The sequence below is a fragment of the Oncorhynchus tshawytscha genome, linkage group LG08 (genome assembly GCF_018296145.1).
Source record: "Oncorhynchus tshawytscha isolate Ot180627B linkage group LG08, Otsh_v2.0, whole genome shotgun sequence".
Taxonomy (NCBI): Eukaryota; Metazoa; Chordata; class Actinopteri; order Salmoniformes; family Salmonidae; genus Oncorhynchus; species Oncorhynchus tshawytscha.
This window is the reverse complement of record NC_056436.1, coordinates 35,978,603-36,101,157: the sequence shown is the minus strand read 5'-3', so window position 1 is coordinate 36,101,157 and position 122,555 is coordinate 35,978,603. Positions and strand designations below refer to the sequence as shown.

General features: G+C 42.4%; 4 protein-coding genes across 7 annotated transcripts; 2 read left to right on the top strand and 2 right to left on the bottom strand.

The window, feature by feature from the left end:
- Nucleotides 1-19,612: 19,612 nt before the first annotated feature.
- Nucleotides 19,613-25,309, bottom strand: qrsl1 (glutaminyl-tRNA amidotransferase subunit QRSL1). The gene is made up of 10 exons (XM_024429854.2): nt 25,183-25,309; nt 24,666-24,825; nt 24,454-24,552; nt 24,265-24,361; nt 23,980-24,141; nt 23,579-23,870; nt 23,276-23,468; nt 20,954-21,071; nt 20,574-20,779; nt 19,613-20,278 (listed from the first exon to the last, which is right to left on the bottom strand). Exons 1-10 carry the CDS (start codon nt 25,204-25,206, stop codon nt 20,061-20,063), a joined length of 1,569 nt encoding a protein of 522 aa, XP_024285622.1. The 5' UTR covers nt 25,207-25,309; the 3' UTR covers nt 19,613-20,060.
- Nucleotides 25,310-25,356: 47 nt separating this feature from the next.
- Nucleotides 25,357-52,746, top strand: rtn4ip1 (reticulon 4 interacting protein 1). Its single transcript, XM_024429856.2, has 9 exons — nt 25,357-25,880; nt 26,660-26,817; nt 29,426-29,494; nt 32,283-32,407; nt 33,345-33,393; nt 33,891-34,027; nt 34,315-34,498; nt 39,181-39,273; nt 52,505-52,746. The coding sequence occupies exons 1-9, from the start codon at nt 25,604-25,606 to the stop codon at nt 52,631-52,633; spliced, it is 1,221 nt and encodes a 406-aa protein (XP_024285624.1). The 5' UTR covers nt 25,357-25,603; the 3' UTR covers nt 52,634-52,746.
- LOC112256535 lies at nt 51,918-103,604 on the bottom strand. Of its 3 annotated transcripts, none has more exons than XM_024429851.2 (22): nt 102,991-103,604; nt 83,058-83,196; nt 78,668-80,055; nt 75,271-76,430; nt 72,323-75,006; nt 69,440-69,478; nt 68,188-68,306; nt 67,644-67,958; nt 63,473-63,599; nt 63,324-63,359; nt 62,322-62,500; nt 61,998-62,124; nt 61,650-61,795; nt 58,222-58,348; nt 58,026-58,052; nt 56,132-56,244; nt 55,817-55,949; nt 55,504-55,643; nt 54,953-55,076; nt 54,496-54,654; nt 54,083-54,248; nt 51,918-53,663 (listed from the first exon to the last, which is right to left on the bottom strand). In XM_024429851.2, the coding sequence occupies exons 1-22, from the start codon at nt 103,332-103,334 to the stop codon at nt 53,575-53,577; spliced, it is 7,881 nt and encodes a 2,626-aa protein (XP_024285619.1). In that variant the 5' UTR covers nt 103,335-103,604; the 3' UTR covers nt 51,918-53,574. The 3 variants fall into 3 exon arrangements, with proteins under 3 accessions (XP_024285619.1, XP_024285620.1, XP_024285621.1); XM_024429852.2 differs by lacking the exon at nt 102,991-103,604 and adding an exon at nt 83,951-83,982; XM_024429853.2 differs by lacking the exons at nt 83,058-83,196; nt 102,991-103,604 and adding an exon at nt 80,872-81,089.
- A 4,672-nt stretch (nt 103,605-108,276) lies between these two features.
- LOC112256539 (C-C chemokine receptor type 6-like) lies at nt 108,277-115,393 on the top strand. Of its 2 annotated transcripts, none has more exons than XM_024429858.2 (4): nt 108,277-108,571; nt 113,394-113,750; nt 113,875-114,285; nt 114,401-115,393. In XM_024429858.2, the coding sequence occupies exons 2-4, from the start codon at nt 113,403-113,405 to the stop codon at nt 114,773-114,775; spliced, it is 1,134 nt and encodes a 377-aa protein (XP_024285626.2). In that variant the 5' UTR covers nt 108,277-108,571; nt 113,394-113,402; the 3' UTR covers nt 114,776-115,393. The 2 variants fall into 2 exon arrangements, with proteins under 2 accessions (XP_024285626.2, XP_024285625.2); XM_024429857.2 differs by lacking the exon at nt 108,277-108,571 and adding an exon at nt 111,809-112,042.
- Nucleotides 115,394-122,555: the final 7,162 nt, after the last annotated feature.

Sequence of the window (122,555 nt, the reverse complement as noted above, 5' to 3'; positions counted from 1 at the left end):
ATGTGAGATTTCCTATTCTTCCTCTTGAGTATTTTTCATATGATGTACTGTATGCACAGTACACATTCTTAACCCAGTGGTGGTTCTGCACCACTTTCTATTTAACACTCAGGATCCAAAGCGCGCAAGGGGTCAAATCAAGACTTACACTTTTGATTGGGTTCCCTGCTGGTAATGACAGGGAAATCATTCAATCGTCTGTACCTGAGCCTGTTTGTCAACGGCAACCTTCTATGTGTCACCAAGGTGATCTAATAATGTCAGACATACCAGCCCTTTCTGTAATCCATCTATCTGACACAGTGGGCCTACTGCATCTCACCCTGATACGGGAAGGCGATAGTCTCAGAATTACCAGACTGATTACCACTGCGCTATCATACGATATCCGTGCAGCGGACATTCATGTAAACTCACGAGATCAGGCGGCTTGCGAGGCTAGGAAGGAGATAGGAGAATGTTATTGGATTATGATATGGCCATGTTACGTGTAGAATGACTATCAGGCACAGGTAAAGTTGTGTGTGTTCCAAATCTGTCTTGAAAGAGGAGAGCGCCTATAAACGAAGCTCCTCCCCACGTCGTGTGTACAATCTCAGACACAGGCAATCAGAATCCATCTCGAAATGGGAAACTAAACCACCTCTTACCATAGCAAAGCAGATACACTGCCTTCAGAAAATATTCTGTCACATTGTTTGTTGATCATTGCTAGACAGCCATTTTCAAGTCTTGACATTAGATTTTCAAGTCGATTTAAGTCAAAACTGTAACTAGGCCACTCATTCAACATTCAATGTAATGTTGGTGAGCAACTCAACTCCAGTGTAGATTTGGCCTTGTGTTTTTAGGTTATTGTCCTGCTGAAAGGTGAATTTGTCTCCCAGTGTCTGTTGGAAAGCAGACTGAGGCAGGTTTTTCTCTAGGATTTTGCCTGTGCTTAGCTCAAAAAAAAAAAAAATCCCCAGTCCTTGCCGATGACTAGCATGACTAATGTACCCATCTACAAATAGGTGCCCTTCTTTGCGATGCATTGGAAAACCTCCCTGGTCTTTGTGCTTGAATCTGTGTTTGAAATTCACTGCTTGACTGAGGAACCTTACAGATAATTGTATGTGTGGGGTACAGAGATGAGTTAGTCATTCCAAAAATCAAGTTAAACACTATTATTGCACAGTTACTCCATGCAACTTTTATGTGACTTATTATGTGAAACATTTTTACTCCTGAACTTATTTAGGCTTGCCATAACAAATGGGTTGAATACTTATTGACACAAGACATTTCAGCTTTCATTTTTAATGAATGTGTAAAAAAAAAAATCATTTTAAATTCAGGCTGTAACACAACAAAATGTGGAAAAAGACAAGGCAGTGAATACTTTCTGAAGGCAATGGAAACAGAAAATCCCTTGGGACAATGGAGAGATCAAATGTCTGTCCAGCTATTGGCCAATTGCTGTAAGATAACCCAGCCTGCGCCCTTGCCATTTCTTGGCAAGGCTGTGTTGCATCACCACCACTCTAATAACACACACTAAGTTGGTGTGTGTGTCCGTGTTTGTTTGTATGTACAGTACCAGTCAAAAGTTTGGACACACCTACTCATTCAAGGGTTTTTCTATATTTTTCCTATTTTCTAGATTTTAGAATAATAGTGAAGACATCAAAACTATAAAATAACACATATGGAATCATGTAGTAACCAAAACAGTGTTAAACAAATCAAAATATAATTGATATTCTGCAAAGTAGCCAACCTATGCCTTGATGACAGCTTTGCACACTCTTGGCATTCTCTCAACCAGCTTAACCTGGAATGCTTTTCCAACAGTCTTGAAGGAGTTCCCATATATGGTGAGCACCTGTTGGTTGCTTTTCCTTCACTCTGCGGTCCAACTCATCCCAAACCATTTCAATTGGGTTGAGGTCGGGTGATTGTGGAGGTCAGGCCATCTGATGCAGCACTCCATCACTCTCCTTGGTCAAATAGTAAAAATAAAGAAAAACCCTTGAATGAGTAGGTGTGTCCAAACTTTTGACTGGTACTGGTACTATGTTAACATGGTTAAAATTGCAACAACTAAATTAATTTGCATTTGGGGAGCGTCAGATATGTTCCTTGGAGATAGGCCTAACTGTGTATGCAACCCAAATGTATGTTTGTATTAAGAGTAGGACAACCACATTCAGCATCCCATCACGTGGACAATGCCCCACTGTGTCGCTAATCCCGAGTTTAAACAGGACACACACATACACACTTCCCTGTTCTGGTTATCATCCTCACCTGTTTTCCACTTGGATGAGCAGGAAGGAGACACGTTCATCAGTTATTTTTCCAATGTAAAGTCCCCAACTTCACCATGCAGAGAGTAAGATTTGTTATATACAGTGCCTTGCGAAAGTATTCGGCCCCCTTGAACTTTGCGACCTTTTGCCACATTTCAGGCTTCAAACATAAATATATAAAACTGTATTTTTTTGTGAAGAATCAACAACAAGTGGGACACAATCATGAAGTGGAACGCCATTTATTGGATATTTCAAACTTTTTTAACAAATAAAAAACTGAAAAATTGGGCGTGCAAAATTATTCAGCCCCCTTAAGTTAATACTTTGTAGTGCCACCTTTTGCTGCGATTACAGCTGTAAGTCGCTTGGGGAATGTCTCTATTAGTTTTGCACATCGAGAGACTGAAATCTTTTCCCATTCCTCCTTGCAAAACAGCTCGAGCTCAGTGAGGTTGGATGGAGAGCATTTGTGAACAGCAGTTTTCAGTTCTTTCCACAGATTCTCGATTGGATTCAGGTCTGGACTTTGACTTGGCCATTCTATCACCTGGATATGTTTATTTTTGAACCATTCCATTGTAGATTTTGCTTTATGTTTTGGATCATTGTCTTGTTGGAAGACAAATCTCCGTCCCAGTCTCAGGTCTTTTGCAGACTCCATCAGGTTTTCTTCCAGAATGGTCCTGTATTTGGCTCCATCCATCTTCCCATCAATTTTAACCATCTTCCCTGTCCCTGCTGAAGAAAAGCAGGCCCAAACCATGATGCTGCCACCACCATGTTCGACAGTGGGGATGGTGTGTTCAGGGTGATGAGCTGTGTTGCTTTTACGCCAAACATAACGTTTTGCATTGTTGCCAAAAGGTTCAATTTTGGTTTCATCTGACCAGAGCACCTTCTTCCACATGTTTGGTGTGTCTCCCAGGTGGCTTGTGGCAAACTTTAAACAACACTTTTTATGGATATCTTTAAGAAATGGCTTTCTTCTTGCCACTCTTCCATAAAGGCCAGATTTGTGCAATATACGACTGATTGTTGTCCTATGGACAGAGACTCCCACCTCAGCTGTAGATCTCTGCAGTTCATCCAGAGTGATCATGGGCCTCTTGGCTGCATCTCTGATCAGTCTTCTCCTTGTATGAGCTGAAAGTTTAGAGGGACGGCCAGGTCTTGGTAGATTTGCAGTGGTCTGATACTCCTTCCATTTCAATATTATCGCTTGCACAGTGCTCCTTGGGATGTTTAAAGCTTGGGAAATCTTTTTGTATCCAAATCCGGCTTTAAACTTCTTCACAACAGTATCTCGGACCTGCCTGGTGTGTTCCTTGTTCTTCACGATGCTCTCTGCGCTTTTAACGGACCTCTGAGACTATCACAGTGCAGGTGCATTTATACGGAGACTTGATTACACACAGGTGGATTGTATTTATCATCATTAGTCATTTAGGTCAACATTGGATCATTCAGAGATCCTCACTGAACTTCTGGAGAGAGTTTGCTGCACTGAAAGTAAAGGGGCTGAATAATTTTGCACGCCCAATTTTTCAGTTTTTGATTTGTTAAAAAAGTTTGAAATATCCAATAAATGTCGTTCCACTTCATGATTGTGTCCCACTTGTTGTTGATTCTTCACAAAAAAATACAGTTTTATATATTTATGTTTGAAGCCTGAAATGTGGCAAAAGGTCGCAAAGTTCAAGGGGGCCGAATACTTTCGCAAGGCACTGTACATATGGGACTAAGTGGTCATTGTTTTTTGTCTCTCTGTTCTCCTTGCAGTAAAAGTAGTCACCTCCCAGAACAGTCTAATGGCTATTATCTAATTTCCCCATACAATCAGGAATGTAATACTGTCAATAATGTTTTGTGGACAATGTAGACTAATTTATTGTGGTGTGTGGTCAATGATTCTAACATTAACAATCAAGTATCTTGCATGTGTGAGACTGAATGGAATTACATTGTCCATGTGGGCTTTGAATCATGAGTGTGAGTGCTGTCAATCAAAAGACCACATCTGAGAATGAAGTATGCATGTCAGAGAATGAAGTATGCGTGTTAGTGGGACCATTGTATGGTGACTGCATACACGTAATTGGAATTCTGCGTTGAGCCAATGGTCACGCATTCTAATCTTTGGATTAGAGTGCAGAGTGCAGAGTGGAGACTGCTCATTCACAGCAGTTGTTGAAGAGGGCCCCTTGCTTGCTTGTCCCTCTCCCACCAGACCAGTAATGTCTGCCTTGCACAATTCCGCCTTATTGTATCAGCTTACTGTGAGTTACGTAAGTCCATTCTTCTCTTTCCCACAAAATTGTGCCATTTCCTCTCACCTTTTGGAAATGACTTCAAGACTTGGTTTCATTGCAGGATATAAAGTGAAAGCTGTTTTCCATCTATTCAAGTACATTGTGTCATAAACTCAGCAAAATAAGGAAGGTCCTCTCACTGTCAACTGCGTTTATTGTCAGCAAACTTAACATGTGTAAATATTTGTATGAATATAACAAGATTCAACAACTGAGACATAAACTGAATAAGTTCCATAGACATGTGACTAACATAAATGGAATAATGTGTCCCTGAACAAAGGGGGAGTCTAAATCAAAAGTAACAGTCAGTATCTGGTGTGGCCACCAGCTGCATTAAGTACTGCAGTGCATCTCCTCCTCATGGACTGCACCAGATTTCCCAGTTCTTGCTGTGAGATGTTACCCCACTCTTCCACCAAGGCTCCTGCAAGTTCCCAGACATTTCTGGGTGAATGGCCCTAGCCTTCACCTTCCGATCCAACAGGTCCCAGACGTGCTCAATGGGATTGAGATCCGGGCTCTTCGCTGGCCATGGCAGAACACTGGCATTCCTGTCTTGCAGGAAATCACGCAAAAGAATGAGCAGTATGGCTGGAGGCATTATCATGCTGGAGGGTCATGTCAGGATGAGCCTGCAGGAAGGGTACCACATGAGGGAGGAGGATGTCTTCCCTGTAACGCGCAGCGTTGAGATTGCTTGCAATGACGACAAGCTCAGTCCGATAATGCTGTCACACACCGCCCCAGACCATGATGGTCCCTGCTCCTCCAAATCGATCCCGTTCCAGAGTACAGGCCTCGGTGTAACACTCATTCCTTCAATGATAAATGGGAATCCGACCATCACCCCTGGTGAGACAAAACCGTGACTCGTCAGCGAAGAGCACTTTTTGCCAATCCTGTCTGGTCCAGCGACGGTGGGTTTGTGCCCATAAGCAACGTTGCCAGTGATGTCTGGTGAGACCTGCCTTACAACAGGCCTACAAGCCCCTCAGTCCAGCCTCTCTCAGCCTATTGCGGACAGTCTGAACACTGATGGAGGGATTGTGCGTTCCTGGTGTAACTCAGGCAGTTGTTGTTGCCATCCTGTACCTGTCTCACAGGTGTGATGTTCGGATGTACCGATCCTGTGCAGGTGTTGTTACACGTGGTCAGCCACTGCGAAGATGATCAGCTGTCCATCCTGTCTCCCTGTAGCGCTGTCTGAGACATCTCACAGTACGGATATTGCAATTTATTGCCCTGGCCACATCTGCAGTCCTCATGCCTCCTTGCAGCATGCCTAAGGCACGTTGACGCAGATGAGCAGGGAGCCTGGGCATCTTTTTTTCTGTTTTTCAGAGTCAGTAGAAAGGCCTCTTTTAGTGTCCTTAGTTTTCATAACTGTGACCTTAATTGCCTACAGTCTGTAAGCTGTTAGTGTCTTAACGACCGTTCCACAGGTGCATGTTCATTAATTGTTTATGGTTCATTGAACAAGCGTGGGAAACAGTGTTTACACCCTTTACAATGAAGATCTGTGAAGTTATTTGGATTTTTACGAATTATCTTTAAAAGACAGGGTCCTGAAAAAGGGACGTTTCTTTTTTTGCTGAGTTTATATTGTCTGTCATAGCATGCAAATCACATGGACAGGAGTGTTGGCAGGTCATTTGCACATGTAAAGTACATGATATTGAACAATCACTGTGGAAACAAGCCATAACATTGTGTCTACTGTTACGGAATAAATTTACCAATACAAACAGAACTTGGACATAATTAAATTATATGTCTTTGGGTTGTCCTGGAGTACAAAGATGAGGGGGATGTGATGGGGGAGTAGGTGTAGCCGTCATTGTAAATAAAAATGTGTTCTTAACTGACTTGCCTAGTTAAATAAAGGTTCAATAAAAAAATATTATAATAATTAATAAATAGGTGGATGTATGTGTATTCATGTGTTTGTGCCTGTCCTGAGGTTTGGTGTGGGAGGGTTGTAGTGGTATTATTATTGTGTGTGTGTGTGTGTGTGTGTGTGTGTGTGTGTGTGTGTGTGTGTGTGTGTGTGTGTGTGTGTGTGTGTGTGTGTGTGTGTGTGTGTGTGTGTGTGTGTGTGTGTGTGTGTGTGTGTGTGTGTGTGTGTGTGTGTGTGTGTGTGTGTGTGAGAGAGATGGTATGTGCAGAAGAAGAGTCCTAGCTTTGTTGATATTTTGTCAGCCTGTCACTGCGGCAGAGTGCGAGTGACATTTGTGTAACGTGTAGTTATCCTCCCTAGTGGCACAGCGGTCTAAGGCAATGCATCTCAGCTCTAGAGGCATCACTACAGACCCTGGTTCGATTCCAGCCGGGATTTGGAGTCCCTTTAGGGTTTGGCCGGGGTAGGCCGTCATTGTAAATAAGAATTTGTTCTTAACTGACTTGTCTAGTTAAATAAAGGTTAAATAAGAATAATAAATCCTCTGTGTGTGTTATTATGTGGATGTCGATTAAGGCAGCCCTCTGCACCTCTCTGATTCCGAGGGGTTGGGTTAAATGCTGAAGACACATTTCAGTTGAATGCATTCAGTTGTACAACTGACTAGGTATCCCCCTTTCCCTTTTCTTTATGTGTCAGTGTGTGTGTGGGTGTCGTTCAGTGCAAAAACATCTACACAGTGAAATGAGACTCTGCATTCATGTCACTAGTTATTTGACACGACAGCTCTGTAACTTCGAAGAAATGGGGGGAAATTCCGACCTCAATTATGTAATTCCCTTTTCATGCACTTTTCTCTTCATGTGTATTCTGACCGTGAATTTGTGCATGAGAATAGCATGCTATTCACCTGTTTTCTTTTGCTTTGAAGAAATAAGGTGTGTGGTGGAGGTGTGTCTACAGATACGCCGTACTCTGAACTTGACTTAATTCCCTCATAATTTCACAACGTTTACGAGCAATGAAACAATGAATAAGGTCGAGCAAGCTGTGGAACAATATCTACTTAATTTTTCCCAATATAAATAAATAACACCATTCCTTGATTTTTTTTAACCTCTTTTTCTCCCCAATTTTGTGGTATCCAATTGGTAGTTAGTCTTGTCCCATCGCTGCAACTTCCGTACAGACTCGGGAGAAGCCACTGGCCTGCACAGAGTCCTGGCGTTAAACCCCGTCAAACACCTTTGGGATGAATTGGAAAACCAAATGCGAGCCAGGCCTAACCACCCTACATTAGTGCCCAAACTCACTAATGTTCTTGTGGCTGAATGGAAGCAAGTCCCTGCAGCAGTGTTTCAACATCTAGTGGACAGCATTCCCAGAATTGGGGAGGCTAATATAGCAGCAAAGGGGGGTACAACTCCATATTAATGCCCATGATTTTGGAATGAGATGTTCAACGAGGATCCACATACTTTTGATAATGTAGTGTTTCACCTTTTCCACAGTGAAGTTTATTAAATGCAGGCCTTAGAATTTGGGATGAAATTTGGAGGCCCAAGCTACAGTATAGGCTTCTTTAGCCATACGCAAATGACAGTATAGCGCCAAACGTACAGAGTTAGGATTTATATAATGTTTTAATCATTTCCCAGGACTTTTCCCAGTATTTTTTAAACTATTTGTATTGTGTTAAACATGAGCCACTATCGGTATCTAGGTCAGTTACCCCCACATACATTTAGAACTGCCACTGACTTTGTTTCCTTATATTTTGCATCATTCCGTTACGTCGCGAGTTTACCTTACCTCTGTCACGCTCGTGTGGTTGTTCCTGAGGATCGCTAGCAATAGTGGATCATATTATGCTAACGTATTACAAATTGTGCAATAATTTGGGACATGTAGCCGCATGGACCATTGTTGAGGAAAACTCAATCCAAGGATCAGGGAGAGCTCATTATCCAGTTAATAATAGTTTATTCAAGAATTCCAAAGAAGATCACATTCAAGATGAATCTGAGAGCAAACAAAACATTTCAGAGTCACACACAGTCACACAGAGGCAATTTTACATGAGAGAGAAGGGGTATTTGGCTCCACTTCCTTAAAAAGCATTGTACACCAGTCCTCACAGCCCACATGTCTAAGAGAGGGGAGTGGTGAGTTCTTTAAAGCCTGTGCAGCTGCAAGAAGATTTCAACCTTGAGCTAGGCCTCTGGTGCCCAGAGTGATAAGGAGTCAGCAGCACATCACTCCTTTGTGCGATATGAGAAGAGGAACACAAGACAGTAATGGACAATTACCGGTTTGATGGCACTATACAACTAAAGCATATTCATAGCATTTTAGACTGTAACAAAAAAAAATTGGCACCCACACCATACATAGCAGTTTAAACCTGTAGCCTGGTAAAGGTTTCACAACGACTGGACTGTTGTCATCACAGTTCCATGATTAGTGAGGATTATTAGGATAGATTTATAGGACTATTGTTCAATCCCTATTGTACAGTTTTCTCACCTTCTAATATTTCATGGATTGAAGAATGGTATACGCCAACTTTCAGGATGACTAAAACCAACCACTGTATTTTTTATTCACCAATATATTTTGTGTGTAAAGGCTCTCCAAACCTGTTTTTTTATGATTCATAAATACTTTCCTAACCCTAAAATAATATACAGGATCAGAGTATTTTTAAATCTACCAATTGGTGCTGAAAGTGAGAGGGATATGCGTGTATTTAGACCTGTGTGGCTTTATTTCGTTGAGCCCATATATTCAGAACTGCTCTCCCCATATATTCAGAACTGCTCTCCCCATACAATCAGAACTGCTCTCTCCATATATTCCAAACTGCTCTCCCCATATATTCAGAACTGCTCTCCCCATATATTCAGAACTGCTCTCCCCATACAATCAGAACTGCTCTCTCCATATATTCCAAACTGCTCTCCCCATACATTCAGAACTGCTCTCCCCATATATTCAGAACTGCTCTCCCCATATATTCAGAACTGCTCTCCCCATATATTCAGAACTGCTCTCCTCATATATTCAGAACTGCTCTCCCCTATATATTCAGAACTGCTCTCTCCATATATTCAGAACTGCTCTCCCCCATATATTCAGAACTGCTCTCTCCATATATTCAGAACTGCTCTCTCCATATATTCAGAACTGCTCTCTCCATATATTCAGAACTGCTCTCTCCATATATTCAGAACTGCTCTCTCCATATATTCAGAACTGCTCTCTCCATATATTCAGAACTGCTCTCTCCATATATTCAGAACTGCTCTCTCCATATATTCAGAACTGCTCTCCCCATACATTCAGAACTGCTCTCCCCATATATTCAGAACTGCTCTCCCCATATATTCAGAACTGCTCTCCCCATATATTCAGAACTGCTCTCCTCATATATTCAGAACTGCTCTCCCCTATATATTCAGAACTGCTCTCTCCATATATTCAGAACTGCTCTCCCCATATATTCAGAACTGCTCTCTCCATATATTCAGAACTGCTCTCTCCATATATTCAGAACTGCTCTCCCCATATATTCGGAACTGTTCTCTCCCATATATTCAGAACTGCTCTCCCCCATATATTCAGAACTGCTCTCCCCATATATTCAGAACTACTCTCCCCCATATATTCAGAACTGCTCTCCCCCATACATTAAGAACTGCTCTCCCCATGTATTCAGAACTACTCTCCCCATATATTCAGAACTGCTCTCCCCCATACAATGAGAACTGCTCTCTCCATATATTCAGAACTGCTCTCCCCATATATTCAGAACTGCTCTCCCCATACATTCAGAACTGCTCTCCCCATATATTCAGAACTGCTCTCCCCATACAATCAGAACTGCTCTCTCCATATATTCAGAACTCCTCTCCCCATATATTCAGAACTGCTCTCCCCATATATTCAGAACTGCTCTCCCCATACATTCAGAACTGCTCTCCCCATATATTCAGAACTGCTCTCCCCCATACATTCAGAACTGCTCTCCCCATACATTCAGAACTGCTCTCCCCATATATTCAGAACTGCTCTCTCCATATATTCTAGTGAGTCTGTCCAGAGAAAACATATATTAAAGGGATGGCTTTCGAGAAATCTTCTGAAAACTCCAAGAAAAACTGTTGGCCAGCAAGTGGGAGGGTTTTCAGTCGTTGAAGTACATGAATTCAGTGCGCAAGCAAGCCACGCCTGCAAAGCCCATTACACACCTGCATAAGGTAAGTCTAAATACCAACTACTGAGAAGTGCATAGGAAGGGTGTGGGTAAGAAAGGGTACGTTTCTTAAGTCTGATAGAGCCCGATTCAGACTTCGGAAATCTATTTCATTTTTGCAGGTTTTGATTTAAGGACTTCTGAATAGTTGGTATTCAGATTTACAGTATGCAGGTTCGTAACGAGATTTACAGGTGTGGCTGTTTTACACACAACATATATAGGTAAATAAAAATCCATTGGTTCGAGTCATCTGAAAGTTGTCATAGTCAATTCTTGTGACAACCCTCCCACTCTGTCTGCCGTATTCTCTCTTTGTTGTTTCCTTATTAGGATGTCAGTGGGCGGAGTTGGGAGGGTCGTCAGCGACATTGGAAAAATGAATGTCCACTTCTCAGGGTGCTTACGCTAAATCTAAGCCTACCGCGTTAGCTGCACGTGTTCCACATCAGTTCACTCATGACTCATTTCCTCAGGCCCAGGAGAATGTGAAAGTCCATATTGATCCAGACTATTTACCTTTCATTACGGAAGGTTTTGTGTCTATGTTAGGAAGTAAAGACCTGGTGCCAGTGAAGATCCTGAGAGACACAGGTGCCTCTGAATCATTTGTGTTGGAGTCTGTGTTACCCTTTTCTGCTGAGACTGATTCGGGGAATAGTGTTCTAATTAGGGGAATAGGTTTGAACACTCTGTCAGTTCCATTGCATAAACTGATGTTGGATTGTGGATTGGTGAAGGGTGAAGTTGTTGTGGGGGTGCGTCCTTCGTTGCCTATTGAGGGTATTGACGTTATCCTTGGGAATAACTTGGCTGGTGAGCGTGTATGGCCTGTCGTGTTTCCATCTCTAGTGGTTTCCACCAAGCCGTCATTTGTTGGGATTCCTGATGAGAGTGTACAGAGTTTCCCAAAGGTGTTCTCTGCGTGTGCAGTGACACGTTCTATGGGCCGTGGCGAACTGGTCACTGCGCCGACTAATGATAATAATACAAAGAAGTATGTCACTGTTTTCCCTGTTGTTCCGTTATCTGTAACCCGCTCAGATCTAATCAATGCGCAACGGGATGACTCCACGTTAGAAGAGTTGCGTGACCAAATTGTGCCTGTAGAACAGTTGGGAGATGTCGCCCATGGCTATTTTCTCCAAGAGGATGTCCTGATGAGAAAGTGGGTGTCTCATGATAGTTGTTTTTTGACTGTGTGTGTCCTCTGCCTCGTTCTAAAAAGGGTAGCAGTTACCTGTTCACTGTGATGTGTCAGACCACTAGGTTTCCTGCTGCCTATTCTCTCCGATCTATCACGACTAAGTCTGTGTTAAAAGCTTTGACTCAGTTTCTCTCATTGTTTGGAATCCCTAAGGTCATTCAGAGTGATCAAGGATCTAATTTCACCTCTAATCTGTTTAGTCAGGTTCTGCAACAGCTCCATATTAAACACAATTTGTCTAGCGCCTATCACGCGCAAAGTCAAGGAGCACTGGAACGTTTCCATCAAACACTTAAGTCTTTGTTGAGAGCTTATTGTACTGAGATGGATAAGGATTGGGAGGAGGGGTTGCCTTGGTTACTGTTAGCCGCTAGGGAGGTTTCACAGGAGAGCACGGGTTTCAGTCCAAATTACGTGTTTGGACATAGGGTGCGTGGACTTTTATCTGTTCTCTAGGATGACTGGAAGTCTCCCGAGCCTCCTCGGTCCCTGTTATCGTATGTGTGTGATTTCCGGTGACGCCTGTACGCCGCCGGTGAAATGGCTAAGGAGAAGTTATCATCTTCACAGGAGAGGATGAAGGGCATATTTGATCGCCGAACTGAGTCTCGTCACTTTAGTCCGGGTGACCAGGTTCTTGCTCTGCTGCCAATTGTTGGTACTCCTTTTCAAGCCAAGTTTCAAGGTCCATATACAGTGGTGCGCCAGTACACTGAGCAAAATTATCTAGTTGCCACTCCAGAACGGAGGAAAGCACACCAGCTGTGCCATGTAAATCTGTTAAAACCCTATTATGCACGTTCCTCTGAGACTGAACAGTGGAAGTCCACAGAGGACGGTAAACCTGTTCTTTTGGCTGATATCGTTATTTCCTTGGGTTCTTGTCGTGCTAGATCTGTGCATGAGGAGGAAGATGTTCCTGGTCCTGACGATTGTATATTGCAGGGTAGATTGAAAAATTCAGAAACACTGGATATTTTAGACAGTCTTCTCACTCACCTACCTGTTGATGGCCGGAAAGAGATGGTTGGTCTGATTCAGAGATTTCCAGGTTTGTTTTCTGATACACCTACACGTACAACCTTAATAGAACATGATATTGACATTGGAGGTGCTGACCCCATTCGTCAGCGGTTTTATAGAGTTTCTTCAGAGAAACTACGTTGTCTGGATGCTGAGGTCAAGTACATGCTGGAGAGTAAGATAGCAGAGCCTTCTTTCTCCAGTTGGGCTTCTCCCTGTATCTTGGTCAGTAAACCGGATGGAACAAACCGATTTTGTACGGACTACCATAAGGTAAACAGTGTCACAAAGCCAGATTCTTTTCCTCTTCCTGGATTGGAGGACTGTGTTGATCAAGTCGGTGCAGCTAAGTTTGTGAGCAAATTTGACCTGTTAAAAGGCTATTGGCAGGTGCCACTGACGACTAAGGGCACGTGAAATCTCTGCCTTTATTACACCCTTTGGTCTGTACTCATATTCGGTTATGAGTTTCGGTCTGCGTAATGCACCTGCCACTTTTCAGCGACTTATGAACAGGGTTGTCGCCGGTCTGACCGGGTGCGCTGTTTATTTGGACGATGTAGTGATATATGCAGATACTTGGGAAGAACATCTGTCCCGTATTCAAGCCTTGTTCGAACGTCTGGCTGCGGGTCGCCTCACAATAAATCTGGCTAAATGTGAGTTTGCTCAGGCGACCGTTACATACCTTGGAAAAGTGGTTGGGCAGGGAGAAGTGCGTCCTGTTCAGGCTAAAGTGGTGGCTATTGATGCTTTTCCACCACCAACTACTAAAAATTAACTGATGCGTTTCTTGGGCATGATTGGTTATTACCGTAGTTTTTGTAATAACTTCTCTACTGTGGTCGCTCCATTGACAGATATGCTGAAAGCTAAGGCTGTTTACGTTTGGTCTACTCGTTGTCAACACGCTTTTGAAGATGCAAAGAGGTTGCTTACCTCAACTCCGGTGCTGGCTGCTCCTCGCATGGATTTGTCCTTTACCTTGCAGGTGGATGCTAGTCATGTGGGGGCAGGTGCAGTTTTGCTGCAAGCAGATGTGTCTGGGATTGAGAGGCCTGTTAGTTTCTTTTCCAAAAAGTTTAACGATTATCAGTTGAACTACTCGGTTATTGAAAAGGAAGCGCTAGCACTCATTTGGGCCCTACAACACTTCGAAGTGTATGTCGGGTCGGGGGTAGTATCTATTGTGGTCTACACCGACCATAACCCCCTCACTTTTTTGAGGTCCATGATGTGTCCAAACCAGAGGATAATGCGATGGTGTTTATTTTTACAATCATTACATCTCGATGTGCGGCACATCCGGGGAACTGAAAACGTGATTGCTGATGCACTCTCTCGTGCGCCCTGTTCCTAAATGTTTACGTGACTGACCATTGTTCGTATTGTCATGTTCTCTCTGTCCTGTCTGCTCCATCCTGGTTTTTTCTTCTTTCCTTTCCTGTTGCTTCCTGTGCAAAGGTTGCTGAGGTCTAGGGAGGAGGTTGGCTGGGGCAAATTGTAAGTGAACACGTAACCCCTCATCAATTTGGGACGCAGAAGCTGTGTCAAGTTGGGACGCAGAGGGCTGTGTCGTTGTTCCGGGGCCCTTGTTGGTCCCCGGTTTTATGGGGGGGAATGTGACGACCCTCCCACTCTGTCTGCCGTATTCTCTCTTTGTTGTTTCCTTATTAGGATGTCGGTGGGCGGAGTTGGGAGGGTCGTCAGCTACATGGGAAACACCTGGGCCCGGTGTCTCCCAGGATAAATACACCACTTCCCCATTCATGGAGGAGACTCTCTCCATGCAGACACCTTTATGGATTTTGTTGTGTTTCTTGGTGTTTTTTGAGTTGTTTGCTTTAGCATCTTTTCAACACCCTGCATTATCACATTCATGCATGCAAAACACTCACGTACACTACTGATTACTGATTACACACACCATTGTATATTTTCCTTAGTTGCTTTAGTTAATAAATATATATTTTGTTACGCCTTGTCTCCACGTTGTCTCCCTTTTGTTACGGGCTTTGAGCCGGTTCGTGACATTCTTCAATTCATGAAATATTGTAAGGTGAGAAAAGTGTACAATAGGGGTTGAATTATAGCCCTTCAAATCTTCACTAATTACAGAACTTGTCATGAACCATGCCCAGGCTCCAGGTGTAAACTGCTACGTATGGTCTGCTTTCCATAATGATTCAAATAGGCCACATGTTCAAAAATATTGCATAACTTGTAATACGTTAGCCTAATATGATCCACTAATGCTAGAGATCCTCAGGAACAACCACACGGATGTGACAGAGGTAAGAAAGGTAAATCAAATCAAATTTTATTTGTCACGTACACATGGTTAGCAGATATTAATGCGAGTGTAGCGAAATGCTTGTGCTTCTAGTTCTGACAATGCAGTAATAACCAACGAGTAATCTAACCTAACAATTCCACAACTACTACCTTATACACACAAGTGTAAAGGGATAAAGAATATGTACATAAAGATATATGAATGAGTGACGGTACAGAACGGCATAGGAAAGATGCAGTAGATGGTATCGAGTACAGTATATACATATGAGATGAGAAATGTAGGGTATGTAAACATTATATTAAGTGGCATTGTTTAAAGTGGCTAGTTTACATCAATTTCCATTATTGAAGTGAGCTGGAGTTGAGTCAGTCTGCACTTGACATCATCTAATTGACATCATTTGAGTCAACTGGAGGCGTACCTGTGGATGTATTTCAAACTCAGTCCCCCTTTGCTTGACATCATGGGAAAATCAAAAGAAATCAGCCAAGACATCAGAAAAAATATTGTAGACGTCCACAAGTCTGGTTCATCCTTGGGAGCAATTCCCAAATGCCTGAAGGTCCATCTGTACAAACAATAGTACGCAAGTATAAACACCATGGGACCACGCAGCCGTCATACTGCTCAGGAAGGAGACGTCTCCTAGAGATGAACGTACTTTGGTGCGAAAAGTGCAAATCAATCCCAGAACAACAGCAAAGGACCTTGTGAAGATGCTGGAGGAAACAGGTACAAAAGTATCTATATCCACAGTAAACAAGTCCTATATCGACAAAACCTGAAAGGCCGCTCAGCAAGGAAAAAGCCACCGCTCCAAAACTGCCATAAAAAAGACAGACTATGGTTTGCAACTGCACATGGGGACAAAGATCGTACTTTTTGTAGAAATGTCCTCTGGACTGATGAAACAAAAATAGAACTGTTTGTCCATAATGACCTTCATCGTGTTTGGAAGAAAGAAGGGGATGCTTGCCAGCCGAAGAACACCATCCCAACCGTGAAGCACAGGGGTGGCAGCATCATGTTGTGGGGGTGCTTTGCTGCAGGAGTGACTGGTGCACTTCACAAAATAGATGGTATCATGAGGTAGGAAAAGTATGTGGATATATTGAAGAAACATCTGAAGACATCAGTCAGGAAGTTAAAGCTTGGTCACAAATGGGTCTTCCAAATGGACAATGACCCCAATCATACTTCCAAAGTTGTGGCAAAATGGCTTAAGGACAACAAAGTCAAGGTATTGGAGTGGCCATCACAAAGCCCTGACCTCAATCCTATAGAAAATGTGTGTGCAGAACTGAAAAAGTGTATGCAAGCAAGGAGGCCTACAAACCCGACTTACACTAGCTTTTGTCAGGAGGAAGGGGCCAAAATTCACCCAACTTATTGTGGGAAGCTTGTGAAAGACTACGCAAAATGTTTGACCCAAGTTAAACAATTTAACCAATTTTACCAAATTAGAGGTCGACCGACTATGATTGTTCAACGCCGATACCGATTATTGGAGACCATAAAAAGTAGATACCGATTAATTGCCCTGTTTGTATATTTAATTTATTTATTTGTAATAATGACAATTACAACAATACTGAAGAAACACTTATTTTAACGTAATATAATACATCAATCAAATCAATTTAGCCTCAAATAAATAATGAAACATGTTCAATTTGGTTTAAATAATGCAAAAACAAAGTGTTGGAGAAGAAAGTAAAAGTGCAATAAGTGCCATGTTAAAAAGCTAACGTTTAAGTTCCTTGCTCAGAACATCAGAACATATGAAAGCTGGCTGTTCCTTTTAACATGAGTCTTCAATATTCCCAGGTAAGAAGTTTTAGGTTGAGGTTATTATAGGAATTATAGGACTATTTCTACTCTATACCATTTGTATTTCATATACCTTTGACTATTGGATGTTCTTATAGGCACTTTAGTATTGCCAGTGTAACAGTATAGCTTCCGTCCACTCCTCGCCCCTACCTGGGCTCGAGCCAGGTACACATCGACAACAGCCACGCTCGAAGCATCGTTACCCATGTTGAGCAAGGGGAACAACTACTCCAAGTCTCAGAGCGAGTGACGTTTGAAACGCCCTAAGCGCGCACCCCGCTAACTAGCTAGTCATTTCACATTGGTTACACCAGCCTCATCTCAGTTGATAGGCTTGAAGTCATAAACAGCTCAATGCCTGAAGCATTGCGAAGAGCTGATGGCAAACGCATGAAATTGCTGTTTGAATGAATGATTACGAGCCTGCTGCTGCCTTCCACCGCTCAGTCAGACTGCTCTATCAAATATCAAATCATAGACTTAATTATAACATAATAACACACAGAAATATGAGCCGTAGGTCATTAATATGGTCAAATCTGGAAACTATCATTTCAAAAACAAAATGTTTATTCTTTCAGTGAAATACGGAACCGTTCCTTATTTTATCAATGGGTGGCATCCCCAAGTCTAAATATCCTGTTACATTGCACAACCTTCAATGTTATGTCATAATTATGTAAAATTCTGGCAAATTAGTTTGCAACGAGCCAGGCGGCCCAAACTGTTGCATATAGACTCTGCCTGCATAGACTCTGCCTGCAATTAACGCAAGAGAAGTGACAATTTCCCTAGTTTAATATTGCCTGCTAACATTAATTTATTTTAACCAAGTATGCAGGTTTAAAAATATATACTTCTGTGTTTTCTGTGTATTGTGTGTATTCTGTGTATTGATTTTAAGAAAGGCATTGATGTTTATGGTTAGGTACATTCTTGCAACGATTATGATTTTTTTTCAAATGCGTTTTTGTTAAATCATCCCCCGTTTGGCGAAGTTGGCTGTCTTTGTTAGGAAGAAATAGTCTTCACAGTTCGCAACGAGCCAGGCGGCCCAAACTGCTGTATATACACTGACTCTGTTGCACAGAACGCAAGAGAAGTGACAATTTCCCTAGTTAAAACAAATTCATGTTAGCAGGCAATTTTAACTAAATATGCAGGGTTAAAAATATATACTTGTGTATTGATTTTAAGAAAGGCGTTGATGTTTATGGTTAGGTACACATTGGTGCAACGACAGTGCTTTTTTCGCGAATGCTCTTGTTAAATCACCCGTTTGCCAAAGTAGGCTGTGATTCAATAATAAATTAACAGGAACCACATCGATTATATGCAACGCAGGACAAGCTAGATAAACTAGAAATATCATCAACCATGTGTAGTTTTAACTAGTGATTATGTTAAGATTGTTTTTATAAGATATGTTTAGCTAGCACCTTACCTTGGCTCCTTGCTGCACTTGCATAATAGGTAGTCAGCCTGCCATGCAGTCTCCTCGTGGAGTGCAATGTAATCGGTGTCCAAAATGCTGATTGTTACGAAAACTTGAAATCGGCCCTAATTAAATCGGCCATTCCGATTAATCTGTCAACCTCTATACCAAATACTAATTAAGTGTATGTAAACTTCTGATGGACTGGGAATGTGATGAAAGAAATAAAAGCTGAAATAAATAATTCTCTGCTATTATTTTGACATTTCACATTCTTAAAATAAAGTGGTGACCCTAACTGACCTAAGACAGGGAATTTTTACTAGGTTTAAATTTCAGGAATTGTGAAAAACTGAGTTTAAATGTATTTGGCTAAGGTGCATGTAAACTTCCGACTTCAACTATTCCTACTCATCAATTAGTTAATTACAGTGCATGGAGAATTGTGTTAATTAAATGTTTTTCCACTAGAACGTAAAGGTGGTGGAATTATGAGGGAATTAAGTCAAGGTCAGAATTCAGAATATCTGTAGACACATCTTCAAACGCAAACCTTGCTGCCACTGGCTTTTCCCCAAGCGTACATTCAAGGCCAGATACACTTAAAGAAAAGTGCATAAAAAGGAATACAGTTCAGGTCTGAATTCTCCCCTAAAGATCTAATAGGCAAAACCCATCCTATATCATCACTCCTACACTGAGACTTGGTGAATACGTTCCTAGATTATCCTACACCCAATCCTAAACGTAACCTTTAGGGGATGAAATTAGCTATACCAGACTTTCTACTCCGTGTTTGTTGTGCCATGTGACTCACCGTGCCTCAGGGTATGGTAATCTAACCTAAGGCAAACTAGTCTCCTCACAACCCTCTCATGAGTGTTGCTTGGAACTGCACACATTAACAACCATTCTCAAAGTTATCAAAACATATTCTGATAAGGTAAACATTAGTATATAAGATTAAATTGCCTTGTAAAGTTTTACTATCTGCACTGTGTATGGAAAGTGGTTTGTGTTCTTTTGTTCCAAGTACAAATATTGACAAAAGCCTGAAAACTCTGCAGACACACAGTAGTTGCTTTTAAGTACCCATTTCACAAGATAAAGTCTCATTTATAATGGCCATTATGATCAGACAGACGTGTAAACATGCTCCTAATGCAACGTGTGAAAGGGTTCTCTGTACAAATCAAATACTACTGAAACAGTTTATCTTCAAACACAAGGGAGCAACATTTCAAGGTGTTCCTTTACTAAGATTACAAATTGAACTGTACTGTACGTGATGCAATGGATAGATTTTCCTTCAGGCTCGTAAGCGCTTTTGAAAAACTACTGGCTGAAATTATACAAAAGTTCTGGAGCATCACTTTAAGTGGGTTCATTCGGTGGTAGTACCCTGGAAAAGTAACCAGAAAAGGCCTTTTTCTGTGTATGTCCTTTCCTTGACCATCATACATCTGAGTAGGTCTGTATCATTAGTTTAGTGTCCATGTTTCTCCTCATACAACAGAGGTCTGCTCTCTCTCATGGACCTCCTCACCCATCTCCCCATCTCCGGCAGGTCCATGGTAACGGATGGGGGGAAAGCCCACCTTCTGCTCTATCCACTGGGCTACCGTCAGCAGCTTCCTGTCCTGGAGGGCGGGGCCTATCAGCTGCAGGCCAATGGGAAGGCCTCTGTTTGATAATGCTGTTGGCACGGAAACAGCAGGGAGCCCTGGGGAAGAAATAGAGAGTTGAAGGGGTAAATGTGAGAAGGAAGAAAGGTTTGGAGGGTAAGGTTGTCTGAAGATCAGTGGCTGCGGGTATAAAAGACAGGTGAAACTTTAACTGTCCTCAAAGTGATCTGTTTCCTTTTGGAGGTGAACTGTTTGAGATAGACCTTAATCTGATATCTAAATCAATGGGTTGACCAAACTATGAATTCCAACCCAATTCCTTTGAAAAGGGAGAGTTAAAAGATTAACATTATTTCCCTTGAAGTGTCGGGGGAGTGTGTGTTTCCTCAGTACCTGCCATATTGACAGGCTGTGTAAAAATGTCCTCCTGGGCACTGCGTGTGCGGTTGTCTTCCTGCATGAAGTCCGTGTATCGCATGGCATCACTCAGTGTGGTGGGCGTGAGCAGCACATCAACACCAGAGCTGAACACTCGCTTGAAATCCTCCGCTATTAGCCGTCGCACCTGCTGGGCCTTCACAAAGTAGTGCTCGTAGTTCCTGAGGGAGGCAACCTGTGAGAGATCTTAATTTTTGTCCAAAAACTCAAATTTCTGCTTCCATCCCCAACATGATCACCGATCTTACAGTAGTAGAAATGTGAAGTCTATAAATAAGCTATTGAAATTAAAATGTGTTTTTTTTTTGTTACTGAAAATGTGTGATGTATCTTACTGTCTGAGCAGGAAGTAGTTCCCGGAGAGGATTCTTCCTCGTACAACATCATTGAATCCCTCGTGGCGAGTGGTGCTATACATTGCCTCTGTTGAACTGTCGATCCCACTACGGTGGCCTGTGGAGAACAATTCACAAATAATATCATATCAATCTTGCTTTACAATGACAAATCCCTTGTAAATAAATATTATGTTGTTGTTTTTTGTATAGGTTTTATTGTCACATATGCCGGATAGGTGCAATGAAATGTGTTGTTTTACAGGGTCAGCCATAGTGGTACGTCCTTTCTGTGCAAATTAGGGTCAAGTGCCTTGCTAAAGGGCACATCAACCGATGTTTCACCTTGTCGTCTCAGGTATTCGATCCAGCAAGCTATTGGTTACTGCCCAAACGTTGTAACAGCTAGGCTACCTGCCTCCCTACACACACAGCAATAATGAAAATAAACAGAGGTGGCCATCATGGGCTTTAGTGGCTATAGGGCATTTACATTGGGGCAAAAAAGTATTTAGTCAGCCACCAATTGTGCAAGTTCTCCCACTTAAAAAGATGAGAGAGGTCTGTAATTTTCATCATAGGTACACTTCAACTATGACAGACAAAATTAGAAGAAAAAAACCCAGAAAATCACATTGTAGGATTTTTAATTAATTAATTTGCAAATTATGGTGGGAAATAAGTATTTGGTCAATAACAAAAGTTTCTCAATACTTTGTTATATACCCTTGGTTGGCAATGACAGAGGTCAAACGTTTTCTGTAAGTCTTCACAAGGTTTTCACACACTGTTGCTGGTATTTTGGCCCATTCCTCCATGCAGATCTCCTCTAGAGCAGTGATGTTTTGGGGCTGTTGCTGGGCAACACGGACTTTCAACTCCCTCCAAAGATTTTCTATGGGGTTGAGATCTGGAGACTGGCTAGGCCACCCCAGGACCTTGAAATGCTTCTTACGAAGCCACTCCTTCGATGCCCGGGCGGTGTGTTTGGGATCATTGTCATGCTGAAAGACCCAGCCACGTTTCATCTTCAATGCCCTTGCTGATGGAAGGAGGTTTTCACTCAAAATCTCACGATACATGGCCCCATTCATTCTTTCCTTTACACGGATCAGTCGTCCTGGTCCCTTTGCAGAAAAACAGGCCCAAAGCATGATGTTTCCACCCCTATGCTTGACAGTAGGTATGGTGTTCTTTGGATGCAACTCCTCCAAACACGACGTGTTGAGTTTTTACCAAAAAGTTATATTTTGGTTTCATCTGACCATATGACATTCTCCCAATCTTCTTCTGGATCATCCAAATGCTCTCTAGCAAACTTCAGACGGGCCTGGACATGCACTGGCTTAAGCCGGGGGACACGTCTGGCACTGCAGGATTTGAGTCCCTGGCGGCGTAGTGTGTTACTGATGGTAGGCTTTGTTACTTTGGTCCGAGCTCTCTACAGGTCATTCATTAGGTCCCCCCGTGTGGTTCTGGGATTTTTGCTCACCGTTCTTGTGATCATTTTGACCCCACGGGGTGAGATCTTGCGTGGAGCCCCAGATCGAGGGAGATTATCAGTGGTCTTGTATGTCTTACATTTCCTAATAATTGCTCCCACAGTTGATTTCTTCAAACCAAGCTGCTTACCTATTGCAGATTCAGTCTTCCCAGCCTGGTGCAGGTCTACAATTTTGTTTCTGGTGTCCTTTGACAGCTCTTTGGTCTTGGCCATAGTGGAGTTTGAAGTGTGACTGTTTGAGGTTGTGGACAGGTGTCTTTTATACTGATAACAAGTTCAAACAGGTGCCATTAATACAGGTAACAAGTGGAGGACAGAGGAGCCTCTTAAAGAAGAAGTTACAGGTCTGTGAGAGCCAGAAATCTTGCTTGTTTGTAGGTGACCAAATACATATTTTCCACCATAATTTGCAAATAAATTCATTAAAAATCCTACAATGTGATTTTCTGGATTTTGTTTCTCCTCATTTTGTCTGTCATAGTTGAAGTGTACCTATGATGAAAATTACAGGCCTCTCATCTTTTTAAGTGGGAGAACTTGCACAATTGGTGGCTGACTAAATACTTTTTTGCCCCACTGTACAATAAATGTAACGTTAAGGAAAACTTCACTTTGTTGGGCTTTCAAATCAAATCACATTCGTCTTGCATTTACTGAGCTATATAAATTAACACCATAGATCATCAAACAATGGCATAGCCAGACAGACAAACAGGCAGATAGATCAAACCACTCAAGTCAATACAACTTAATCCGTAAGTGGCAATTAGAAAAACATTTTCAGCACAGGGCATTAAATATTGAAACCTGGTTTGTACCATATTCCAGGCCGTCAAAGCGTGCCATGTTGGATGCCACCTCGGTGTGGCATAGGACGTGGTAGCAGACGATGGAGTGCTGGGTGTGGGGGAGGGACACCTGCTCCACCCGTGCCCCCGCCCGCTCAAACATTTCCGCCACACGGTTCCACTGGGCCAGGGTTTCCTGGGACAGACCTGGGGCGTGGTACTCCTGACGATGAGGGAAAGGACACACAACACAACCAGAACAACAATCTCCACGTTAAACCACTGGGATGAGCGGAGAAGCCTGATCCTACTGGGTGAATAAGGAAAGCTCACCTTGGGAATGCCAACACAGATGTTCCTGACATCAAAGTCATCAAATAGGTGTGTCAGTGTGGAGGGGTTATGGGTTATGGTAGTAGAGTCTTTGACATCATGTCCTTGAAGAATATCCAGGACTGTAGCTGCGTCATAGACATTCCTGGTTATGATGCCTGGGACGTCCATGGAGTTGACCAGGGGGATGAGGCCATGTCTGGACACTAGGCCGTAGGTGGGCTTCAGGGCCACAACACCACACAATGCCCCTGGGTTACGGGTGGAGCCACCTGTATCCGATCCTAAAGAGCTGCAAGTACCAGAACAAGGAAACAATAAATAATTAGTGTGTTTAAATCGTCATTTCAGTTTGGAACAGTCCAAAGCTCTTGAACGCAGCCCTGGGTCTGCAGACTCACAGGAAGCTGGTGAGAGAGGCCACGGCTGCAGCACTTCCTCCAGAACTGCCTCCAGTGATGACCCAGTCAGAGTCCGGTTCAGCCCCAGTCTGCTCTCTGTAAGGGCCGGCGTAGCTCCAGGGGTTCCGGACAGGTCCAAAAGCACTGTCAGTACTGCCTGCACTGGAGAAGGATGGAGGGAGGGATGTAAATGAAGGCCAGAAGATGATAATACTCTAGTAATTCTGCAAATAAATATAGTTCTTAGTGTGTGTATAGTTCTTGAAATGTGTTTAAGAGGCTTACCCCATTGCAAACTCATCCAGGTTAGTTTTCCCCATGAGAACAGCACCCTGATCAAGGAGCTTCTGAACCACTGTAGCACTGTATGGAGGAATGTAGTCTACAAAACAGACAGCAGGGGATTAGGATTATCAATGCACCCAACTCAAATGAGGAGCAATGAATCCCTGTTTTAGATATTAGGGGACATACCTTTCAGCATTTTGGAGGCACAAGTGGTCTTGATGTTCTCTGTGCAGAAGTTGTCCTTCACAGCAAAAGGGATCCCATCCAGTGGACCTTTGGGTGCACCTATAGGAAAGAAAGATAATAAGGCAAGACCTGATCATAATCTGCACTGTACAAAACATGCATACAGCACACAGAAACAAACAGATACAGACAGAAAGACAGGAAACACACACCTTTGAGGAGCCTACTCTCAGCCTCCTGTGCCTGTTTCAATGCAAGCTCCTCTGTCACAGTGATGTAAGCATTGAGATAGTGAGTTTTCTTGATGCGGTCCAGGCATTTTCGACACAGTTCCGTGGGGGAGATCCTACCTTCCCGCAGAGCCAAGGACACCTGTCAAATAATGTGAAATGTGTATGATTCTATAATAATCACAATAATTTCCATTTTGTGAACATGGTTGCTGAATCAACATGACCAATTTGTACACTGCTGAAATGGTTGGAAATCTGTGCCATTCAACTTTAACCATGTCTCTGTGGGCTAATACATTGATGTTTTAGATGTGATACTGTAGCTAGCCAACTAACTCCCAGAGTTTAAGGCTTTGCATCAGTTGATATGTGTAACTAGGTAGCTAACGTTAGCTAGCTACCTTACATTGCAACTAGCAGACTAATCGTTATTGCCAATAAAGTACGCCAAATACAAACTAGCTCATGTTACTGGTAACGAGTTTATTACACGTACCTCTCTTATAGACAAGCTCAGCATACTTTCTATGTCATGAGCCAAATCAACCTGGGAAATTTTCAGCAACCTTCAGCGACTGGAGGCTGCCATGTTTGTTTCGCGTCTGGAATCCCAACATCGTGCTCTGTGATTGGATGTGGGATGAGTAAGCTGCAGTACCATTGGTTGAGTAGAAGCTGTCAGACGCTGCCAGCAGTAGACGAGGAAGCAGTATTAAGTGCAGAGCTAAGTGAACACTGTCTTTCCAGGCTGTAAAAACTATAGTATCTGCAACTTTTCCCATTGTATTGTCTAATGAATGGAAAGATTAGATATCAGTCATTGAGCTAATTGTAGTCGCGTCCATGGCTTGATAAATAATGTGCAGAGTACACGATTGAAGAGCAAGTGTATTGACAATTGATATCTGGAGATAATCATGCTTCCTTTGAGACAGTTTGCTTGCAGTTGGTCGTGTCTCCTTAACAGTAGAGCACCATGTGTGAAAACATTGGTCCACGGAGATCAGAGGAGACTGTTCAACACCTCAAACAGCCGTATGACAATAATGCCTGCTTGGGTTATCGATAGATACGGCAGCAATGATGTCCTACGGTTCACTAAAAACGCCGGCTTCCCAATCATCAACTATCCGAATGAAGTCGTCGTTCAAGTCCATGCCGCAGGTCTAAACCCCATTGACGTCAGCATGAGAGGTTGGTGACTGATAAAGATGTGTGGTCTTCTAGCTCGTTTGGTTCCCGTGATAGGATACCTCTTCATTGTTCATGTCAGTGGTTTTCCTATAACCTTCAGTTCTCACAGAACATAGACTATCAGATATTTTACATATAGCCTGTGCTTGACTTGGGCAGGTGCTCACCGGAGCTGAGTACCGGCACCTCAAATGTTCTACTGCTTGAGCTCCTGTTCCTCTTATAGAATATCAGCTCAACCGTATTGTGGAGCTCCTGCACCTATATGAAGACAGATGCAAGACATTTTCACATTTGTGCACACACCACTAGTGAAAAGGAAATTCAACATCCCTCAGTCTAAACTGCTCTCATTCAGAGTTGACTGAGCATCTGTTTTTTTGCCATTCAAATATGGCCTGTGTGAGAGAGAGAGCTGTGTGGGCATAATAGATCACACCAGGTAACGAGTAAAGCTCTTCTGACGCAAAGGGAAAGTAGACTGACGAAACGTGTGGTTTGGGTGTGAATTGTGAATCATCAAACTCCTTACCCACTCCCACCTCTCAACGACTGGTAAACCACAGCTAGGCCTATATGTGCTCTTTGAGGAAGTAGGGTGCCTGGAGTTCTTCATGGTTACCTCTCAGCATATTCAGTGATGATCTTCCCAGTTAATCTGTGTTCTCATCATTGTGGCCTCTGTTCGTACCTGAATCCACATGTCTCCACGTGGACTGTTTATGTGGTTATTTCTAACTTGGTTCGGCCTCATTTCTGTGTTGTTTCTGCCCTCTCAGGTGGGTATGGGGCTGCCACTATGGCCATGAAGAGAGACCCCCTGAACATCAACCAGTCGGGCAGTGAGTTCCCCCTCATTCTGGGCCGAGATATGTCCGGAGTCATCATGGAGTGTGGTCTGGATGTGGCACCAGCCTACTTTAAAGAGGGGGATGAGGTAAAACAGGCCCCAGGATGGAGTAGAATAGGGTGACACTTTCTCGTGTGTGTGTGTGTGTGTATTTATACTATAAGCCTATGTGGCTCCACAGTGCCTCATGAAGTCATGTCATTGTGGCATGTTATGACAATGAGGGGCTGTCTGTTTTTTGGCTCTTCTGTTAGTGCTTTGTTTACTTAATCCAAGTGCAGCTGAGATGGGGAGTACCTCATTGTATAATGTTACATTTAATTGCACCACCTTGGGGCAGTAGTGTAGCCATTAATTGGTTGATGGGTGTGTCAAAAAAATATACATTTAACTTCCTGCAATTCTACACATTTTTATATGAGGCTGAGAGAAAATGTTACTGTTTTAAAGCTAATTTCCTTCAATTCTACAGATTTTGCCTTGGGGCAGAGAGGAACATGTGCAGTGTCATAGCTAATCTCATGCTATTCTACAAAGTTTGGCTGAGTGAAAATGATGTGTTTTTAAAGCTAATTAAAGCTAAACTATAAGTGTGTTGACTGATAAAAGCACTGGATTATGAGCTGTCTTGTTTGCTAAATTAATAAATGAAGTAGGCAGTGGCATGGTGCCTATAGCCATAGAATCACAGTGACATACTGTATGCATCAATACAGTCATATTTGTGGTTTAATGGGGGTGTGGCTTACAGTTAGTTATTTTCGGCCACCCATCCCAAGTGAGTGAATGTTATTCCACTGCACTGCTTGCTATGAATTCTATCTGATGGTGTTTGCATGTTTAGGTAAAAAGACAAATAATGTCCTGTTTGGAACATTGGGCGGATTCGATTATGCTGAGTACCGGTCTATGGCCCGTGACGTGAATGAGCAAAAGCCGTGACGGAGGAGCTCCCTTCTCAAATGGAACAGTAATCTGCACCGCTCGGTCATGTTGTCAACAAGGTAGCATGGTGTTTCGTTTCAAACTAGTTTTCATTGTTAAGGCAGATAAAGCGTTTTTATCCAAAGCAATCACTTTTGCATGCGAAAACACAGAATGCTACTCATTACTCCTCGTGCTTAATGACGTCACTTTGGTTTTGAGCCAACTTCGCCGTGGGCAATTATCTGTCACCTGGTGCAAAACATACCTACCTGGGCACCCGGGCCAGATTAATAGAATCCCCTCACTGACAAGTAGAGCATTTTACAATAAAATAAAAAAATCTGATTGGGTGGGCCTGGTTCCCCAGTAGGTGGGCCTGTGGCTTGCAGTGAAACACTATCCAATAAAATGGATGTAAACATAACATACACTACATGACCGAGAGTATGTGCACACCTGCTCGTTGAACATCTCATTCCAAAATCATAGGCGTTGATATGGAGTTGGTCCTCTCTTTGCTGCTATAACAGCCTCTACTCTTCTGGGAAGGCTGTCCACTAGATGTTGGCACATCGCTGCGGGGAGTTGCTTCCATTCAGCCGCAAGCTTTAGTGAGGTTGGGCACTGATGTTGGGCGATTAGACCTGGCTCGCAGTCAGCTTTCCAATTAATCTCAAAGGTGTTCGATGGGGTTGAGGTTGGGACTCTGCAGGTCAGTCAAGTTCTTCCACACCGATCTCAACCATTTCTGTATGGACCTTGCTTTGTGCACGGGGGCATTGTCATGATGACACAGGAAAGGGCCTTCCCCAAACTGTTGCCACAAAGTTGGAAGCACAGAATCGTCTAGAATGTTATTGTATGCTGTAGCATTAATATTTTTCTTCCACTGGAACTAAGTGGCCTAGCCTAAACCATGAAAAACAGCCCCAGACCATTATTACTCCTCCACCAAACTTTACAGTTGGCACTCTGCATTGGGGCAGGTAGCGTTCTCCTGGGCATCCGGCAAACAAAACCAGATTAGTCCGTCGGACTGCCAGATGGTGAAGCGTGATTCAACACTCCAGAGAATGCTTTCCACTGCTTCAGAATCCAATGGTGGCGAGCATTACACCACTCCAGCCGAGGCTTGGCATTGCTTATGGTGATCTTAGGCTTGTGTGTGGCTGCTCAGCCATGGAAACCCATTTGATTAAGCTCCCGACAAACAGTTCTTGTGCTGACGTTGCTTCCAGAGGCAGTTTGGAAATCTGTAGTGTGTGTTGCAACCGAGGACAGATGATTTTTTACGCACTAAGCGCTTCAGCACTCGGTGGTCCCTTTCTGTGAGCTTGTGTGGCCTACCACTTCACGGCTGAGCTGTTATTGCTTCTAAATGTTTCCAATTCACAATAACAACACTTACAGTTGACCGGGGCAGCTCTCGCAGGGCAGAAATTTGATGAGCTGACTTGTTATAAAATTGGCATCCTATGACGGTGCCATGTTGAAAGTCACTGAGTTCTTAAGTAAGGCCATTCTACTGCCAATATTTGTCTATGGAGATTGTTTGGCTATGTGCTCGATTTTTAAACAACTGTCAGCAACGGGTGTGGCTGAAATAGGCGAAACCACTCATTTGAAGGGGTGTCCACATACGTTTGTGTATATAGTGTATATCCAAACAGAGAATAAAACATGTCACAATATTTGTATCTGTGCCACCCATGCAGGGTCATTCTAGTGCATGGTTGGTTAAGCCATTGTTGTTGTTTTTTATTCTCAGGTGTGGGCGGCCATTCCCCCATGGAAACAAGGCAGCCTGGCTGAGTTTGTGGTGTTGAGTGCAAATGAGGTACTGTTTGTGTCCGACCCGTTTATGTTGTAGTTTTGTTTGTTTTCCAAAACCACTGTTTGCTTATTTCTACATTGTACATGCAAATATGTGCACGAGTAGTTAACATTTCAGTTGATCTACTATATGTTTTTTAAAATCTCACTTTCTTTACCACTACCAGGGATACTCTGCTTTCTCTAGCATGTTCAAGAGACAATGCACAGTAGCGTTTGGATACCTTGGTGTAGGCAATACTAGGTATCTCTTGTGAGCTAAATTATGTTGCTAGGCTGGATTGGACTTTTGGGATAGACTACAATTGTTCTCAGATTTGAGAAGAAAAGCTGCAGGCAGTGTGGCTCCATGCTGCTGCTCATTGAGGCATGGTCATTAATGGCTTCAGTGTTTACCCTTTGATTAGCGTGGGTGTGGCCAATGGAGTGGTTTTAGAGGCCCTCTTTACATTTCAAAATGATAAAGCTAATTATCCTGCTATTCTAAACATTTTTCCATGGGGCAGAGACAGCATTTCATAGTTTCAAAGATAGTTTCCTGAAATTCTATGCATTTATTTATGTGGCTGAGAGAAAATGTGCAGTTTTAAAGCTAATTTCCTGCAGTTCAACACATTTTCCCATGGTTTATTCCGTGTTCTTATGCTATCTAAGTGAGTCAAACATGACATTTTATATTCCCCCTGACTGTCTAGTTTTTACTTAGGTGATTGCTAGTTCTCAACGATTCTCTTATTGAAAAAAAATATTGCTCCATTATCTTTTCTACATGCTTTGTATCTGGTTTTAGTCGTTTAAGTTTACACTGAAAACGTTTTACCATCCCCAAAATGATATACAGTACCAGTCAAAAGTTTGGACACACCTGCTCAGGGTTTTTCTTTATTTTTACTATTTTCTACATTGTAGAATAACAGTGAAGACGTCAAAACTATGGAGTCATGTAGTAACCAAAAGCGTGAAACAAATCAAAATAAATTTAAGATTCTTCAAAGTAGCCACCCTTTGCCTTGATGACAGCTTTGCACACTTTTGGAATTCTCTCCACCAGCTTCATGAGGTAGTCACCTGGAATGCATTTCAATTAACAGGTGTGCCTTGTTAATTTGTGTAATTTCTTTCCTTAATGTTTTTGAGCCAATCAGTTGTGTTGTGACAAGGTAATGGTGGTATAGAGAATAAGAGGTCCATATTATGGCAAGAACAGCTCAAATAAGCAAAGAGAAATGACAGTCCATCATTACTTTAAGACATGAAGGTCAGTCAATACGGAACATTTCAATCACAAAAACATTTCAATCACAAAAACCATCAAGCACCATGATGAAACTAGCCCTCATGAGGATGGCCACAAGAAAGGAAGACCCAGAGTTACCTCTACTGCAGAGGATAAGTTCATTAGACTTTCCAGCCTCAGAAATTGCAGCCCAAATAAATGCTTCACAGAGTTCAAGTAACAGACACATCTCAACATCAACTGTTCAGAGGAGAATGCATGAATTTTATTTTATTTGACCTTTGACATTTATTTAACTAGCCAGTTAAGAACAAATTCTTATTTTCAATGACGGCCTAGGAACAGTGGGTTAACTGCCTTGTTCAGGGGCAGAACGACCGATTTGTACCTTGTCAGCTCGGGGATTCAAACTTGCAACCTTTCGGTTACTAGCCCAACGCTCTAACCACTAGGCTACCCTGCCGCCCCATGGTCAAATTGCTGCAAAGCAACCACTACTAAAGGACACCAATAATAAGAAGAGACTTGCTTGGGCCAAGAAACACAAGCAATGGACATTACAGGTGGAAATCTGTCCTTTGGTCTGATGAGCCCAAATGTGAGATTTTTGGTTCCAAACGCTGTGTCTTTGTGAGACACAGAATATGTGAACGGATGATCTCCGCATGTGTGGTTCTCACCGTGAAGCATGGAGCAGGAGGTGTGATGGTGTGGGGGTGCTTTTCTGGTGACACTGTCAATTATTTATTTAGATTTCAAGGCACACTTAACCAGCATGACTACAACAAGCCATTTGTTTTTCAACAATGACCCAACACACCTCCAGACTGTGTAAGGGCTATTTGACCAAGAAGGAAATTGATGGAGTGCTCCATCAGATGACCTGGCCTCTACAATCACCCAACCGCAACCCAATTTAATGAAAAGCAGCCAACTGCTCAGCATATGTGGGAACTCCTTCAAGACTGTTGGAAAAGCATTCCGGGTGATGTTGGTTGAGAGAATGCCAAGTGTGTGTAAAGCTTTCATCAAGGCAAAGGGTGGCTGTTTGAAGAAACTCAAATATCAATATATTTTCATTTGTTTAACACTTTTTTGGTTACTACATGAGTCCATATATTTTATTTTATAGTTTTGATATCTTCACTATTATTCTACAATGTAGAAAATAGTAAAAATAAAGAAAAACCCTTGAACGAGTTCTGTAGGTGTGTCCAAACTTTTGAATGCTACTGTATGTATAAATAATGTGGCGGTGTGCCCCTGCTAAATGCATTTAGGGGAAACACTGACCTTTCTATGGGAACAGGGGGAGAAATTAGGACTGCAGACTGATTAGTCAGCTCTTACGTGGCATCATAAATGCATAACTTTTAATGGATGATTACTGATCCGTTTCAGATAGTGACAGGTTTGGTGGGAGTTTTGTCAGGCTCAAGGTGGAAGTTGATCTAGGATCAGATTCCTCTTTCCCCTAATCCTTACCTCAACCTTTTGACATATGGACAGATATTTGTGACCTTCTTCTGAGTGCGCCATTTTGTGTCCGAGTCAGGTGTCCAAAAAGCCCAAATGTCTGAGTCACATAGAGGCGGCGGCTGTTCCTTATGTGGCTGCCACAGCCTGGTCTGCCCTAGTCAACACAGGAGGCCTCAACAAGGACAACTGTGCCAAGAAACGGTAAGTACACACATGCACACACTCGCACACACTTTGAGTTCAAGTTGTCACTTTCCCCTTCTAACCTATGCTGTTGTCCATATTCATCTAAAATACTTCTTGTGTCTTTGCTCTAGTTGATTATTCAACTTGGTTATTTCATAAAAATCCTGTCTCTGAGGCCTGTGGGTAATGAGCATGTGGAGGGAATTGTACTGTGGGCAAAGTTGGTTCTTTGGAAATGGGCTTCATCAGTGGCTGGCATGGCACTGGACTCTGAAGCACCTGGTTCACATGCAACATATAGATCAATTGGAGACATTTTTTGTGTATAACTTTGATAAACAATGAGTGTACAAAACATTAGGAACACCTGCTCTTTCCATGACAGACTGACCAGGTGAATCCAGGGGAAAGCTATGATCCATTATTGACGTCAGTTGTTAAATTGACTTTAATCAGTATAGATGAAGGGGAGGAGATAGGTTAGAGAATGGTTTCTAAGCCTTGAGACATGGATTGTGTATGTGTGCCATTCAGAGGGTGAATGGGCAAGACAAAATATTTAAATGCCTTTGAACAGGGTTTTGTAAGGGTGCCTAGGGCACTGGTTTGAGTGTGTCAAGAACTGCAACATTGCCATGCTTCACACAGTTTTGTCAAGTTGACTGTGAAAAACATGGGCCAGCATCCCTGTGGAACGCTTTCGACACCTTGTAGAGTCCATGCCTCAACGAATTGAAGCTCTTCTGAGGGCAAAAGGGGATCAACTCAATATTAGGAAGGGGCTCTTAATGTTTTGTACACTCAGTTAAGTGTGTGTGTTTTGTATACACGTTAAATGTACATCAAAGTCAAACACAAAAACCTGTTTTAGTGAAGGACATACTTATGTCTCCATTATGACTCTGTGTTTACTTCTCTGTGTTTTAATCCGGTGTTTTCCGTCCTCATACAGCATTCTGATCCTGGGAGGTTCAGGAGGAGTCGGAACATTTTCCATACAGGTGATCATGCTGCTGATGATGACCATGATGCCCTCATTCTGTAGATTCATGACTTAACCTTCAATGTGACACTGTTTACTTTCAATCTTAGGTATTCAAACCACATCGCAGTGACAATAGCTGCACGGTCCTAATAAAAAACAATGATGGAAAAGAAAGATCCTTAATCATAAACAAACAATTATACTATCTAAATCCTGTCAATTCTGTTCCATGGACAGCTGTTTATAATTATGTCAGTGATGTTATACACTTGTCTTGGATTGGGTGTCCTAGTGTGCCACTTCAGCCTTTTGCAGTGACCTCAATCTGCACATGTATCTTACATTAGGGATTCAGTGCTGGTTCATCTGATCTCCTGTTATAAGAGATGATATGTGTACCGGCTGCACCCTCGCTCACTTCTATTACACAAGTCTTACTGATTTATCAACATCATTCCAGGTACCTGCAAAGAGTATGCTGATGATGATGTAGATCCCGTTTTCTCGTCTCAGATGCTCAAGGCCTGGGGAGCCCATGTTACAGTAACCTGCTCCCAGAATGCCGAGCGGCTGGTGAGGGGTCTAGGGGTGGATCACGTGGTGGACTACACAGCTGGGCCTGTTGAGGTGCCCCTGAGGGCACTGGAAAAGTGAGCTCGTCCACAAACACACACACCTTTTCCCTTGTCACACAGAAGCACATGCAGACACACAGAAGCACATGCAGACACACTTTAAAACCTCCATGGTGGCATTTATCTGAATAGGATGAGGAGTGTTCCCCATTGGTCAGTTTGCTGTAATCAACGCTTAGGCACATCTCTCTGATAGCCACAGTCAACTCTCATTGGTGTGTGGGAGAATGACTCTCCATGTAACAAAATGAACTCTCTCTGTCTCTCTCCATCTCTCTCTACCTCTCCTCCCCCCGTCCTAGGTTTGATCTGGTTCTGGATAACGTGGGCGGGGACACAGAGAGCTGGGCTCTGGGCCTGCTGAAGCCATGGTGCGGCGCCAAGTACGTAACACTGGTAACGCCCTTCCTCCGTAACACTGACCGGCTGGGTATCGCTGATGGAATGCTCCAGACCGGGGTCACCGTGGCATCCAAGGCCCTCAAGGTAACTGTGGCAGCGTTTCTGTATTTAATTTTCCTTGTCCTTTTATTTATACAGGTGATCACAGAACCATACAGTACCTGTCAAAAGTTTGGACACACCTACTCATTTAAGAGTTTTTCTTAATATATATTATATTTATATTAATATTTTATACATTGTAGTATAATAGTGAATACATCAAATATGAAATAACACATATGGAATCATGTAGTATATTTTGATTTGTTTTGACGTTTTTGGTTATCAAAACAAATCAAAATATATTTTTGATTATAGATTCTTCAAAGTAGCCACCCTTTGCCCTGATGACAGCTGTGCACACTCTTGGCATTCTCTCAACCAGCTTCACCCGGAATGCTTTTCCAACAGTCTTGAAGGAGTTCCCACATAAGCTGAGCACTTGTTGACTGCTTTTCCTTCACTCTGCGGTCCCAAACCATCTCAATCGGGTTGAGGTCAGATTGTGGAGGCCATGTCATCTGATGCAGCACTCCATCACTCTCCTTCTTGGACAAATAGTCCTTACACAGCTTGGAGGTGTGTTTTGGGTCATTGTCCTTTTGAAAAACAAATGATAGTCCCACTAAGCGCAAGCAGATGGGCTGGTATATCGCTGCAGAATTCTGTGGTAGCAAGTGTGCCTTGTCTAATAAATAAATCACTGACTATGTCATCAGCAAAGCACCATCACACCTCCTCCATTCTTCACGGTGGGAACCACACATGTGGAGATCATCCATTCACCTACTCTGCATCTCACAAAGACATTGCGGTTGGAACCAAAAATCCCACATTTGGGCTCATCAGACCAAAGGACAGATTTCCACCGGTGTAATGTCCATTGCTCGTGTTTCTTGGCCCAAGCAAGTCTCTTCTTATTATTTGTGTCCTTTAGTAGTGTTTTCTTTGCAGAAATTTGACAATGAAGGCCTGATTCACGCAGTCTCCTCTGAACAGTTGATATTGAGATGTCTGTTACTTGAACTCTGTGGAGCATTTATTTGGGCTGCAATTTCTGAGGCTGGAAATTAATGAACTTCTCCTCATCATAGCGCTTGATGGTTTTTGCGACTGCACTTGAAGGAACTTTCAAAGTTCTTGAAATTTTCCGTATTGACTGACCTTCATGTCATGAAGTAATGATGGACTGTCGTTTGTCTTTGCTTATTTGAGCTGTTCTTGCCATAATATGGACCTCTTATTCTCTTTTACCAAATAGGGCTATCTTCTCTATACCACCATTACCTTGTCACAACACAACTGATTGGCTCAAAAACATTAAGAAGGAAAGAAATTCCACAAATGAACTTTTAACAAGGCACACCTGTTAATTGAAATGCATTCCAGGTGACTACCTCATGAAGCTGATGGAGAGAATGCCAAGAGTGTACAAAGCTGTCATCAAGGCAAAGGGTGGCTACTTTGAAGAATCTCAAATATAAAATATATTTTGACTAGTTTATTATCACTTTTTTGGTTACTACATGATTCCATATGTGTTATGTCATAGTTGTGATGTCTTCACTGTTATTCTACAATGTAGAAAATAGTACAAATAAAGAAAAACCCTTGAATGAGTGTGTCGAATCTTTTGACTGGTACTGTATAAGACCTCTGCCTTGAACATGTGCAGTAAAGCACTTACAAGACATCTGCAGTGTCCCCTTATAAAGCAAAACCTCATCTCGCTCCTCTTGCTTGCCATCTCACCCCAACAGAGTGCCACTGGCATCCTGTTGGCATTTTGTGGTGTACAGACCGCAATATGTGCAGTGCATTTGAGGCTTTGTGCGTGCCAAGTTTCTTCTTCTTACTCCCACTCACCACAGCACCAAGAACTACAGATAACTGTATGTTTCAGTGAGTCTTATCAGGGAGAACCAGAACTGTGATGTGCGGATTGCATTCATTGAGTACAGCACTGCTGGAATACTGTAGAACTTCTAGGCTGAAGTAGGACTTGGAACACATTGTGTTTCCAGTGCCATAAGGTTCTCACTTTATCAGTACTGCAATAGTATCTAGTAACAGAAATGGAAAAACATTGACTCTGGGAAATAGAAACTGAAGACAAGGTGGGTGAAGACATGGTTTCGGGGGAACCCCATGGAAACATGCACAGTTATTCTCCCCCACTATAGGTAGAGTGGCATGGTGGATTTGTATTATGGGGTTTGTCCCGGGACAGTGTTGACAGTAGAACGTGTCAGACCTAGGCTAGAATATAGAAGATATGGGGGAAGTTAAATCAACAAACCTTATCAACACCCCATACTGCCTATCACTTTTTGAACACCTGCTGGTCTCCCCCTCTTTCTCCCCTCTATCCCTTAATATCTCTCTCCTCTCTCTACAACATATGATCTCTCATTTCCAAGACATAGCCTACAAAGTGCTTAATGGAGCATGGCCTCTAAGGTCTGGGGCCAACGATGGGAAAATATGGCCCCTAGGCTTTGGGGAAACAAAGCTGGATGCAATGATGTGGGAGTGTTGAGCTGATTTCGCGCCCAGCACAGCATTAGTGGGCCTTGGGTGGTTTGGTTAGAGAGAAGAAGAGTCCCCAAAGAGGGAGCATGTCACAACGGGGTACAATTTGCTCCTCAAACTACTGGCCTAGCGTCTCCATGGAAACAGCCCTCAGACAGGACTGAAAGAAACATACTTAACAGATTTGGTTCATGTTTAAATGTTTACCTTTGGTTTGGTGGTTAGATACTTTGGAGGCATATTTTGTTTGATTATTACTAATACAGACAGTGTATGTTAACCTGGTTTGTTAGGTGTCAAAATGAGTTCCAAAGGAACCGAGGTGATCTTATTCACACACACACAGTGGCTCTCTCTTTCTCCATCCAACCATTGCAACTCTGTTAACTGTGTGTGTCACAGGTTTGTATGTGGCCATAGGGCAGAAGATTGGGCATCAGTAGAATAAAGCACTGAATGCAAAAACTCAAAAGTGGAAAATAATTAATGACGGATGTAGTCTGTGGGTTAAGACAGGAAATAACCCAACCTCTCAGTTCCAACCCTTCTTTCTCCGCAAACTCTTAGTGCTCATTGTGCACGCACAGTGTAATCAGAAGTAAAGTGCAGACAACTGGTTTGGCAGTCGAAGTTGTCATTTAAAAACCCTATAATCTCCCTAGATGCTTTATGTTGAGGAACCTTCCCCTGGACCTTGCCCCCCCTGAAACACCACCCACAAACTCTAGCACTCAGCTATCTCCTTTTTCCATTTGGAATGGAGTCGGGAATCCCATCTCGATGCTGGGAAAAAATAATGGATAGGGAATGCCTTCATGAAAGAGGGGCACTCCACGCCCTGTTTGCATGACATACTTTGACAATTAGACAGTCCTCTTTGGGTTAAAATGTCACCTCATAAAAATAAAGTGCTTTGTGTGTATGGTGTCTGGGATAGAAGGCAGTTGACACAGCCAGGGATGCCGTTGTCTGTGTGGGTTGGTGTCTTGCCTTGTGTGTGCCAACACTGCCTCACAATGGTATAGTGAGTGATCTACGGCAGAATAATAAAACCAATGCATTTGTAATGAAGAGCATTATAAACCACGGATATACCACATGCAAAGAAGGCAAATGTAACCAGAGATTCAGACAAAGGTGCTCATCTACATATGCATGTTTCTATTTTACAGGCCACTAGTTAGGAGTGATTTATAAACTGGTAATAATCTCAACCTAATTATGGACTGATCATTTTGTATGTGAAGTTTGTAGTTTATATAAGTTTATATATATATATATCTGAGTTTAAGTCTGTATGGGTGGACAACAACACTAACAGTCTGTGTATGGGTGGACAACAACACCAACAGTCTGTGTATGGGTGGACAACAACACCAACAGTCTGTGTATGGGTGAACAACAACACCAACAGTCTGTGTATGGGTGGACAACACCACCAACAGTCTGTGTATGGGTGGACAACACCACCAACAGTCTGTGTATGGGTGGACAACACCACCAACAGTCTGTGTATGGGTGGACAACACCACCAACAGTCTGTGTATGGGTGGACAACACCACCAACAGTCTGTGTATGGGTGGACAACACCACCAACAGTCTGTGTATGGGTGGACAACACCACCAACAGTCTGTGTATGGGTGGACAACACCACCAACAGTCTGTGTATGGGTGGACAACACCACCAACAGTCTGTGTATGGGTGGACAACACCACCAACAGTCTGTGTATGGGTGGACAACACCACCAACAGTCTGTGTATGGGTGGACAACACCACCAACAGTCTGTGTATGGGTGGACAACACCACCAACAGTCTGTGTATGGGTGGACAACACCACCAACAGTCTGTGTATGGGTGGACAACACCACCAACAGTCTGTGTATGGGTGGACAACACCACCAACAGTCTGTGTATGGGTGGACAACACCACCAACAGTCTGTGTATGGGTGGACAACACCACCAACAGTCTGTGTATGGGTGGACAACACCACCAACAGTCTGTGTATGGGTGGACAACACCACCAACAGTCTGTGTATGGGTGGACAACAACACCAACAGTCTGTGTATGGGTGGACAACAACACCAACAGTCTGTGTATGGGTGGACAACAACACCAACATCAATGTCTTTCATTTAAGTGTACAAAACCTTGTTCATCTCCCTTTTTCTCCTTTGTCGCTCCTAGCATTTATCCAAGGGAGTGCACTATCGCTGGGGGATGTTTGCACCCAACGGACTTGCCCTGGATGACATCAGCGAGATGGTGGATGCAGGAAAGGTACTGTTCAATCTTAGCGTTCACTTTCTCAGTTGAGCCACCAGCTGTTTTCCCTTTTATAATAGTAATCAAGCTGAATAACAGGTGCTGAAAGCATCCTGACTGAATGGTTATTGGTATAATAATAAACGATGCAACCGTCCAAGAAATGTTGAATACTTACAAAGACTAACAGAGAATGTGACGGTTCATAGTCTTTGGATTTGATGAAAACCTCTGTTCCACTTGACTTGTAACCTGACTTTTGTAATCTGAATCAAACTAAGAGAAATTGAAATGTTGAAGGAATTAACAGAAGTGAACCACGTTCTTTATATGCCAGTTTTGGCCTTGGCAAAACACAACAACAAGGAAGTTGATTTGTAAGAATGCTAATGACTAAACACAATTTGAAGTCAAATTATGAAATTTTACTGTAGAATGTACATTATTTATAGTCCATGAAATCAAAGTCCAGTAGGCTGACTTGGCTGCCAGAAACATATAGTTTGATGACAACGCCCTTCTGTGGCTGAAGCTTCCGTGTTTCCATGGAGTTGGGGCCCAGGCAGTCCAAACTCGAGCTGGTCACAATCCAGGAAGTGGACACAGCCCCAGGAGCATAGGAATGCCAGGATGGGGTTGATGGCAGGGCTGGGTAAAAGGTGGAGAAGGGGGTTGGAGGAGGTGTTGCAGCCTCTGCAATGCTTCACCACTGCCCACCATCAGACTCTGCAAAATGTCTCCCTGGAGTGTTTGCATGTGTCTCCATGGCAGGAAGTGATTTGTGTGTGGCTGCAGTGACCTCACATCTAAATCCACCAATGAGATGATGGGAGCCCCTCTGGGCAGGTAGAGACTCCTGTCTTTCTCATCATCACTTTCCTGTCATCATCCTCTGAACTGAACTCCTAGACCACAACTCTCCAGAGTCTGACCCCACTACCCCAAGGGACTTCAGGTAGGGCATACTGATTGTTTTATTTAACCTTTATTTAGCTAGGCAAGTCAGTTAAGAACAAATTCTTATTTACAATGACGGCCTACCCCGGCCAAACCTGGACGACGCTGGGCCAATTGTGTGCCACCTGGATGGGGTGGATGTGATGCCACCTGGATTCGAACCAGGGACTGCAGTGATGCCTCTTGCACTGAGATGCAGTGCCTTAGACCGCTGCGCCACTCGGGAGCCCCCTGGTCTGAAGGAGGCTGGCTGCAGGGCAGAAGAACAGTGTCCTCTGTCACCAAAGAAGATGTGGCAGAACTGGCCGAGGGCTCCTATGATGACTATAGTGGCGCTATAGTCTGGTTTGGGCTTCAGCATCAACAGTGGGTCTCAGAACCACCCAGACTGATTTAAGAGCCTGGGGCCTGCGCTTGCCGCCATGCTGCTGTAACCGGGATCACTATTCCCATACGAAGGCATTCTGAATGACGGATAGGTGAAGGCTATTGACTTGGTGAGGAGTGCAGCTATGTGTAACTCCGAATGTAGCAGTTTTCTCTCAAAGAGGGAAGGAAATTCATCTGTAAAACTTACCCCGCTTCAGAACACTTATTTGTGTTATCGCACAGTGCCATATCATAGCCTGGCTCTATACTATTGTATTTAAAACGTTTTCTTTAAATTTAACCTTCATTTAACTAGGCAAGTCAGTTAAGAACAAATTCTTATTTACAATGACGGCCCACACCGGCCAAACCCAGATGAAGCTGGGCCAATTGTGCGCCTCCCTATGGGACTCCCAATCATGGCCAGTTGTGATACAACCCGGGATCGAGCCAGGGTTTGTAGTGACGACTCTAGGCACTTAGATGCATTGCCTTAAACTGCTGCACTATTCGGGAGCCCTCGTAGCATCAGTTTTACTGCACTTTTAGGCTTTAACGTATATCAGCTATACAATGAAAGTGGGACCAGTTCTCCAGGTCAAGGCATAGCATCATATTGTAGGTCTATTTCATGTGCCGCAAGAAAGCATGTGTGAATACCTTTCAAATGTTGTTGTGGTATAGTGTTGTGTAATTGAAAATGGAACAAATAGTGTTTTCTCATTGCAATTTTATTCCGCAAAAGGGAAGTACAAATCATGACAAAAGGGTCAAACGGGAATAGTCAATTCAGTAGGAGTTGCCAGTTGGGCATCTGGCCAAGACACAGGGGTTAACACCCCCTAGTCCCTACTCTTGGTGAATGTTCCATGGGATCCTCAGTGGCCATTGTCAAGACTCTGGCCAGTATCATTTACAGCATCTGAAAGAGAAAGAATCCAATAGATTTGGTTTGGAAAAATACGCAACACCAACATTTATAGCTGTATATAAAACATTGAATATTACCAACCTGGCCTCTGGAAATTCTAAAGATTTGGTACATAAATCTGTTCCCCTCTATTTAGTATGATACATTACTTTACGACCAACTCAGTGGCCTTGTGTTTAGTGTCCGCCCTGAGATTGGAAGGTTGGGAGTTCGATGCCCGGCCGAGTTATACCAAAGACAGTAAAAATGTGAACCGATCCGTCTTTGCTTGGCACTCAGCGTTAAGGATATAGATTGGGGGAAAGGCCCTATGATAGACTAGTGTCCTGTAGGGGCTGTACTTGTACTTCAAGCTACCTCACGCTAAATAATTAAAAGATAGGCTTCTCCTACGCTGCTGCTAAATTTTATTTATTTAAATTTAATTTTACCTTTTATTTAACCAGGCAAGTCAGTTAAGAACAAATTCTTATTTTCAATGATGGCCTAGGAACAGTGGGATAACTGCCTGTTCAGGGGCAGAACGACAGATTTGTACCTTGTCAGCTCGGGGGTTTGAACTTGCAACCTTCCGGTTACTAGTCCAACGCTCTAACCACTTATTGATTCGATTTATTACTACCACTATGCTGCTGTTCATTGATTATTGATTGCCATTAACATTAGTATCTATCGACACTGAAGAAAAAATATAAACGCAACATGTAAAGTGTTGGTCCCATGTTTCATGAGCTGAAATGAAAGATCCAAGAATCGCTTTCAAATTTGTTTAAATCCCTGTTAGTGAGCATTTCTCCTTTGCCAAGATAATCCATCCACCTGACAGGTGTGGCATATCAAGAAGCTAATTAAACGGCATGTACATTACACAGGTGCAGCTTGTGCTGGGGACAATAAAAGGCTACTCTAAAATGTGCAGTTGTCACACAACACAATGCCACAGATGGCTCAAGTTTTGAGGGAGCGTGCAATTGGCATGCTGACTGCAGGAATGTCCACCAAAGCTGTTGCCAGAGAATTTCATGTTCATTTCTCTACCATAAGCCGCCTCCAATGTTGTTTTTAGAGGATTTGTAAGTACGTCCAACCAGCCTCACAAGACCTGGGGTTGTATGGCGTGGTGTGGGCGAGCGGTTTGCTGATGTCAACGTTGTGAACAGAGTGCCCCATAGTGGTGTTGGGGTTATGGTATGGGCACACATAAGCTACAGACAACCAACACAATTGTATTTTTATCAATGGAAATTTGAATGCACAGAAATACCATAATGAGATCCTCAGGCCCATTTTTTAAAAAGGTATCTTTGACCAACCGATTCATATCTGTATTCCCAGTCATTTGAAATCCATAGATTAGGGCCAAACAAATGTATTTTAATTGACAGATTTCCTCATTTGAACTGTAATTCAGTAAAATCTTTGAAATTGTTGCATGTTTCATTTATATTTTTGTTCACTATATTTAGCCTGCTACTGGTCACTATTACTCCTGTTTATATTACTGTTTACTCCAGTTTACAAAAGTATGTGAACCCTTTGGAATTACCTGGATTTCTGCATAAATTGGTCATGAAATGTCATTTGATCTTCATCTAAGTCACAACAATAGACACAGTCTGCTTAAACTAACACTCAAACAATTATACGTTTTCATGTCTTTATTGAACACATAGTGTAAACATTCGAAGTGCAGGCTGTAGAAAGTATGTGAACCCTTGGATTTAATAACTAGTTGGACCTCCTTTGGCAGCAATAACCTCAACCCCAAATGTTTTCTGTAGTTGCGGATCAGAACTGCACAACGGTCAGGGGGAATTTTGGACTGTTCCGCTTTACAAATTTGTTTCAGCTCAGCAATATTCTTGGGATGTCTGGTGTGAACCGCTCTCGAGGTCATGCCACAGCATCTCAATCGGGTTGAGGTCAGGACTCCAGAAGGCGTATTTTCTTCTGTTGAAGTCATTCTGTTGTTGATTTACTTCTATGTTTTGGGTTGTTGTCCTGTTGAGCTTCAACTGGTGGAAAGATAGGGAAGGGGGGATACCTAGTCAGTTGTACAACTGAATGCATTCAACTGAAAGGTGTCTTCCGCATTTAACCCAACCTCTCTGAGTCAGAGAGGTGTGGAGGGCTGCCTTAATCGACATCCACGTCTTCGGTGCCCGGGGAACAGTGGGTTAAATGCCTTGATCAGGGGAAGAACGACCATTTTTTAAATTATTTACCTTGCCAGCTTGGGGATTCGATCCAGCAACCTTTCGGATACTGGCCCAATGCTCCTACCCGCCAGCCTACCTGCCGCCCCAGATAGCCTTACATTCTCCTGCAAAATGTCTTGATAAACTTGGGAATTAAGTTTTCCGTCGACGATGGCAAGCTGTCCAGGCCCTGAGGCAGCAAAGCAGCCCCAAACCATGATGCTCCCTTCACCATACTTTACAGTTGGGATGAGGTTTTGACGTTGGTGTGCTGTGCCTTTTTTTCCTCCACACATAGTGTTGGGTGTTCCTTCCAAACAACTCAAATTTAGTTTAATCTGTCCAAGTAATATTTTGCCAGTAGCCCTGTGGAACATCCAGGTGCTCTTTTGTGAACTTCAGACGTTCAGCAATGTTTTTTTTGGACAGCAGTGGCTTCTTCCGTGATGTCCTCCAATTTACACCATTCTTGTTTAGTGTTTACATATCGTAGACTCATCAACAGAGATGTTAGCATGTTCCAGAGATTTCTGTAAGTCTTTAGCTGACACTCTAGGATTCTTCTTATAACCTCAATGAGCATTCTGCGTTGTGCTCTTTCAATCATCTTTGCAGGATGGCCACTCCTAGGGAGAGTAGCAACAGTGCTGAACTTTCTCCATTTATAGACAATTTCTTACCGTGGACTGATGAACATCAAGGCTTTTAGAGATACTTTTCTAACCCTTTCCAGCTTTATGCAAGTCAACAATTCTTAATATTAAGGTCTTCTGAGATCTCTTTTGTTCGAGGTATGGTTCACATCAGGCAATGCTTCTTATGAATAGCAAACTCAAATTTTGTGAGTGTTTTGTATAGGGCAAGGCAGCTCTGACCAACATCTCCAGTCTCGTCTCATTGATTGGACTCCAGGTTAGCTTTTGGAGAAGTCATTAGCCCAGGGGTTCACATACTTTTCCCAACCTACACTGTGAATGTTTAAATTATGTATTGAATACAGACAAGAAAAATACAATCTGTGTGTTATTAGTTTAAGTGTTTGTCTATTTTTCTGACCAATTTATGCAGAAATCCAGGTCATTCCAAATGGTTCACATACTGTTTATTGCCACTGTATTATATTACCATTAGTATATTACCTTAAGTATTTATGTATTCCTGCTACTAGTCACTTTTCATCCATGTTTACATGTAAATCCACCTATCACGCCTACACTGACACTCTTGCACGATACACACACCCAGCACCTATGCTGCTGCCATACAGTTTACTCTTATTATTATGATTTCTCCTGCTACCAGTTACTTTCTCCTACACTATATATATCTACATATCTACACTATATACATGTACATGTACATATCTACACTATATACAAAAGTATGTGGACACCTCTTCAAATGAGTGGATTTGGCTATTTCAGCCACACCCGTTGCTGACAGGTGTATAAAATCGAGCACATAAGTCATGCAAACGCCATAGACAAACATTGGCAGTAGAATGACTTTACTGAAGAGTTCAGTGACTTTCAACGTGGCACCGTCATAGGATGCCACCTTTCCAACAAGTGCGTTTGTCAAATGTCTGCCCTGCTAGAGCTGCCCCGGTCAACTGTAAGTGCTGTTATCGGTAGGCCACACAAGCTCATAGAATGGCACCGCCGAGTGCTGAAGTGCGTATCATGTAAAAATTGTCCAAGCTGCCCCTGGAAGGACCTAGAACTGTTTGTCGGGAGCTTCATGAAATGGTTCTCCATGGCCGAGCAGCCGCACACAAGCCTAAGATCACCATGCTCAATGCCAAGTGTCAGCTGGAGTGGTGTAAAGCTCGCCGCCGTTAGACTCTGGAGCAGTGGAAACGCATTCTCTGGAGTGATGAATCACGCTTCACCATCTGGCAGTCCGACGGACGAATCTGGGTTTGGCGGATGCTAGGAGAACACTACCAGCCCAAATGCATAGTGCCAACTGTAAAGTTTGGTGGAGGAGGAATAATGGTCTCGGGCTATTTTTCATGGTTCGGGCTAGGCCCCTTAGTTCCAGTGAAGGGAAATCTTAACGCCACAACAATTACTTTACTTGTCTCATCGCGCTCTAGCGTCTCCTTGTGGCGGGCCTGGCGCCTGCAGGCTGACCTTGGTTGTCAGATGAGCGGTGTTTCCTTCGACCCATTGGTGCCGCTGGCTTCCGGGTTAAGCAGGCGAGTGTTAAGAAGCGCGGTTTGGCGTGTCATGTTTTGGAGGACGCCTGACTCAACCTTTGCCTCCCGGGTCCGTTGGGGTTTGCAACGATGAGACAAGATCAAAAAGGGGGATAAAATACAACAAAAAATAAATGGTTTGTCGAGATCGGTGTGGAAGAACTTGACTGGCCTGAACAGATCCCTGACCTCAAATCCATCTGACACCTTTGGTAAGAATTGGAATGCCGACTGCGAGGCAGGCCTAAAACTCAACATCAGTGACCGACCTCACCAATGTTCTTGTGGCTGAATGGAAGCAAGTCCCTGTTCCAACATCTAGTGGAAAGCCTTCCCAGAAGAGTAGAGGCTGTTATAGCAGCCAAGGGGGGACAAACTCCATATTAATGCCATGATTTTGGAATGAGATGTTCAATGAGCAGGTGTCCACATACTTTTGGTCTTGTACTGTACCTCAAATACACCAATCCCTTTTTATTTAACCTTTATTTAACTAGGCAAGTCGGTTAAGAAGAAATTCTTATTTACAATGACGGCCTACTGGGGAACAGTGGGTTTAACTGCCTTGTTCAGGGGTAGAACAACATTTTTACCTTGTTGCTGGATTGAATCCCCGAGCTGACCTTTCGGTAACTGGCCCAACGCTCTAACCACCTGCCGTGCCAAATTTACCCTGAGCTTCCTCTCTTATTTCTTGTGTATTTGTCAGTGGATGAAAAAGTACCCAATTGTCATACTTGAGTAAAAGTATAGATACCTTAATAGAAAATTACTCAAGTAAAAGTGAAAGTGAAAGTAACAGTCTAAAAGTATTTGGTTTTAAGTATACTTAAGTATCAAAAGTACAGGTATAAATCGTTTAAAATTCCTTATATTAGCAGACAACACCATTTTCTTGTTTTTAGCCAGGGTCACACTCCAACTCAGACATTATTTACAAAATATTAATTTGTGTTTAGTGAGTCTGCCAGGCCAGAGGCAATAGGCATGACCACGTGTTCTCTTGATAATTGCTTGAATTTGACAATTTTCCTGTCCTGCTAAGCATTCAAAATGTAAAAACGACTTTTGGTTGTCAGGGAAAATGTATGGAGTAAAAAATCTAGGAATGTACTAAAGTATAAATAGTAAAGTACAGATACCCCCAAAAACTACATAAGTAGTACTTTAAATTATTTTTTACTTAAGTACTTATCTTTTCCTCATTAGTTATACTTTAAAAAATATTAAATACGGCACTGTTGGTTGCTTGCAAGTTAAGCATTTCACTGTACTTGAGCATGTGACAAATAAAACGTGCCCCTGTGAGATGTTCCGGCTTGCACAAACCAAGGCTCGTGCAATGCTATTTACGTTACGTTACGTTATGAATGGAATAGTGGTCAATGCAATATACAATAGCATACGAATTGGATGGTGTATCTTATCATACATCTTGGGAGGACTAATAGCAATATCTCCGAGACCAAATTGCTGGTTGCGTCTAACAACAAAGAAGAATTACGGTGAGAATGTACGTAAAACGTTAGAACGAAAACGACAAAAGGTTAGAAGAATTTAATAAAAGGTGAATTGGGTCAAGGTTAGGGGAAGGGTTAGCTAAAATGCTACACTTGTCCTGGACGCACATCGAACACGTTGCTACTCGGTCGCAGTATACGCCTCCCACCCCCACCATTCACCCCCCAGTCATCCTCCCCCACCAGTCATCCTACCCCACCCACCCACCAGTCATCCACCCCGATCAACCTCCACTAATTAATCTTCTGTTTTTAGTTTTTAGTAACGATACAAAACGTTCCATATACTTATTTGAGGAGCAAGATGCACGTAAAATAGCAAACGTGAGTCCCGTCTGATATTACTGCTATGGATACAGTAATTGGAATGTATTTGAAATTCATAATGGGACGCTGCATTTCTGATTTATCAAGTCAGTTTGGGTCATTGATAAACTTACACATTCGGCCATGTACATCCCATTTTTCCAATGTTAGTACCACCAGAAGCAAGGCACAAACGAAGGTTTCTGCACCCGCCCCCACTAATGAAACATAAGTGTAGAGATGCAGATGACTCTTGTATTCCACCTGGAATTACCAGAAAAATGTCAATCTCATTATTTCCTACCATTATAGCACATTATATCAATTTAAAAAAAAATGTTTTTACAGTTTATAGTTTTTACATTTGACAAAAACAGCTAAATATTTTATTTTGCTGTTCAACTGTATAAGCGTAGCTGAGTTAGAAGAGCTGTTGCACATATACTGCCTTTTTAAGAATGAATATGATTTGACTTACAAGCAATGACTAAAAGAGCCACTAGCATGAAGATCATCAGGCAGTTCATGGTCTTTGATTTGATGAATATGACCCTCCGTTTAGAAGAATGCAAGGAAGCTGAATTGCAAATGTATTTTCCAATCTCTGTTGTCCTTTCATGACCTCATTTTAGTGCCATCCCGATTTAGGGGTGGAGATGATTGTGGTCCAATTGAATGAAAGAGTCTTATCTGATCAGTCAATAAACAGTACTTGTAATATTTAACATTTCTTTCATGTTAAATATTAGCCACTGTCAGTATTGACCGTCAGTAGGCCTAATAACCACATTCAACTCTCAATTGACTGTTTGTTTCCTTCAGTTGGTATAGCCTACATTATAATTCCATTTATTTCCATTGTTTAATTTACTTTCATTTGCTGCCTCTGTTAACATGTCACTGCTGTGTGGTTGTAGCTGAGGAGCATTATAAAATATATATATAAAAAATACATGTAGGCTAATTTCGATCTTAATGGAGCAGAGCCCAGACCAAGTCATAACAGTTTGAACCCCAGGGTTAGTGCAGGCAATAGACAAGGTTATTCTACACTATTCTGCCTATTAGAATTATATGCTCACTAACCTTCCAACATTACCACGGGTTGAAGAACTGAATGTGGACATTGTCAGGGTGACAAATATGCATATTTAGATGGCATTCTTTTATTCCCTAATATTCTGAACCATACATGTAGCGGCGGGAAGTAGGGGTGCCCTAAAAAAATATTTACCAGAAACCCATGAGGGGAATGTCTATTAAAATACTTACACCTCATGGAAGACTATTAAAGGGCTAGTGTATTATTTTTTTCTCTACCAAAAATTAAATTTGTATTTATATATATGTGTATATGTACTGCTCAAAAAAATAAAGGGAACACTTAAACAACACAATGTAACTCCAAGTCAATCACACTTCTGTGAAATCAAACTCTCCACTTAGGAAGCAACACTGATTGACAATAAATTTCACATGCTGTTGTGCAAATGGAATAGACAACAGGTGGAAATTATAGGCAATTAGCAAGACACCCCCAATAAAGGAGTGGTTCTGCAGGTGGTGACCACAGACCACCTCTCAGTTCCTATGCTTCCTGGCTGATGTTTTGGTCACTTTTGAATGCTGGCGGTGCTTTCACTCTAGTGGTAGCATGAGACGGAGTCTACAACCCACACAAGTGGCTCAGGTAGTGCAGCTCATCCAGGATGGCACATCAATGCGAGCTGTGGCAAGAAGGTTTGCTGTGTCTGTCAGCGTAGTGTCCAGAGCATGGAGGCGCTACCTGGAGACGGTCAGAAACAGACTCCATGAGGGTGGTATGAGGGCCCGACGTCCACAGGTGGGGGTTGTGCTTACAGCCCAACACCGTGCAGGATGTTTGGTATTTGCCAGAGAACACCAAGATTGGCAAATTCGCCACTGGCGCCCTGTGCTCTTCACAGATTAAAGCAGGTTCACACTGAGCACGTGACAGAGTCTGGAGATGCCGTGGAGAACGTTCTGCTGCCTGCAACATCCTCCAGCATGACCGGTTTGGCGATGGGTCAGTCATGGTGTGGGGTGGCATTTCTTTGGGGGCCGCACAGCCCTCCATGTGCTCGCCAGAGGTAGCCTGACTGCCATTAGGTACCGAGATGAGATCCTCAGACCCCTTGTGAGACCATATGCTGGTGTGGTTGGCCCTAGGTTCCTCCTAATGCAAGACAATGCTAGACCTCATGTGGCTGGAGTGTTGTCAGCGGTTCCTGCAAGAGGAAGGCATTGATGCTATGGACTGGCCCGCCCGTTCCCCAGACCTGAATCCAATTGAGCACATCTGGGACATCATGTCTCGCTCCATCCACCAACGCCACGTTGCACCACAGACTGTCCAGGAGTTGGCAGATGCTTTAGTCCAGGTCTGGGAGGAGATCCCTCAGGAGACCATCCGCCACCTCATCAGGAGCATGCCCAGGTGTTGTAGGGAGGTCATACAGGCACGTGGGGGCCACACACACTACTGAGCCTCATTTTGACTTGTTTTAAGGACATTACATCAAAGTTGGATCAGCCTGTAGTGTGGTTTTCCACTTTAATTTTGAGTGACTCCAAATTCAGACCCACATGGGTTGATAAATTTGATTTCCATTGATAATTTTTGTGTGATTTTGTTGTCAGCACATTCAACTATGTAAAGAAAAAAGTAATAAGAATATTTCATTTATTCAGATCTAGGATGTGTTGAGCAGTATATATATATATTACATTTTTATTATTTTTTGGAGAGAAAAAAATAATTTTCACAAAAGTAGTGCACTAGGCCTTTAATAGTCTTCCATGAGGGGTAAGTCTTTTAATCGGCATTCCCCTCATGGGTTTCTGGTTGTGCCATTTAAAATGGTATAGTAACAGAAGGGAATAGATAGTCAACAACATGCCATAAGTGAGAGACTCAATGAATAATATTGCGTAAATTTGTGAGTCTGACATTTCTTTAGGTTTATATGGCTTTTGTCTAAGTGTACTTTTTAAAATTATTTTTTTAAACACAGGCTGCCTTAGAAACCTCACCCTATTACTCTTGTGACCACAGAGAATTAGACACAGGTGAACGCTCGCTCACTCACTCTCTCAGAGACCGACAGTAGGTAACTAAGCCATAGTCTTATCTAGCACCTATAGTGGAGCAGATGGTTGTGACTTGATCATCTCTGCCTGTGTTGACATAAAAGGGTGAGTGAGATGTACAAAAGACCTGGATGTGTCTTTGCCCAAAGGGGGGAGGTGACACACTTCACTGTGAGTGTATGTGTGTCTCCCATGCCAGTGGGTCAGTGGGCACCCACTTCATTACTCTATACAGAGTTTTTGTAAAGCTGAAGACAGCCATTCAATTATTTCTAGCATGCTAGCAGATACCCATGGACTTTGTCATTGCGCTAATGCTAGTTAGCGTTGGCTCACGAAATACCTCTGCCTTCCTTAATACTTTACACAGAGACATGAAAATGGTTTCCACGATTTCATCTGACTCTGGGGAAGTAGATAATCCTGAAATATCCCTTTGATATGGTTAGCAAATATCATATTGCCCTTATTGATTCAAGGGTGAAATTATATTGGTCAATAGTGGCACCATTACATCTGAGTGCCACATTATATTGGTCAATAGTGGGTTTTTTACGACCACCTTGGCCAAGTGGAGGAACTAATCGGTACGCTTCAGCCATCAATTGGCTGAAGCCACACTACACACACCTCCCCTTCTCTTTTGTCAGACAGACAGTGAGGCAGGCTGGGTTTGGTATGGTCAGACCAGATGATCACCTGCTATGTCGGGGCTGTCCTGACCGGTCAAGATGGAATGCCAGTGTAATCTTGGTGCTAGGCCCTTAATCCGGGCCCTTTGTTAGCCCCCGGGCCCACTCCCCAGCCTAGAAGCAGAACAGATTCCTGTCTCTTCATGGCCTGCCTGGGTATTATGGAAGCGTTCCACCATGACATCACGGTTCCATTCTATTCTGATGAAACGGCTACGGCTAGTTTCAGCTTGGCCTGGTCACCAGATCCTCTACAGTTGGTTGTCCTACCATGCTGTTGGTATGTTTGTCATGACAACATACACAACAGGATGCAAAGGTGTGTGTTGACTCATTACAATGTTAGGTTAGCAACAGAATATGCGGTATACTGTGTCAATTATGTAATTTTTTTAATACTCATTTTCAAATATACAATACACCTACATGATAAGAGCATCTTAGGCTGAACAGGGTGCTGTTGTGTACAGTGTTGGTGTACGTCGTCGTTTTCTGAAAGATGTCAGTACATCCTTAACCTATAATTGAAGTGGTATCTTCAATCCACACAGAGGTAAGGATCAGGTCATTCTGTGTAGAAGAGGAACTCTCCATTTTTCAATGTAGGCTACTGTGCCGACAGATGCACCATATGACTCAACTTTCTCTGTTATTCATTTTCTTTTTTGGAAGATCAATTTGGCCAGGATTCATTCAAAGGCCCGTTTCAGAACTGTGCACTGCACAACCAACAATGCACCTTTTAAAGGCAATTTCTCAGATGTTTGTGGAGATCAATTCATGCTAAGTTCTGCAGAGATTTTGGCTCAAGTATACATTTTATTTTGAAGGTAAGTGCAATGCACTTGTCGATAACAAGCCTTTGAGTGAATCCCGACCTTTGCCCCTTCACACATGTCTAAAGTCAGGTTTGTTTTTGATTTTTTTTAAACTTCGTGTGACCACACTTCCTGTTCCTGCAGATCCGTGCGGTGGTGGAGGAGGAGTTTACCTTCTCCCAGGTGCCCCAGGCCATGCTGAAGATAGAGAAAGGACATGCTCGGGGGAAGACTGTGGTCAAGATCAGCAGCGGAGAGGACTCATCCGAGTAACCAGCGAAATGATCCTTTATGATCGTCTGTGCTAAGGCTATGACTGTGTGTCTGTCTGAGAAGAGGCTGCCTGTTGTAGCTATGTGATAAGTAAAACGTATTCAAGTCCTTGACCTTGTGATCTTCATTGAAAGGGTAATTGAGATTCTTTGCCATAGTAACACCAATCAAGGAAACAATTTTTTGTTGTAGATGTAACAGCATTTTGTTGACATATTTACAAGTAAGACCGTGGTTAGTATGAAATTGTAGCACAGTGTTGAAGTTGATATTTAGTCATTCAACAAAATCTATACACCTGCAGAAGCTAATGTACTGTGCAGTGATGTCTGTAGAAAAATATTAAGTTGACTTCAAAAATCTAGAAAAACCATTTACACAAAACATTATTTGGAGAATTTAAGGAGTGTTCATCTATTACATTAAGAATATGTGACCATAGAACAATAAGTGTGCTAAAAAAGACATTTACAACATTGTTGTAAGAAAACCGATCTCAGTAATTGACTGGTAAAGTACCATAGAAAAGAGATTTGTGGATAAAATCAGCATTAACACAGGGCTTAAGTCATTGTAAATGATATGAATACAGGAGAGACACATTCCCATACAGTTATTCTTTGGTATGCTCAATGAGAGGTAAGTGAACAAATGAATTGTGGTATTTGTACAGCATCAGTCAAGTCCTCAAAGTAAAATGCTGTGCTCCTTGCTCGATTAGATAGTTCTATAGCCATGTGTAGTTTTGTCTTCAGAGTGTAGATCACTGGTTTACGGGTTGTATTTCACAAAGACAGTTTGGAATTTTTGCTCTCAAGCTCAACAAATGTTGCAGAATGTTTGGAGAAACTTCATCAAGAAGCAAGAGTATGGGCCCCACGGTGGAGCTGCATCACAGAGCTGAGCTGCTGTGGAAGGGCAAGGGCCAGATTGACATTCCATTACAGGATCTCCAAAGACCATCTTTGGGTGTGTTTTCTCTCATCAAATGTATTGAGAATCACTTGAGTTTTGTCATAACTTTGTCCACCTGTGAAAAGAATACAATACAGTTAAAGGTGTACTCCAGGATCTTAAGCACAACAAATTTGTAACATATTATATGAATTGCAAACAAAATTAGTCAGGACGTAAAATATCATATGAAATGGATGACGTAGTACACAAAACGGGAACCACTTTTGTCTCGTGAGCACCACTTTCAAAACTACTGGCTAAAATGATATACAAGTTTGAGAGTGTATCTAGGTTTGGTAGCGGCTACCTATTCAATAGCTTGAGGACGTGGCAACATATGGATAATACAAACTACACTTCCTAAACCTACCACCAGATGGAGACAGACTATAACTACGGGGACTGAGCTGAATGCCAGAGCTCCTATCTTTGTAGCTCTTAGCTAATGATAGTAAGGCTAGCTGAGAGAGAGAGCAGAAGAACTGATCTGACCTTTAATCTCCAGCACCAGGTCAGGTTTGAGGTGGCATCGGACCAGGCCGTCTGGGGTAATGCTCCACAGCTGGTTGTTTATCCCTGGCTCCGGAGGAGACACACTCAGCCTGCTGCCCGCCATGATAATGCTCCCTGATGTCTGCAGGCAACAGTCCTCCACCAGCTATAGAGACAGAGAATATGGGTTCAGATGTGGGTGGATTCTGTATGAATACAAACTGACAAGCATGGTACAGATAAAGTTTCATTTGATTTGAGAGATAATTGACAATTGTACTGGGATATGCTCAACACGTGACATGAAACTATGTTGAAAGAACGAGGAAGCCAGTTCTGCAACACTTGAAGTTGGTGGCGATGGAATGAGTGGAAATGATGATTCAGTGCAAAAGCTTGAGCCCATGAGGTACCTTGCAGCGTAGGACTCCGTCATGGTAGATCCAGGTCTGGTCCACTCCCCCTGACTCCTCCAGGGCCTGGACCCTCAAAAGCTTGATTTCATCCAGAGGCCCTGACAGGGACATCACATCGCCCGTCTCTCTGCTCCGCAAACGGAAGTACACCTGCTTCTGTAGAGGTCAATAGGCAAACAACACGCTTAACATTAGCTTGACTAGGCGAGATAAGAGTTCTTCTCACCCGACAGTGGTCATTATCCAAATCCTAACTTGAGGTGGCTGCATATTATTTGCATTATGGGGTAATTCATGCAGTGATGACAAAATGAGATTAGTGCAAAAGTTGAGTTGTGTACACAGATCTCATGTTAGGATACAGTCCATTGACTGTTGTTTAGTTATAGGGAAAACTGTATTGGATAGACGGCAATATGTCAATCTAAAATGGAACCATTCCCTGCTTCCATACCTGCAATAGTGGTCGCATGGATCCGATTCGCGGCCAGCTGCTGAACTTACACCAATCATTCAGTTCGCTTGGCGGTAGCAGGATCTGACGGCCCCGGTGGTTACTATCCTCATACAACACCCAACTGTAGGGCAGGAGAAATCAATCCAACACAGTCAGTTGGTCGTCTTATACAAAATCTCTGACACACCTCAAATGTAAACAATCAACCTTCCTACACCATTTCAGTTTACAATAGCCCAGCAAAACTATGGGCTCTATTCAATCCGTATCGCGGAAGTTCAGCTTTACAGCGCGATTGAAATTTAAAGGCAATGTTCCCGCGTCAGCGGAGACTGCGTTCCGGAAATTACCTTTACATTTATATTGCGCAATCTGCATCGCTTCAGGGATACAGATTAAATAGAGGCCTGGTTGATGGTTTATTAGTTGCTTAGACAGTGCTTCAACCAACCAAGATGAATTGTAAATGAAACTCTCTCTTTAAAATGTCAATGTTTGTTTTTAATCGCCTAATAAAAACGGTCAAATCCTATCCAGGTGTGACTTACATTCCTCCGTGGATCACCAGGGAGTGTATGCGTCTGTCAACCCCAGCCAGCTGCAGGTTCACCGTCTCTCCCGTCAGCACCACCCTACGGCCTCTACAGCCAACCTTACTGAACAGCGTTATGGACGGGAGGGAGAACTCCTGGAGAGACAAGGGGGAAGGGGAGGGTGGGTAAAAACGTGAGATTATACATTATGGTATTGTAGGTACAGGACATCTCTAAGATATGCAGTCACTTTACACAGACATGACTTGGGTTCACAAATACAGTACGCGTGCATCCCATGCCAACACACATAATCCACTCTACTCACATGGCTGATGGTCTGTATGGAGCGGATGGTAGAGTCAGGACCCAGACAGCCCATTGACTCAGTGTTGGGGTAATCTCCCTCCTCCAGGACAAACATGTGCTCTGTGAACTGGGATCCCTCATATGCCACCCAGCTGGAACATAACATAGAGGCACACAGTCAACATAGCGCTCTCCAGTACTAAGTCCCCTATGAGTGTTCAGAGGGCTCTTGGACAACAGCAAAGGAAAGCCTACACTTTCAGTATTTTTTTCCTATCAAAAGGCACAGTATTGATGTTTACATGCTGCATTTAAAGCAGATTTTTTTGCTCACCTCCCAGCCAGTACTCTACAGGAGCGAGGGGAGAAGTCTTCCTCCAGGGATACCACACTGTCCTCCAGTACCACCACTCTGCCCTGGAACCCAGGCTCTGAGAACAGCTGGACCTACGGTACATACACCGGAGACTGACATGAGACAGGGCTGCCATAATGTACAGTGGATTACAGGTAGGTAGTGGTGGCTGGAGATGTGGGTATACTCTAATTTTGCCCAAAATTTCCTCGGCGGCCCAACTGGCTAAGCAAAGGTGTCCTGTGTGAAGAATTCTATGAGAAACAGTGACATACAGTCTGAATGACCTAAAATGATAAATCCATATTGGTCTTTCACAGCTCAATCCAAGCTGTACTGTGCAGTAGTCTAATAGTAGGCCTACTATTTAAACAGATAAATGATGCTGTCAACTAAGTCTGAAATTCACAGGTTTAATAGTAACACTACAAACTTGGATGTTCTAAGACCACACCACAACAATGCTTAAACCACATCAGCACACCACTTTTGAGGTCTGGGAAAAATAGAATACATTTTTTTATTTATTGTGTAGTTATCCTTTAATTCAAGTGCTCGGGCACCTAGCACTGTTGTTTGGTTAGTAGTGTTTTTTGTAGCACATGAGATGGGAGTTTGCGAAACAAATGTCCACAGGATTGACGCAAATAATATAATTCTGCCAGGTAGACATAGGCTACTTTGTAGCTAGTTAACATTTAATTGAGAAGGTTTTTGGGGAAAGACATTCCCATCTACCACAGGGGTGTCAAACTCATTCCACAGGGGTGTCAAACTCATTCCACAGGGGTGTCAAACTCATTCCACAGGGGTGTCAAACTCATTCCACAGGGGTGTCAAACTCATTCCACAGGGGTGTCAAACTCATTCCACAGGGGTGTCAAACTCATTCCAGGGGTGTCGAACTCATTCCAGGGGTGTCGAACTCATTCCACAGGGGTGTCAAACTCATTCCACAGGGCTGTCAAACTCATTCCATGGATGGCCGAGTGTCTGTGGGTTTGTTTGTTTTTTCTTTCAATTAAGACCTAGACAACCAGGTTAGGGAAGTCCCTTACTAATTAGTGACCTTAAATCATCAATCAAGTACAAGGGTGGAACAAAAACCCCGCAGACACTCGGCCCCTGTGGAATGAGTTTGACACCTGATCTACCAGAAGACGGTTAGGCCTATCATTAGCATTGCTATATTTTTTCCATGTTCCTTAATTTTTTAAAACCTGGACGTTTTACTTCATATTATGAGGCATTCTTCAAAGTAGCCTATAGCTAAAATCCCACCATAGAAACTTGGAGGCAATTATTTTATAAAGTCTTCCTCATATGCTTTCTCATGTTCTATTGGTTTTCTTTTAACTTTCTTTGATTGTTTAGCAGCTAAAGGCATTATCCTAGTCATTTTAGTAGCCCATGGTAGTTGTTGCATCTTTAGATCTCCCCTCTCTACGTTTCTAACAGATATTTCCAACTCTGTCCATGAAACCGCTCACACATGTGGTATGGATTTTAGAACCGTGTTTTCCCTCAAATTGCATTCTGGAACATTTGCACCGTTCTAGGTCTACAGCCGTGTGCACATTGCTGTGCTGAAAATGTGAAGAAAGACATTTTAAGCTAAACATTCTGATCTGGTCCACCAGCCGGGGTATATCTCCACTCCACTACTTTCATACGCATCATGGGAATTTAGAAGTGAGTATACGCAATGCCCACTGAAAAAGAAGTGGGTATATGGTGTAAACCTGCTTATACCCTCCACTACACCACTACACGTAGGCTACTCTTCATGCAAACTGATGGTATAATCACTCCCATACACTAATGACTATGTTAAGATAGTTAATACTATTTGTTTATCACTATCTGACTTTACCTTGAACTTGCTTCCACCCAGGTTATCCTGAAAGGAATAAAGAAGGAAATGATGGATTACATTCTTTATCGTCACTGGATAAACAATTTCAAAGTATCCTCACCAACCTCACAACTTATCACTGTCATGCAAGTAAAAACTTAGTATGATACTATAAATGTGATACTACTGTGAGTATTATTTTACAACGGTTTACCTGGAAAACGGGTTGCAGCGAGGAGATCTTGAGGTTCTGTCCTCCCCAGTCCTCTGGGCTTCCGTAGAGGCCTTTCTCTAGAATGTAGAGCTCTCCGGAGAACATTGGGTTCTCAAAGGCAACCCACCTGTTTAGAGCACACAACAGGTTGGAACTGGCAAATGAACACTTACAGTAGGACACCCCATAAAACGGTACAATTTTACAATATAACATGTTGTAAATAGCATCATTCCCTCCCATGTTACATAAACTTCAAACAGGTGGTCTGAATATGATCATTATAGGCCTTATCATTTGACTGTAGTCTCTAGTCCTCTAACTTCACTGACATTTTCAACCTCTCCCTGACCGAGTCTGTAATACCTACATGTTTCAAGCAGACCACCATAGTCCCTGTACCCAAGGAAGTAAAGGTAACCTAAATGATTACCGCCCTGTAGTTGATCGTGGACTACAGGAAAGGGCGGGCCGAACAGGCCCCCAATAACATTGACGGGGCTGTAGTGGAGTGGGTCAGGAGTTTCAAATTCGTTGGTGATGTGGACACCTATCATGGTCTAAACACACCAAGACGGTCATGAAGAGGGCACGACAAAACCTCCCTCCCCCAGGAGACTGAAAATATTTGGCGTGGGTCCCCAGATCCTAAAAACGTTCTACAGCTGCATCATCAAAAGCATCCTGACCGGCTGCATTACCGCCTGGTATTACAACTGCTCGGCATCACTGGGGCCAAGCTTCCTGCCATCCAGGACCTATATAATAGGCAGTGTCAGAGGAAAGCCCATAAAATTGTCAGAGACTCCAGTCACCGAAGTCATAGACTGTTTTCTCTGCTACCACACGGCAAACGGTACCGGAGCGCCAAGTGTTGGTCCAAAAGGCTCCTTAACAGCTTCTACCCCCAAGCCATATGAGTGCTGAACAATTAATCAAATGGTCACCGGACTATTTACATTGACCCCCCCCCATTTGTTTTGTACACTGCTGCTACTCGCTGTTTATTATCTATACATAGTCACTTCACCCCCACCTACATGTACAAATTATCTCGACTAAACTGTACCCCCACACACTGACATGGTACTGGTACCCCCTGTATATAGCGTCGTTATTGTTATTTTATTGTGTTACTTTTTATTTTTACTTTAGTTTATTTGGTAAATATTTTCTTAACTCTTCTTGAACTGCACTGTTGGTTAAGGGCTTGTAAGTAAGCATTTCACAGTGAGGTGTATTTGGCACATGTGACAAATAAAGTTTGATTTTATTTTATTTGGAACTTAAATCACTAGCTGTAACTCCATTATATTACTACCAAACCAACAGCCCTAGCATTAGATGTTTATAACTTAAATCACTAGCTGTAGCTCCATTATATTACTACCAAACCAACAGCCCTGGCATTAGATGTTTATAACTTAAATCACTAGCTGTAACTCCATTATATTACTACCAAACCAACAGCCCTGGCATTAGATGTTTATAACTTAAATCACTAGCTGTAGCTCCATACTAGCCAAACAAACCACCCTGGCATTTTGAAAGGTTATAAAACAATTAGTGAGTAAACAGAAGAAGCGTATAAAGAGATGATGTAAGGGTTATCCCCATTCAGTTGTTCAGTCGGAACTACATAAGATTTAGGATTATGCTCTACGAGGCCGATTCCGATGAAAGAATGTACACCTTTCCTACGCACTCCTCAGCATTTGGTATTCAGACTAAACTTATTCAGTCGGGTAATGCGCTCTGCAGGTGTGGCTACCTTGCACGCTCTGAATACATTTAATTCAACCAATTAAAACCCTCCCACTTGCCAACAGTTTTTCTCTGGGAATTTTCATTCAATAGGGTTTTCAGTACATGCATCTGAAGCTATTCCTTTAAATACGGTGTACCGTATAGTAGTAATTTTGGTGACAGACTCGAGAGAACAGGTTCAGAATAGTAGGATCAATTAAAGAAAGACATTTAAATATATGCATACTCGCCTCCGTTTCAGCACCAATTGGTAGATTTATAAATACTCTGATCTTGTAGATTATTTAGGTTTAGGAAAGTATTTATGAATCATAGAAACTGGTTTGGGGAGCCTTTATACACGAAATAAAGAAAACTGTGGTTTGATTCATTCTGAAAGTTGCCACATCCAGTTCTTCAACCTATGGTAATGTTGGAAGGTTAGTGAACATATAATTATAATAGAGAGAATAGTGTACAATATACACGTATGTTTTGCCTGCACTAACCATGGAACAGTGTGATAACACGTATTGTGCCATGTGTCGGATTCAAATGGCTACGCGGCTTGGTCTGCGCTCCGCTCAACAACGTTTTAATTAACCTACATGTCTTTTTTAAATCATCAACTGTTACTAACGATCCTCAGCAACAACCACACATCCATATTGGCGTTTACAGAGGAAGCAAACTTAGGTAAACAAAACAATGGAATGATAATGTCGGCTATACCAACTGAAGGGAACTAACAGTAAATTGGCAGTTAAATATGTGTGGTTATTAGTCCTACTGACGGTTGATAATGAAAGTGGCTAATATTTAACATGATAGAAATAGGAGACAGAGAAAGTCGAGGTAACCTATAATTAAGACATTCGAGAGTGCCCATCCCTACATGTTACAGTGCATGGAGAATGGTGGTGTAAATGTGGTAGAATTATTAGAGAATTAAGTAAAGTTCAGAATACACCTCTGCCACACCTTGATTTCTTAGATCTAACAATGTGAGAATAGCATGCTATTCTCATGCTTAAGTTCAAGGTCAGAGTACGCATAGAAAGAAAAGTGCATAAAAAGGGAATTTTGTTCCATTTAGATGCACTTAACTCGGGTCAAAATCTGGCCCTACATAACTAAATAGTTTGGAAAGATGCATTAAAACGGAAGTGAAAGTTCTAATTTCATTCTAACATAGAGACATTTGTGAAAGCTTATGAACCACTGCGACAACTGAATATACCATGTTACAAAAAAAGCACCGGCATCCATCCTGCTAATAGCCAATGAAGCTGAAGGTAATTCAATTCATGTCTGGAACATGGCCACTCCCTTTTCGAAAAACGTAATAATAATATTGACTCCAGCACTGTGCCTTTACACCCTAATCTCATCTTTTAGAATATGTAACCCTAGAGAGCACTCTCATTCCTCCACCCATTGTCTAACCTTCAGTATTACTTTACTAAGCGTGACATTCACACACCTCTTTCATGTTTGTGCCCTCCGGTGCTGTGTGTGTGAGTGTGTGTTCATTAAAAGCTTGCAATAAGAGGAAAGAGGATAGGAGTGACCCACCTATATATCTCTAGCACAGCAAGCCCAAGCCTTGGTGCAGTTGTGACACACCACGTTTCATTGGATGCAAGGCCTGCTACATAGGACTGTCAGAGAATTTGACTTACACTCCACCCTGGACATTGATGGACTGCGTCTTGGGGCCGCAGCAGGTGTCCTCCATGTTAGTGACAGGCCCCAGCAGGTCCATGTGGACCCCTCTCTCCCCAAAGTCCCTCTCACTGAACAGCTTCACATGGGGAGACAGGAAGTCCTACAACACAGGGAATGTACACACAAACACCATTCAAATGGCCCCTCTGGATTAACAAGATCAAAGTAGACCCATCTTTTCAACTACCTGACCATTCATACTTTGAATCATCAAAACCCATCAAAGACAGGTCGGAAATAGATGAAACAGATTTAAACCATGGTCATGTTCACATAGCTCTGAATAGAGTTGCAATACTTACAGAGCATACAGGGCGCAGTGACAGGAGCTGGTCTCTGTAGCCTCCCCACTCCCTCCAGTCAGGGTACTCCCCCTCCTCCAGGAGATACTGGTGACCCTCAAAGTCTGGCTCATCATAGCCCACCCAGCTACAGGGACAATCAGGAGGGTGATGTTCGAGTACATACAAGCCAATACAGTACAGAATTAATAGACCATTAATCTGTGTTATGATAGGTTAATATGGGCAGAAGGGGGTCATTACATAGTTAGATAAGATACACAATTCTACAATACTATCCCTTACTGTACAGTATGTCAGCTGAGATCAACCACAAGTACGTACAGTCCTCTAAGGATCTTGAGGGATCCCACAGAACACAATGTCTTCCTTTTGACTGGATTCCCTTCTTCCTCCTCCTCCTCCTCCCCATCTTCCTCATCTCCTCCCTCTCTGAAGTCGTACATATCATCGTCAATCTCCACACACTCGCCCTCAAAGCACGGCCTCTCGAACACCAGAGCCTGAGGGGGAGAGAAGGGGTTCAAGTTTAGGCTGATGTGCTGAGGTGGGCAGTGTGCTCCATGCCGTCCCCATCCCCATGCCAGGGCTGCATGCTCCTCATACCACAGATTCCAGCTCCCTAGGCCCTGTACCATCTGGCCAAAACATACTGTATTTCACCACTGCCTGTCTGTCAGTGTAATTTAAGCCCAGATGGCTACATAGTACTTTTTCCTAACCTATAAATCAATCATATGCTTGAATGGATACACAAATGTTCAGCACATACTGGGCCAGACAACTACATTATCAGCCCCTTGAAAACGCATAAACTGCGCTTGCATATTTCTACATTTTAGATTGACTACTGAAATTGACCTAAACAAACAGCTCTACTGGTAACCACAGGCCTGTCTTCTGGGTTAGACAGCGAGAGTGAGAGGATGCAGAGACAGCACACTGATGCCATGTGTCCATAGAGCTGCCAGTGCACACATAGTTCTCTCACTAGTCACTGGCCAATTCACCTGCAACAACAGGCCTGTCTGTCTGATTCACAACGGGCAGATTTGATAAGGCAGAGGATTTAGGATGGCAGCGGAGCTATAATAATATGCCATGTCCTCATATCACAGCTTGTCTTCAGCCATGTCACAAGAATAACATTTTACAAGCCGTTGGTTATTATGAGTTTTGTGATAAGAGGCTCTTGCAGTAGTTGAAACTTCCCACTGTCATTCACTGACTGTATGTTTATTTTTTTCATCCTTAAACATTGATGTAAATATGAATGGCCATGGAAATAGCTATAAAAACAGAAGAATTCACAGAGGGGAAACGTACCTTTACGTCATTAGAATGCTCCACCTTTATCCCACCCTGTAAGACACGGAAAACCACACAGTAGGCTTTTAACATCATAAAGATAAAACAGTGGATGCTATATGGGGAAAGTGATTTTCAGAAAATAAGTACGAATGCCATAATGATACCATTTTGAGGGGTTTCAGAGATCCGATGAATGGCTGAGGGAATCCCCAGGCCTCTGGACAGGGATACTCTCCCACCTCCAACACCGCTAGCAGACCCCCAAACCCTGGGTCACTATACACCAGCCAGCTACAGGACGGGGAAAAGGCCCACACACACACACACACCGCATACAAAGATTAGACACTAAGTGATGTACATCACACCTTTGTTTTTCAGCTCCCATGTAAATATTAATAATAAAGAACATCCCAATACAAGCTCAGGGTGTTAGCCCCGTGATTCTCCTTCACACCTGAGAAGACAGACATGAGTAGATATCCTAAACTATATCTAAAATGACGACATATGTGACTTGTTTCAGGAAACTAGACGTATGTTACACGTCAGTACTTCACAGGAGAGCCATTTGAACGTATATATATACAGTGGGGCAAAAAAGTATTTAGTCAGCCACCAATTGTGCGTGTTCTCCCACTTAAAAAGATGAGAGAGGCCTGCAATTTTCATCATAGGTACACTTCAACTATGACAGACAAAATGACAAAAAAAATCCGGAAAATCACATTGTAGGATTTTTAATGAATTTATTTGCAAATTGTGGTGCAAAATAAGTATTTGGTCAATAACAAAAGTTTATCTCAATACTTTGTTATATACCCTTTGTTGGCAATGACAGAGGTCAAGCGTTTTCTGTAAGTCTTCACGAGGTTTTCACACACTGTTGCTGGTATTTTGGCCCATTCCTCCATGCAGATCTCCTCTAGAGCAGTGATGTTTTGGGGCTGTTGCTGGGCAACACGGACTTTCAACTGCCTCCAAAGATTTTCTATGGGGTTGAGATCTGGAGACTGACTAGGCCACTCCAGGACCTTGAAATGCTTCTTACGAAGCCACTCCTTCGTTGCCCGGGTGGGGGGTTTGGGATCATTGTCATGCTGAAAGACCCAGCCACGTTTCATCTTCAATGCCCTTGCTGATGGAAGGAGGTTTTCACTCAAAATCTCACGATACATGGCCCCATTTATCGGATCAGTCGTCCTGGTCCCTTTGCAGAAAAACAGCCCCAAAGCATGATGTTTCCACTCCCATGCTTCACAGTAGGTATGGTGTTCTTTGGATGCAACTCAGCATTCTTTGTCCTCCAAACACTACGAGTTGAGTTTTTACCAAAAAGTTATATTTTGGTTTCATCTAACATATGACATTCTCCCAATCCTCTTCTGGATCATCTAAATGCTCTCTAGCAAACTTCAGACGGGCCTGGACATGTACTGGCTTAAGCAGGGGGACACGTCTGGCACTGCAGGATTTGAGTCCCTGGCGGCGTAGTGTGTTACTGATGGTAGGCTTTGTTACTTTGGTCCCAGCTCTCTGCAGGTCATTCACTAGGTCCCCCCGTGTGGTTCTGGGATTTCTGCTCACCATTCTTGTGATCATTTTGACCCCACGGGGTGAGATCTTGCGTGGAGACCCAGATCGAGGGAGATTATCAGTGGTTCTTGTATGTCTTTCATTTCCTAATAATTGCTCCCACAGTTGATTTCTTCAAACCAAGCTGCTTACCTATTGCAGATTCAGTCTTCCCAGCCTGGTGCAGGTCTACAATTTTGTTTCTGGTGTCCTTTGACAGCTCTTTGGTCTTGGCCATAGTGGAGTTTGGAGTGTGACTGTTTGAGGTTGTGGACAGGTGTCTTTTATACTGATAACAAGTTCAAACAGGTGCCATTAATACAGGTAACGAGTGGAGAACAGATGAGCCTCTTAAAGAAGTTACAGGTCTGTGAGAGCCAGAAATCTTGCTTGTTTGTAGGTGACCAAATACTTATTTTCCACCATAATTTGCAAATAAATTCAAAAAAAATCCTACAATGTGATTTTCTGGATTTTTTTCTCTCATTTTGTCTGTCATAGTTGAAGTGTACCTATGATGAAAATTTACAGGCCTCTCTCATCTTTTTAAGTGGGAGAACTTGCACAATTGGTGGCTGACTAAATACTTTTTTGCCCCACTGTATATTTTTATCAAAATGCGTTTTTTGGACAGAAATGCCTTCTGGAAAATGTGAACTTCATGTGTCGTAATAACAAACATGTATGTCACCTGTAAATACGAGCCTAGTTGGTTTAACAACAGAAAAAGAAAGCAATGATTTGCTGAGATAATGAGTGGGCTGGACATGCCAAGAGATGAATTTGGATTGGTCTGCCATGTAGCACACTCCTGTCTATTTGAGCTGGTCAGTAACATTATGTGTAGGTAATTCTGTCTAATACGGCTTTAAAATATATATATATATATATATATATATATATATATATATATATATATTGCATAGTAGAAATGCATAAGTGTTGCTCTCCACTTTCTGGAGGACTGAGTTTTGAAATCAATGGAATTAGAGTATGATAGCTAAGGAGATTGAGAAAACACCCGTCTCCGGATTACATCTTCAAACTAAGGGAAACCATGGCATCTGTGAGAGAGGGAGAAGCGTCCATCCATACGGGTAAGATAGTCTAGCTAGCTCCATTTTCAGATATTACACATTTCAAATTTTTGTCAGAAAGTTGTTTTCATTTCAAGTTAGTGTACTGTTAGCTAGCTAGCTAACGTTAGCTGACTGGCTCGTTAGCTGACGTTACGTGTATGATCTGTGTAGTAATATTATTCGAATCTCAGAGCCATTTGTTTTGCTAGTTATAGCCTAATGTTAGCACGCTAACATTGAACCTGGTTGGTTAGCTATCTGCAGAATCATGCAGGGTAGTAAGTTGGGAGTTGGGATTATGGTTCATTGTTTAGTTAGTTAGCTACATGTCTTAACAAAAGACTCCACTATGCAAGTATCCATTTCAAGTAAAATGGTCAGGGTGAGCTGTTCCCTCATTTGTGTCTGGAAGTAGCTAGCAAGCTAGCCAACGTTAGACAGTTACTTTGGGTGCCTGATTGCTGTTGTTAGGTCAGCTAACGTTACATGTATGATCTGTGTAGTAATATTATTTGTTTCTCAGAGCCATTTGCTTGGCTAGTTATAGCCTAATGCTAGCTAACATTGAACCTGATTGGTTAGCTACCTGCAGATTCATGCAGGTTAGTAACGTAATAAATTGGGATTATGGTTCATTGTTTAGCTAGCTAGCTACATTTCTAAACAAAAGACTCCACTATGCAAGTAACAATTTCAATAGAATGGTAATGATGTCATTGCAACAACTGTTGATAGATGTAGCTGGTAAATTCGCTCTGGCTATCTACTCCGATTTCAGAGCACTCTCATCTGAGTGTGCCAGAGCGCAGAATAACTGACACATTTACAAACGCTCAACACTATGCTCTGGTCAGAGTAAGCTGTTCTCACATTTGTGTCTGGTAGTAGCTAGCAAGCTAACCAACGTTAGCCAGTTAGCTCGGGGGCTTGACTGCTGATGTTAAGACAGAACGCTTGGATCAAGCCTTAAAGAGATGGGTTGGGATAAAGCTTAAGAGGGTGTGAACGATGCTGAATGGGTGTAGACAAAGAGGTCTCCAGGAGGTGTACCAAAACATTCAAAGGCCATTTTCTCAAAAGTGAGGTTACAAGTTTATCAACTTTCAAAGCAGAATTACTTTCCCATTGTTCCTCAACTGTAGTGTATAAAATACCATTTTCTAGCTCGGAGTCTCTACTTTTTTCCAATGTAAAAAGCACCATTTCAAATTTTGCTACATAAGACCGAATCGAGCCGGTCGGTCACATATATAAAATCACCAAGGTAACTACTGTATATAGAAAACAACAACAGTTTGTGTGACTGAGTGAACACATCTAACGGCAGGTTTAAGTCACTCCAACAAACAAACAGGCCAGCCTGCATTCCACTGAGGAAAGAGAAGATGCCAGACCAATACACTCTCAGGTCTTATTCTGTATTTCATATGACACGGTATATCTAAAGTGAAGTAAGCTCTGTCTATGAGAAGAATTGGCAACAATAATGCATACACAAAATCATGAATGAACATGCAAAATGAGAGTTTGCAAACTGTTTCATCCATTTCAACACGCTTTTGAGCAATAGCAAGCCTGCTGGGGCGATGTAGTCCAGTATACTGGATTCAATTGAATATTATAGCAATATCTGGACTATGAGTTGGACCTTCAACCGTGTTGGTATGTGGGTAGAACTTACACTCCAGAGTGGACCTTGATGGAGCCGGTGTTCTGTATGTTCCCATAGGAACAGATCTCAATGGAGTCGTCACAGAATGATGACATCCTCCCCAGACCATTCACCTCAGTGTACAGGTCAATCTGAGGTAAACTGTAGTCCCTCACTGCCAGGCGGATGGATCCGATGATCATGGGTGAAGTTGGGACAGGCTGATCCATCTGGTCCAGTGCCCCTGATGTCACCTCCTCTGCCCACACGTTGACCAGCTCCATGGGGCCCTCCTCCAAGGCGATGGTCCGCCCCTGGAACCCTGGCTTCTCATATAGCAGCCAGCTACACAGACAGGAAGTGATGACACACAGAGGCATGTTCATAACAGTGACAATATGTTTAGAGTTGCTGTCATGCTTCGTTAATATGAGACATTTATCCATTCATAAAGGATTGTGTCAAGTTAATAAGATTTTTATGTGTGTGAGATTTGTATTAATCTAAGCATTTATTCATGGAATAAAGAGTAAGGGAACGAGGGAAGAATGTTGTCCCCAACAAACGGTCTTACCATCCCCTGATGACCCTGACTGAGATGACAGGAGACAGCTTCATCATGGAGGCATCCTCCACGTCACCAAACACATCGTAGGCCTCTCCTTCAAACTGAGCCTGCTCATGGAGCACTATCTACAACAGGAAGTAGAGATGGACAGTAAGTACATCTCATGGTCATTACATGTGACACTTGGTGGTTGTATCATGGCCACTTGTAACTTCTTAAACACACTTAGAAAAAAGGGTTCCTCAAGGGTTCTTTAGGAAGGGTGATTGTTCTATGTGGAACCATAATGACTCAAAGAACCCTTTGAGCCCTTCAATGTTTTTTGCAGTTCAGAAAAGGTTTATTTCCTGTTTAAGTGATAATTAAAGTGTAGGGGCGGTGGCTCATTAGAATATTTTGGGGTGTGGTTTGCACCCATATCTTTTCGTGCAACCGTGAGTGAGTGTCATTCCAGTTGATCTAATCTGTTACATATTAAATATGACTATGGCCAGTGTTGGTGCCTTGTGAAAAACCCACATATGGCCTTGAGTCTATTGAGAACTGTTGTCTAAATTAGTGGTTCTGAATTCTCTCCTCAGGGACACACAGCCATTCCAGAGCTAGCACATGCACACCTGATTCATCTTGTCATTAACACAATAAGGACACCTATGGGTTTTTTACAATATAATATGGCTAACCAGAATTAAAAAATCCTGATGGTTCTTCAAAAGGTTTTGTAGATTGAGAAAGTGTCTTTATAAAACCATTCTCCATAAAGGTTCTGTAATGAACCATTCATAAGGATTCTATATAGCACCAAAAAGGGTTATAATGATAGCGGAACCCTTTTTGGTGCTATATAGAACCTTTATTTATTGGTTCTTTATAGAACCTTAGGAAATGGTTCTTTAAATCACCATAAAGGTTCCATTTAGAACATTATGAGCATGATTCCTTGTAGAACCTTCAAAAAACGGTTCTATGTAACACCAAAATAGGATCCACTATTGTTACGAGCCAAATAGCCCTTATTTGGCACTATATAGAACCATTTGTTTTTAGTGTGTAAAATATAATTGAATACTGCAGATGTTGTTTTATTAAATATCTATCAGGATTATCACCATGAAATATGAATAATTATATGAGAGTAAATCATTTAGAACTCTCCAAAACACCACGAGGTGTATACCTTGCATCACATTATAATATCAGTGTGTTACTGTAAAACACTGGATATTGGATAGTTAGTTTAATGTAAAGTCAACTGTACCTTCCCAGGCCGTTTATGAAACCCTCTCGCTTCTGGAATCTGCAAAGGAAAAGAGAGCATGCTGTCTTTCATTTTCTTCTGAGGGACTGGGGGGTGGAAAAGCAGAAGTATCCTGTGTATTTCCTGTACTCCCGACAAAACTATGGACCGCCTCCAGATAAAAATAACTCAAAAGACTAGCAGTTAAAAATTTGCCAGCTTAAGAACATCAATAGTTAGTCATCTACATGGTATTTGGCGTGTAAGAAAAAAACATTGGTCTACACCCACTGCTTGCTGGGAAGGAAGTACGATGGCAATCGTGGCATCTGGCTCATATAAACAGAACAGCACGAGAGAAGTCGGGCTATTCGCATGTTGATAAAAACTGGTGCACAAAATGAGGTCGTTCTGGACGTATATGAAACATTTATTGTGAAGAATGCCTTTTCTTCTCGTCTTTCCATGTAAACAATGTATGGCTTGTTTCTAAGAGACATAACGTGTAAAGATCTACAACTTGTGAATGGATTTCAACATTCCAAAAGAAAAAGATGGACCTGAGGTGATTTAGTGATGTGTTGCCCTGGGGATAGATAATACTGTCACTACCAGGACTTTGTTCAAGGTGAACCGTTTCTGAAGGACCTGCCCAGTCCATAAAATAATGCCTTGCAGGTCAAAACTCATTCAGTTGTTAAAGTGATTTATCAGTTTGAAGCAGTAAAGCAGTGACGGTACTGAGCGAATGTAATAGAAGCAGGTGGAGACAACCATGGCTATACTAAACGGTCAAAAGTTTGAGAACATCTACTAATTTTTCTTTATTTTTACTATTTTCTACATTGTAGAATAATAGTGAAGACATCAAAACTATGAAACAACACATATGAAATCATGTAGTAACCAAAATATATTTCATATTTGAGATTCTTCAAATAGCCACCCTTTGCCTTGATGACAGCTTTGCACACGCTTGGCATTCTCTCAACAAGCTTCACGAGGTAGTCACCTGGAACGCATTTAAATTAACAGGTGTGCATTGTTAAAAGTACATTTTGTGGAAATTCTTCCCTTCTTAATCATTTGAGCCAATCAGTTGTGCTGTGTCAAGGTAGGGGTGGTATAGAGAAGATAACCCTATTTGGTAAACGACCAAGTCCATATCATGGTAAGAACAGCTCAAATAAGCAAAGAGAAGGACGGTCAGTCGTTTCAGAACATTTCAAGAACTTTGAAAGTTTCTTCAAGTGCAGTCGCAAGAACCATTAAGCGCTATGATGAAAATGGCTTTCATGAGGACCGCCACAGGAATGGAAGACCCAGAGTTACCTCTGCTGCAGAGGACAAGTTCATTAGAGTTACCAGCCTTTTTTGGTTCCAACCACCATGTCTTTGTGAGACGGGGTGTGGGTAAACGTATGATCTCTGCATGTGTATTTCCCACCGTAAAGCATGGAGGAGGAGGTGTTATGGTGTGGGGGTGCTTTGCTGGTGACACGGTCAGTGATTTATTTAGAATTCAAGGCACACTTAACCAGCATGGCTACTACAACATTCTGCAGCGATACGCCATTGCATCTGGTTTGGGCTTAGTGGGACTATCATTTGCTTTTCAATAGGACAATGACTCAACACACCTCCAGGCTGTGTAAGGGCTATTTGACCAAGAAGGAGAGTGATGGAGTGCTGCATCAGATGACCTGGCTTCCACAATGCCCTGACCTCAACCCAATTGAGATGGTTCGGGATGAGTCGGACCGCAGAGTGAAGGAAAAGCAGCCAACAAATGCTCAGCATATGTGGGAACTCCTTCAAGACTGTTGGAAAAGCATTCCAGGTGAAGCTGGTTGAGAGAATGCCAAGAGTGTGCAAAGCTGTCATCAAGGCAAAGGGTGGCTATTTGAAGAAACTCAAATATAAATATATTTTGATTTGTTTAACACTTTTTTGGTTACTACATGATTCCATATGTGCTATTTCATAGTTTTGATGTCTTCACTATTATTCTACAATGTAGAAAATAGTAAAAATAAAGAAAAACACTTGAATGAGTAGGTGTTCTAAAACTTTTGACCGGTAGTGTGTGTCTTAATCATACACTTCTGTATTGTCTCTATGTAAAATAACTTCTAAATCTAGTCAAAGTAGGGGAGACCGGGGTTGGTGTCACACTTTTTAGTCTTGTGCGTATTTCTCAGCACCAGTATATCAAACAATACTATTTTCAATATTAGGAGAAAGACCAAGGACTTGGGTTAAAATGGGATTCCTTTTTATCCTAATATCTTACCCCAACATAAGTCATCAAATACTCTGACTACTTGTGACAACCAGACCCATCACGGGGTTGGATGTCACACAGTATGCTGGTGGTTGTCACAATGTTTGCTAGTAGCTTCTTCCTTTTGTAACAGCATATGAAGCAATTGGGCATAAATAGTCTTAGAAATAGCCAAGCCTTTCTTTGATTGAACAATATTCCTAACAAAATTCAGCATTTTATGCCGTGAGAATAACATTTTGAGTACATTTGCGTGTGTATGCGCCCAACCACCCGCTAAATAAGATGGCCCAACCACCCGCTAAATAAGATGCTAGTTACCACATGGCTTGACCTAGGAACTCCGAAATAAGAACTTTTCAACAAACATAACTGTTGGATACAGGATACGTGGATCTTTTTTAAATATTTATTTTTACCTATGAAGAAGAACACAAATTCCCGTCACTTCAATGTTTTGTCATCCTGATATAAATTGACCAACCTGTGAGACAACCAACCCCGGTCTGCCCTACCTGGCTAAAGAGATTTTAGACAGATAAATAAAATAAGGTAGACACAGCAACAATGCAAAACCCCAAACTGTCAGTTGGTTTCATGCAGTCATCTGAGACTCTTACCTTTGTGTTGGCTGTAAGAAGACCATTCAGAGCGGCCTGTGGGGGATGGTTATTGGTTGAAAGATGTCCTAACGTAAGTCCCTTTACGCCCATATTCAGAGGAGGAAGTCCAGCACCCTGACCTAGGTCCATTACAGTACTAACCAAAGCACTCTGTGTAACATTACTCTGTGAAGCTCCTTTGTCTTCCCTGAGACATTTCTCCAGGTGATCTGGTAGCTTTAGCTCAGTGAATGAGGGCAAAGAAGGAGGTGAAGAGGGACTGATTATTGACTCACAAGCTGCACCCACAAGCAGGCCTGGATCCATACCGCTCCCGCCCGCCCTTCCTGGCACTGTGCCCTGGGTTGTAAGAGAAGGAGGAGCACCAATTGAGGAGGAAGGATCCCCGTTGCCCTTTCCGGAAGTCTTGGGGGAACTCAACAATTTGGACAGTATGGACATCCTTCCAAGCCGCGACGAGAGCTGCCCGGTTTCTTCTCCTTTCCCTTGCTCCTCTTCCTTCTCTACCTCCCTCTTCACTTCTACCTTCACTTCCACCTCTCCATCTTTCCTGTCTGTTTGATACCCTGGTTTTCTCAGGGCTCTAGATGGAGACTGGAGAGCTTTGTAGAGAAGGCTACCCTCTGCTCTATTCTGTCTTGTCCGTGTCTTGTCCTCCCTGTGAGGCTGTTTCTTTATCAACATGGCCGGGGTTACTTTATCCTTCGTCCTCTTCTTCAGGCCAAACTGAAAGCCCTCAGCATCAAAGGGGTTCTCGAAGCGGTCCTCCTTGATGGCGGGCAGAGCAAAGGGGGGTGAGGGGGTCTTGGGATGACTGTGGTGCCTCTTGGAGGGCAGGGAAAAGGGGGTGCCCAGTTCCTTTATGTTCCTGATGAAGTCCTCCACATTGTCAGACTCAGCCAGACTCTCATCCTCGCTGGCTGAACAGTCCAGCCTCCTCTTGGTCTCCCTCTTCTGCTCCCGCTTGGATCTGTGCTCCACATCTAACCAGCTGGAGGGAGAGGCCTGTTTCAAAGGGAGAGGTTTAAGGGGAGAGGGGTGCTTCGGAGAAGTTGGCGGCTGAAGAGGCAGTTCAGTATTGGGGGTTGCTTTTTGAGTTTTAGGGGGTTCTTTGAGGACCAATACCTTCTCATCCTGAGATTTTGTGCTTATGGTTTTTGATTCCTGTTTTGTGTCTAATATCTTAAAGGCTGTGTTTTTAGTCACTCCTTCACTTGGTCTATCTTCTTGTTTTGTCACCTTCTTCTTTTCCTTAGCCTTTGTGGTTATGGACTTTGATTCCTGTTTTGCATCCATCTTAGTTACGGTACTCTTATTGGCTGCCTCATGGGGTTTGTCCTCTTGTTTCTTTCCTTTGTGTGGCTGCCTATGTGCATTTGCCAAATTATGTGTCAGTGAAGGAACCTCTTTGTTCAGTTGGACCTCTCCATTTTCAACTGTTTTCTGAACAATCCCACCCTTTGTTAGAATGTCTGAGACCTTCACTGGCTCTCCCTCCTTCTGTATTTCACTCTCTTTCCTAAAAACTATGGATATATCAGAATCTATGGCATTACCAATAGGTACTATATCTGGGGTTTGAACATTAGCTAGTGCCTGTGATTTGTCCTCCAAGCCAATCAGATTTGTCTGTGTTGCCATATTGAGACTATCTCCACTTTCAACCACAGTGGAGGCATTTTTGGGTGAGCTTTCCTTAGCTTCATCCAGGCCATTTTCCACAGGCTGATTTGTACTACCTATTTCCTCTCCAGCACCAGATATGAGCTTCTCTGATGCTGTAGAGGTATTGTCATTGCTCTCATTACTCTTCTGATTGGTTCGGGTGTCAGTGTCAGCATGAATGCGGTCAGTCAATGCAGGCTTGGTAGATGCATATATTACTTCCTCATGGGTAGGTGTGCCTGAGGCAGACACAATGGGGCTTGGTTCAGATGGGCGTTTCTCCACAACGACACCTGGCTCTACATTACCTGTCAGCAGCTGTGGTGTATCTGTTAAGGCTTCCACATAGTCACGGTCAATCTCTGATGAGAGATCTGGGGGTGGTTTGGTTTGATGTTTCTGTGTAACAGAGGTAGTTCTGACTGACAGGGATTTTTCTTGTGCAATTTCCGATTTTGCATCCAGTTTTGTTACAGGTGTACTACTACTGCTGTCCTTCAGTGATTCCTTCGTTCCAGTGATTGCTGGTTTATTTGTTTGATATTTTACAAGCTCAGTGCTACAGTCTGCTACTAGTGAGGAGCCTGTTGCTGGTTTGGTTTGTTGATCTTCTATCTGAGAGTTATCTGTGATCAGCGACACATGATCTTGTACTGGTGTAGATTGTGTTTCAGATAGTGTTTCAGAGTTCACAGTTTGCTCAAATTTCTTAAGGGGTTTGCTGCGTTTTCCTTTAGGCGGGGTTTTCTGACGGAACATCGGAAGCTTGCTAGCCACAGTTACAGAATCACTTGGATCTTTCACTGGACTTTTCAAACTCCCAGCATCCTCAGCAGTCTTGTTCATGATGGGAGATGTGATGTTACTCTGCTTCTTCAGTCTAAGGAAGGCAGGTTTCTCTGACTTTGTTGGTACCAGTGCGGGAGAGGTGGGTGTGTCACCATCGTCATGTGGAGTGCTCTTATTGGAGAGCTGTTGGGGCAAGTTTGTTGGCAAAGGGCAAGGCAGCTTGCTTCCTGTTGGTGATGCATTAGTTAGTCAGACAATTCGTATAACGGTGTGTTGGTTCGTTTTTAATCATACAATGCAAAATGAGAGCTATCACTCTATAAAATATGTGAAATGTAAAATACCTCAAGTCCATCAAAGCAATTAAACAATTCTGAAACATTACCACTACTAAACACACAGCTAAAGTGTGTTAGCTAGACAGATGCCATAAGCAAGCAGAGAATCTTATTAATACTGCATGTTTAAAATGCACGACACATTTGTCTTACCCTTCTCAGGTTCAGGGATCAGGGTCTCATCTGTGGGCCTTTCCTCTGGGCTGGGAAGCTCCTGCTGCTTTGGACTGGTTGGTGTGGAAGGCCAACTACTGACACCTGATGCTCTCTCAGTGGTTTTGGTCTTTTTACTGCCTGTGTCGATGGTTTGGAGTTTACCATTTTTCGCCTTTCTGACCGAAGAGTTGTCAGGGGCTTTGGGTAACCGACTCTTTGGTATCATGCTGCTGTTGTTGCTGTCTGGGTGTGTGGGAGTCTGTTTTTTCACATCTTTGGGTTCACTTGTTTTGGCAGTGGTAGTGTTGTCCTCTGGGTCTTTCTCCAGTCCATTGACCAGGTTAACCTTATCTGAACTATCTTTGCTCTTATCTTTGCTGAACTTCACAGGTGACATGAGTGGTACTTTAGTAGGTGAGACCTCTTCTGACTTAACAGGCGCAGAAGTTTGTTTTTCTCCTGAACCCACTCCCTTCACCTCTTCAACAATAGGCTTTGTGCCTGTTTTCATCATTAAATGTTTAGGTTCAGGAGTTTTCTGTTGTTTGGAACCAGCCACAGGCACAACCTCTGAAACATCAACCACTGAGGTTGTGTCTGGTGATACTGGGGGTTTCAATGCAGATTCTGATAATGACTTTTTGGGGATTCTCGACTTGGGGCTGTCGGTGACCTCTGTTTTTTCTGCAGTGAGTTGACCCTTTGATGTAGACGGCATAACCTCTGTTTTCTCCCCGCCATCTTTAGTTGTCCTTTGCGATGGAGCCCCACTAGAAACCCCCGACTTTCCACCATCTGTGAGAACCTTTCCCTTAGCCATGTCCAGGCCAGCTTTGGACTTGGGTCCAACAGAAGGAGATGGGCTCTTTAACCGACTGGCTACATGTCCTACTTTATCCCCTGGTTTAGACGGGGTGACCTGGGGCATCCCCTGACCTCTAACCCCTGAACCCCCAGTGTTAGGCTGTGTTTTGCGTCCTGGCATGGTTGTGGTTGGAGAGGCCTCATCCAGATCTGGGGTTGGGGAACTGTCTACAGCCTTGGGCTCATGGTGGCTTAGGTCAAAGTCTGTACCCTCAGTTATCTCTCCCACAGAGATGATACAGTCATTGTTTGGTTCCTTGAGATTTACATTCACCTTTTTGAGGCTTGGCAGCCTGGAGAGAAAAGATGGAAAAATAGTGAGTAGCCCTTTCCTGCAGACAGTGACCAAAAGCTCCCTCTTTCGCCTCATGGGTAGAATGTTATTTATATTTTTCTTTCATTAATAAAGATTATAAAAATGTATAAAACATTTCTACGTCAAACAGTTTGGTTATATTTTAGTCTTCTGTGATGTATATAAAGTGTAATATTGGGATGCAAACTCAAAATGGAACACATTTCACCTCTATATCTGACATGGTACAAGTGTCTTCTATTTTTAAGCCCATAACCATGTGTGTGAGGTGTACACTTCTGTTTTAAAGTAGATTTGTTTAAGACTACCAATAATCACTCTGCGTGATCCTGATTTAGCCCACTGCAGTAAAAGGTTCACTTTGAGGGGAGGAGGGGAAAACAATTTAGTGTGCAGAATAAACTTGTCACCACAAACAGGTGTGCTTGTTAAACTCAGGTAACATGACATTGATGCTACCTGTTTTATACATTCAACTTTAAAATATATAAACACATTCTTCAGATGAAGAAAAACAGCCTTTAGCAATACCCATAAGTGCAAAGTGAAACTGAAATAAAATCTTTCTGTTCTGTGTAACTTGACAAAACAGATTTTTCTAAACTGCTCTTAATTAAAACTTTCAGTAATGTAGAACATCCCCTCGGGTATCAGTATAATAGTAGAAATGTGATTCCATTGAGGTACAGTATAACAATAGTTTTCATCTAAAAACAGGCTATTCCACCTGAATATGATACCACTAAATACATATTCCTTGTGACAATAGTACATCTGATAGATGGATATCAGAATGGCATGCCTCACTTTTATCAGCATTGTATTGTTTCTATTCAGCAAACCTTTTAGTCAAACAAAGTGAGTGACTTGTGGTCACTTTCAGAGTAACTTTCGTCATGAGTCACCATTCAGGATGGAAATAACGCCTGAAGTAAACACAGCCCAGTGGTCACAGATGTGTATTCCACATTGGTTTAAATTAATTTCACTGAAATGATGTGGAAACAATGTTGAATGAACCAATGAGTGCCCAGTTTGAGATGCCCTCCATTTTGATTGAAATATCACAACAGCTCATTTGAACAAACAATTTTTCTTTTCTTTCAGTGATTATAATTGGCAGGTTACATCTCATGCAATATATATTATATTTTCCACGTCCTATCTTTATCTACTATGAATGTTCTGTTTACAAACTTCTGCTTACTCCACTAAAGTGGCCTCCAAAATAACTAGTGTGAAATGTTACAGTAAATTGGAAAAACAGTTATTTTAAAGACAATCTTGGTTGGGCTGAACATCTATGATATTTTCTCTTCAGAATCCCCTGTGCCAGAGGACACAGTTAACAGACTTAACCATATTGTTAAGATAATAAGCATTGCATCAGTGGTACAGATGTAGGATCTTAACCTGATCACTCTTTTGTTGCTGATAATGTTCCTGCACGGCAGGAAATGCAAACCTGTAGTGTATTATAGGTATAAAAATACTTCTAAAGTTTGGAATTTCCACTTTAAAATGTCAGACTTGATTTGCCCTACCAAAAATGTCAATTCATTATAACCTACATAATAATTCATATTTCCTGTTGCTGCAGGATTATTTTCCTGGTGCAGCAAACTGGCTCAAATTAAGATCCTACATCTGAAGCTGTCATGGTCGCTGCTAGCATAATTTAACACAATTCTTATTAGCTTGGTAAAAGGAACAGTTGCTCATGAGTTTACTTGTTGCATTATTCAAATAACTGCTGCATCATGATTGATTTGCCACTGAATTACAGTATACTACAATATTGAAATGGTTCCCCTGTATTTTTTTTTCTTGCTCAACAGCAGACTCGTAACAATTTAGGGTAGCCTATTGACTCGGTTGTAAAGACTGACTGACTGTGCACAGTATTTTGTGACGAATACATAAGAAGATATTGTTGTACTGTATAGTCAATGGCCTTCCGTACATGCAGTAGTCTTGTCAGTATCATTCAGTCAAAGTAAAGTATTAGTACTGTAGGTGAACATTTGAATGACGCAGGAGTTTTTCAGCTATGTAACGAACTGTTCTTATTGTTCTCCTTTGGCACAAATAGATATGGGAATACACAGGTTAGGTTGCACACCTCTCTCTCTCTCTTTCTGTCTCGCTCTCCCTCTCAAGGATCAAAGTGCTCATTAAAAAGACTCCCAAAAAAAGTGAAATAAAGACACTTACAGTTTCACCTCAGACTTCTGAGGAATCTTTGAAGCCAAGTCTACGATGTCATTATTTTCCAGCTCTCTCTCTGTCTGCTCATCCCCATCAAAACTGGGCTCAGGGCTCACATACACCTTCTTAGTGAAAAGCTTCTCACTGTGGGACAGTTTCACACTCCTGCGCTTTTCCTCTTTGCTCAGGGCCGTCTGATCCTCTAGAGGGGGGCTGCACTCGGAGTCTGTGGCTGGACTGGTCTCCTCTGGCCGGGCTTTGTTTGTTTCGGAGTCCTTGGAGACTGGTGCTGTGGATACAGCCAGCTCTGGCTCTCTGCCACCGGATACCGCTGAAAGGGTTACAGTGGCCAGGACACCGGCAGTATCAGTGTACACCACAGGGGCCACAGACACAGGTATGGGCTCTTCTCCCAGGTGTGTTTCCACCGACACAGGTTTGTGTAGCTTCGCAGGTGAGTCCCGCCTCGTCCCCTCTCCCCCAGGTAACGTCATCTGGCTGGGGGGAGCAGTCTCAGCCGAGCTGACGCTGGTGGGTTTCCGAGCCCTTCTCCTGTTCTTCTTCCCCATGGCTGGGCTGTTCTCTCCCTCCTCACCCTCTGGCTGTGGGTCTGAGGAGGACGGGGTGTGAGACTGAGAGGCTAGAGTCACTCCCAGCAGGTAACTCCCCTTCCCTCCAACAGATGTTTTCAGAGAGGTCTTTTTAGACTCGATGCCGAGAGAGGTGACATCAGTCTTTAGGTGAGATTGAGAGAGCTCAAACGACCTGAGGGTGGTTTGGACCACTGGGCTGCCCCACTCCGACCCCTCTCCGTCTTTCACAGTGCTTTGTTCCTTCAGATATACCTGCAGCCTCCTGTTCACCTCCTCCACCACGTCCTTAGTGAGGCCGAGCTCTGGGGCTTGCTCCGCTCCGGAGGGGAACACGTTCGTGGGAGTCAGATTCCCAGAATTCCTGTCTGCCTCTCCGTCTGACTCTGCTTCCGCCCGGCTGACCCTGCACACCTGCACCTCCCTCACGCTGCCCCGGGCGCTGCTGTCACTGTCTGCAAACGGCAGGTCCCCTGTGTCCGCCTCCAACAGAGAGGCTAGGCTGGATGTACTAGGTCTGGTGCTGCTACTGAACACTGACCCCTTCGCTTGGAGCTCCGACAGACTCTCCAGCACTGGCCCAGCTCCCGCTTCCACTACCTCTCCCTCTTTCTGGGTAGTGGTGGTCCTCAGCCCGTCCTTCTGGTGGGGGGAGAGAGGAGAACCAGGGGACGGGGGAGAGTTGGGAGAGCCAGGACCCAGCCAGGATCCATCCTCTGAGCCTACTGAGAGTGAACCACTCCGGCTCTTCTTCTTCTTGGTGGAAAATAAACTGCTGATGCGGTTAAGCATTCCGTCCGAGCTCTGGGAGGAGACAGAGAGACAAAAAAAAAAGAAAAGGAAAAATAAATACCCAAATGGAGAACAGACACACCTGTTGTTTCTGGCACAGCTATACAAAGAGCCAGAGGTTGGGTCTCATCTCACTTCTTTCAGTCCTTGATATAATTTAGTACATTTACCTTAATATCCTTAACTATAACCTCCGAAGATTAGGTACAGATTCTTGTCAAAATCAAACACCAGCCAAGCTGAATAGTGAAGGTGTCTTTCTACTAACAGCCAGGTTGAACATGATCAGGCTGCTACAGCACCTGGGTAATGACAACATTGGACAGATAGAACATTACAGGAACATTTCTGTGATGCCCACAAGTCAGTAACCACAAGTATTCAAACCCACTGCGGGATAGGTGGAATGAGAACCAACGAGGCAAACTAGGAATGGGAGGGTCATCAAATAAGACTAGTTTGTAATACGATCTATGCAGTATCATTGGAGTAAATATCATATCTGAAGCAAATACAATATATTTCTGTCTCATTCAACCTATACTTAGCCAGGTATGTCAATAACGACATGGTCTGCTTGTTTCCTTTAGCCAGGATAGTATATTCAGTAACACTTGCCACTGTTTTCCAGGGAGACCTGGATTCCATCGAATCAATAAAACATACACATCACATAAAGGTTGACTAGATAAAAACACAGTAGACACAGTAGCATATATACAAAATCACAGGGCACTCTGTCTGTTTCCTAGTACAGGCTGGAACAGGATACAAATCATAACCAAAGATAATACACACTAACACAAGAAAAATGAGACCGCTGCATACCATTTTTTGTGACACTTCCTGGAATTTAACCGGTAGATTTCCTTTCTTTAGAATCCCAACATACTGACCATATACTGCACCACTCCAGCCCAGTTGACCACTCGCATATCAGCTGCAAAAAGTTAATGTTGATCAGCTTTTTACTTCCTGCTAAGCTGGGATAAGAGTCATAACGCCGCCAAATCCAACAATGTGGGGGAAAAAACGACCTTCACAGAGAGACAGACAGTCTGTGTGTGATGTATGTGTGTATCTGTATATGTCTAGCCTTGAGTAGACTATCAAACAAACTGCAGTACATCGCTTCAGGGCATAAATCAATTTGTACTGCCAAGTACAGTTCAGCATATAGGCTATTGTGAAAGAGCTTTGACATAGCAAACAACTCACAGGAATGACTGATCCAATGAGAATATATGGACACGGATATCTGCCTAACAACCCCACCCTTCCTTCCTCAATCAAACTGGAGCAAGTAAGTAGTCTGAAAACCTCTTTATCAATATAATAATACCATGGACAGGAGAGCTACTTTCAGTTGGACTGAGACAAGGAAAGAACACATCTCTTGTGGTTGTACGTAACACAGTATGGACATTTGCATACTTGCAAATCGCAGCATGTTTCGGTTGTGTACAGCATAAATGTTTTGACCAACTCTAACACATGCAAGGGCACACATTTTGACCCTTTCCCTTTAAATTGACACAAGTTGAATGAGTTGCTGGTATTGTTTCATATGGACCTGTGCACATCCTTCATTCAGAAGTAGAAATGGTTTTAACAGAGAAGAGTCTGGATCTCAACAGGACTTTTACCTAATACAAAATCTGTTTGAAACAGAGCTCATTGTTCCTTTGTTTCCAAATGGCCTCAGACAGGTCAGGAAACACATGAAAGGAGAGGCTTTGTGGTTGCAGTACTGTATTCCAGGTTATGTTCCAAATTGTGAGCCTAGCATAGAAATAAAAGTCTACCCCAGTAACCAGGTTTTTTTCTTCTTGAATGGCTGAATGTGCTCAATTCTGCACTTGTGAAAAAGTTGGATGAATATTAATAGAACACAGAGTGAATCCCACCCCATTAATTACTCCAGGATGGAGAACAGGTTGGACAAGTCTGTGTCAATGGAGAATAACACAGTAAGGAAATTTAATTCTAAAGAATCATTTCTAGCATGCCATTTCACCGAGGATATCTGTGGCATCTTGTAATTTGACCCTTCGCCCTTAATGATTTCTATACAATTTGACGGGATGCTGATAAAGAACTTACAGTCTTACATTGATCTTAAAACCTCTAGGCATGGAATAAATGCTCATATCGATTGTTACTCCAAACCCAAATATTGCGTAATGCAAAGCTTTAGTATAAACAGAGTCATAAACTGGTATTGAGGGATCTGTCTGAAGAATTTCAGTTGATGCATAAAATGTTTATAGGCAGTTAGAATCAATAACACTACAGGTGGGTTCCAGATACACACATTCCGCACAGGCCTGTGCAAATGACACAATCAAAATGGATTTCCGTGGACATTGTATATAAAATATTCTGCAGAGGATTTGTGTATCTGGAAGGTATCCTATAACCACACTACCTCTCCTGCAGCTGATACCCTGCAAAATGAGTCAATACTGTCCTCCTATGCACCCTTTTTACATGACTTATCAGCCAGGCTCAGTGCAAGCAGTAACAATCAGTTGTATGGGGTAAATGTCTCTAAGCTAAGAGACAGATTCTGTCACTCTCAAATGATTTGAAAAAAGTTTCACTTTAAAACATGTTTTTAATTTTTTTTTATATCAAGTGAGTTGGATATTAATCGAACCACTCTGAAAGTCCTCTATGTTTGACATATACTTTGGACAATTGTAGAACTATGGTAAACATGTACGGTACAGTATGATTAGCCACTATGTATACTATAGTCACATTTCATCATTCATCTCAACATCATTCTTAGATGAGTCTGTCCTAAGGCTAGCTGGCGCCATTGGCTAAAGGGGATCCTAATAAATTAAATCAAACAATCCTAAAGGAGTCCAGATTGTCCTCACAGAAGGTAAAGAGGGGGTGGTTTGAAAGTACAGCAATTCGGATATAGTAAATAATGGATATTTCCTGATTAGTTCTCCACAACACAAAAGTGGACTCCTATTGTACACTACTATATTGTGACGTACCTTATTTCTGGACTTGGTGGGGCTGAGGCTGTTGAAGGCTGACATGTCGAAGCTGAACATGGAGGTTGCATCCCTGTCTCTCTCCGTCCTGGTGCTGTTGACGCTGTACTCTGTCGACACACTCAGCTGATCAAAACTCCTGTCACAGAGAGAGAAAGATAGGTACTGTTAGGCTTAGAGCAGGCAGATCTTCTCACCCATTACCACTGATAAACATGTAGCTATGTTTCTATCCCGCGCCTACTCGCTCAGCCTCTCTTTTTCTTTCATATCCTTAGCCTTTGACCCACATTCTGTCACACACATTCACAGACCCATGGCATGGCTGATAGTCCCACCCACATGCTGTTGTTATCCCATTAATGTTATATGACCTTGTCAAAAGTCCAGTCACCTCCCTTGACTGCTTGACGCTCTGAAAATAACATCACCTATAAAACAGAAAAGTATCGTTTTCTTAAACGTCAACTTATCCAAGAACAAAACGACAACCCTTGTGTTTCCTGTTTCAACTATGGCATCTGTTGTTCTCTTCACACACTGTGTACATACATGTACTGCAGTACAGGAATAAAAACAAAAACATTTCCTCCCTCCAAATGGGGTGAGTTCATTAGAGCATTCATTGTAAGTGTTGACCCCTTAATCATGTTCGGCAGACGACAACAATGATAGCAGAGACAAATGGGACACTGGTCAGACGACATTCACTCCACACGACTTAGTCACACCAATGCGTGTGTGCACAGCAGTTAGACTACACCGCGTGGATTCTGGGACATGTGTGTGAAGAGGCACTGGTCTGTTTTCAGGAGGTTTTGGCTGTCAGCACTATACCCAAAGGCTTTTAAGTAGACTCTGTGTTGTCAACAGAAGCAGTTAGGCTAGCTCACCCACTGTGGCATCCCATTATAGTGAGCTATGGTCATCACTCCTCCGAATGCAGAATGGTCAACAGCATTCCATTGTAGATACGTGTGCAACATCCGGGGTGTTTTAAGAGGAGTGAAATGTTCAGAAATAATTCAGCAATGTTGAAGATTAATCCAGTACCTAGAGAAACACTTTTCACATCAATCAATACGATAATCGTCTTCACTATTCACTTACATTTGTATCTTCTACGTTCGGGAAGTTTCAACCACCTAAACCCCTGCCAAGTGAAAATGGCTGGTCATGTGAATTTTTCACCACAAGAGGACGCTATGTTTGTTCCAAGAAGGCTGGTATCACTGACCAGCATCTTCTAGCTTTATTATACCATCTCTGCCCACAAGAGGGTGTATCAGATTACATTTTCCTGACTGATGTTGACTGATGAATCATACAGAATAATAAAACATACTGCCATTCTACAGAATCTATTGTTTCCCCGTGGCATATGTTTAGTTACCCTGGTCATGCCAAATTTGCCAACACTTTGAAGCCAGTCTCTTTAGTTAATGATTTACTGGTACAGTGATGTTGGGTAAACTGTGCAGAAAGGTGTGCTACAACATTCAGTCTATGAGCCATGAATTTGGAAGGAACCGGGGATGTTTTTAATTCATGGGACATCATGCATGAATGGTGTTGATTATGAATTTGTTTTCTGCAAAACGATGCTCAGTTTGCAAGACTTCCACAGAGGAAGCATCCAGCGCAGATGCATTCTCTTCGTGAAGACGTCTGGCAGAACATGACATCTCACATACCACGGCTTGATATGAAAAGATCTGAAAGGATGACAATGCATATGAATGCTAATTGCTTCCATTAGTTAAATAATGGATATTCACTGTTACATAGGCCTATCCAATGCAACAACTATGCACTATAAGTTCATTTAAAGACCACAGAAACCATTAACAATTTTGCAGTTTGCAGACTCTTGACACAAAGCCAAGGCCCAAACCAACCAGTTCCAACCTGCCTGGAGTCTGTCTCTGTTACATTTACATTTTAGTAATTTAGCAGATGCTCTTATCCAGAGTGACTTACAGTTAGTGCATTCATCTCAAGATAGCTAGGTAGGACAACCACATATCACAGGCATGGAGAGTACATTTTTCTTCAATAACGTAGCTGTCAGCAGAATCGGAGCTAAGGGGGGTCAAGTGCAGTGCTGGTTAAGTGTTCTTTTTTTTCTTTAAAAAAATTGGGGGGGTCAAGGCGAGGAAGAAGATTATTTAAGATACTGCTTGAGGAGGTAGTTTTTCAGATGTTTTCGGGAAGATGGGCAGGGACTCTGCTGTCCTAGCTTCAGGGGGAAGCTGATTTCACCATTGGGGTGCCAGGACAGAGAAGGGCTGAGCGGCAGCTGTCCTCCCATAGGGGTGGGAGGGCCAAGAGACCTGAGGTGGCAGAACGGAGTGCTCGGTTTGGAATGTTGAGTTTGAGCATAGCCTGAAGGTAGGGAGGGGCAGTTCCTCTTGTTATGCCATGCCAACTGATGTCACCCACACAGTACAGGGCTGTGGAGATAGCGCGTCTTCAGATCAGGCACAACTTTGCATAACAAGAGGAACCGGGTAGACTCTTAGATAAAAAGGTGCTTTCTAAAACCGGCTGTCTCATAGGCGAACCCTTTGAAAAACCCTTGTTGGTTCCACAGAGGGTTCTACATGGAACCCAAAATTGTTCTACCTGGAACCAAAAAGGGTTATCCTATGGGGACAGCAGAAGAAGCTCTTTGGAACATTGTTTTCTAAGAGTGTAACATTAACAGTTTAAATAAGCTTTCCTGTAACATGTAAATGTAAAGTGTTTTAGACATATATGAAGTTCAATGAACTGTTGTGCAATACCTATGGTCACTCCCACTAGTTTCCTGGGCATGTTCACACGATACACTTACAATGGCAACACAGCACAGCTGTTTTGTCATGCATGCACACACACACACACACTGGACAGCTTGGCACAGCTTGCAGCTTGGCACAGTGCGATGCCACGACAATGCCAACTTACCTAGGTTTTTCAAAACAGTCACATGAATCGCATCACTCATCACACAGAAACAAACACACAAACATGTTTTAATAAACATACGCATGGAGAAAACATGTGGACCCTGTGGGACTTCATAAAGTCAAACAAGGGATGGAGGGAAGTCAAGGCCTGACTCAAACCCTATTCTACAAGTTATGAGTGAGGCTGGCTGGGTGACTCACCAGTGGCTGTTGATGAAAGACATGTTTGTTTTTGCCAGGCCCAATCTAATGCAAACTCTAAAACACACTTAAACGGCTCTGGTTTGGACAGCAGCTTACAATGGTAGCTGAATGATGCATGTGCTTAAGTTTAATAGACAGAGAATATGAACATTAAACATTATATATCACTCTGTGCACATACTGTACATTACGCAACTATGCATAGTTTAGCAGAAAGCTGAAAGACAGAGCTTTTGTCCAGAATAGCAATGTACTATATCAGTTTCAGGGCTCCAGACTAGCATTTTCAGTTGGTTGCACAAGCCCATGATTTGGTGACACCAATATTTTTTTTGCTATGCTTAATTAAGAGGTTTAATAGACTTCTGAAGTGGCACTCAATGTCATGATTCAAGATATTTTTAGGTGCAACCTAAAATCCAGGGAATTTTCCTGGGAGGTTTTAATAACGTTCTGACAATGGAAATTGCAGGTTATTTGAAGGTAATTAAATAATGTTCTGAGAACATGTTCCAATAAAACTTAACAACACTGCTAGCTTAGTTTGAGTTAACTGTTTTGAACTCAAAGCACAGATAAGACACATAGAAATGTATTTGCTTGGGCATTAATCATGCAAAAACATTTATTTTGAGATTCAATGTGAGATTCAAACCTATGATCGTCTTCTGTTCTCTACCCATGGAATTAGTCCACTACACCACCAGGATGGGGCTACCATGCCATGTTTTTATAACTCATACAAAGCTGTTTATTTTAGTCTATTCAAACAGACCCTATTTCAAAGGAAACAAGCGATCATTAAGACCAGGTGTGGCCAATGTGTGGGCGCGGCAAACACAGCTGAACACACTTAACAACATTGAGGATAGAGAGAGTTTTGTTGCTGCTGAGAACAGTGAACAGTATATGTTTTTAAATGTAAAAAAAATTAGAACTCTGAACATTACGGAAGTTTTCTTGTTCTTTTCAATGGAAAGTTTTCTTAAGAAGCTAAAACAAGAAGCTCCCGCGCTCAGGTCTGTTCAACGCTGGTCCGACCAATCTCATTCCACGCTCCAAGACTGCTTCCATCACGTGGACTGGGATATGTTCCGCACTGCGTTCAACAACAACATTGACGAATACGCTGATTCGGCGAGCGAGTTCATTAGAAAGTGCATTGAAAATGTCGTTCCCATAGCAACGATTAAGACATTCCCAAACCAGAAACCGTGGATTGATGGTAGAATTTGCGTGAAACTGAAAGCGCGAACCACTGCTTTTAACCAGGGCAAGGTGACCGGAATATGACCGAATACAAACAGTGTAGCTATTCCCTCCGCAAGGCAATCAAACAAGCTAAGCGTCAGTATAGAGACAAAGTAGAATCTCAATTCAACGGCTCAGACACAAGAGGTATGTGGCAGGGTCTCCAGTCAATCACGGATTACAAAAAGAAAACCAGCCCCGTCACGGACCAGGATGTCTTGCTCCCAGGCAGACTAAATAACTTTTTTGCCCGCTTTGAGGACAATACAGTGCCACTGACACAGCCCGCAACCAAAACATGCGGACTCTCCTTCACTGCAGCCGATGTGAGTAAAACATTTAAACGTGTTAAACCTCGCAAGGCTGCAGGCCCAGACGGCATCCCCAGCCGCGTCCTCAGAGCATGCGCAGACGAGCTGGCTGGTGTGTTTATGGACATATTCAATCAATCCTTATTCCAGTCTGCTGTTCCCACACGCTTCAAGAGGGCCACCATTGTCCTTGTTCCCAAGAAAGCTAAGGTAACGGAGCTAAACGACTACTGCCCCATAGCACTCACTTCCGTCATCATGAAGTGCTTTGAGAGACTAGTCAAGGACCATATCACCTCCACCCTACCTGACACCCTAGACCCACTCCAATTTGCTTACCACCCAAATAGGTCTACAGAAGATGCAATCTCAACCACACTGCACACTGCCCTAACCCATCTGGACAAGAGTAATACCTATGTGAGAATGCTGTTCATCAACTACAGCTCAGCATTTAACACCATAGTACCCTCCAAACTCGTCATCAAGCTCGAGACCCTGGTTCTCGACCCCGCCCTGTGCAAATGGGTAGCGGACTTCCTGACGGGTCGCCCCCAGGTGGTGAGGGTAGGTAACAACATCTCCACCCCGCTGATCCTCAACACTGGGGCCCCACAAGGGTGCGTTCTGACCCCTGTACTCCCTGTTCACCCACGACTGCGTGGCCATGCACACCTCCAACTCAATCATCAAGTTTGCGGACGACACTACAGTGGTAGGCTTGATTACCAACAACGACGAGATGGCCTACAGGGAGGAGGTGAGGGCCCTCGGAGTGTGGTGTCAGGAAAATAACCTCACACTCAATGTCAACAAAATTAAGGAGATGATTGTGGACTTCAGGAAACAGCAGAGGGAGCACCCCCCTATCCACATCGATGGGACAGTAGTGGAGAGGGTAGTATGTTTTAAGTTCCTCGGCGTACACATCACAGACAAACTGAATTGGTCCACCCACACAGACAGCATCGTGAAGAAGGCGCAGCAGCGCCTCTTCAACCTCAGGAGGCTGAAGAAATTCGGCTTGTCACCAAAAGCACTCACAAACTTCTACAGATGCACAATCGAGAGCATCCTGTCGGGCTGTATCACCGCCTGGTACTGCAACTGCTTCTCGCCGTAAGGCTCTCCAGAGGGTAGTGAGGTCTGCACAACGCATCACCAGGGGCAAACTACCTGCCCTCCAGGACACCTACACCACCCGATGTCACAGGAAGGCCATAAAGATCATCAAGGACAACAACCACCCGAGCCACTGCCTGTTCACCCCGCTATCACCCAGAAGGCGAGGTCAGTACAGGTGCATCAAAGCAGGGACCGAGAGACTGAAAAACAGCTTCTATTTCAAGGCCATCAGACTGTTAAACAGCCACCAATAACATTGAGTGGCTGCTGCCAACAAACTGACTCAACTCCAGCCACTTTAATAATGGGAATTGATGGAAATTGATGTAAAATATATCACTAGCCACTTTAAACAATGCTACTTAATATAATGTTTACATACCCTACATTACTCATCTCATATGTATATGTATATACTGTACTCTATCATCTACTGCATCTTTATGTAATACATGTATCACTAGCCACTTTAAACTATGCCACTTTGTTTACATACCCTACATTACTCATCTCATATGTATATACTGTACTCGATACCATCTACTGCATCTTGCCTATGCCGTTCTGTACCATCACTCATTCATATATCTTTATGTACATATTCTTTATCCCTTTACACTTGTGTGTATAAGGTAGTAGTTGTGGAATTGTTAGGTTAGATTACTCGTTGGTTATTACTGCATGGTCGGAACTAGAAGCACAAGCATTTCTCTACACTCGCATTAACATCTGCTAACCATGTGTATGTGACGTACCCACAGAAGAACGTTGTTTCTTAACTTTCTTCGAACAATTTGAGAACATTACTTTAGATAGAACTAAGAGGGAACCTGTAGGAAACGTTATGCTGAAATATTGAAATTCTCATGGAAGAACATTGTTTCTTTACGTTCTCTGAAATATTTGAGAACATTCCCACTGTCAAAGAAGATGGAGAACGTTCTTAGAACATTACCAACATTTTATAAAATTTAACCATGTTTGAACGTTTAGGAAACGTTCTGTCAAAGTAATGAAATAACAAGAAAATGACATTATTTCCTCAAGTTCCTTCAATGTGCTGAGAATGTTCCAAAGCCAAGCAACTATCCTGCAAAATAACCATAGGATAAGCACACTCTCACCAAGCTATAAGAAACATATGGTTCTCAGAACATTATGTGCTAGCTGGGTAGCTAGATAATTAACTCTAAACATAATACTCACTGCTGGTAGCCATGTAACAATCTAACAGTAAATGTAATGTCCTAAAAAATACTTCTCAAAGCCACATCAAATATCTTAGTTGTAAAAGAATTGCTATAGAGCTCAATATTAAATTATACCTACAGAAAGATGAGAATATTCTCTCTTCAACAGTGACAACATCAGTTGCCTCCAAAGCTGTGTTTTCCCCGCAGTTGGATTTTGAAACGTTATAACCTACAATCAGAACCATTTTTGATCATCACAGAAGTAAGCTCCAGTGAAACAGGTACAGGGGCAGCGGAGCGACTTTCATTACAGTAAAGAATGAGGATAATGCACATTACTGTTTGACCAAATCATAGCCAAATCGTAGCCTAAAATATAGGACATTTGAAGTGAGGTGAGCATGTATAATGTGCAGCTCAGTCCGATACGACTAATAAAAAATGTAACGGCTCTCGTCCTAATGAGGATCGGACAAAAGCGCAGCGCGGTAAGTGTTCATGATTTTATTTGATCACAAAACACTCGAACAAAATAAACAAGAGGGGAAAACCAAAATAGTTCTCTAAGGTGCAAAAACAATACAGAAAACAACTACCCACAAAACACAGGTGGGAAAAAAGGCTGCCTAAGTATGATTCCCAATCAGAGACAACGATAGACAGCTGTCCCTGATTGAGAACCATACCCGGCCAAAACATAGAAATAAAGAAACTAGAATGCCCACCCTAGTCACACCCTGGCCTAACCAAAATTGAAAATAAAAGCCTCTCTATGGCCAAGATGTGACAATAACTTGCACAGTTAGGACTTAATTGTCACAGTCGAGTGATTTCTGACAAAATTGAAGCAATACAACAGTTCTTGGGATAACTGTTGGCAGCAGAGAAATTAGACTGGTTGTTAGTAAAACCAAGGGGGAAGGGCTAGGAAAAACATCTCGTTCAAACAGGCAGGTCTGTATGTTGCAATAAGTCCTGTATTCACTGCAGGACAACAAAGAGAGCTTTATTTCCCCAGAAGATGACTGGTGTCAGCGTGATCCCTAGGTCTTTATTGAATACCACTCTGTGGGTCTGTGTGTATACAGTACGTACAGTATGTGATTTTGTCTTTGTATATACAGTGTTCAGCGGGATGAGGTTCAAAGCAGGGTTATGTTTGCATTATAGTCCTCTAGAAAGACTGTGTTTGCCCAAAAGAAGCTAGAATACTTATTGACTTCTAACCAGTCCCCTCAAAAACAGAAGCACTCCCTCCCTCCACACACGCCATCACACATTACATGAATATCCTGCTACTGTGCATGGTTTGCAGAATGATAGGAACTGTATTGACAGGGTCAATAGTCTTTCGAAGGTCACGCACGCACACACACACACAGACACACACATGCACAAATAACAGGATGTGCAGCACACACCTATAATACGCTGGGCCAGATCGCATTGCATTGGCTTTGTATGTAAAAATAACAAGAGCTACACCTTTAATGTTAAGTGCTATATTCCAAAGTCAGATCATTGTCACATGCCACCAGCTAATCTGGCATTTTAACTAGCTAAAGCTGAATCTGGGTCAGTTGTAACAGTTAGTATGTTTAGTCTCAGACTGTACCAGCCATATTCCATTGACTGGACTGAAAACAGACCAATAGACTGTCACAGGTTATCTAAACTTAAACTTTGCAGGTGACAGTCACTTATTCTCGTCTAGTTGAACCTGGAGCACCAAATTGCTGCCTACAAACTGTAGAGACAGACTGCATTCACACCCCCTCGCCTTGTTTATAACAGGCACAAACATGCGTCCTCTGTCTTAATGTTGTTCACATTCTGATTGTGCCCACGTTTTCAGAAAAGCGTCTACACATGGTATTAAGATGTGTCTCTTATCTGTCCACTGTATCCGCGTTGTGACCAGATTTCGTAGTCTCCCTAAATGCAAAATATTTGACGGATATCGTTTCAAAATTATATTTCTTTATTTTAAGACTTGGTGTCATAAGTCAGTAGTGCGCCGCCACCTGTCAAGGATTTTAGACGATGGGATAATGATGAATGGTTAAATGGTTTCACTGCCCAAATCTGTCTACACCTGTAAAATATCCAGACACAATGTGTGCCCGACTACTTCCTGGGGAGGCCAGGAAGATCTGATCACAATCAGATCACAGTGTGTCTTTTAAACGTCTACAGCTGTCTAAAAATGTGGGGACAATCAGTATGTGGACAAGATCAGGGCAAAGGATACATGTTAGAATCAGGTATAAATGGGGCTCCTGATGTTACTCTAGAATGGAAACAATGAAGCCAGGTGGGATGGAGGATCTTCAGCCTCAGAAGGCCTTCTTTAATTATCATACCAATCAAAGTCCTCCGAACTTGACAGAAAGGCCTGTCTCAAAGTGGATAAAACACTACCTGTCAATAACACCCAGTCAAGTATTCACATAAGCCCACACACACACGAGAGTCACCTGAGTCACAGAAAAGCTGGATACTTTCCATGTTTTACAATCCCTTATCTAGGCATCAGGAGCAGCAACATTTTTGAGGGCTGGGCTGGGGAAATGTAACCACTCTGAATGAACACACACACACACACACACATACACATTTGTTTTACTATCTATGTGGGGACAAAATAATTGATTGAAAATCCTATTTTCCCTAACCCCTAAACCTTAACCCTAACCAGAACCCTAACTCCTTACCCTAAACCTTAACCCTAACCAGAACCCTAACTCCTTACCCTAAACCTTAACCCTAACCAGAACCCTAACTCCTTACCCTAAACCTTAACCCTAACCAGAACCCTAACTCCTTACCCTAAACCTTAACCCTAACCAGAACCCTAACTCCTTACCCTAAACCTAACCCTAATTGTAACCCTAAACCTAAAATAGCATTTTGCGAAATGTCCCCACTTCTCAGACTTGTCCATGTTATACTATCCTTGTAAAGGACGTCTGGTCACCACAAGGATAGTAAAACCAATATCACACACACAATTTGCACAATTTATGTATGTGTGTGTGTGTGTGTGTGTGTGTGTGTGTGTGTGTGAGTGCGTGTGCAGCAACGCCTGTTTATACAAGTGTGTTAGATCATTAGATTGATGACCATTTGTTTGTTTTGCCTCTACGTTTTACCCCCCCCCCCATACACACACAGCTGCATACACACACAACCCATCTCTACCTATGTAACTACACATACTCAAAATACCTCATCCAAGTCCGTGTGGTTCCTCCTTCTGAAAAGACCAGGGTTGGGGAGTAATGGATTACAAAAAAACGGTAGCTGTAATCCGTTATGTTACCAGCAGAAATATGGTCATCAGATTACAGATACTTTTGAAAAACTAGATGATTACTTTGAGGATTACTTTAAAATTCAGAAAGGATGTTTGCAAAAAAAAATCTTGTGACACCTGAGCGAGTCTGACCACAAGTCAGAGACCACTATGACGACACACCAAATGTGTTTGATGGGTCGCGGGAAAAGAGCAGGAATAGGCTTTTGTAGGCTACAGTCCAAGCTATGTCTTCCAATGGTGCGACTGCTGTCGGCATCCAAAGATTATTCAACTTGAACAAACGCTTGGAGGTCAGGATGACAGCAGTGTAGTCTACGGCGATACGGATAACACTTATTATTTATATCATAGCGCATTGATGTGAATCCCACTGCTGATCTCTCATTTAGCTATTTGAGCTTTACAGATTGTGGTTGCTGTGGATGGCTGTTCACAAATCTGAACATGTATTTGAACCCAATAATGGTTGAATTCAAGAAGTTTAAGATGCCTATCAATCACTGCTTCTGAAACTAGTAGACAGCCGGTGGGTGAAAAATGTGCTTGTGCAACAGCTGCATGGTGCGGATCCAAGCCTATGGAATAAAAGTTGGGCTTTAATTGCTCAATCTAATTCATGCTGATACAAGAAAAAAATCCATAGGTGTAATGGACACATGCTCAAACTTGCACACTTTTGATAAACTTAAAGGGGCAATCAGTAGCTGCTCCATCCATTTTTGGATTTATAAATTATATAATGTATATGCATTGATTCTTGAAGAATAAAACATATAAATGCCTCATGAGTTTAGCTCAACTGTCACACTTCATGAGAATCTAAAATATAGGCTTGTTTTAATCCAATGTTTGCAAACATTGTAAATGTAACAAACATGTTATAGCCTCATAACATGGTTAAAACAATCATTGTTATATCATTGTTATATCATGGATATAATTGTTGTTATCATGGATAACAGTCCTTGCATCCATAGCTCTGTCTATTAATCTGAGAATGGTTATATTTTTACAGGTCCATTCCTCAGGTTTTTTCCAAAACAGAGGCGGGGCGACCATTTTTAAAATAGTTTTATCTGTGGATTTGCCCTTTAAAACAGCTGCATATTATCAAGATATCAAAGTGTCACCGACAAAAAAGTTAACAACAGGCCTACAGCAAATGCAGCATATGGCATTCATTTTGTAAATAGCACTTTTCAGTAGTTCTCAAAGCATGCCATTCCATGAGCGCAGCATTTATTTTTCAACTCGAATCAGTCCTCCATGACAACAAAACCAACCCATAAAGTAAAATTTAACATCCATATGACCAGCTAAGTAAAATTTAACATTGATTTATCCTACAATAGATGTCATTCAATTGGTAACATACATTTTTGTCTTCTTCTAATGCCACTTAAGGGGAAAGTAATCTAAAAGTAACAGAATGTAATCAGATTACATTACTGAGTTCTGGTAATCCAAAGTTACGCTACTGATTACATAAATCAAATGTCTCTTCACTTGGTCCTAATACGCTTCCGTACATGAAAAATATAAAGTAATACAACCTTTTACTTTGGATGACGATTGATAGGGTAAAACAGGTGTACTAAACTGAATTTAATTGACCATTGAAAAGCAAAGCCTTGATTCATTGTCTCAAAATCAAGAGTTGGCCTTGACGAGATACAACAACACAACCTACAAAACACCCATCAGTGTCAGTAAAAAGCTGTAGGCTTCGTCCGGCCTTGTCGGCACTGTGATTGTGTCAGTGATTATGTGTTGGGGATGGAGTGATGCCTAAAGCATCCATTTTACCTGGAGTTATAGAATGACATCTGTCAACATAGAGAAGTGTAGGGAGGGACCAACATACTGTCACTCAGAGGGATAGTTGTGATATGGTAACTGTGACCTTGCCATGACGACTCAGTCATTGGGTTTAAATGGCTGTTAATCTTTTAGTTTCTGTATGTATTTTTAAGTAAAGCATAAAGGAACTAGGCAAACAACACATTTAATTCAGGTGAGAAAATTCGATAGGATCTCGCAACCTTGGTTCCGGTTCATGCCATGCACATTCTATTCCATTGCAGACAAGTTTTTAAGGTTTCTAGTTCTCTAGACTCCAGAACCAGTGACAGTTAAATTCCAAACACATCTCCCAACCCTTTGGAAAGCTTTGGGCGATATGCTTTACACATCTTGAGCTCATGGAGACTGTCCCACTGTCCACTGTCCCACTCCTCATAACTCCTCCCTCTCACTCACTCACTCCCCCCACCCATCCCTCACTCCACCCTCGCCCCATCCCCTTCCTCATTCCATCCCTCTTTTTGCTCCCTCTCTCCGACCTCTCCCTCTATTCTGTCTCTACCTGCAGGGCCCTGTCTGATACTCTCTCTTAATCCACTCAAACACACAAGCGCTCAATATGAGAATGGTCAATACCTAGGATAGCACAGATAAGACTCCCCTCAACATTTGCCATGACCGATCAAAGTTTATAATTGTACTTTTTTTTATGCTTTTGACAACAGTCCTTCATGCTCTCCACTGACAGGCCTTGTGCCATATATAAGAGTTTTACAGAACCTCCCCCATGGGAGTGAAGCAGGGCCAACACCGGTTTAGGAATCCAGACAGCAATACTGTCTGTCAGTAGGGGATGGTGTCAAAAGGGCTGATATGGACAGAATGGTGAATCAATGTCTTATCTAATGGTCCTAAAGTAGGGAACTATTTGTAAATGCTTTGCTTGCTAAGTGCATTCCACTGGAGTGACTCTGATGATCTAGGGAACACGGAACAGGTAGTGAAATCAATTATGTCACATCGGAGAAGATTTATGCAGATTTATCTGGTAAAGAACAGTAATATGAATCATCGAGCAAGGAATGTTTAAATAAGAGAAAAATGGATTGGACCTAGAGCAATCGAGTATGTCTATACAGAGGATGATAATGCATTTCGCTACACTACAAGCATTTCGCTACACTCGCATTAACATCTGCTAACCATGTGTATGTGACAAATAAATTTGAAATTTGATTTGATCTACATATTCTATTCTATGATTGAAACGTGTCAGCTGATGAGCTTCGTGACTGTGTCTGCGTGGTGCGTCTCGCCACAATATTATCAGTCAATCATTATGGCATCTTTCCTTTCGCTTTACAAGAAGTTTCATACAAACACTCTCCCCGGGCGAGCTGGGATCAAAGGGAAAGCAGGGAGCTGGTTACAGACCACGAATAGACTGTCTCTGCAGCATTTGGCAGTAAGGCTACATCTGTTTATTGTTCTGAGTTCCCATGGCAAACTCCATCAACAGAAATGCAAATAACCCTTTACTACAGATACTGTATGTGTCCGCTTCTACAGGAGACAACTGATTCCATACACTCTGTACCTGAAACTGCCACATTCCCACAAAACCAATAAACAATAACATCAAAACAGCCAAACTCATAATGAATTAATATATGAATCATATTATCACAGTCTTAACAATGGACATCTCCTACAGGTAGAATAACACATAACATTAACTTCAGGGAACTGAACTGGAATGTATCTCCTAAGAAATCTCCAGCAAATACGCCAAAACAAAGGTAGTTGAAACCTTGGCAAACATAAACCGGTAGGTCAATTGTACCATGGCCAATGGCCATGTATAGCTAGTTGTCCAGGGGCACAGCCTACTCTTTGCTTAAAACAACTACCCTTTCAGTAGTAGATAAAGAAGACACCAGACAAAGGCGACCGGTATGCACACACCCATAGAAGATCATTTGGGGATTTGAGAGCAGACTACTTTAACCATCCGAAGGAAACAACGGTATTAGTGTCACAAAGAGGACCCTCCTTCCAGTTGTTACAGTACAAACCCATTGTAAATGAGTCATAACCCATACCATAACCTTGCGTGTGTTAATCAGGAGCACAGGTAGGCCTATAAGCTACAGCGTAGGAGTGTAGGAGCAATCCTACAGTGTGAAGGGAAACCACAGGTGTTGTGTTAGAATCCACTTCTCATTTATCATACAACCTGCTTGGCCCTGTCTACACCCTCCCCCAGGCACTCACCACAACCTGGCTGTTACGCATCATACTGGAGATCCTGTCAGTACAGAGCCTAGTAAGATTATAGAGCAGTAGTACGCTCAACGATACTGATAGAGACTTGTCTGTGAGGCTCACAGCCAATGTTCCCTCGAAGTTGAGCAGATGCGTGGGAGCACAGCTCCCCAGGGACTGCTGTGCAGAAGAAAGATCAGCCCCGGCAGATAAGCACCAGATTGAACTTTCTAGAATTTTCCCCCCTTAGCTAACACCATTAAGGTTTTCTCTTTACTGTGGGAATTCTGATCGAATCAATGCAATATTAGCCACTTTCAACGCAACATCCCGCTGCGAGAGATGTGGTTGCAGGCAGAACACATCGGAGTAGGATTCTATTGCATTCACAGGCAGTCCTGTTCTCTACACAGACCGTTACGCCATAACAGCAGTAGGCCTATGCAAATAGACCATTGCCATAATGCATCTGTGCCATTCACTTTGAAATGGGCTATGTTTACAGCATGAGCGGTCGTGAGTAAATGCGCTTGTTTTGAGACCAAAGCGAGAGCTGCATGTAGCATTTTTAGCCCAGTTATAGATCATTTGTAGTCAGCAATGGTGGAGAGAATGCTTCCTACAGGAGCACAAAACATGTGCATTTCTAGCCATTTTTGAAAAACAAGTCAGGTAAAGAGCTTTTTTTTGTCTTAAAGGGGCAGTGTTGTATTTTGAGACAGGCTTGAATAAGCTAAGTAGCCAATAGGCAGAGGGCAGCATAATTTGTCTGATTCTCTGTTATAATTGTATGGGAATAATAATACATTTTATTTTGTAAAGTGGTTTCTTGCATCAAACACAACTACATTTCCAGTTACCTCCTTGTCTGAAGGACAAGTGGATAAACAGGTTCATGTCAAGCCCTGCATGTTTGTTTTTTTCAAAAGTCTCATGGAATGTAGGCCTACATTTAACACCACACATTGGCTGCTACTGTAGGCTGAATGATAGAACGGCTATTTCCATGTTATGGGATGCATTTTCTCCATTGTTTTTGATGCTACTTTAGGCAACTCTGGTAGGTCTACATTATAATCATCCACAGTAGCCTACTTGACCACTGTCTGAAACTGTAACTTAAAGTGGGTACAGCATCAGTGTTCACACTAAACGCAAGCTGGAAGTTGCATAGAATATTCACAACGTTCGAGTTTGCGCTCAGAAGTCCTGAAATTTGCTCAGTGCCAAAACAACTTGAGGGAACATCGCTCATAACCAGAAGCTTTGATATAATGCCATTGTGTCAGTGAAGCAAGCATGCTGGGGGAGCATGTTACGTCTGTCCAAAACTTCAACTGGGATGCACAGTGCAGTACTGGTTCAATTCCAATTAGCCGCAGGCTTGGAAATATAAAAGACAGGGACATAAACAAGATGCCGTAACTCAAAACTCACAAAGCACAGAAAGAAAGCAACTGCACCACAATCAGTGTCCCCTTTCTGTCACAAGACACCATTTACAGTAACATTACTGAAAGCAATCCATCAGTTCTATAGTATGATAAGCAGATCACTTATCTAAGCTGTAATGCCATGAATGTTTGGTCAAACTGTGCAAACGGACTATATGGGTCACATCTAAAACGGATACATCCCTTCCCACTATTCAACATTATGAGTGTGTGGAACTCTGTTTTGGATTGGTGTTCGGTCGTATAATTCCAGTATGGGTGGGCAGAAAAATGAAAGGGTGCTTGTTTTGTTGATGAAATGATAGTGGAACCACTGAAGGGCATGGATTATTAAGTTAATGATGCTAACATTTGGGTGGATGCATGAGGGCCTGTGGCATAGTGCACTGGTATAGTATGTGACATGTCTTTGGTAATCCAAAACCATACATTCAAGCATGCTGGAGCCACGAGCTATACCTTTCTGGCTTTCGGTCTGGCAACTGTGCTACAATCCAAAATCATTACATATCCCGTTCCTATAACTGTATTGTATAGAATTTCAGCTGAGGACCATTTGAAACCTTGCATTGACAACTGTTTTGAGCCCGTGCCTTCAAAGTGGATAAAAAAACGATTGTGACACTTATACCTGATGAGTGAGAATACAGAACAGTACTAGGGTACTATAAATAGGTTTGTTTGTATAGGGGTGTTGTTGACAGAGTATGGTAGAAGGTTTAGGATTTTTAAAGCATATCTCTGAAAACATATCTGAACAAAGCTATGTTACTGTACGTAAATTGAATGGTCTGTGTTTCTTTGACCTACGATGAACAAACAAACACAGGACAGAACGTAAGTCCACCAGACAGTCTGTGATGACAGTCACAAACTGGTGATGTCACTGCGGCATTGCGATGAAAAGTTACAGCAGCTCTCCTCTAACCTCAAGAACAGATAGGATCTGTTAGTGTACATTTACAGGGACTCTGAAAACGTCTTCTGTCTCAAATGTAATTTGCTGAACGAGTGCGTGCGTGCCTGCGTTTGTGCGCGTGAGTCATATTCCTCCCTGTCAGGCCTGCAGGGATCACACATCACTGAGCTCAGGTTGATAGGATCGCACTGCATGGTCCTACAGGTGCAACAGGTTTCTGATCCACTATTCAAATATGATGTAAGGCTGGCCAGGCCACCTACTCAGCCTAGTACATGATCCACACTACATCATCATCATCACACCGGATTAGTCACTAGTCAAAGTTCAATGCTAAAACATCAAACGTGTATAAGGAAACAACACTTTCTCTGAATTAACGCATGCACACTTGCCAGGCCAGTTACACTGGATAGCACCACGTTTGTGAGAGTCCCGCCATAAGGGTTTCTAATGTATCTGTCTGACAGTGGAACCCAGTTTGGTTATGGTTGACTGTCATCATCTAGTAGGGAGAGTTGTTGGGGTGTGTTATGGAGTTTGGTTTATAATGGAAATCATGTGCAGTACACTTGCATAGCCATGAGGAGAGTCTATAGCTTTCTGAAAGTAATAGTATTTACACCACATAGTAACACAGACATCCAGGTTGCATAGATGCAAGTGTGACAGTGACTATCTGCTGTTCGTGTTCAATGGTCATTTCAATGATATACGGTGCCCATTGATTTTTGAATATTATAAACTGGGTGGTTCGAGCCCTGAATGCTGATTCCATGAAAGCTGTGGTATATCAGACCGTATACCACGGGTATGACAAAACATGTATTTGTACTGCTCTAATTACGTTTGTAACAAGTTAATAATAGCAATAAGGCTCCTCTGGGTTTGTGATATATGGCCGATATACCACGGCTAAAGGCTGTGTCCAGGCACTCCACGTTGTGTCGGTCACACTTTACCCGAAAACATTACCGCCGCCTTAAGGGTGGCATAATCATGAAATAACCGCCATGAACAATTAGCAGATGTCATGGCTGTTTATGTCACGTGATAAACTATGTATGGCTTCAAAACACGTTGAGACACATTTCCTCAACCCCATCCAGGCTGTTAAAAATGACAGACTGGACACTTAAATCCACCCAAACCATTTAACAAACAATCAAACAAACAATAAAACACAGTTTAACACAGGGCTATCCAACCCTGTTCCGTGAGAGCCACTGTCTTCTAGGTTTTTCACTCCAACCCTAATCTAGCAGGATGGAGTGAATCTAACTGATTCTCATTAGCTGGAGGATAAACTGAATCAGGATATCTACAACCAGGGTTGGAGCAAAAACCTACAGGAGGGTGGCTCTCCAGGAAGATGGTTGGATAACCCTGGATTAACATAAGCTTCCCATTTAAATGTTCACCTAATTTACCCCGTTACCCTTCTCACACCTTGGTATTGCCTTTCCCATTGTTATACTGCTGCTTGCTGGTAAATTCCCCATTACGTTGTACAGATGGAAGGGTGTCGATCACGACCCAAACTTCAGATCAAACTTGTCTCCCTTCAAACAGTGACCAAAACCTGAGCAAGACCAGACTAGGTGAGCAGGAACTCGACACCTCACTAGTTTACCTATGCAAACTGCCACAAGGGAAAAGATACACTCTGCTTTGCGTTTAGAACGACATGAATACATCAAAAACACATTCTGTCGACAAACACCTCAAGTGCAGTAATACATGTGAGACCATAATTGGAGGACTGAGTTTAACTTTGAGAAACATATGTCTGGTCTAGTGGTGGTTTGTCACAGTATTAGCTATAGTGTTACCTGGAATACCATAGAGTTGTTATGTATTGTAGGCCTGACTGAAATACAGGATTAACTGGGACTGTAATCTATTATACTATAATATGCACATACAGTAAGTATTTGAGGAGCTCACTTTATCTTTATGAGAGTACAAATGGGAGAGTGCAGGTGGAGAATTAAACCCTAACTGCATATTACCTGGCCTGATCCCAAATATGCTTGTGCTATCTTGCCAACTCCTCATGACTCATTGTTTTGCGTGAAAATTAAGCAGTTGGCAAGAATTCATGCTTTATCCAGCGCATCATATCAGATAGGCCCATTTCTGTTGAAATCCAGTAGCCAATCCCAACAACATTGCTAACCAACGCAACACACACACACACACACACACACACACACACACACACACACACACACACACACACACACACACACACACACACACACACACACACACACACACACACACACACAATAGCTGTTGTAACACTGCAGATTATGATGCATTTATACATTAAAGTAGCCAGTTCTTATAATAATTGCACCCCATACAAGACAGTCAGTCAATAGAGGATCTGTGACAACTATCCAGGGATTTAAAACATATTGTAAACTGGGTGGGTCGAGCCCTGAATGCTGATTGACTGACAGCTGTGGTATATCAGACCGTATACCAAAGGTATGACAAAACATTTATTTTTAATTACGTTGTTAACCAGTTTATAATAGCAATACGGCACCTCAGGGGTTTGTGGAATATGGCCATTATACCACGGCTAGGGCCTGTATCCAGGCACTCTACTGCTTGCGTTGTGCTTAAGAACAGCCCTTAGCCTTGGTATATTGGCAATATACTACACCATCTCAGGCCTTATTGATTTAAATATATTCTTAATCATATCTCTTATTGCAAATAGCCTGTTTTTCAATAAAATCCCCTATTATTGAATATGGAGGTGAGCTTTAAGGCAAATAATCATACTGTTAAAATCTGTAAATTTGCTTTGTTGTCAGAAGTATAACTCTGCCTGAGGTAGGCCTACCTGTATCATAGCCTAAATTGTGGCCTACATTTGAGCACCAAGCTGGCACTGACAGGTATCAATACAGGTAGCACTGCAGGGTAAGATATGTCATCCATTCTGTCATAATGGCATGACACATTGGGGTAAATTAGGATAGGTTTGCCTATCTATTTTATGTCTTACCTTTAAGTGCGAGAGCTAGGCTACCTACATAAACAGTGTAGCCTGTTCAACAAATCAAGGTGATAATAGGCCTACCCCAGTCCCCACACATTTTCATAAAGATTATAATTTACATGTTACTGCTGAAGCTGTCGAGCTCGTCGGCACCGGTACAGAACAATTGGTCGTCGATGCTCCCTGAGTCCTTGGAGCGTTTCTTCTTGAGCCTAAAGGACAGGAACCGTTTCTTCTTCTTTTTCTCCTCGCTTGGCGGGCTTGTAGGTAGAATATCACCGGGAAACGTCCCATCTTTGGGGCTGACAAGTCCGCGACTCGACCGCAAAGGGCTTGAAGGCTCTCCATCTACATATGAAGTTGCATCTATAAATGTATTCTTTCCTCCGTCCTTGTTTACTTTATCCAGTGACTTTGTTTTATGAAACAAATTATTTATTTTAAATGTTCCAGATTTACTCATGGTTGCCCGAAATTATGCTTTTCAATTAAATCGATAATACATTGAATTGACAATATTATACAGAAATCGAAATAAGAAACACAAAAAGTTGATTGAACCGATCCACGCAGACTATTTGCAAGCTATAGCAAGATTTTTTTTTAAACGCATGCCAAGTGGCCAAGAGCGGATTTGCAAATGCGCAGGGAGCGCAGGTGATTAAAGTCTGTCTCAGTGGAACTCCTAAATCTCTTAACTCCTAAACTGCGGAGTGTCGTCTTCCGGTTTCGAAAAGGGTTCCAGCACACAGGTAGCCTTTCTTTTGTTCACTTTCAGAGCCACCCGCAGCTACAGGTAAAGGGTGCTCATATTTGTCACAGTGATAACCAATGATGTATAGGTACGTCATTGTATACAAAACCAAAAATAATTAGGATGATTCATTTTCGTACATGAATCACACATTGCTCAAGCAGAGCTGTATCCACATATCTGACAATATTGCAAATAGTAGGCAAAACTTTTTTTGTCCAAAGCCTTTTGTCCTTTACTTGTAGGCCTATGCCAATACAATACCAAAATATTTCACTTATAAAGGGTGTTTGATTTGGACAAGAAAAAAATGGTATACTATGTGTCTCACATAAAAATGTAGGCTATGCTATATACATCCAAACTGTGTTAAGTGGGCATTTTGTGGCATAATAGCCAAATTACTGGGCAAACCCTTTCTCAATAGTTGCATTTTATGCATGTTGGCCCTCCCTGCTGGCCATATTTGGAATGTTCAAGATCAAATTGATATATTTATTCACATGGCAGAATACAATTGAGATCTGGAAGAACCAGAGGACCAGTTTCTCATCCACACGAACTACAATGGCATGAAACAATCCAAATCGACCTCTACCCCCAACCCTATTCAATTTAGGGGAGGATTTAAAATGCCATCTCCTTGCCTCGGCTCTGTCGCTCAGAGGCGGAGGAAATCAATAGGCCAGAAAATGTGACACATTCAGTGGCGATTTTAGCATGTAAATCTTGGTGGGGCAAAGTTCCCATATTTGTTTTAGATGCATGCCAGCAAAGACACTACACAACACAACACTAAACAATACATTAATTGCACTATAACGGCGACAAGCAGTGCCCACAAACTGTTAGGGCCTACATAAAACTGTCCCCAACAGCAGAGCTTTCCTTCCAGCACAATGGAGTGAATCCTTACCACTGCTACACCTGGCTATCAGCGGAACCTTGTCTGGCAGCGAAACAATTAATTCAGCCTTGTTTCTTGCCATTTTTTAAAACAAAGCTGACATGGCTGACTTGCATAAACAAATGTGGTTTCTACTGACAATTGAGATGTACAAACTATGGCATAAGGGAACGATGAGCAGATAAGAGGCATTCCGTCATTTAGATTAAGACATTAATGAGCGATCTACAGCACTTTGAAATGTACAGCGACAAAATGCAGAACATGGGCTACTCTTACAGTTTTTTCCCTGTACACCAAGTTAGAACCGTAGGATAAATAAAGGGGGCATATAAGCAGACAGCTTTGTGGGTTGGCGCCCCCCCTTGGGTTGTGCCGTGGCGGAGAACTTTGTGGGCTATACTCGGCCTTGTCTCCGGATGGTAAGTTGGTGGTTGAAGATATCCCTCTAGTGGTGTGGGGGCTGTGCTTTGGCAAAGTGGGTGGGGTTATATCCTTCCTGTTTGGCCCTGTCGGGGGGAGTCCTCGGATGGAGCCACAGTGTCTCCTGACCCCTCCTGTCTCAGCCTCCAGTATTTATGCTGCAGTAGTTTATGTGTCGGGGGGCTATGGTCAGTTTGTTATATCTGGAGTACTTCTCATGTCCTATCCGGTGTCCTGTGTGAATTTAAGTATGCTCTCTCTAATTCTCTCTTTCTCGCTTTCTTTCTCTCTCTCGGTGGACCTGAGCCCTAGGACCATGCCTCAGGACTACCTGACATGATGACTCCTTGCTGTCCCCAGTCCACCTGGCCGTGCTCCTGCTCCAGTTTCAACTGTTCTGCCTGTGATTATTATTATTTGACCATGCTGGTCATTTATGAACATTTGAACATCTTGGCCATGTTCTGTTACAATCTCCACCCGGCACAGCCAGAAGAGGACTGGCCACCCCACATAGCCTGGTTCCTCTCTAGGTTTCTTCCTAGGTTTTGGCCTTTCTAGGGAGTTTTTATTAGCCACCGTGCTTCTACACCTGCATTGCTTGCTGTTTGGGTTTTTAGGCTGGGTTTCTGTACAGCACTTTGAGATATCAGCTGATGTATGAAGGGCTATATAAATACATTTGATTTGATTTGAATAAAACCTCTTACAATATTAGATGATGACATTTCTCAAAAACAGGTTATAGACTACAGTACATGTGCAGCACCACAGAGTCAGAACAGTAACGTTAGGTGAAATTAGGAGGTGAAAATAGACCAAATTATTAGGGTGAGGCACATGTGCTACAAACAGCTTACTACACAACATAAACTTAGTATTACTGTCTTAGCTACAGTATACATATATCCCTTGCATATCACATCATTTATGCAGCAGCATACAATACATTTTTGGACCCACCTTGGCTTGTGATATGCTCACTTAAACATGAAGGTTGGCGCGGTGGTCCTTTGTGGGCAAATTTTGGCATCAAACTTTATCATCAAAGTCTAGCATTTGTCATGGAAAATTGCAAGATTATGTTTTCATGCTTGTATTACATTATAATAGTTGTTACATTCAACAGAATATAGTATTGTGTGTGTGTGTTCCACTGAGGATGGGCCTCTCTGAGATAGCACTGACAGAGGAGATTTACGATGTCTTTGGGTGATAAAACCTAAAGAGCATTCCAGATAACATGAGGTAATGGTTCTGTGCTATGAAGTACCAGGAACGAGATTAGAAACTCATTTTAGAGACCAAACTGAGCGATAATTTATAGTGAATGCTATCTGGCTAAGGGATACTCCTTTCTCAAGTAAACGTCCCTTTGTGAAGAGTTCCTAAGATCTGTGGTTCGTCATATAAGTTGAGAGGGGTGTATCTTGGCTATAAAAAAAAATATTTTTCTGTAGTCACTTTTCAATGGTTCATTAGAGATAGCGCATCATTGAAAGTAAAAAAGGCTATTGCAAAACTCTTATTATTATTAAAGATGTAATTTAAGTATAACTCTGACTGGTGTGTAGTTTGTAACTCTCCTCATTTGGTAAAGCAGAAAAATGCCACTACACATTCCCTGGATTTATGGTGGGAACTCCGAAGAAAAAAAACACAGCCACTCCATTGAATAGCATGCTACTGGTTGCTTTGCAATGCTTGCAGTTAGTCACTGACTCCTTCCAAACGACTCATTGTTGAATTTGCGATTTCCAACTTGTTGTGTAATCTTTATGTCCAATGGCCGATGAGCACCGATACGTTTTATCTATAATTCCTCTTCATTATTTCTCTTCATATGACAAGGATTAAAAAGGATTTCATAGGAGATTGTAAACTTGATTCATGATGATGACTGCAAGCTAAGACTTTGAAAGTAAGATGTTGACATGATCAGTCCAATCAAAGCTACTGTACGTATAACTTAATTTTACGTAATTTTATCTGTGGTCAATGACCTTGAGCCTTCCTGGAAGGGGACTTGTAATATTACTCTATGGCAGGATCCAAAGGGCGGAAATTTTGGATGCCTACCTTTACTAAGGATATAAACTTGGTGGCAACTTGGTGTTCCCATGAGTGACAGAACATTGAGCCAATCACGGCGCAATGCTCCTATTTTTTGCTGGCTTGTCCCACCAACATAGAAAGCACTGAGTTGGGCTGAAACACCTGCATTTTGGAGCTGCCTTACTCAATAAAACAAATAAGAGACCATGTTTGTATGCGGCTTTATTAACTCAATGATATATATTTTTTTTTTTACATTGTCTGCAAATGATATGTGACACGTAATAATGCCAAAATAACATGCAAAACAGGGAAGCACCAAAAAATAAATATATTTATATATATATTTATTTATTGCTAAAAATGTGGGGCTCAAGACAAGACAAGCCCCACCTGCCCTGAATTACGGGTCGCCACTGGACACATCGCTCCCTATGGCTGTGAAACCTGACACTTCAAGTCTGCTCTGCAGACAGAGTGGTAGCGGAGTGCAGACAGATGAGTTCTTCTGGCACTATTAGGCGGTGGTTCTCAAACCTTTACTCAACGACCCCCAGATATTTCATGTATTTGATTTATTCCACAGATAGCACATAATTCAATTCGTGAAGCCCTTGACTATGTGAATCAGTTGAGCTACTTCAGGGCTACAACAACATTGTGAAACATCTGGGGTTCTCTGAGAAGAGTTTCGAGAACCACTGCTGTAAGGCACTGGACCCTATGAAGTTCACAGAGTGCATTGCACACCGAAATATCAGTCAGAACCGGTCCAGAACCACTCAAAATCTCCCAAATAGACGACTTAACATCTAAGAGGTTAGTACTATTAGTACAAGCAAGGTGGTAAAAACTCTATTGAGCCTGTCAGAGGGCAAGGTGGAGCTATTGTCACAGTGCCTATTCCCATCATATCCTTTCAGACCTTATGCCTAGAATGTTGGGCCTAAGGGTTAATGTATGTCAATTCAAATGTCAATTCATTTTCATATGCAACTGAAAATGCTCAAACTACCAATTGAAAGTTTGATTTGAATATGAAGATGTCAGTGGGTGTGTGTAGGCATTACATAAAAGCCTATGTGTCTTTGAACACAGGTGAGATGTAGATATGCAGGCATGAGATCAAAAAAGAGAGAAGAGATAAGCAGAGATAAGATCATCTGTGCAGAAGCTAGTAGCTGTGACACCGTGAGGTTTCCACCTCCCAGGAGAGACACAGCCAACCACACTGAATCTCTCGATCCTGACCCCCACACACAGTAACTTCTGTCTGCAGAGATCATAAGGTAGCCAAACTAGTCTCTGTACACAGACCGTTGCATCAGGTAATATACCAACGCTAGCATACATTGCTCCAATGTCTGGGATATCCGAGACAATAGCCTAACAGGAGTACTCTCAAATCAAGTTAATATATCTGGGCATCCTAGCTACAAGATTGACCAGGCTTTGCCTGATTTGATTTAGAAGGCTAAATTTTGGGCTTAACCTGACCAGAACATTTTTCATCAACTGTTTTGTATCCCAGCAACCTGTCCTCTCAAGGGCTTGTCTACAGGTATGTACTGATAACTTATGAAGAGTATTTGAAATAAACTGGTTCTTAGTTACATCCGGAAATAATGTCTAGTAATGAATGAGGCTTGTAAAACCTTTGACGAACCAAAATAGTGTTATTTCTCACACACACATGCACAACACCTGTTCGCTGACTCATACACTGACACACTACAGGCGTTCCCTTCCTTGAGCCTGCAACCTGGTCTCAGAGCATTTCATATTATTCTGTACGTAAATCCGGGACACCCCATTTAGCATTATATGTTGCGTTTTGTATGGTATACATTCATTTGTGGACTTACATTACCCATTTTGTATGATATGTTACAAATTACAATTCGTATTACATGTTCCCAAAATTTGCTAAACGTGCAATATGTTACAAATTTGCAAAATGTATGACATGTCATGAATTCTAGCTTGGTGGCTAACGTTAGCTGACTTTCCATTACATAGACTGACCAGGGGAATCCAGGTGAAAGCTACTGTATGATCCACTTCAGTCTGTGTAGATGAAGGGGAGGAGACAGGTTAAAGAAGGATTTTTAAGCTTTGAGGCAGACAATTGAGACATGGATTGTGTATCTGTGCCAGAGGGTGGTGAACCATCAAGACAAAAGATTTACATACATATCCCAGAAGAAAGAAATGATCTCACTCCAATACATTTTAATAGAAAGTTAGAACAAATATATAAGATCTTGCTACCATGGAAAGGAAAATACCTGTCTGTGGAAAAATCACCCTGATTAACTTTTTAGTCATATCACAGTTAACCTATTTGATTAAGGTTTTGCCTACACCTAGTGACCTGCTTTTTAAATTATATGAACAAAACATATTCAATTTTATTTGAAATGGCAAGCCAGACAAAATTAAAATGGCCTATTTATATAATGAACATGAATTCAGATAGCAGAAAATATTAAATATTAAAGCATTCGACCTCTCAGTAAAGGCATCAGTCATATAAAAGTTATACTTGCATCCAAAATGGTTCTCTAGTAAATTAGTAAGAATATCTCACCCCATGTTCAAGAATGGCCTTTTTCCCTTTATTCAGATTACAACTGCTCACTTTCCATTATTATAATTTTTTTAAACAAGCCTTAGAAAGTTGGTTGCAATTTCAGTTTAATACACCTGAAAAGACATAACAAATAAAACAACAAATATACTTCTCCATAAAACATTTTTTTTCTATCATCTAAAAAAAAAAGTATAATTTCTGTAAATGATATCATAAATAGGACTGGTGGAGTTATGTCAGCTAACACAGACATATCGAAATGTTTGCTCTACCCAAAATTGCAACCGACTAATTGCAGCATTACCAAGTGGAAGGGGAAAAAGTAAGGAACTTGTCTGTCGGCCCTGCATTAAAGACCAAAAATGGCTAAAGAAAATTGTGATAAATAAAAATATATACCAATTTCATTTAAGGACCAAAAAATTGACAGCTGTGCCATATAAATTGCTAAATAGTTGGGAAGAGATTTTCGACGTACCGATTCCATGGCACATGGTTTATGAATTGACACGCAAAACAACGCTGGATTGGGCAAACCAATATAATGTTATATATATATGGGGGATACAATCTTCCCAGGTCTGCAGATTTTGCTGCGAGGAGGTACAGTCATTAGATCATTTATTTTGGTACTGTCCATACGTAGCTCGTTTTTTGGTCACAGCTCCAGGAATGACTGAATAATTGCAACATTTACCTAGAACTAACGCTGCAGATAGCAATACTGGGTGATTTGAAAAGTCATAGTCAATCGATCAATAATATAATAATTAATTTAGCAAAAAAATGTATCTTTAATTTACAATCTGTAGAAGCTATGAGAATAGAAAGGTACAGTACTTTTGTGAAGCACAGTCAAAAAATATATTGAAAATAGAAATCCAAAATGGATGGTGTTGAGAGATAGATGGGAGGGGTTGAATGGAGCTGAAGGGTGGGACTAATAATAATAAGATAAACAATGTAAAACATACGGGGTCTGTAAAATGTATATAGGTTCAGAAATGTTGTGAAATAGCACAGTTACAAATAGAAATCAAACTGGATGGACATCAGAAATAGAGGACGGACTAAAAACAAACAAAATATATACATTGTAAAATAGATTGTGTCTGTAAAATGTGTATAGTATGTATAAACTGAAGGTAGAAGCCTAAGTGTTATTGTTTACTAGTTTAGACCAATTGGGGGAGGGGTAGTAGGCTTTGCTAGGAATAGTAAAGGTGAATTCTTAAAAAAGTGTGTATGTGTATGTATGTATATATATGTGTATGAATGTTTATATATATATATATATATGGGTATGTGTATGTACTGTATGTATGTATATTGATATATTTACCCCAAAAATATATTGGGGATTGGAAATGATGCAGACAATTACATTGATGGAACTATCCCCAATGTTAATGCTGAGCCACTCCCTGAAAAAAAAAAAATTATAAATAAAAAGACAAAAGATTTAAGTGCCTTTGAACTGGGTATGGTAGTAGGTGCCAGGCGCACCAGTTTGAGTGTGTCAAGAACTGCAACGCTGCTGGGTTTTTCACGTTCAACAGTTCCCCGTGTGTATCAAGAATGGTCCACCACCCAATGGACATCCATCCAACCTGACACAACTGTTGGATGCATTGGAATCAACATGGGTCAGCATCCCTGTGGAACGCTTTTGACAGCTTGTACTGTAGAGTCCATGCCCTGACAAATTGAGGCTGTTCTAAGGGGAAAAGGGGGTGCAACTAAATATTAGGATGGTGTTCGTAATGTTTTGAACACTCAGTGTGTGTAGGCTACCTGTTTGAGCTTCTGTTAGACAGAGGCTGTGCGGGTCTCAAGGGGAGGCTGTGCGGTCTTGCCCTCTATCTGTGTCTGTTCAGATAGGACAGGTTAACCCTGACACAGAGGTTATTTATTTTGGGCTATTGCCCGTGTATATCCGTGAATATTTGCTAAATCTACTTGTATATTTTGTACAATATGACACTTTCCCCATTGGATCACTGTCACGCCCTGACCTTAGTTCCTTTTTATGTCTCTATTTTGGTTTGGTCGGGGCTGGAGTGGGGGTGGGCATTCTATGTTGTTTTTCTATGTTTTCTATGTGTTTGGCCTGGTATGGTTCCCAATCAGAGGCAGCTGTCCTTCGTTGTCTCTGATTGAGAACCATACTTAGGTAGCCTGTTCCCCCCTGGTGTTTGTGGGTAGTTGTTTTCTGTTTTGTGTCTGCATCAGACACAACTGGTTCAGTTTAGTTCATACTCTTTGTTGTTTTGTTAATCGGTGTTCAGTTCCATTAATAAGAGTATGAACACGTACCACGCCACACTTTGGTCCTCTCCAACAGCCGTGACAATCACCAAGACCTGGAAATAAATCTACACTGAGCACTTCAACCTGCCCTGCCTTCTGCTGATTACAGGCCCCTACCACTGCTACAAGGTCTATATTTTACAATTACATAATCCAAAGGTGTTGTAGACAAAATAATGAAAAGGGCTGTCTGGTAGCCTCAATAAATAGACAAAGATTTGTAGTTGAACAAATAATTGCACAAATATGTATTTAAAAAGAAAATGAGACTGGACTTGAAAAAATGTGCACGACTTGGACTTGACCTGTTCTACTTTGGACTTGACTTGAGACTTGGACCTTGTGATTTGCTTGTGACTCGAATAATAGTGACTTGGTCCCACCTCTGGTTTAGAGCTCAGATTATTGTTTTGTTTCTATGGTTGTAAAGCAATTTTGGGTCCTTGAAAAGCTCTATACTGTATAAGGCCCATGTATTATTTGAAGAGGATCCGCAATGAATCACATCACATTCAAAGGCACGAGCAAATCCTCGAGCACTATGAGCACATTCATTCGTAACCGTTCTTAGATGATTGAGAGATTAATGTCTTCACACTGTGGATCAGCACTATTGTGACACTGAGCACAGAGAATCTTGCAATTAATTGCGTTTAAATGGCTGTCGGTGCGATACAGAGTGTGGTTAGGAAGCTAAATAGGAACAGGAACATGAACAGGAACATTTATTGTGAAAGACGGAAGTGTCTTTTAACAGCACGTGTGTAACATGTGAGTGGTAGCATGACAATATCTCACCGTAGTCAGATTGTTCCTCATACAGTATGTCACTGTACATCTCTACAGCTATTATCCATAATAAATAGCTACAGTACTTGGGTAATATAGTGCAGTTACCAAATGCTTTACACAATTTGTCTTTTCGGTCATGTTTATCATTCTTATCAAACAGATTTCATGAGAGTCATGATAATACCGTGTGGGAGCTGATTCTCGATGTGCTTGCAAGCAGGCTTCACTGGCATCATGTTGACCTGTTTTAGGCACATCAGTGTTGATGTGGGAACAGATCTGAGATGCTGTGTACAATGTGTCTTAGTATCTCTAGCCTTGGGTCTGATAAGGATTTGATCAGTGCTTTAGATCAGACAAATGCAGTTGTTAAACACCTACACGTGCCTTGATGTATTCTCGGTTACAACAGAAAATGGGGTCATTCACAACCAACGGATGTTCTCAAGCTCTCAGACATGTTGGTTTCTCAGTAAATAGGGTTTGCACTCCGCAGTTGAACACTTTCACTGCTGTATGTGTAAAATAGGACATGTCACATTGAAGCTACAGACAATAGTTCACAGTTACTGTGATGTTTATATATTCTCTTTTTTGTCATGGACTTGACTGTACATCATGACATTCAATAACTAAATCATGATAGAAGGTCTACTATTTTCTGCAGAAATATATTTTTTCTCCACAGGTGATAAACATGGAGGTGCATAATGCGATGCAAACAGATGAATATGATTATTATGACCCAAAAGACTACACTGAAGGTTATCCTGATGAAAGTGGAACAGAATATATCTGTAACCTGAATCTCAACCGTGATATGGAGATAGTCATACAGACCTACGTCCATTCCTTCATCTGTGCATTCGGTCTCTGTGGCAATGCGTTGGTGATTGTCACATATGCCTTCTACAAGAAAGCCAAGACCATGACAGACGTGTACCTTCTGAACGTGGCTGTGGCAGATCTGCTGTTCATCGTGACCCTGCCACTCATCATCTACAATGAGAAGCATGACTGGAGCATGGGCTCAGTGGTCTGCAAGGTACGGGCTTGGTGCAGTTCCTAATAAAGCTCCTGATGGTTCAGTGTCGTTCATGTTACAGTGAAGTCAGAGACAGATGTCAACATTGCATGGAATTATAAGAATATGTTGTTCATTCTCTAAGGCCCTACGAGGAGCCTACAGCATCAACCTGTACAGTGGCATGCTCCTGCTGGCCTGCATCAGTGGAGACCGCTACATCTCCATCGTCCAGGCCAGGCGCTCCTTCGGCCTCCGCTCCCGGACCCTGATCTACAGCCGCCTCATCTGCACAGCCATCTGGGCTCTGGCCATAGCCCTGTCTATCCCCACAGTCATCTACAACGGGCGGGTTGAGGAGACCAACCGGTTGGGAGAGACTATAGCCGTGTGCCAGGCTCAGTTTGAAAGTAACAAGACAGCCCGGCTGATAAAGGTGCTGGTACCCAGTCTGCAGATGACCATAGGGTTCTTCCTGCCCATCCTGGTCATGGTCCTCTGTTATGCCAGCATCATCTGGACCCTCCTGAGGGCCCACAGCACCCAGAGACACAAGGTTCCAGTATCCACCAAAGTTCCAGTCATAGAATTAGAATGTTTAATTATAAGAATACAGTCAATGTTTCTTATAGGGTCAAATAAGTTTCTTGTTGTTTCTTCTCTCACTTAAGGCAGTGCGTGTGGTCCTAGCTGTGGTTGTGGTCTTTATCGTGTGCCACTTGCCCTACAACATGGCCCTGCTCTACCACACAGTGGCTCTGTTCCAGCAGAGGGAGTGTGAGGAGGAGAAGGTCATCCTCACCACCCTCACCACCACCAGGAGCGTGGCCTACCTCCACTGCTGCCTCAACCCCATCCTGTACGCCTTCGTCGGGGTCAAGTTCAGGAACCACTTCAGGAAGATCCTGGTGGATCTGTGGTGCCTGGGCAGGAAGTACATCTACCCCTCGGGTCGCTCCTCACGCATGACCTCTGAACTCTATATCCCAGCTCGCAAGTCCACTGACGGATCCAACAATGAGAATGGCTCCTCGTTCACCATGTGAAGATGGGAGTAGGTTGAGATTGCCTCCAACTACAGGAAGTCCAGTAGTGACTGTTATTATGAGCATTTGATTGATGCTGTAGCTACAGTACATGGTATTTGTAACATGGATGCTGATAATTATGTATTGAAATTGCTCTAATGACCAATATTCCTCTTTGCTTATCAATGCCAATTTGTTTCACAGCATGATACTGCTTTTTGTCAAAATATAGCCAAGAATTACTAAAACATAAAAACAATAGAATAAAAATTTACTGGATGCAATCTAATAGAATACAATGACACTATGTGTCTTTAAAGTAAATGTATTTGTCTAGAAAATATCTCATCTCTCTTAAAAATAACTCTAAAATACAAATAAGCATTCACTAGTTCCATGGGATGTTTTGCATAAACCAGTCTTTCAGTAAAAGTAATTTGGTGCCAAAGGGGAGCTTTCCAAATGAAAGTGTGTGTGGGCTACGGAAAGATACAAAATGGTGCAGTTTGAGGCAATATGGTGGAGAGTGATGCTGGAGATGGCGGGGTGAGCAGGTGTGATGTTGCCATTTGTATATGTAAGTTTTGTTTTGTATTGTTATTGTTAAAAAATATGTATACAGTACCAGTCAAAGGTTTGGACACAACTACTCATTCAAGGGTTTTTCTTTATTTGTACTATTTCTACATTGTATAATAAAAGTGAAGACATCCCAATTATGAAATAGCACATATGGAATCATGTAGTAACCAAAAAAGTGTTAAACTAACATATATTTGAGATTCTTCAAATTAGCCAACCTTTGCCTTGATGAAAGCTTTGCACAAATCTTTAACTGTACTGGTTACATGAATTCAGGTTATTTCCAGGGATACACAACATCCTGAAATATATGTAGATATCTTTGTTAGAAATAATACTATATTTCCCTTGACGGAGTGTTGCTGAATTTAATAAATGCTTCAACTTACCCCACTCTCTCCTGAACCTTGGAATACAGTATACTGTATTTACAAATGCAAGCATAGTACTCTCCCTTCTCTGTGTCCATAATCCCTACAAGACACATTAAGACCTTCCACTTTATTTTCTTAACATCCTGTTTTTTGTTATCTTTATAAGCTTTTCAGGTAAGGCACTTTTCAACAACAAAGAGAGTTTTGGTTTGAGCAAAATTAGAGGGTAAGAGAAAATAAAACAACTTCAGACTAAGTTTCCACATGAAAGCGTTCGAGGATGAGCAGAGTCAATAGGCATAGATAGAGTGGAGGAAGGGAAGCTAAAAGTGGAGACTACAACGCAGCTGTACAACTGTGGTATAATTGGAATGAATTCATAATAGGGGAAGGTCTATAGTATTTGTGTCACAGACGCCACCTGTAATGCTCTTAAACATCTAATAAACCCTAATGATGATACACTTCAACAAAATCTAATCATATAGACAGTCACAGCATCCTTAGGCTGCTTGAGATACGTACTCATTGTGAATAGGGTATTTTTGGCTGATTTCAGGTTTTCATGACAATCAGTGAAATCATATGGTGTATTATATGAGGTATAGATTCTATCACAGTGTATTATATATTATATATATATATATATATGTATTATATATGGAAGCTAGCCAGAAGCTAGCCAGAAGCTAGCCAGTTTACTGGCTAACGTTAGTATTCAGCTAACCATGGTTGGTGGTCATCAGCTATCCTTTAGCTCGAAAATCTATCGGCAGTTTTGTACAACGCGACTCAGACCAGAGCATACCTATTTGCTCTCCATATCCCCGGATTTCTACCGCAAGCTCTGGACATTTATACCTGGATCTTACAGCTACTCGCTCTGCAAACCAGAATTTGTAAGGTACTGGTTGAATGAAACAGACAGAGGCCCAGCTAAAATAGTCAAAATGTTTATTCACGAGAGGGCTGGTTCTTTTTACAAAACCATTCATTTTATACTAGCTCCTTACGCACATACTTTCACACACAAACAGACTCCTTACGCACATACTTTCACACACAAACAGAAGGTATCCTATGCACATACCGACCCACTACCCAGCCGACAAAGATTAGGGGAGGCCGTGAGAATCACTCCCCGTCCTCCATCAAGATAGGGAGACCGTGGGAAGTACTTCCCCTCCTTTCCCCAATCTCTCAGAGGCCCCTAGCCAGGTCGGCACCGAATTCTGTTAAGACAGCCTGTGTTTAAGATACTATAAAGACATATTGTACAGATCTATTGTTTTACCCTAATTCTGACTAAAACTACATATTTATTATAATTTCACTGACTAAATCTATACACATCATTAATAATAATTTTATGATTCTAATCAATTTCATACAAATATATGATTTCAGGGTGGAATATTCTAATCATTCATTTAAACATTTAAATTCCATCAACAATATCTCTCTCATCATCACTCAATGCCTAGGTTTACCTCCTCTGTATTCACATCTTACCATACCTTTGTCTGTACATTATACCTTGAAGCTATTTTATCGCCCCCAGAAACCTTCTTTTACTCTCTGTTCTGGACGTCCTAGACAACCAATTCTCATAGCTTTTAGCCGTACCCTTATCCTACTCCTCCTCTGTTCCTCTGGTGATGTAGAGGTGAACCCAGGCCCTGCAGTGCCTAGCTCCATTCCTATTCCCCAGGCGCTCTCTTTTGATGACTTCTGTAACCGTAATAGCCTTGGTTGCATGCATGTTAACATTAGAAGCCTCCACCCTAAGTTTGTTTTATTCATTGCTTTAGCACACTCTGCCAACCCGGATGTCCTAGCCGTGTCTGAATCCTGGCTTAGGAAGACCACCAAAAACTCTGAAATCTCCATCCCTAACTACAACATTTTCAGACAAGATAGAACGGCCAAAGGGGGCGTTGTTGCAATCTACTGCAGAGATAGCCTGCAGAGTTCTGTCCTACTATCCAAGTCTGTACCCAAACAATTTGAACTTCTACTTTTAAAAATCAACTTCTTTAAAAACAAGTCTCTCACCGTTGCCGCCTGCTATAGACCACCCTCTGCCCCAGCTGTGCTCTGGACACCATATGTGAACTGATTGCCCCCCATCTATCTTCAGAGCTCGTGCTGCTAGGTGACCTAAACTGGAACATGCTTTAACACCCCAGCCATCCTACAATCTAAGCTTGATGCCCTCAATCTCACACAAATTATCAATGAACCTACCAGGTACCACCACAAAGCCGTAAACACGGGCACCCTCATAGATATCATCCTAACCAACTTGCCCTCTAAATACACCTCTGCTGTTTTCAACCAAGATCTCAGCGATCACTGCCTCATTGCCTGCATCCGTAATGGGTCAGCGGTCAAGCAACCTCCACTCATCACTGTCAAACGCTCCCTGAAACACTTCAGCGAGCAGGCCTTTCTAATCGACCTGGCCCGGGTATCCTGGAAGATTATTGCCCTCATCCCATCAGTTTAAAAAAAAATGCCTTCCTCACCATCTTAAATAAGCATGCCCCATTCAAGAAATTTAGAACCAGGAATAGATATAGCCCTTGGTTCTCTCCAGACCTGACTGCCCTTAACCAACACAAAAACATCCTATGGCATTCTGCATTAGCATCGAACAGCCCCCATGATATGCAACTTTTCAGGGAAATTAGAAACCAATATACACAGGCAGTTAGAAAAGCCAAGGCTAGCTTTTTCAAGTAGAAATTTGCTTCCTGCAACACAAACTCAAAAAAGTTCTGGGACACCGTAAAGCCCATGGAGAATAAGAACACCTCCTCCAAGCTGCTCACTGCACTGAGGATAGGAAACTCTGTCACCACCGATAAATCCACAATAATTGCGAATTTCAACAAGCATTTTTCTACGGCTGGCCATGCTTTCCACCTGCCTACCCTTACCCCGGTCAACAGCACTGTACCCCCCACAGCAACTCACCCAAGCCTTCCCCATTTCTCCTTCTCCCAAATCCAGTCAGCTGATGAAAGAGCTGAAAAATCTGGACCATTCTTTCTAAAATTATGTGCCGAAATTGTTGCAACCCTATTACTAGCCTGTTCAACCTGTCTTTCGTGTCGTCTGAGATTCCCAAAGATTGGAAAGCAGCTGCGGTCATCCCCCTCTTCAAAGGGTGGAACACTTGAAACAAACTGCTACAGACCTATATCTATCCTACTCTGCCTTTCTAAGGTCTTCGAAAGCCAAGTCAACAATCAGATTACCGACCATTTCGAATCCCACCGCACCTTCTCTGCTATGCAATCTGGTTTCAGAGCAGGTCATGGGTGCACCTCAGCCACGCTCAAGGTCGTAAACGATATCTTAACCGCCATCGTTAAGAAACAATACTGTGTAGCCGTATTCATTGACCTGGCCAAGGCTTTCGACTCTGTCAATCACCACATCCTCATCGGCAGACTCGATAGCCTTGGTTTCTGAAATGATTGCCTCGCCTGGTTCACCAACTACTTCTCTGATAGAGTTCAGTGTGTCAAATCGGAGGGCCTGTTGTCCAAGCCTCTGGCAGTCTCTATGGGGGTGCCACAGGGTTAAATTCTTGGGCCGACTCTCTTCTCTGTATACATCAATGATGTCGCTCTTGCTGCTAGTGAGTCTCTGATCCACCTCTATGCAGACGACACCATTCTGTATACTTCTGGCCCTTCTTTGGACACTGTGCTAACAACCCTCCAGACGAGCTTCAATGCCATACAACTCTCCTTCCGTGGCCTCCAACTGCTCTTAAATACAAGTAAAACCAAATGTATGCTCTTCAACCAATCGCTGCCTGCACCTGCCCACCCGTCCAGCATCACTACTCTGGACGGTTCTGACTTAGAATATGTGGACAACTACAAATACCTAGGTGTCTGGTTAGACTGTAAACTCTCCTTCCAGACTCACATCAAACATCTCTAATCCAAAGTTAAATCTAGAATTGGCATCCTATTTCGCAACAAAGCATCCTTCACTCTTGCTGCCAAACATTTTTTTATTTATTTTTTATTTCACCTTTATTTAACCAGGTAGGCCAGTTGAGAACAAGTTCTCATCTGCAACTGCGACCTGGCCAAGATAAAGCATAGCAGTGTGAGCAGACAACACAGAGTTACACATGGAATAAACAATTAACAAGTCAATAACACAGTAGAAAACAAAGGGGGGAGTCTATATACAATGTGTGCAAAAGGCATGAGGAGGTAGGCGAATAATTACAATTTTGCAGCTTAACACTGGAGTGATAAATGATCAGATGGTCATGTACAGGTAGAGATATTGGTGTGCAAAAGAGCAAGTAAATAAATAAAAACAGTATGGGGATGAGGTAGGTGAAAATGGGTGGGCTATTTACCAATAGACTATGTACAGCAGCAGCGATCGGTTAGCTGCTCAGATAGCTGATGTTTGAAGTTGGTGAGGGAGATAAAAGTCTCCGACTTCAGCGATTTTTGCAATTCGTTCCAGTCACAGGCAGCAGAGTACTGGAACGAAAGGCGGCCAAATGAGGTGTTGGCTTTAGGGATGATCAGTGAGATACACCTGCTGGAGCGCGTGCTACGGATGGGTGTTGCCATCGTGACCAGTGAACTGAGATAAGGCGGAGCTTTACCTAGCATGGACTTGTAGATGACCTGGAGCCAGTGGGTCTGGCGACGAATATGTAACGAGGGCCAGCCGACGAGAGCATACAGGTCGCAGTGGTGGGTGGTATAAGGTGCTTTAGTGACAAAACGGATGGCACTGTGATAGACTGCATCCAGTTTGCTGAGTAGAGTGTTGGAAGCCATTTTGTAGATGACATCGCCGAAGTCGAGGATCGGAAGGATAGTCAGTTTTACTAGGGTAAGCTTGGCGGCGTGAGTGAAGGAGGCTTTGTTGCGGAATAGAAAGCCGACTCTTGATTTGATTTTCGATTGGAGATGTTTGATATGAGTCTGGAAGGAGAGTTTGCAGTCTAGCCAGACACCTAGGTACTTATAGATGTCCACATATTCAAGGTCGGAACCATCCAGGGTGGTGATGCTAGTCGGGCATACGGGTGCAGGCAGCGATCGGTTGAAAAGCATGCATTTGGTTTTACTAGCGTTTAAGAGCAGTTGGAGGCCACGGAAGGAGTGTTGTATGGCATTGAAGCTTGTTTGGAGGTTAGATAGCACAGTGTCCAATGACGGGCCGAAAGTATATAGAATGGTGTCGTCTGCGTAGAGGTGGATCAGGGAATCGCCCGCAGCAAGAGCAACATCATTGATATATACAGAGAAAAGAGTCGGCCCGAGAATTGAACCCTGTGGCACCCCCATAGAGACTGCCAGAGGACCGGACAGCATGCCCTCCGATTTGACACACTGAACTCTGTCTGCAAAGTAATTGGTGAACCAGGCAAGGCAGTCATCCGAAAACCGAGGCTACTGAGTCTGCCAATAAGAATATGGTGATTGACAGAGTCGAAAGCCTTGGCAAGGTCAATGAAGACGGCTGCACAGTACTGTCTTTTATCGATGGCGGTTATGATATCGTTTAGTACCTTGAGTGTTGCTGAGGTGCACCCGTGACCGGCTCGGAAACCAGATTGCACAGCGGAGAAGGTACGGTGGGATTCGAGATGGTCAGTGACCTGTTTGTTGACTTGGCTTTCGAAGACCTTAGATAGGCAGGGCAGGATGGATATAGGTCTGTAACAGTTTGGGTCCAGGGTGTCTCCCCCTTTGAAGAGGGGGATGACTGCGGCAGCTTTCCAATACTTGGGGATCTCAGACGATATGAAAGAGAGGTTGAACAGGCTGATAATAGGGGTTGCGACAATGGCGGCGGAAAGTTTCAGAAATAGGGGGTCCAGATTGTCAAGCCCAGCTGATTTGTACGGGTCCAGGTTTTGCAGCTCTTTCAGAACATCTGCTATCTGGATTTGGGTAAAGGAGAACCTGGAGAGGCTTGGGCGAGGAGCTGCCGGGGGGGCAGAGCTGTTGGCCGAGGTTGGAGTAGCCAGGCGGAAGGCATGGCCAGCCGTTGAGAAATGCTTATTGAAGTTTTCAATAATCATGGATTTATCGGTGGTGACCGTGGTGACCGTGTTATACCTAGCCTCAGTGCAGTGGGCAGCATACCCTCGTAAAACTGCCGATCCTACCGATCCACGACTTTGGCGATGTCATTTACAAAATAGCCTCCAATACCCAACTCAATAAATTGGATGCAGTCTATCACAGTGCCATCCGTTTTGTCACCAAAGCCCCATATACTACCCACCACTGCAACCTGTATGCTCTCATTGGCTGGCCCTCACTTCATACTCGTCGCCAAACCCACTGGCTCCAGGTCATCTACAAGACCCTGCTAGGTAAAGTCCCCCCTTATCTCAGCTCGCTGGTCACCATAGCAGCACCCACCTGTAGCCCGCGCTCCAGCAGGTATTCAGCAGGTATTCTGTTCACCCCCAAAACCAATTCTTCCTTTGGCCGCCTCTTTATCCAGTTCTCTGCTGCCAATGACTGGAACAAACTACAAAAATCTCTGTCACTAGCTTTAAGCACTAGCTGTCAGAACAGCTCACAGATTACTGCACCTGTACATAGCCCATCTATAATTTAGCCCAAACAACTACCTCTTCCCCTACTGTATTTATTTATTTATTTTGCTCCTTTGCACCCCATTATTTCTACTTCGCACATTCTTCCACTGCAAATCTACCATTCCAGTGTTTTACTTGCTATATTGTATTTACTTTGCCACCATGGCCTTTTTTTGCCTTTTTTTACCTCCCTTATCTCACCTCATTTGTCATATATAGACATCGTATATAG

Bases quoted from the DNA above. Each gene is read 5' to 3' on its own strand.
- rtn4ip1 (XM_024429856.2), top strand. From the start codon at position 25,604: ATGCTTCCTTTGAGACAGTTTGCTTGCAGTTGGTCGTGTCTCCTTAAC. The intron at 34,028-34,314 runs GTGAGCTCGTCC...CCCCCGTCCTAG, and splicing joins CCCCTGAGGGCACTGGAAAA to GTTTGATCTGGTTCTGGATA. The intron at 34,499-39,180 runs GTAACTGTGGCA...TGTCGCTCCTAG, and splicing joins TGGCATCCAAGGCCCTCAAG to CATTTATCCAAGGGAGTGCA.
- LOC112256539 (XM_024429858.2), top strand. From the start codon at position 113,403: ATGGAGGTGCATAATGCGATGCAAACAGATGAATATGATTATTATGAC. The intron at 113,751-113,874 runs GTACGGGCTTGG...TCATTCTCTAAG, and splicing joins TGGGCTCAGTGGTCTGCAAG to GCCCTACGAGGAGCCTACAG. The intron at 114,286-114,400 runs GTTCCAGTATCC...CTCTCACTTAAG, and splicing joins ACAGCACCCAGAGACACAAG to GCAGTGCGTGTGGTCCTAGC.
- qrsl1 (XM_024429854.2), bottom strand. From the start codon at position 25,206: ATGCTGAGCTTGTCTATAAGAGAG. The intron at 23,469-23,578 runs GTGAGCTTTCCT...CCTCATCGTCAG, and splicing joins TCTGTGTTGGCATTCCCAAG to GAGTACCACGCCCCAGGTCT. The intron at 21,072-23,275 runs GTACAAACCAGG...TGTTCTCCACAG, and splicing joins CTTTGACGGCCTGGAATATG to GCCACCGTAGTGGGATCGAC.
- LOC112256535 (XM_024429851.2), bottom strand. From the start codon at position 103,334: ATGAGTAAATCTGGAACATTTAAAATAAATAATTTGTTTCATAAAACA. The intron at 83,197-102,990 runs GTAAATTATAAT...TCTCTGTGACAG, and splicing joins GACAGCTTCAGCAGTAACAT to GAGTTTTGATCAGCTGAGTG. The intron at 55,950-56,131 runs GTGAGCAAAAAA...GTTATGTTCCAG, and splicing joins TGTAGAGTACTGGCTGGGAG to CTGGGTGGCATATGAGGGAT.